The sequence below is a fragment of the Lachnellula hyalina genome, assembly GCF_007821495.1.
Source record: "Lachnellula hyalina strain CBS 185.66 chromosome Unknown contig00019, whole genome shotgun sequence".
NCBI classification, from domain to species: domain Eukaryota; kingdom Fungi; phylum Ascomycota; class Leotiomycetes; order Helotiales; family Lachnaceae; genus Lachnellula; species Lachnellula hyalina.
In genome coordinates this window covers 47,425-183,196 of record NW_022157133.1, presented here as the reverse complement: position 1 = coordinate 183,196, position 135,772 = coordinate 47,425, and the positions used below count along the sequence as shown (strand labels likewise).

The window sequence follows — 135,772 nt, the reverse complement described above, 5'->3', positions numbered from 1 at the left end:
GCTGAGTATGTGCCCGAACTTCTGGAGAACGGAACAAGAAAGGATTTGAAGGCCCTGAATGTTTCGCAGCCTGATGGGCCGAGTTTTACGGTCACGGATGAGAGTCTGATCGAGTGGCAGAAGTGGAGATTCAGGGTAGGGTTTAATCATAGGGAGGGTGCGACGATTCATGACGTTAGGTATGATGGAAGGAGTGTCATGTACCGGTTGAGTATAAGCGAGATGGTAAGTGACCCCCACCCCCCGAATGCACCAAACAGCAGCTAATGTGATAGACTGTTCCATACGCAGATGCTCGTGCACCATTCCAACGGAAGCAAGCCTTCGACTTTGGAGACGGAGGCGCCGGTACTTGTGCCAACAACTTAGAGCTTGGATGTGACTGCTTAGGCCATATCAAGGTAAATCAAAAGTAAATATTCAAGAGATTCAAACAATACTAACCCATATCCAGTACTTTGACTCAACGAACACCACATCCGACGGCACAACATCCGTAAGCAGCAACGTCATCTGCCTGCACGAAGAAGACAACGGCATCGGCTGGAAACACACAAACTGGCGCACTGGCCGAGCAGTGGTGACTCGAAATCGCGAGCTTGTCGTTCAGTTCATCATCACCCTCGCCAACTACGAATACATATTCGCCTATAAATTCGACCAAGCCGGCGGCATAACCATCGAGACACGCGCCACAGGAATCGTCTCCGTAGTCAACATCGACCCCGGCAAAACCTCCGACTACGGCAACGTCGTCTCACCGGGTGCTCTCGCGCAAAACCACCAACACATCTTCGCTGTGCGCATAGATCCTGCCGTCGATGGCCCCAACAATACCGTGATAGTAGAAGAGTCACATCCAGTCCCCTTCTCGCCCGAACGTAACCCAGCAGGCAATTTCTACGAGATCCAACAAACACCCATCTTAACCTCGCAAGGACTAGACGCGGCGCCCCACCACAACCGCGTTGTCAAGATCGTAAACAGAGCCCAGCGGAATCCTATCAGCGGCAAACCAGTGGGGTACAAATTCATCCCATCGCCTACGCAAAAGCTCCTCGCTCAGTCGGGCAGTATCCAAGCCCGAAGAGCACAATTTACCAACCATCATGTGTGGGTGACGAAGTACAAAGATGGCGAATTGTTCGCGGGTGGCAGATATACGCTTCAGAGCCGAGACGAGGTGGACGGGGTCGCAGATGCGGCGAAGCGGGGTGACGCTGTGGAGGATACGGATGTGGTTGTTTGGAACGTGTTTGGCTTGACTCACAATCCTAGAGTAGAGGATTGGCCGGTTATGTGAGTTGAGCTTTTTGTCAAGGATGACGAGTAAATGCTAACAACGTGACAATAGGCCGGTGGAGATCCACCAGCTGCATATTAAGCCTGCTGATTTCTTTTCGGCGAATCCGGCAATTGATGTTCCTTCCAACAAGAACCTTTCTTCTAAACTTGTCGAAAAGGAGTCTTGCTGTCAAGAACAAACACATTAAACAAATGTTAAAAATAAAAATGATACGAAAAGGCGGATGAGAACTGTTCCTTGACATGGCTCCTTCAATTCCAAGATCTTTGTATATTGGAGTGTTTAGAAAAACGATTCATTATCTCCGTAATCCTGCGGGTCAAACTTTACCCTCCTAAACTCGAATGTCACACCGGCGAATATTCAAGCCGATAGCCCCAACAAACATGCACCTCATTCCTCACGCTCCCCCGTCTATTTCTTAGCAAAGAATGCAGCCTCAACCGCCTTCCTCTCCTCCACCACACGACTCGTAGCCTGCCGACTAGTAATCCTCTTCAACCAAGCACTCAAGTGCGGAAACTCCTTCTCTTCATCATATCTCTCAGCCGTGACTGCCTTGATGCCCATCTGCCAGGAGATGAAAGCTAGGTCTGCATAGGTACACTTGTCGCCGACGAGATACTCCCGGTCTTTGAGATGATCGTCCAGGACGCCCGAGACGCGCTTTACCTCTTTCACATAACGTTCAATAGCCGAAGGAATTTTCTCAGGGTGGTGTCTTGCAAACCAGCTATGAGTGAAGACGGACGACTTGTTAATTTCTAGGACCTTTGAAGAAAGGGAGGGGGTTTGGCACTTACCTAGCTTGGCCGTAATATGGACCCTGTCCGCTCATCTGGAAATGAAGCCACTGCTTGCACTGGAAATCCAGGTCGCTTCCAGCCTCATAGCTGAGCAGGTGATCCTTGTCGTACTTTGCAATGACATACTCGATGATCGCTCCTGATTCCCATAGGGTAAAGTCGCCATTGTTGGGATCAACGAGGGTGGGAAGGCGTCCGTTTGGGTTGAGCTTTAGGTATTCTGGGGTCTTGAGCTTGTCGAAGCGTAGGTACTCGGATTCGAAGGCCAGGGAGAGCTCGGTGAGGATGATGGATACCTTGGATGGATTTGGACCACCGACACCACCCCATAGAATAAAGGGTTTCAGAGGCATCGTTATTATTAATGAACAGATGGGTGATCGAACTCTAGATTTGATTGCTGGAAAAAAATCAAGATAATCTGCGTTGAAGAAAGTGCAAAGTCCAGCGGCACCATCGCTATATATACTTTCCACAAATATTTATGAAGCTAGGTGCAAATACCAGTTCTGCAGCTACCCTAGCCAAATATTTGGAGTGACACTTTTATCAAGACTTTTTTACGAACCAGCCAGTGGCAGGCATTGAATATGGCTTTAGCCGGTTTCAAATGGCATAATCAAAGAAGTTAGGCAAATAACAACGTCCGTATGAAATCTATTATCAAACTAGGAAGGATTTTAATTAGTCTCCCTTCTTTCGAAGTGGGAAATTCTAGCGTTTTTGCTCGGAATGAAACGAACTATTTAGACCGCCGAAACGGCCATACTGTGCCGTATTACCAAGCAAACGGAGACTTATTTTCGGAGACTTTCCTGGATTGTCTATTGTGCTCAAATATCGAGGATATTTGAAGAGAAACTGAAGATGCACTGATAAATTCGCAATCACAGGGAAGTTCCATCATTCCCGTTGATGAAGCAAGTGGCATGGTTATTAACGATTGCTTCATGACAAATTTTTATACACAATTATACGACTCCTCTCATTGTTGACAACATCAGCACTCGCTCCAGATGTCTTGTTCACGATGAATATGTTTGGATCTCTCTCTCGATCTCGACAATATGCACCAAGAAATGCAAAGTATTCTTCTGGACGCCGAAACTGTCATATTTGTGGCCATACGGAGTAAAGGCCGTGCAGAAGCTCAATAATTCTGTACATGAAATTGGAAGAAACAAAAACCACATGAAATAATTGAAAGCGCAAAAAGCAGAACGTTGGGGGGAGATAACAGAATTTAAACTCTCAGATGGTGAGTAACATTTTGGTCCTTTCTTCGCAGACAATTGATGCTCTCTCGGTATTCAGTTTCCATGCCAGCAAACACAGAAAAGCAGCGGACTCTCAAGTATCATGTCACAAGTTCTCCACTCTCTTCAGATCTCGATTAAGTCCATCGAACTTGCCAGGCATGCTCCAGTCAACCAACCAGCTCTGCATCAGGAAAGCCATTGCTCCCGAGAACTCTTCCTTGTGCACAAACGTAGTTCCGCCTTCAGCAACTTTACTCTGCTCAAAAGAAAAGGTATGGAGGCCAGAGATTCCCACCACGGGCGGGCCTTGCCATTGAAACATTGTAAGAGAGTTTTGCTTTTGAGGTTGTTATTAGCTGGTCAATGTAAGGCCGGGGAAATGCTAACAGTTATGATGGCATCAAATGTGAGATCCAACATTTAACAATGCACTTTGTTGCCCACTGCAAAAACCAGACAACGGTTTGTTTTCTTTCACCATGCCTTGGTGCCATTCTTGGTAAGACGATTAGTCAAGAAACTAATTCATGTGCATGAGGATCTGTTAGCTGTGGTTGGTTGAAAGTAACTACTCACAACTTTCCTCACGAGTTCCGGAGCATGGTTGATTTCTATGGTTGTGTGAATCATCTTGAACGAATGTTGAAATTGATGTTGCTTTCATACAGACCAGAGCAGAACAGAATGTAAAAATACTGGTAAATGCGCGCTGCTGGGGGCACGTTAAGCACTAGATTTATATGTCGCCTGATATATAAATAGACTTATCCCGAGATAAGTCATTGGATGGTGCGTTCCGATATTACGAGTTTGCAAAGTAACAGGGCTGCGGCACGGCACAGGCTTTGTCACACCGAACAACTCTGTTTAAACAACACCGCGCATCCATCAGTACAACCCATACGGGACGCCGATCCAGCCACTTCCTATGCACAGCTTTTGCCAACCCTTGGTCAAAATCGCATGATGCTGAGATTTTGGAGACCTGCGGATGGGTAATGCTGGTGGAGGAAGGGGTTTGCACACAGGATGGGCGTACCGATGGGATTGCGTCGTGAAATCTTCGACTGGCTGCCCAACGAGCAATTCGAAGATTCGAGGCCGAAATTTGCTGCCACCAGGTTCAGACATACATATTGGCTGTTGGTATTGGGGAAAGCGGTTCGAAGTCGAGTAGCAGCTATCTTGCATTGAGCGTCGCATGCAAAATGTAGTCGTGTTCCTCCAAGGTGAGAACTTCACAGGCGGAGCCCAAATTGTCGTCTATCGTTCCTGCCGTCGTGTGCCTTTTTGTGCCGTCTAGTCTTCCCAAGAGGGTCGATTCTGTTCACATATTAGTTTCGTTTGGGGAAGCTGAACGTGAAGCAGTCTTGATAGCTACCTTACCTTTCGGCATTCTCTGTACGACATGCTGCAGGGCCTTAGTCAATGATCGCCCACCAAACAAACCCAATAAGAAGTTTTGGGTGATGTCAAGAGAAGTGAAGAATCAAACTCTCGCGAAACCAGCAACCTTTCACAGCCCGGTAGCATCCCAGCTTATCTTGTGTCCCTACCGGATAGCAAAGATCATAAACTCCCGCAGGAGTCCACCGAGAGGCCGTCTGACAGTATGCTTCTTGTGTGATCGATGGTCACCTTGCCCTGGCAAGCTTCGCTGGGAGCTAGAGGGGGAACAGGATGGGATCGAACTCTTGTGAGAGGGGGTGGCGTGCATGTGTTGTGGAGATGCAGGAAGAATCGAAGAGAGTCGAGGAAGAGGAATGGAAGGACCGTAGAAATTTCAAGTTGGGGCGCGAAAATGGGAATAGGAAGGCACGCTGATGTAAAATGCGAGATTTGGAAGAAGGGGAAGCAACAAGGAAGTAACGAGGGAGTCAAAATTCGAGAGAAGATGCGGCACATGCTAAAGCCACCTTACGGTAAGAAGCATTGAAGATCTTAAAATTTCGTGGTGCAATCACCAAAGTGCCTTGTGTACGCATAGCAACTTAAGTACAAGAGCTTTCATGAGAAGCGTCACTGTCTTTTGCTGGAGAAGAGCGTAATATGAGCCTGGGAGTGGTGGGCAACCACTTCAGCTATGACATAGATAGTATCTCCCAAAACTTCTCTTTGGTATCTGACTGATGCCTTTGGGCATTTATCAATATTGTCACATTCCCCATGCCAGTCAGTGCCTGGAATGGGACCAAACCGCATTCCACGCCAAATTCGAACTCGAAAACGCTTCAATTTCGTGATCAAAAGAGCTCTCAAATTTCCATTCCGGACACTTCACGATGGCCCAACCAAATCCCGCAAAACGACCATCTCACGGGCAATCACCACGCGCAAAGCGTCGGAAATTTCACCAGGCTCCGTCTGGTCTCGTCGCGAAATATACACACCCTACAGATGGCATACAGAAACTCCTACGGAATTAGCTCGATAAAAGCGGGATCACCCCTTTGGACGGAGGGCCTTTCACTACATTTGAGGAACTAGACGAATGGACTGCTCTAGAAAAGTATCAGCGGTGTCGCTTCCTTAGTACGCCAAACGACACAACCTTCCTCGGGAGACAAAGCTGACGCACGGGTTCAGGGATCACGATTTGGATGATTTCAGGGGTCTCCTCAATCTAGCATATGAACAGAATCCGCAGATACATACTCGCTACGCTAGCGGAGAACACCTGTACCACTTCAGCCGAAGGCTTTTCGACTGTTGTTTGTATGCTATTTATAAAGAGAGAAAAGGTTTAAGGTCTGTTTATATGATTTATCAAGAATTCTCCTCCTGTTTCAGATAGCTGACTGAAATAGATACGGCCCAGAAGGTATCATTCGAGTTGACGAGTCACTTATGCAGAACCGATATAAAAACGCTATTGTCATAAATTGATAAACACCAGTGATGAAGTTTGAACCTTCTCTTAGATTTGAAGGTGAGATAGGTGCGTAAGGAACAGGAAGCAAAGGATTGAAGACAAATGACTTGATGTTCAAAGGTCAGGAGGGAAATCAAACCTGCACCTCTGTCTAGATTTGGACGGTTGATAGAGCCTGTTAAGAGAAGCAACCATTGATAACCAGGGAATCGTTCATAACTTATCGCATATGATATTGAGGAATAAAGGCAGGAATCCAATTAGCACCCATATGATAGACCCGTCCAACAATCTTGAACGTAGGGGATGCTTTTTTGATCTAGAGATACCCAATTGAAGGAACAGATAAAAGGAGGTTCGGAGGAAGCAATGCGCTAAGACAAAATATCCCTGTATGTCAATCACGTGAGTATGACCCCCTGCAAATGAGCCCTCCCCTCCGCGCGTGCCAAGCAAACATGCTTCATCCTTTCAACGCGATCAGGAACATTGCACTCTCATGTCTAACAGTATATCGTCCGTGCCAGTGTCGGACTACATGCAAAATCGACATCGGTATATGCGGCATTCTTTGAACTCCGAGCTAAAATTCTAACGCCGTACGGAATAGGCACTTGTATACAAAATGCGCGTCATCCAACCTTTTATATTGTGGCATCTACCAGACTTCTTTCCAACTTGAAACAGCGTATTGTGAGATGAATTATTCATAATGTTACCTCTTATTACGCTTGAAGAGCATTTCATATCTACGAAAGTTCGTTCTGGGAAGGATGACCACTATAACGACTTTCCTCCTTCCTTCACTTTGAAGTTCGAGAGTCTTGGGGACGAGCGAATACAGGACATGAACAATGGATCTGTGTCCCTCCAAGTACTCTCTCATGCACCTCTGGACGCATCTCCATCAGCATGTTCAGATATAAACAATGAACTGGCTCTAGCAATTTCCAAAAACCCGGACCGCTTCGCCGGCTTTGCTACGTTGCCTATGGAAGATTCGAAGGCAGCTGCAGAGGAGCTTTCTCGTTGTGTAACAAAGCTCGGTTTCCTCGGTGCCCTCATCAACAATCATCTCAACGGACAATTCTATGACGATGGACGATTCTGGCCGGTTTTCGAGAAAGCTCAGGAGTTGGATGTGCCAATATACATCCATCCCACGTACCCATCCGAGTCGATGCTGGAACCTTACAAGGGAAACTATGATGACCGGATTGCAAGTCAATTGAGTGCATATGGTTGGGGCTGGCATTCTGATACCGGGCTTCACATCCTACGACTTTTTGCCAGTGGATTTTTTGACCGGTTTCCGGAAATCAAGATCATCATCGGTCATATGGGTGAACTGTTGCCCTTTCAACTGGATCGAATAGCTGGAATCTCTCAGGTGTGGGGGGAAAAGAAGCGGGATCTGATGGAGGTATGGAAATGCAATATCTGGATCACAACGAGTGGGATGTTCTCGCTGGCCCCACTAGCTTGCTTGCTCCAGACAACGACTATAGATCATGTGATGTATAGCGTCGATTATCCGTTTTCGTCAAATGAGAAGGGGAAGAGCTTTATCGAGGAGATCCAAAAGAGTGGGATCATGAGCGCGGAAGACTTGGAGAAGTTCGCGTATCGAAATGCGGAGATTTTGTTGAGAGTCAAGGCGAAGACCTCGAAGTAGCGAAGGAACTTGACTTGAAAATCCACTTTTAGCTTTCTCTGAGGCCGAGAATTCACTTCCAATTCGCAGTTTTCCAACATCAAACAGTGGACTCGTTTCTCTTTCAATGACTCCCCATGTTCCCTTTTTCCATCATCTTCTTTCCAGCTCTGCATCTTGAGTCCCTATTTCTAGGAGGTAATGCAAGCAAACATCTTTGATACTCGAGCTTCTCTGACTCCTCTTCGGCATTTGCACATCTGCGAATCCTCGAAGGTATTGAGCATCGTCAGGTTTTCAGTCTTCCCAAGTATCGATTTCTGCCTATCCTCTATGAAGGCCTAATCAACACCCTCTCACCAAGTAAGTCATTGAACTCTCCTCATCTCAAAAGTCGATGTGGCACTTCTCAAGTCCATTGAGACACTTTGCCGGATTGCCTTCACTTCAAGGCTTTCTCTCGGCTTTTTCGATTCACTTTCAATTTACGTCCCTGAGTCATCAAAAGATCACACCCAGCTCTCCTCCATTTCAAACACTTTACATCCTCCGGTAGTTCAATGACACAGGCTGACCTTATCAATAGCTGCCTACTACTCGATACTATTTACTGAAATTAGCTACAGACAAATATTCATTCACAAACACCGCGAAATTCGTTCCGGACGAAGTATCATGACACCTGCCAAGAAACACAATGTACCTATTGAAGACCACGAATACCAAGAGTATCAACCAGAGTCTCAACAACGGAAGAGAAGAATGATCAACTCTACTGGAATGGACTCTGGTCGTAACATTCAAAAGGTCATGGCACAGAATATAAAGGCGGCTGGGGCATATCAGTCTTCACCAGGCACACAGGGTACGGACACATTCTACTCCATACAACAGAAAACAAAGAATGTGATGGTCGGGCATCTTTTTATTGACAATCTTTGCATAGTAGTCCAGGGGCGAGGAAAGCAAATCAAGCAGCCTCCAACTCCTCCGACCCCTCCGAGAGAAATCATTGATCTGTCGGAAGAGGAGCCAAGCGTGCAGGACCAGGACCAAGGGCTTATGAAGCGTGAGCCAGCAACAACCAAAAAGCTAACCAAGCCCTGCAATGGCTTTCCACGGTTTGACAAAGAAGATGTCTCTATTATGCTCTCGGCGCTGGCCCCAACGAAATTCAGCTATCAGCTCAACAGTGCCATACTATCCCAACATTCCCAGTGGTTTCGAGAAACGTTAAGTCATGAAGTTGAGGAGTATGAACTGGATAAGGTTGAGCACGTGAAGAAGGTCACTGGCTTGGTCCACATGTATGAACTGCAATTCAATCCCGATACCAAATTCTGGCTTTTGGTCAAGACGGTTAGTTCATATTCCTCCCCATCCCAAAGAGCTTTTCAGGCAATTCACAGGGTTCGGTCTGACCACTATGGTAGTGCATCACAATTCCACAAAGTGTAAGAGACTCCATCGATGCTGCCGTTCTATACGAGGTTCAAGCCAATGCAAAGGCCTGTGCAAATGCCTATGCGAACCGTTATAGTCCCACTCGGTCAGCGCCGGAAGCTACACAATCAACACCATCTCCAGCCAGGACAACTGACAGTCTTGCCATCAGCTCCCCTGAAGCTGCCCCAAATGGTGAGCCAGATGCACCAGGTCCGAGCCCAAATACTCAGGACGAGAAAACAGCAACGAGTGCGGAGCGAGGAAACGTGGATGTAGCAGAGGTTGAGGAGCAAGAGAACAAGGAGATGAAGGAACCTATCAACAAGCCCGAAGTATCTGAACAGCCGAACGAGAACGAAGAAAGCAGCAGGCCATCTACAGATACTACTATCAACAAAACCGCCAGCAATATCATTACCAAAATATCCACACATGAAACAATTATCCAGGAGCCCACCAAGCTCGAAGTCTGCGAGGCTTACAACAACCTATTCCTTACCTATCACTCCAAAACCCCCGAGATAAACACAACCAACATCCAAAATGCCCTCTCCCAATCAGAACTCCTCCTCAACATCGCATCTTACTACCGCTCCCTGCCCACCGTCCGCCTGCACGTTAACAACATCCTGACCCAATACGGCCGCGAGCTCTACCAAGCCATCCGCCAAAACCCGCCTCGCTGGCTCTTCCTATCCATATACCTAGAATCAGGGCCTATTTTCAAAGAATCCCTCATTCACATCATTGGAAACTATCCCAGTTGGCCATGGAAGACAGTTCCACAGAGCAAGCTTACGCCTGAAGTACTCGCTATCATCAGAACCAAGGTCGATGAACTACAATCTGTAAGAGCCAAAGTCAATGAAGCACTCTTTATGAGCACGCTCAGCGTTGCAGGCAAGGAAGTGGCGCTGGGTGTAGATAATAAAGATGTGCTTGATACATGGTGCACGGTACAGCTATGGCGGGATTGGTTCTGCCGCGCTCTCAACCAAGCGAAAGCCTCTCATCCCACCACCACAACCACATTCTTCGATTTCGACGCAGCCATGTACCGTACGATGGCTAAGGGCGGTGATGCATATTTGCCTCTTGCTAATGTCAAGCATTGGCGCGAGGAGTACGGCGTGACGCGGTTGGACTGTGCGAAGTGGACGGCTGAGGATTTGGAGGAGGATTTGGCGATTATGAAGAGGTATGCGCAGGGAGTGGTGCAACCGCTGCTGGAGAATCGGAGCATGCTGTCGGTGGAGGAGGATGGGATTGGATATTTCACTTGCACGAAAGTGGGGAATGATGAGCTGCCTTGGGCGAAGAAGGCGAGTTCCCTCACTACCCCGTCTCTACCTTGAAACATCGATACTTACGCATGGCTCTGCTTCGTGCGTGGTCACAGAAGGGGGGTATCACCTCTTGATATCTCAAATTGCGTGCTGGTGTTAGGTCATCGGTGTTCGTTTGCAGACACGCTTTTTTTATATGGGATTATAGCGGAGGAACATATAGATGAGATTTGTCACCAAGCATATTCATTTTGGGACAGGACAGAATTTTCCTTACTTTCTTCGGAAACCGCGAAGAAGCACGACGAGTTGAGGCATCTCTTTACATACTTGCCCCCTGACCATCATTAGCTTTCACTCTTTTTCTCTGTATTACCCACAGAACACAACTAGTTAAGAAGAAGAACAAGCACTTGATTGAACCGAGATATATTAGAGACTCTTTGCTCGAAAACGCCTCCTATATGCATATTGTGTCCCAGACGCCGCGCTAAATGTACATCACCAGCCTTAAAACTGTTACTTCTGGATAGTCGGGCCAAAGAGATCATGTCCCTCCTTCGCAGACTGTTCCCGTTCCAGTTTCCGCTTCTTGACAACCCTCTCGTCATCCTCCCCATCCCCTTCCCTTTTCGCCCTTTGCAAGCTCACCAAGTCGATTTTTTCTGGGTTCCGACACTTCCTAAGTTTCTTCGCCAGTGCGCCTAGTTCCTTCTTCTCCGCAATGCTCTGCTCATTCCCCGGATCCATACTCTGCAACATCTCTGCGCATTTGTCTAGAGCTTCCATGAGTTTTGCAGATATCGCGGAGTTCGCGGAGCCAGGAGGTAATTTCGAGCCGAGGTATAGGGATATGAGTTGTCGATCCGCGATGAGAAGGGAAGCCATCATGATCTGAGAGGGAGTGTAGTGGAAATATACATCCGTTAAGAGCGCACTCGTCTTCAGATACTCCCTGGCCTTCCCATGTGCTTCTTTAACCCTCCTGCTCATACCCCGCAGCTTATCTCCGACGCTTGGGGTTTGGCCGTTCGCCATAGCTTGTAGCTCCATCACCGCTCCTTCCAGAGCACGAAAGGGATGCCGTACATCGAATGTAAAGCGTAGGCCTTGCGTGAGTAGGAATTCGGAGGCCAGGATCTCTTCCGGTTTCGTAGCAGTGATGGCTTCTGCGAATTTGGTGAGACGGAAGTAATGGTTTTCTGTCTTTGTGGCGAAAAAGAGGGCAGTTTTAAGGAGGGTCTTGGGGTCGTAGGTCATGCAAGAATTCGTAATATAGAAACGTTTTATATATTGGACTGCTGTCGCCTGCGGCTCCATTAGCATTTGTTCCAACGTCCCACTCCTTGAAATGAATATAAATGGGTCAAGTGCTTACCTTGACATCTGTAGGCACCTGCAAATGATCCCCAAGCTGTAACGTCTGCCGACAAAAATGTGTTACGAGCTTCAATTCCTCCTCCACGCTCAAGCAATCCACCTCCCCCTCTGGCACCGCGCTCACGGCTCTACTGTTTCCTCCATCTGCCTCGCTCGTATTTCCAGATGACGTAGCAGCGCGCGCTTCTCGTACGCGTCGTACAGCATCCCGTACGCGATTTGCTGCGTTGCGGTTGGTAGTCGTGCGGAGCTCGAGTAGAGAGGTAGGCGTGAAGGACCAGAGTCGATATTGTGTTGAGGTCCTATAGCGCTCGTCTTCCGAAACGGACGATGGAGCCATTATGGTGTGAAGGGTTGGTGAGCGGGTATGGTTTGGAGGGGGGAGAATACCTATGATTTGAGAAGTTCGAGTCGCGCTAGCGCGCTTCACCTCGTGTTTTCGCGTCGAGGACTTCATCTCTCCTCCACACATTCCCAAAATCTTTCAGTGCTCATCCGCATAAAAGTTATATGTTTTATTTCTCTCTTCTTTATAATGAATAAACTATCTGATATTCCGCAAGCTTCGCCTTGGCAGTTGCTCGAGATATATAAGCCACATTCTTGTGGCAATGGTGAAGCACCTGCAGAAACCATCTCATGGCGTCAAAGTCATGATAGTCCAAAACTTTATTCCTATTATAATGTTGCGTTTGCTTTATATAGCGCTTTTCTTATTCGAACCCTTGATTGGCCGGTTTATCTATTCAAGTCCCCATCAGCCTCTTTGCTACTTTACACAATTTATAGTGTGTCAGGAATCTCACTATCAAAGGATTAAATGTCATGGTTTCTCCCAAAGGAAATCTTACCCATCCAACTGTTTGAAGTGCAACAACCTGCATCATATGGATCTGTTACTTTGGAAGGCAGTGAGTGCAATGCGGAGAAATTCCAATGGTGCTGGTTCATGATGAGCAGCAAATACTTGTCAAAGGATCGTGATATGGCACAGAAACTGCCTGTCGGTGCACTTGATTTGGTTAGAAGCAGATGGGCTCATGTACGAGGACACTTATCACCGCTGGCAAGTGCCACAACTCTGACTACTGAGTTTAGTGAACGCATCCTGGAACAATCGGAGGTGGAAACTTTGAAGTTCATATCGCAGGAGACAGCTCCGGCTCTTATCTACTAGGGGCCGAGTCAACGTTGTCAGATCAGGCATTAATGTGCAAACTTTGCTTCTGCCTCGGCAGTGTATATACAGGGCAGGAGAAATTGGGAAGTCTCCGAGATTCTTCACTTAGCGGGAGAGGATATTCGCAATTGAGGCTTCCTTGCCTTCACTCCGAATATATGGTAATCCTTGAACATAAGGATGAACTGCTGGGGAAATGAACACATGAGAGCATGTGGAAAGCCCTATTACTATTAAGATTTTAGGATTACGCTCCACCACGATAGAAGTCCTCCCTAATCTGGGCGTCAAAAGCTTTCAAGTACCTCTAATCTTTCCAGCTCTTTACAACGAAATTGGGCCTTGGCACACATCGATCAGTCCCAAATAATGATTATGCGCCTCCCCATCAATTGGCACCAGCCCTGTACCAGCATTACATCCCTCATCCCCCACGCCTTCACATACAACAACATCCTGTGCGCCATAATCCTCCGTTGTATCATTTCCCGAACTCAGCCAGTATTCCGGGCTCGTATGCTGATAGCCAACCCAAGTAGGGGGTAGCTGAGGCACAGGGTCATTCACATGCGTCATTCTAAAATTGCTTCCTTGGGCAGGGGCTTGGGAAGTTACAAAATCCGCAAACGCTTCATTCCCAACTCGTGGGGATCCATAAGTATAGATATCCACACTATAATTCAAGCTCCTCAGCTCAACAGCAGCTAGGGTCCCTACTGCGGCTCCAATACTATGGCCAGTGACTACAATGGAGTAGTCGGAGTGGGCAAGGATCGCAGTGGAAACGGCAGCTAGGACAACTGAACGCCGTTCTGACCATCCAGTGGCAAATCCCGAGTGAACCCAGCAGGCATTGCAATCCGTGTAGGGTATTTCAACGAAAGCGAAGTCCGAGAGGTAGTTGCGGATTGTGTTTCCGGAGCCGGCGAATGCTACTACAATCAACGAGCGAACGGGATCAAGGGCGACGTAACCTTTGATGTCGGATACTGTGGTGTCATTTCTATTTCGAAGAATTAGAGAATCCGAAGATAGCGTAGAAAACACTTACTCGCCGCCGAATTCTACGACCGAAGTAACATTGTCTGCTTCTACTAGAGGGCAGGCGGTCCCCGAGTAGGTTATTGGTGAGCCGACGGTGGAGTTCTCATTGCTTGGGCAGTAAGAGGCTGACGTGAAATTTGCGAACAGTTTGAAATTATCAAGCAAAGCTTCGGTTATCCCAGTTGTGGTATTATCTGTAAGGAGGGTAGGGTAAATAGAAAATCAAGTAATCAAGAGCTCATGTGCTGACCTCTTGGATGAAGAACATTTCGGGTCGTCTGAAGTGGAATGGCTTTTGTGTGGAATACCACAACACCCAATATAAACAAAATTACTTGAAGATGCATTATTGATTTGGATAAAGAGAAGTATCGCCCTAATTACCGAGGCGAACAGCGAAGACTTTGCGAGGAAAATGCCTCACGCAAGATGAAAGTCCGTCTTCGATTAATCACCAAGCAAAGCGCGCACAGTTAAACCCACAAAGATTGAAACTTTTCGATTACGAAATGGAAAATCAAGACAGGAAGGCAAGGAGGCAAGGAGGCAAAGGGCGAAGAAGTAGAAAAATACGGAGATTGTCATGTGATTACGGCCATATATCCCAAAACGGAAGGAAATATATGATCAGCGCTCAATCGGGTTGACATGATCTGCCGAGTCCTATAAAACGAAAAACATAAGACTGACCGAACCTCAATTACGTTCATGGGATTTATATTTCCCTCCCATAAGTTCTTACCTTGTTTTTAGTCTTGAACCTCAAGGTTGTACAGATTGGGAATCGATTTATCTCCCATAAAATTAAATAAAATTAACAATTAAAATCGACCGGGCATCAAGCCGTCGCGTAGTCCCTCCTCCGTACCAGTACCTGAGGTCATGCTTTTCGCTATCTGGGGAGAAGATGTCGTCTGCGCTCCTCACTCAATTGGCTCGTCACATCCGCATCCTGTTCAGAAATTGCTTTCGGGTATTTTGCCCACGAAAGCTAACTCCAGTTGCGGTCCCTTTTATGCTGCTGCGGCGATCTCGCCCTGTCAAGACAATATTCTCGACGCCAACTTCTTCTTTTCCTAGCAACTTAGATATATGTTCTTCTTGTTGTTGCTCCTCCTCCTCCTCATCCTCCATGTCACTCCTGACATCCTCGGCGTTGTTACCTTGAAGGACTCGTATAACAATTCGGATGATGGAAACAGACCACATGATCTGCAAGACTTGGATGAAGAGAAGAAAACATAGGAAGCCGAACATCATGTTGTTGTTAAAGCAGACGGTGCCCGCAAGATCACCGAAAGGTTCAAGCAGGTGAGACCAGCCAGTGAGTAGAGGAAGTGGGCCTTCAAGTTGGTCCGCCGTACCCTTGTAGCAGGCTGGAATTATCAGTCGAGGCAAATCAGAATAGACGCTCCAACAGGTCAATAAGTAGAACACATGGCGAGTGAAGAGCCATGAGACCACAAATACCCCAAACACGATATCGCAGAGGGTGGTGAAGCCAAGATATTTGAGGCATTTAGCAAGCTGTTCAGTTGATTAGCAAACTGATAGGTCTTTAAATATCCCCTGACTTACTGGAAGTACCAAATCAACGAAGTCCATCAGCATCAAAATCAGGTGGCCGACCCGAGTTTGGTGGTAGGCGTATGACACGTAGATGAGCCCAACTGTGACCACGTGGTGGCCCATCATCTCCCAGTAATCCTTTCGGCGGCCCTGTATATGTAGAACGATGATTTCTTTCACGTAGTACGCGCCTTCTGCAAGTATATACACCTTCATGAGACCATTGAGTTCTCTCTGGGGCCAATTGGTCCACAACTCCTCCATATTGAGAAAATATGGCGACTTGTAGTATATATACTAGGAATGATTAGTCGCATATCACTGGTGATTAAACTTCTACATACCATGCCCAGGGGACAGAAGATGGTGTAGTATGTGAAGATCCATCCTTGTTCCGAGAATTTAGTCACGTTCTTTCTCGTAGCTGTTCCGAACACTCTTGCAAGCGGGACCAGGACATATTTCATGAAAGCTGCACGGATGCCAGCGAAGAGCACAATACAAAAGCTTATAAAGAACAAGTCATCATGACCGGCAGCGTATTTCCCGGTGTATGAGTTGTAGTATGACAGATTGAAAAACCTAGATGTATAAGGTCGGGCTCTGGCCAAACAGATATGCGTGACGAAGAGGACGGCGATAAGGCCGAATGAGATTCCTGCTCGTTGTCAGCAAGAGTTTCGATTCTACGGAAGCAAGATGCACGCATGGCATGATCAATGGCCATGTTACTAGTGGGTGCCTACCGATCTGATTGTCGAATATCCAGCGAGCCAGGTTTTTTCGAAGACTTCCGCCTTTCTGCGGCCCCTTCCTAGTGCTCTGACTGGACAGCCGCCAATTCTGGCTGGGGTCTACTTTTGTCATTTTGAGCTTCTTGCGATTATGGTCTTTAGCGAAATCTTGCTGCAAGAATTACTGTACGGAGCTCGAACAGTAAAGCTATAATTCAACACATACAGTACTGGCATTTGCCGTTGAGATATCTGGCTCGGAAATCATACGACATTATTAGATTCCGGGATTCCGAGATGGTCCGTGCTGAATAGGGGGGTGGTCAGTTGGATGTCAGTGGGCCTGGAACTCTAAACATGCAAATATTATATTAGAAGTCCTAACCCTGAGAAGGGGATAAACACTTGAAATTAAATATAGTTGGCCGTTTCTATGATTCCGGTTTCCTATTATTATACGGAAGAATCGTCGTTAAATCTCAAAAGCGGGCCCAACATGGAAATTACAAACCCTCCAAAATGCCGATTATACTATTAAAATAGAAAACAAACTATACGCAAGAAAATTAAGTTCACGATTTCTTTTATTTCTCCCGTTCATCGACCTTTACTTTTGTGTTTTTCTTCCAAACCAAAATACCAGGCAAACTCGAGTCCGGACGCTCTTACTCCAGTCCTATCAGACCTTTGATCTACAACAAATCTCGGCGCACTTCCATTTAACACCATCAATGTCTCTCTACAGCCCGTCACGCCGGAAAAACAGGCAGCAGAAGTCATCCAAGAAGTCTTCAAGGCCCAGAAACCCTCATTTCATCATGCGCAGATGTAGACTCTGCGCTATGAAGCACACCTGGATAGTTCCCCTAGTTCTCTTGCTTGCTATGCTCTTCCTATATGTCATCAACCCAACAGAGTCCAACATAATGTCTCATCTCATCTTCCTCTCCTACAAGGTTTCTCTCGAGGCTGATGCCCGTCCCGGCAGGCCTGTACAATATGGCAAGGGCCCCTGGGACTTCGCATTCGTCTTCTTTTACACCATTGTCCTGTCATTCACGCGCGAGCTCATCATGCAAGAGCTTCTACGTCCTTTGGCCCTTCACTATGGGATCAAGTCACGCAATAGACAGGCACGCTTTATGGAGCAAATGTATACGGCAATGTACTTCTCGGTTCTTGGGCTGGCTGGATTATATGTCATGAGTCGGACACCAGTATGGTACTTCAACACCCGTGGCATGTATGAATCTTTCCCGCACAAGACCCACGAAGCGGTCTTCAAGTTTTACTACCTCTTTCAGGCTGCATACTGGGTCCAACAAGCCTTGGTGCTGTTACTGGCTATGGAGAAGCCAAGAAAAGACGTTAAGGAACTCGTGGGGCATCATATCGTCACTATAGCACTTATTAGTCTAAGCTACAAGTGTCATTTCACGTACATGGGTATTGCCATCTATTTGTCCCATGATATCAGTGACTTCTTCCTTGCCGTAAGTTGAAGTGTCATTGGCATTCTTTGGCGACTTCACTAATGAACTTCACAGACATCCAAATCCCTCAACTATGTCGACAGCCCCTTGCAAGGACCATATTTTGGTATCTGTATATCTGCATGGATATATCTGCGTCATTATCTGAGTCTGCGTATCATTCTCTCGCTTTTCAACGAGTTCAAAACTATTGGACCCTATAAACTTGACTGGGAAGCAGAACAGTTCAAATCTCCACTCTCTAACGTTATTGCCCTCGTTCTGTTATCCGCGCTCCAGGCTCTGAACCTCTTTTGGCTCTTCTGCCTTCTTCGGAGTGCGTACCGGTTGGTTGTGTATCGAATCGCGAAAGATGATAGATCTGAGGTTGAGGAGTCGGAGCTTGAGGAGCCTTCATTAAAGAGGTTTGGATTAGCCAACGGAAGTGTGAATGGGCTCGTCAAAGCGACCAGGAACGACACTATGGTACCACGGCCTACAAAAAGGGCAGACGCTCTTCAAAGAACAAGGTTTCTCGGACATTAGAATGGTTGTGCTGGGGATCTCTCGGATGTTGTGGGGTAAACCTGGGGAAAGGATATGTAATATCGCAATGTAATACGAGAACGTGCTACTTTGTGGGATAATGGATGGAAATATGTTAGCTCGGCAGTAGCGAATAAGGTTATATTCTTATGTTATTTTGAAAAAAAAAAAAATTTTGACCGAAGTAAGAGCAACAGTCAAATCTACTTCTATCGCTTTTTAGGACACTGAAAGTGCAGCTCTCGATTGTTTTATGGAGCAACGCTTCTGTCAAGATTTTATCTTAATGCTGTAAGAATCTATAGCTAGTACACAGGTGGTATCCAAAGGCTACCGCTCAAGGCAAGGGAATATTCACCCATTATCATGGGCGACAAAAATCTTCTGTTTTCAACCTTATTTTGATTGTCGTATTCAGGGGCTCAAGGGGATTTCGCGTAGAGGTGATGGCTGAGTCAGCAGTGAGATCCATTTCTTTAAAATTGGCGGCCGACGCTATCTCCATCAAAATCTTTTGAATATATAAATTATATCGTCGCGTTGCACCCAAATCCATCCCTTCTACCTCAGTTAGCATGGAGGTCATCATTATTCACTAGTCTCTGGTCTAAACTCTCGCAACAGAGTACGGACTTTGGAAGACTGGCCACAGGAAACGCAGAGACCCGATAGTGCCGAGCTCAGCTCTGCGGACTTTAACTTACGTTTAACCATTTAAGATCGTTTCAGATTGCATCTATTTTGCACCCTAGCTCTGTTGTATTCAACGCCCAACTTTGAGGATGATGGACCCCCACGACGATGTTGAACTGAGCGATCTGGAAGATGATGCCTTCATACCAGATAGAACCACAGGGAATCTCAAAGGCAAATCGCCCAACAGGTTTCTAAGATGGATCCCTACCCGGATGAGGACCTTTCTAGAAAATATGTCAAGAATAAGGGTAAGGCTTCGAACAGTCACTTTTTGGACATCCAAACTGATGTGTCACGTGGCTAGCTCGTGATCCTCACCGTTATTGTGTTTATCCTTCTTCTTGTATTTATATCATATTGGAATGGTAGACTTAAAGACGTGTCGATACCTGAGCAGTCCATTGCCCTATCAAAAGAATTGGCGAAAAACCTTTCCCATACAGCTATTCCAGGATATGTACTTACATACGGTTCGTCGTCCGCCCCAATTCATCGCAATTCTAATCATGGATACAGCACCTTTAGTGTTCTTGGATATTGGAGAAGAATTCTATCCGAGTGATATGGCGGCTCACGTTTCAAATACTCATCCAACAATAGACTTCACCCCTGTCAAGGATGCTCCGGAAGGTCTGACCCTCGACAATCTGAATGATCTAAACGACCTTGGAGGTGACAAAATATATCTGACATCAACAACTCTACTCACCAAACTTCCCAATTACTTACACGGCCAAAAACCAGACAAGAAGACATTGCAGACGGAAAATGCGGTCAGCTGCGTGATTGCCGTGGCTAATAAAGATGGCGGAATTCTTGATGCATTCTACATCTACTTCTATACTTTCAATGACGGTCCCACAGCACTAGGACATAAAGTGGGGAACCATTTGGGAGATTGGTGTGTATCAGGCTTCGAGTTTGCATTTGAATATGTCGCTGATCAGGTATCCAAGGGAGCACAATATGATCCGGTTCAAAAATGGTGAACCACAAGCGATCTGGTATTCTCAACACGAGTACGGTGAAGCGTTCACCTATGATGCCGTCAACAAGATTGGGAAGAGGCCCATTGGCTTCAGCGCCAAAGGCTCGCATGCCAATTATGCTGTTTCAGGCGCACACGATCTTCATGAGCTCGGTACGCATCTTCGTCCTTAGCCGTTAATCACAAAACTGACAATACAGACGAGGAAATTCCCGCCCATATTGCTTTCGATCATACATCTCAAGGTCTACTCTGGGATCCTACTCTATCAGCTTACTACTATTCGTATTCAGATGATAAATTTTCGCCGGCCACCGACAAAACGCCGGTTAATTACCTCTACTTTGAAGGCCAATGGGGAGATCAGCAATATTTGGACAGTGTTGTGGGCCAGGAAGAATTCCATGGCTTTCATAAATGGAATAGCGGCCCACAGGGTCCAATTTTCAAGCACTTGGATAGAAAAAGTGTCTGCTTACCAAGAGATGGTGGCTGTATTATTAAAGAGTCGCTCTGATTCGTGTGTGTGTATATACAGAAGCTAAAGTCAATCGACACTTCTCTTTTTCAAGCTCTCGCGATGAGGGGCCACGGTTGATTGTCTGATTTGGAACATTCCCGTGTCAAGTGAAAAAGTCTCCCATGATTTTGAATCACCAAGGACTGCGAATGATGCGAGTGGGAAAATTCTGCTTTGTATCTGTTGCTTTCACATGTACACTCGCAACATATCTCCGCGACTTCTCAGAATATACTTGTCAAATTCAGACCGACTTCCCCGCAATAAGTGCTGCGACAGTCTCAGACAAACCCTGTTTCGGGAGTCCCAGCTTCTCATTGTCGAGACTTGCATCTTTCGTAAAGTCAGATCCGTATCCCTCACCCAGCATAATTGTTTTCAACAGCAGCAGCAAGCCGGAGAAGTCACCCTTGCTGAACAGCTCTTGACCTTCCTTTGCTGCAGCTTCGGTGGTAGACTCTGTCACGGTCCACTTTTTAACTGTCGCCTTTTCAAGCTCAGCGAGAATTTGGTTTTGTGTGGCAGTGAAGGAATCGACGTAGATGAATTGGTTTGCGGTTTCAACGGGCTTGGAGAGAACTGCGACAACTGCATTCCCGATCTGACTGAGATTTGTGGCGGAAAATGGCCGGTTGCCGCGTCCATGATCGTGGCTTCGTGGGTATTGATGTTGAAGCCGACGAGACCCATTTGAAGACCCTATACCAATTAGCCCCCCTTCAAAGTTAATGTGTTGCGGGAACATGAAGACGAACAAAGTCAAACGCGGGGCCGGTTTCAATAGCAGTCCAGCTCAACCCTTTCGATTCCAGCTTCTTCAAATGCTCGATAACGGTCACCTTGAACCCAAAGGCAGGAACCAAATTCGTCGCTTTCTCGTTCTGGGTGTTGCTTCCATACTCGCTAGGCAAGTATCGCTTCACGCCAGCTTTGACTGCCGCGCCGATGATCTTGATCTGCTCGCCCATACCGGCAGCACCTAGCGCAGACACAACGGCATCTTGTCCCTCGAATGCCTCTGCCAAGCTAGTTTCAGAGTAGTCGGACTTGAAGACTCTGATACTGGGATGGTATTCGGCTGTGGATTCTGGACGGGTGAGGACGGAGACGTTGAATTTGGACGAGTCGACGAGCGCCTTGAAGATTGAGGCGCCAATGGTTCCACTTGCCTATAATAAGAAAATATTAGTTCAAAGCGATGGAAACGTTCTTTCAGGACTACCTACACCAATTATTATTACATTCTTGATCGGAGCCATGATGCTTGGTAGTTTGAGTAAAGAGTACTCGTCGATTACCTTAGATGACTTGTTTGTATGGTTGAAAAGTATGTCAGTTTTGCTTCTTCTATACTAAGCTTCAATAATAGGTCATGCCATGATACTTAAACAAAAGCATGAAGGAACTCCTCGGCAACATCTCTCATAATCGAGTGCCCCTTTTGACACTTCATTACGAATCAAGTAATTGGATATAACATCAGAGCGGAATTAAAACTCTGGTGTGGATTGATTGCAGGCTAAGAAGGCTGATAAATGAAAATAGCTTCATGGTGCATAGGTAGTAAGTAAGATGTAGATGTAGTAGACCTGCCAGGGGCTGATTACATAATGCACGGTCCCTGACGGAACAACTCCGCTGCTTACACTGATGAATCATCATCAGTGATAATGGATTTTCGCATTTTAGTGATAATGAGTATTTTACTGCCCGATTGATTGACAGTACTACATACTTGAGAAATCGATTATATCTGAGTATGTGCATCCATTATTAGTTCCTTTAGTATAAGCTGTAAGCAGTCACGTTCTAGTCATGTGTACTACCTCTTTTCTTTCATCCAGTTTGAATGATATTTCTTGTAAGCAAGGCTGCCAAAGAACTTCTGAACATTTTGCACCCAAAGCTCGGACTGATTAACGGCTGGGAACCGCCTTCATCATGTAACCGCAAAACCCCTCATTTCATCCTTTCCTCCCAAAAACATATAACCATGACTCTAGAAGTCATCTACCTAACCCGCCATGGCGTAAGCTTCCCTCCCCTTTATTACCCCTCGACAATTGTCTAACAACCTCCCAGTTCCGTTCCAACTGGGTAGTCGACCCCAAAACAGGCACCTACAGCGCCTCCATCCCCTCCCCCACAGGAATCCCCTCCGACCCAGCTCTCGCTGGCTATGGCGTCGCCCAATCCCACGAACTCGCCGCGCACCTCAAGACCCTATCGCCGCCAATCGAGCGTATCTACTCCTCGCCCTTCTACCGCTGCATCCAAACCATCACACCAACCCTCGACGCATTGTCCTCCTCCCACTCCCTGAAAGTCCGCGGCGAAAACGGCATCGGCGAATGGTACGGCCTAGCACGCTTCGACCACCCATCCCCCGCCGAACCAGCCCTTCTGAAGACCCTATTCCCCCACTACGACGAGACCTACACGCCGGTTATAAAACCGAGTGTTAATGGCGAGAATATAGAGGAATTGCATAACAGGACTGCATACGCACTTCACCGGATAATAGAGCAGAGCGACAGGGAAGGCGTGAAAGCCATCGTCATCTGCACGCATGCGGCTACATTAATAGCGATTGGGAGGGTGTTGACAGGCCGCATGCCAGATGATATCGCAGAGGAGGATTTCCGGCCTTTCACGTGTGGCCTGAGTACCTTTGTGCGGGAAGGAAAGGAGGTGCAGGCCGGGGTGGAAGAGTGGAAGGGGCCGGAAAGTAGGATCCCGAGCGTGGACTGGAGGGGTGGGAAAGGGGTAGGGGGAGGGTGGAAGCTGGAGGGCAGTGGGGAGTGTGGGTTTTTGAGTGGTGGGGAGGAGAGGGGTTGGCGGTTCTCGGGAGATGAGAGTTTTGTTGCGCAGCCGGGACAGGCGCCCGCATTGGATGCTGGGTCTGGACTTGGTGTTGTTGTTGAGGGAAATAAGGGGAGTGGACCGTCGAGGTTATGAGATGGCTTAAGCTGGGCGAAGGTCAGAATCCCTGGGATACATATCCCACATATTAGAATGCAAGTGGATACAGCTGTCCTACTGCTAGTTTTAGAGTCTACTGTTATAGCTATAAAGGAAGTGCTAGACTGGCACCTTTAGATGAAGATGCTTTCTTTTCTGACTTGAAGGTTAGTATGTCTTGTGTATTGAGATAATATGCTTGGTAAGTAGGGTCTGGAAACCGGATTCAACGTTGGATCCTGAATTTGACTTGCCACAACCCTCATTCGTCCTTGTCATGCAATATTATGGTGGAAACGCACTAGACATGAGCTCGTTTCTATTGGCATATTGACTTGTTCCCTTTCATTAAATCATTCAGGTCTTTCGTTACGACAGTAATTTACATGAAAGAGGCTCTTGTACAAGTCTTAGACTGCCGCCCATTTGACGCCATCATGCCTCCTCCCCCAATCCCCGGATGACGCCTGGCCTTTTCATATTAGGTTTCATAACCAATACACGAAGTCGAAACGCGATCTAATGATCCGTATGGTCATTTACCCCGTTGAGGAGTTGATGGATCTCAGGTTCTGACATAGAACCTCTGTGAGGGCTCCCACCATTGATCGATTTCGTTCTGTCCGAGCGCGGTGGCGTAAATCCATTCGCCTGCTCATGGCGCTCGGGCTGTTCATGCCCAGATGATGACGGAGATGCCCGATGAAAAGGTAATAGATGAGTCAAGCCCTGTTTCCTACACAGCTCTTCATAATCGGCTTCATGGGGATAGACCGGTACGAGTTCTCGTCTTGGAACTCGCCGGTCGATCGAAGGAGGTTCGTGTGATAGTTTTGTCATAGGTGTGTCTTGCTGCCTAATGCATTGCCCGTTCAAATATATCTTTGGTTGAGGAGCGAATTGCTGGTTGGGGTCGGTATCCGGATCTTGTTTCCATTTGGAAGGTGGTGGAGGAAGTTTGAAGCTGGTATCCAGTTCTCGGTAATTAACGAACATCTCTATGCCACGAAGATGTGGAAAGTTCGGTACTATGAACATAAACTCGGAGACCTGTGCACATCTTAGAATTGATGGATAGGGCAGTTAGAATAGTAATTACCTTGACAAAAAATAAGTCTAGGCCGAGAAAGAGTGTTTTGTTTTCCTCCACAATCATGTGAGGCGGTTCACCATTCGACGGAAATGTTCTGGCAAAGGCGGCCAGTCTAGGCTCGCGAAGCGTAAAGTCTCCATTTTTGGTCTTCCATACCACCTTCTTCGCAGGTTCCGATAGAGGAATGCGTTCCCAAGCAGTGTCTAGATGTATTTAGTATTGAAAGTAAGAAAGCTTTAATAGACACTTACATCTTGACAGTTGAAGATCCTTTTCTCCGAGTAGTATCGCAGCATGAGCATTGAGCATCCATTGTTCCCGAGCATTCGGTTGCCCTGTCGCTTCCGGTCGAATTGTATCGTAGCGGTAACCATCTATACCTCTGAACAAAGATGCGATTTCTTGGGTTTTCGGGTCGTCAAATAGATCAAACCATCGAAGAAGAAGTGGAAGCCTTGAAAGTCTCTCTACTCTTTTCTCTTCTTCAATCCTCGCTCTTTCAGCTGCTTGCTGCTTAAGTAAAAGGGCCCGCCGACGTTCTTGCTCCTCACGCTTGAGTCTTTCCTGCTCGACATAAAGAGCTCTCTGATCCTCCATAGCCCGGGCGTGTGCTGCCGCGTCTTCGGCCTTCTGCCGTTCTTTTCGCTCGGCCTCTTCTTGCAGGCGCTTTGCGTCTTCCTCTCGCTGTGCTTCTTCCCGAGCAATTCGCGCCAGTCTTGCTTTCTCGATACGCTCATCTTCCAACTTCTCCTCGAGCGCTTTTCGTCGAGTAGCTTCAAGTTCCTCCTCGCGACGAGCCTCGGCCTTCCTAGCTTTTTCTTCCTTCAGTTTAGTAGCCTTCATAGCGTCCTCCTCTGAATGGTCGGATGGGCCTTCACTAGCTGACTTGCGTTTAGTGGAGTTGGAATCAAGACTATGGCTGGAACTCTGTTTCGATGACTTGGCTCTCTTTTCTCCTGAGCTCAAATGCCTGTTTGATTCATCCGAAGTTGTACCTGCTTTTTGAGAGGGCTTCGTTTTCGGATGCAATCGAGATCTTTCGCCACTAGACTCATTTGAATTGGTGATTTTGGCTTTCGTAGTCTTGATATCCGGAGGCGAGCTTGATGTACTATCTGCCTTGTGTCCTGTCGAAGTGTCCCCTTCCAGCTTTCTCCTTTTCTGTGGGCCGCCTCCAATACCGAAATTATTCGTGACTTCTTGCATACCAGAACGCGGCGGAGTAGCGCTTTTCCGGGGTCTCTTGACAGGGCTATCCCCACGGATTGCCGAAAGCCTATCCTTGGAGTCATCACGCTTTAGAGAGCGCGCTCTGTCCTTATCAGAAGATTTTTCTGATGTGATATCACTTTCAAGTTGATTAGAGCTCGGGGGTTTGGAAATCCGTGGTACGCTAGGGCTAACTCGACCGTCGGACTTTTCCCGCTTTGATTCACCGGGCCCGCGCTTGTCTTTGACAGAAGCACTAGAAGCGTTCGACGCAACACTTGTTCTTCTCTGTTTTTGAAGCTCAAGCTCTCGTTCGCCTCGCAAATCTTTACCGGACACAAGTTTCCGTCGGGGTTTTGAGAAGGCGTCATTCTCAGACGCACCAGCCTCGGACTCGGATCGTTTGATGTGAGATTTCTGCTTGGGGGGGCCGAGAGGAGTAGTGTCTCGATCGGATAGAATAGCAGAAGATGTGCTTTCTTCCTTTCGTGGTCGTCCTGGTCCTCTCTTAAGACCATCTTTGGACTGATTGCTCGAAAGGTTATCCCTCTGGTTCCCTTTACTCGATTCTGGACCTCTTGGCTTTGGGCTTGAAGCAGTACGCTTGTGCAACGAGGTTTGTTGTTCGTCTCTCCGGGCAAGCTTCCGTGCATCGCGATCGCCTTCCCTTCCGTCACGCCGAAGTCCTGGAGATCGAGGTTTGCCAGACGACTTGCGATTAGTCTCGTACTTTTCGAAAGCATCCTTGAGTAATTTCTCTTCTTCTTGACTTCTGGGTCCCGCTCGTTCCCTTGCAATCTCGTAGTATGCTTCCCCTTCAATACGCCGAGTGGGATCAAACGCGTCCTGGCTAAGTAAGAGTTCAAGAACTTTCAAGTGAGCATCTCGGCCGATAGCAGCTAAAATAGGTGTTGAAGACTCTATACCCTTTAAAGGTGTGGGATCCGGGTCAAAACCGCCTATAGCAAAAAGAATATTTATTACATCGGAGTGACCTCCTTTCGCTGCGAGGTAGAGTGACTCGGTATCTTTCAAGGTAGGATTTACCTCCAACACTCGAGCAGCAACTTCGACATTGCCCTCCATCGCAGCCTTCCGTAACTCGTTTGGACCAAGATCCTGGTAGAGATAGTCGTTGCCGGTCTTATAAGAACGCGCTGTCCGAACTCTTGACCTTGCCGACCCCTGTACTTCGTGGGAAAATACTGGTGGGCTTTGAGGGCTTTCTTTGTGCCGAGAAGAATGATTATCCGCCTTGTCATGGAGCTGTTCATCTTCTGATGAGCGCTGGACGCCTCGATTGTTCTGCTTAGCTGAGATAATGGCTGCTCGGAGTTCAGCTGCTTCGTCTCCTTCATAAGATTCATCCTCTTCATTCAGTGCTACAAGATCAAGTGGCTCATCACCGCGGCGATTGGGCTTGTTTGGATTGGCCCCGGCCCCAAGTAGCAACTTGACAACTTCTACATGTCCATTCTCAATAGCATCGTGCAATGGCGTGTCCTTCGAATCATTAACCGAATCAACGATGCAATGCTTGTCCAAGAGGAATTTGACCACATTTGCATGGCCTCTAATACTAGCCATATGAAGGGGCGTGTTGAGAGCATGATCTGGCTCATTCAAATCCTGCGGTCTCTCCTCGAGCCTCTGCTTAGCAATATCTAACGCACCCTTCTGACACGCTCGAGCAAGAAGGGTCTGGCCAGAAGAGTTGACGTGTTTTTTATGTGGAGGCATCTTGGCTGGTGATGTGGCGGACTCGCCCGTAGTTGGCGCCGCGAGACTGCGTAAGCGAGAGCTACGAGGGTGTGAGCTCCCACTCGCTGAAGATTCATCAGAGTGATACTCTGTGGATTGCAGAGGTGCAGGAATGCGCTTTTTCTTGTGGCTTAAGCCGTGTGAAGAGGAAGACTTGGATGGAAACTGAGTCGAGATACTGCGCCTGTGGCCTCGTGGGTGCGGGGATGTCGATCTCGTTCGTTTTCGGGGGTTTGAATCGAGACGAGATTTCGACGAAGACCGCTTTGCTGGATATAATCTTTGGTCGGTGTCTGGACTTCGCAATCGATTAAACCGCGGCGCTCCTCCTTCCTCGTCTTCGCCAGATGCTGAAGCGTATTGTTTACGCCGCGAGAGAGCTGTGTCAACAGACTTGGCTTTGTCCCTCACAACGGAACGCGAATGGGGTGGTGGAGATGGAGAGCGCGAATTACCAGACTCGGACGCTGCAGGTTTGGATAGAGACGAGCGCGTTGTGGGAACGGGAGAAGTTGGCACAGAACTAAGGCCGCTCGAATTGCCCATATGTGTCGCATCTCGATCGCGGTCGTCGAGGATATTTCCATTTCCATGTTTGGCGCGTTTTCTCTTTCCCAGCATGGAAGTCGCGATGGTCTCGCTCGCCTTCCCTCCCGTTTTCGAGTGCGAGGCTGTTTCTTCACTATTCCTGTTCTCACGATGCACATCCCCTGCTTTTTTATGTTCAGCAATGCTCACAGCCGGCGCATCCTTCATTTCGTCGTCCTCACTTTGATCCTCGTGTTTTATCGACTTTCGCTTTTTTGACGGTGAGTACCCATCTTTTCCTGGAAGTACAATTGTTTCTGCTTCGGAATCACTCTTCGCATCGTCAACCGCTCTAGGAATATCATTCGTAGGTTCAACATCCATAGCTACATTTGATGCCAATTGGGGAGGCGATGATCTGATACCATTTGGAGGGCTTCGCGACGCACTCGTCGCGCCATTTGTGCCAAGGCCATGGGGCGACGCAGATTGTCTGGAGGCGACATCTTTCACATTATCTTGTGCATCCATAGATTCTAACGCAGGTGCCGTCTTTTCCGATACATCTTCGTCGACCTGCTGGTTAGGAGACACTTTGGAGGTGTCTGTGTGGAAGGACAGGGAGGATCATCCGAGTCCTTTTCCTGTGATGTCTGCAATAACAAAGCGCAAGGCTAGCCGTGTGTTGCAACCGAAAATAACAGCGAGTAACAAAGGGGTTTATGCAGGTTCGACAATACAGGAGTCGTAGCTAACGATTAGAATTTGGGGCTCGCGCGTGGCGTGTTTTGTAGAGAGGTCGAGGTCTTGAAGCTGAAGATGCGGTTGTTGTCTGACTCCCAGATTGGGATCAGTTTGCCTGCTACGGTGACCATCACATTCTGCACTTTGGTGGGATTGCCGGTTCACTGGCCAGTAAGATGAAGGCTGAGCGTGTACAAGGTTGAGGGTGGCTCCGCATCCGAGAAAAAGGGGGGTGGGGTGCAAATGCCGGCGGGATACTTTGTACAGTAGAGGTGTCAAGTGGATCTGGAATTAGGTTGATAATGATAACAAAAAAAAGGAAAGAAACAAACGGGTGCAAAGAACGTACCGTCTCTAAACAACTGGCCCTGGGAATTAGATGAAACAAGAAGGGAGGGATGTTTTCAATGGAGCTCCATGTTTATCCCTAGCTAAGTATTTTGCGCGGATCAGATCTCAGACCACTCCAACCACTGGTATGATCGCAAGCTTCTCTGGAACCCTCCTGAATGTTCACGGCATTGAAGTACAGCAACATCCTTATATTCTTGAACGTAAATTCTCCAAAGACGAGAGGCAACTCACTTCCAAGATCAATCATGCTGATTGGCAGCTTCGCGAAAACCAATATTGTGCAGTTCCATAGCGAAGGCGGAACTCGTTCCACTATTACAGTACTCTCCAACCCCCAAAATCACAACTGACAGCCATGGCCATCTCCTCTCTCGATGAGGCAAGAGTCCAAAACCTTCCATCTAGTGCCTACTACATCGCAGATTTCATCACCAAGGAAGAAGAGCAGGTCCTTCTGGGCAAGGTCAGTCCTCGACCTCTCTCGCAGTTCGTCTGCTGAGATTTCAAGATCGCAGCAGCCCCAAAGCCTCGTTGGAAACAGCTCACCCATCGCCGCCTCCAAACCTGGCCGTCAGACCTGACCAAAAGCAATACCCTTCTCGACAGCCCCCTCCCAAGCTGGCTCGTAGAGCCTATTATGCGCCGACTTCTCTCCTACCCTCTCTCCGTAGTAGATCCGCAAACCCATATATTTTCCGATAGTCCACACAAAGAACCAAACCACGTCCTTATAAATGAATACAAACCCGGGGAAGGGATTATGCCTCATAAAGATGGAGCTGCGTATCACCCGGTTGTTTGTACGATCAGCTTGGGCTCGAGCTTGACATTGGGTATATATGGCAAAACCGAGGAGGGGACTACGGACACTGAACCTACGTGGAGGATTCTACAGGAACCTAGGAGTCTACTCGTTACTACGGATACGCTATACAAGGACTATCTACACGGCATTGCAGAAATCACAGAGGATGTGGATCTTAGCCCAACTACAGTCTCGAATTGGGACCTCCTCAGATCACCAGAAGACTTCACAAGGGGACGATACGAGCGAAGTACACGAACGAGTCTTACATACCGGGACGTGATCAAAGTCTCTAAACTTGGGAACAAGTTTGGTATGTTTGGAAAATGAAATCATGGATATCAATCAATACAAGTATGGTATCATCCTGCAACGACCCTCCACATTCTCCGCCCCAAATTTCTCCCCATACCACTTCTTCGTCGAATCCGCTGTAACTCCTAGATTCGTAACCACAAACCCCAGTCCCGCAAGAACAGTCTTGTTCAGAGCTTGTCCTGGAGGAGCGGATATGATTGCCAGCGAAACATAGATCAAACATTCTGCCATGTAGTGAGGGCATACTATCTGTTTGAATGGACCACGTTGGGGAAGACTGTACTTCTTGAGGCTGGCAAGGTGTTTGTGGCAGTCGTTTTGGAGAGCTGAGGCGGAAATGAAGAGGGGGACGCCGATGGCAGTTTTTAGAGATGGTTTTGAGAATTCCAGGAGACTTGTAATGGGCCTTGGGTCGGATAATACAGCTAGGATGGTTAGTATAGGTAGGTAATAACTATAATGTACTTACCACTGCCTTCAACCCAAACCGAGATTCCCATGAAAATGTAATAAGCAATTCCACTTGCATTTCGAGTCAGTAAGTACTCTGCGTAACAATGGTTGCTTCAAGTTGCCAAAGGAAGAGGAAGAAAAGAACATCATCACATACATCAACCACAATCCAACCCACATCTTACTCTTGCTCGCCTTCGTCAAGGTCACACTCTCATACAGCCTCCTCCCTCCCTGCGCGCCCATCGAAGCCCAAGCCAAAACCACCTGATTGGCAGTCATACCACTCCTCCCCCCCGCTCTCGCCGCTAGAGCCTTCACAATAGCCCCACCCGTAAAGATCTGATATCCCCAAAAGGCGGATGATGCTACAGAGACTAGGTAATAGTGCGTGAACCAGGGGTGAGGGACTTGGTATAATGCTAGTTTTTCTATGGTTTTTGTGAGGGTGCTTTGGTTTGTGTTTGGGGGCTCCTTGAGATCCGACGGCTTACAGCTTGAATCTTTGGAGCCCCGAGAACCGTAGTTCATTATGTTTTCCCTGAAGCTGGGAAGGAGGATACCCCCTAGGTCGACGGCGGTGCCGACTGCGAAGAATGCTTTACAGAGCGTGGCGGGATCCATTGTGTATAATGCGAAGTTGATTAGCATACAGGATGCTGAGAGCAGTAAAGAGAAGTAAGATTTAAAAGCTTCTAGGTGGTTTCACAAAGAGGTGATATAGCATAGCTTTATAAAAGCCCGGATTAACTCGCTCCGCTTTCCGAACAATTCTGGATTTTAAAAAAACCTTACCCCACGTTGTTTCTCGACACTCACTCCGCGCTTGCCTTACTCTTATTGAATTTTCATGTCCCTGCTACCTGGCACATTAGAAATGTGTGCAGCTTTTTTTTCTGCCTACCAGGACGCTTCTCCGTTTTGTCAAGACGGCCGTACAACGCTATAGGAGTTAATAGCAAGAATCTCAAGCAAGAATCTCAAGCAAGCATGCTTCCCATCTATACGAACACATATTATCACGGAGTCTGTCTCTCTAAAACACCACAATTATGTCGACTACCGTGGATAAGGTACGAGTTGAACTGTGCCAGAAAGGAAACACAGAAGAAGGCTCCTGGTGGACAGAAAAGGAGCGGCACACAATTTATAATGTGCTAGGTAGCGTGGACATTTTTTAAAGTTGATGAAAGTAAGTGCCGCTTTTTGTGTCCAGCATAGGAGAGCATAATGAGGAGCCCAAGAAGTCATAATTGCTAAAGTACTCATGCCTGCTGACAATCGAGGTCGCGCTGGACCAGTGGCTCTGCGCTTCAAGCTTTCCGTAGGATCTTGATTTCTATAGGATGCTCCTTTCCGATCCAAGATTTCGAGATGAGAATGATCGTTGCTTCCTCCCTTCTGCTGTAAATCCTATTTTGGTTAGTTCCAGAGGAAGTGCAGGTGGTAGATCTCCTTCTTCTCTTACTTTCCTTTCATTTTGCTTTTCCTCTTCGCCTACAATCCAACCCACGACCTGTGAGTAGCCCATCACTCCCTCTCCCGCAGCCACAAGAGCACACGTTCTATATTGCGTTATTCCATGGCATGACTGGACAAGCATCGATGGGTTGCTTCCGAAAGCGAGTTGCTGTAAGTTATTACCTGTGTTGTTTTTCACTATGTTAACATTGCGATAGGATGAAATCATATAATCCCGAAATCGAGAAGGAGGAGGCCGCGAAGAAAGCAGCAGAGCAGAAGCTTATGGTCGTGCGTCACATGACCTCTCTATGATTGGACTATGCTAACGCTGTGCTAGCTGCTAGAGAAGTTTGAGTTGCTAGAGAAGCTTGGTATGGCTCAGGGTGTGGCGGAGATGAGAAAGGCCAAAGAATTGCGCAAGTAGGTGGGGGTTACGTTCGGGGTGTCTTGTACTTGAGCAGCAATTAGCTCCTACAGTGTTTTACGGCCTTCCTCACCAGAGGACTATTATGGCAGATTCAATAAATGCCATTCCGCAGCGTAGTTACTCGACTTGGGGAGTTGGTTAGAAACCCGTAGCTACAATGATGAATGCGTTTACCACAAAAGCAATCCGTTTCCAGCTTTCCACTGTCTCGAATGAAAGAGGAATTATCACGCGGGGTACGTACTCGTGTTCAGCCCTACACAGGTACATAGTAATGAAGGCATTGATCAGGATGTGATAACTTCTGCACTGTCATTGTCTCTCAATGGAGAAACTACGACCCAATATACAATGACACGCCTTCTACACGCCACGATGTACTATACAAACAAATATTGGAAGGAAAATGGCACTGAGCCACTTGGCTTGATCTATACACTCCTGCCCAGATACAGATGCAAATTTGAGGATCTTGATGGAAGGTACCAAGAGCAAAAGGAGGCTTTTACAACTACAGTGCTTTACGGCCGTCTCCACAAGAAGCCCTATGTCCCTTATGCTGGAAAGGAAAAAGCGGCACCCAATATCATTGACTTTTAGTGTTCCACACCACGCGGCACATTATAAATTGGTGCCGCTTTTTGTATTCATCGCAAAGGCTTCTTCTTTTATGCAAACGGCCGTAAAACAGTACAGGAGTTAACAACAAGATGAGTTACCGGCTAACTTTCCGCTCACAACATGCAATGCTAACGAGTATTAGGAATTTTTGGTAGTCTGAGGTCAAGCTTTTTCGGGGTACCTATAGCTATAGCTCCGGATTTTCTTAATTCCGGATTGCAAAAATTCACCCCGCCAGCCCGATTACATACTCCCCCACAACCAATTTCTCACATCCACCTCGACCGCAGCTTTCAAGGACAACGTCAAGAAGCTCCGAGTCTGCAATTAGAAATCCGCAATCATGTCGACTACCGTGGATAAGGTAAGAGCTGAATGCGCCCAGAGGATAGCAACCATTGCTAACAGTTCCCTATAGATCAAAGACATTGAGGCCGAGGTCAGTAACTATTCTCGAAGGAACTCCTATCTCTTGTATTCAATAGCTAACATTTGTTAGATGGCCAAAACCCAAAAGAACAAAGCAAGTAAGGGGGAATTATCTGCTGTGAGACTCCAATGCTAATTTCTTCATAGCATCGTTCCATCTCGGCATGCTAAAAGCCAAACTTGCCAAACTAAAACGCGAACTTCTAACCCCTACAACATCCGGCGGCGGTGGCGGTTCCGGTTTCGACGTTGCGCGTACAGGTGTAGCCAGTGTAGGCTTTATCGGTTTCCCTTCCGTGGGCAAGAGTACGCTTATGAGCAAGCTTACGGGACAGCATAGTGAGGTTGCGGCGTATGAGTTTACGACTTTGACAACAGTGCCGGGGCAGGTGCTTGTCAATGGAGCGAAGATCCAGATGTTGGATTTGCCGGGAATTATTGAGGGCGCGAAGGATGGTAAGGGTAGAGGTAGGCAGGTTATTGCTGTGGCGAAGACTTGTCATTTGATCTTTATTGTGTTGGATGTTAATAAGCCACTTACGGATAAAAAGGCAGGTCATTCAAGATCCATTTCCAAGGAATTATGCTGACTGGTGAAACTCAGGTCATCGAAGCTGAATTAGAAGGTTTTGGCATCCGGATCAACAAGTCTCCACCAAATATTGTCTTCAGAAAGAAAGACAAGGGAGGCGTCAGCATTACAAACACCGTCCCACTCTCACATATCGACCATGATGAGATCAAAGCTGTCATGAACGAGTATAAGATTTCGTCTGCGGATATTGCGATCCGGTGCGACGCCACAATCGACGATCTCATCGATGTTTTGGAAGCAAAAAGCAGGAGCTATATTCCAGTCATTTACGCCCTGAACAAGATTGATGCTATTTCAATAGAGGAGCTCGACTTACTCTACAGGATTCCCAACGCATGTCCAATTTCATCTGAGCATGGCTGGAACATCGATGAGTTACTGGACCAAATGTTCGTATTTCCTTTCAGTATCACTGCATTCGTTCAAACTTATTCCACGTTTTTACCGCGCCATTCTAATATGGTCGCACATTCGAAGACCGTGGAAACTTTGATATATGAAGGCGTGTTCATTCTCTGGATCTCTCCCGCTAACTGTCACTAGGTGGGAAAAGCTCAACCTTGTGAGAGTGTACACAAAGCCTAAAGGAAAATTACCCGACTACACCCAGCCAGTTGTGCTCCGTTCCACGAAATGCACAGTTGAAGATTTCGTAAGTGGCTGGGTTCCAGCCTTGCTTCTTGTCATTTGTTTTATCGTCGCTGACTATCAATAAAGTGTAATGCTATACACAAGACTATTGTAGAGGATTTCCGACAAGCAGTTGTTTATGGAAAGTCTGTCAAGCATCAACCCCAACGAGTTGGGCTAAGCCACGAGCTTGCCGATGAAGATATTAGTAAGTCGCTAGATACCCCAACCAATCCTTCCTTTGCGGCCTCCTTTCTAACCGTTGTTTCAGTCACCATCATCAAACGATAGAGGCATGAATGAATAATTCTTTGAATTCGATGTGATGCCTTAGGGATTTTGCATCCCTGCCGAGACTTGACCCAGCTCAAGGATTCCACAGCTGCCGGGAAGACATGTACGATCACGGTAGCACGACCATGACGTCTATGGATAATGGGCGTTTTTTGTTGCCAGGATTGAACGGCATCATGCTCGGTAAAACCGCAACGGGGCGGTTGGTTGGTAGAAGTAGGCGAAGCGTTGAAAAAGCCTCACCTAACGGCAGGAACACTTTGCTACCATGGCTAAGTGTTCCTTCCCACTAGAGCAAGAAATACAATGAAGATTATTTATAACATTTAGCTGATCCTGAAGAAAAAGACTAGGCCCACTATCCAGTATCACCCCCACGTCAAGTCCAACCACGGAGCGTATTTTCCAGTCCTTACTTCGTACAAGCGATTTCGAGTTTATGCACCCCAGGCAAGAATTCTGCAATGATCCAGTCGAAACAAAACGTCAAACAGACGTACTGGATGAACGTGCTTCGTCTGCATGATGACAACTCCAAATCAATCTATCAAAACGGGGTACATGAGCGCACAGACATACGGGACTTCGCGAGAGCGGCGGTTAGCGCGGCCGCAAAAGCAGCGTTGCCCAGACCTCTAAGTGAAGATTGCAGGGGGTGGCTTAAAATCTGCCTATCAACGGGACCCATTTTATGGCTCAGGAAAGACCCTTGGATATTGTCAGCCAGTCATTTCGGACAATATTGACAGATTGGGATGGCTATGTTCAATAATCAACTAACTTCACAGGTTGCTGCCTCAGCCTGACCTTTTAGATGCAATATCTTACCGCTGGACACTTCTTACTATTCGCAATGGATTCTAGCTCTTGTGTTAAAGACTAGAAAGAATCCGATGATGTACCGCTTTCATGAGATGATCTTTTGAGGGGCAGTTAAAATTGCCGATTATTTAGGGGGGTTCAAGGTCTAGAACCTGACGATCTGTATACCGAGTGGATTGTTTTTCAAGTACGGATTGAGACATCGCTTATGACTGTTACAAGATAGGCAGGTGGAAGCCACACTATGAGGGGTGGTGGAGGCTGATATTCTCCCGAATGGGTAACTTCAATGTATGATAGCCCCGCGAATTACAACGACGAAAAAGGAAAAGAGACGTTTAAATGCCCGAATACAGGGTTCTTTTCACGTAGTTCCTTTTCCTTCTTCCGCAGATCGTTTACGGAGTAGAACGATAGCAGTAGTCTGTCTGAGATACGAATACAGTCTGCCGTAATCGGGTGACCTCGGGAAATTCTGTATGATTACGGTGAGAGCGGGCGATCCTGTCGAAAAAATAAAACTAACGATACTTTCTACAATATGGGGTATAGTTGCCGTAAATTATTTGCAGATGCTATAATTCTCCATCCTAGAAACTTATCGAAACAAAGATTCCGGATGACTTCCGAGACGAGAAGTGCCTTTGCTTGGACCCTTTATAATGCAGGATTCAGCGAGTCAACGGCATGGCTATCTCCAGGATGGCATCTATCCAATGTCTTGCCCAAGATCCTAGACGAAATCCTACCCAACCACTGATTTAATCAGTTTGGGTACTAACCGACAGGGCCAACCAACTCGTCTGAAGCCTCACTTATTGGCCATGTTATTAGTGTTTGAAGTTGAAAGCCTGAGGCTCGGGACGGTGAAGGGACGGCCCATAGCCCAAAATCTGACCGATTCCTCTCTGCCGACTGTCCCTCAATTAGTAAGGTGAGAGGCCTCATGATTGCCTAAGACGCAACAGGCCAACGGCGGGTTTCGAAAGGCCACTGGTGAGGGGTTTATGGGCTGAGCATTAGAGCATGAGGATTTCTCGGCAGTCTTTTGCAAGGCATTATTGATTCGAGAGAAAGAATTCGAGGCGATGAAGCAAAGCTTCCAGGGGGACGCACAAGGTGCTTCTGCAGCGATTACTGTACCTTACAAGTCACAATACCACAATCCGTACCAAGAGAGACAGTCCGCATAGTTAGTGACTTGCCTTCTGCCCTTATCTGCAAGTTCGGCCCACGAGGATCTGATCTGATCCGATTCTGGTACTCCCCGTGCCCAGGGCATGCGTGCTGACATGGCATGGTCTTAAAATTCAGCGTTGCCCGTACGCTACGGTACGGATCTCGTCTGGTTTGAACGTCGATGGACAGACAAACAAACTGCAACTCAACTGCTATTATGCATACGGAGTAGGGCGGCAGGGCCCTCTGGTGCAAGCCCCCAAATTCTTTCGCAATAACGCGCCAATCCTCTCCTATCCTCTCTAGAGTCTAGCTGGGTCTAGTACTTACTCCCGCTGCGGCGCACTTTGCTTGATGCGTGTTGGTCGCAGAGCCGGTGCTATCAAGCTTCCCCTGCTGAACCTGGCCCTGAAAGCCTCAGTGCAGACTGCCACACCAAGGCTTGCGTGCAGCGTGAGGAGGTGAGGCCACAAACTGGCCCCCGTACCAATAGCCCCCGTACCCGCGTTCGTGAACCTTGAAGATCCGTCAAGAGCTTGACTCGGCATCCATGACAATTGGGCCAGTAAGTAAAGCCACAGCTTCTCCGCACAAGTAGCTTCTCCGTTTCCGTTTCCCAGGCCCGCTGCCCTTCCCTGCCCAAACCTAACCTCCCGTACACATACCATCTCTACCCTCACTTTCGGTTCCAGATTCCTGCTCAAAGCGCCTGTTCTACTTGCTTTAAGCTGTTTGCGCGTGGAAGCAGCTTTTCGCGCTCGATTCCATTCGACCCGTTCAACTTGACTCCGCACGAATTGCCCTTCCTTCAACGCTGCTGCAGCTGAGCAAGCAGGGTTCCTTTCTCGACGCCGCTGCCAGGAACCATTGCTTATCATGCATGCAGTCTGCCGTTCTTGAAGACTGCCTTAGCCAGGAACACCACCAACATCGACGGACTCGTCTTGCTCGGGCACGAACAACCTCGCAATCGATGCGCAATCACAATTGCAATCGCATTGACATTTGGAATTGCGCATCGCATTCCAACAGACAATGCACGATTCAATGATGGCTCAGATCGGGATGGACCAGGAGCATCATGGGGGAAACGATAACGGTTTTGGTGGCAGTGATGGGTGGGTCGATATAAGTCACAGTTATAATTCTTCGCAACATCAATCGCCTATATACGAACATGGAGGTTTTGGGTTTCCCATGCAGCCAATGCAGAATAATGGGCTTCCGACTGAAGCGTCGTTCCATGTTCCACGAGTATCGCAACCACCTCATTCTTTACCAACGCACCAACAACTACTCCCTCTCATCATGCCCAGCCATCCAACATGGCCCAGCATGTTGACAAATCCAGCAAATTATTCGGCGCCCCCAGTTGCAATCCCTCCTGCCTCGGCCCCTGTTGTCAGAGGAAGCATTACAAAGTTACCAGCAATACATACAGCTCCTACTCCTCGGAAAACACTCACTGATAATGATCGAAGACGCATGTGTCAATATCATGAAGAAAATCCGTCTGTGAAACAAACGGAGATAGGAGGTAAGCAAAATTTGAGAACATGTGAGGCATTTTTGCTAACAAGTTCCCAGCAATGTTTGGTGTTGAAAGAAGGTATATTAAAAAATCAAGACTCTTACGTGCAATTACTAAGATGGAAATTTCAGTACTGTGTCGAAAGTTCTCCGACAAAGAGAGAAGTACCTGTATCCAGAAGACAGGAGTTTGTCACCAGTGAAGCGATCCAAGGGGAAATTTCCTGATATTGAACGAGCGCTTTCAAACTGGGTCAGAAATAACCAGAAAAAGGGTATTCCCTTAACAGATGCTACTATTAAGGAGAAGGCTCGTTTCTTTGCTACTACTGTTGGTAATGATGAGAGTCATTTGAAGACAAATAGCTCAAGTTGGCTTGAAAAGTTCAAGCAGAAGAATGGCATCGGATCAGGAAGGCTGTCACGAAGAGCTTCAGAGACAAATATTTCGGATAGTGGATCACTTGCTCCGGATTCAGCAGGACCCTCAGCTTCTCAGACGCCTAACGGGATATCTCCTACTTCTCCTGGGGCACTGCCTTCGCCCTCGCCGTTGTCTGCGACTAAAAGTAGTGACGATCTAAGATCCGAAAGCCTTAATGGATACATCGATTTTGGCCAGGGAAATGGTGGCTACAAGCACTCAAACTCTCAGAGTACGACTTCACTGTCTAGTAATTTTACAGACCCCCAACCATCGTTCTCAGGAGGCCCTACCAGTCCATCCACTCCATTTGCTTTCTCACCGGATAACAACTCTGCTTCCTGGCTACCATCGCAGCAAGCGCGACTCCCGCCCGCGGGGAATAATTTCCAGAGGCCACGAAGTCAGACATTTCCAATGCTTGGTATCGATCCATCTTTCATTTCGTCCCAGTCTGAGCCCCTGACACCCAAATACAACCTGCCTGGGACAGAACCATCTTCAGCGATAGAATCTCCAATCCACGAGATGCCTCCCTTCGGAATGGACTCTGCGATTTCCTCGCCTCCACTGCACCATAGCAGCAGCAATGGGTCCATGGCGCCTCCCTCATCCAGTACGCCGATCACAGGCCTACAATCACCACCGGGGTCCTCAGCGCCTAGCTCTCCTACGCAAGACGACGCACGACGAGCCCTCGATACGTTACTCAACTTTTTCCAACAGGCCCCAAATGGCCTAGTAGACCAAAACGAGTACATGACCGTCTTGAAGCTGACCGAAAAGCTGCGACTTCAAGGAGGCGGACCCCAAACCCTTCCAGGCGGTCTTCATCGAATCGTAGAACAAGACCCAGAGATCCATCATGTGCCGGCGCCCAAGATGGAACAGTCCATGAGTGCAGGCTGCTAAAGCTCAACTCCAAGCATATTTTCCTTTGCCTCTGTCTTTACATGCCTCATCCGCATCATCTAACGGCGTTATCCGCTATTTCATCATCATCATCACACAAACATTGTACAGCGGCGTTCTCAGCGCCAAACCCAGCACTTACTTCATTTCAAGCCATATCCGCTCTTGTTTTCACTTCGTAACATATACCTACACATCGCTCTTCTCGGTCGGGGGTGCAGGCTGGCACCCGGAAAACAACCCATATACCCATTGTATACACCTCCCGCTCACGCGAACGTATCTTCAAGCCTGTCCATTTTCCATCTACTTTACATTTTCCTGTCCATTTTTATCACATCTTTTTATCTACATTTTTTTCTTCTTTTTGGCTTCAAAGCACGGTTTCCTTTCTCGGTTTTTTGTGCATCTAAAGTGACCATCGGGTCTGGTTCGAGCTCGGTAAACTGGCGGGAGCTACGACGGGTGGTTTCACAGCTTGGATAAGGGCTTTTGGATTGTGTTGTACTTATTGGGGAAAGGAATAGGGAGGGATGGGAGGTCCTGGATTTAAGGGACTGGAAATAGGGTTATGGATGGATGGATGGTACCTCAGTCGGCAGTCTAGTCTTTTCAATATTAGGCGGCCCATCTGAATTTTGGGAGGCCCCTCTTGAACAAAAGCTTTGTCTAGGTCCACGAACAAGTGATTATTTGAAAAGTCTTATTATTGGCTCTGGCTTCTAACTAGCTCAATCTCTCCTCCAGAAGCTCATCCACCCCTTTATGGTCCAGTTCGGGTATTAAGCGAACTACGATTAACTCCACGACACCGTAAAGGAGATGTTTATTGCAATAGCTGTCACTGAAAACATTAAGCACCTCCTCAATCTCCCCAACCCTCCGCTCTATACCAGCGCCGAAATATATGTCCTGGATCTTGGCCGGCAAGAGCGATAAGATGGCTTCGGCGCATCGGCGTCGAATGAGGAGTTGTTCGGCGGAAGAGGGTATTGTGCGTGAGGGCGCTAGAGTATTGTTGGGGAAGAGCGCTGAGCGAGCGGTCCGCAGCAGTAGTGGCAAGAGCGAAGGATCTAGGACATGTGTCTGGACTGCATGGGAGAGTATTCTGGGGTTACACATTAGTTAGTCCTTTGACGGCCTTTACACCGGCAGTGCAGTGCAGAATTCTATGCATGGCATGACGGTTGAAATGGTTTTGGTGCAAATGTTGGAAGTTTTGAAGCAAAGAAAGCCTCATTGATGGTTCGACCAAACATGGGGCGGGGTCAATGCTGGGCCCAACGTCCAGTCCAGACCCTCGCCCAAGGCAGCATGCAAAACTCGTGTGAGCTTGAGGCGGGGAATGAAACGAGTGGACGAGAAGTGACGTCTGCACGGGAGGGAGGTGCGGTACGACGCGAGGCCGCCGGGTGAGGAGCCCCTGCAAATAACGCCGGGCGCGTAAAGAAGGCTGTCGTAAGGCTCGCTCGCTTGCTTGATTTTATCCCCCCAACACGACCTTCAAACTATTGCAAGGCCAGGACGAGGAGATGAAACCTATCTGGATAATGCGGCCGTGGAACTGCATTAATGACGATAAGAGTTTCATGGGTTGTTTCCATAGCCATGTTGCCATTCCACTACTGCAACCCATACTCATGCGATAGACAGATGAAGACGCCAACTCGGCTTCTAACAACAGATCGACCACGATTTCATACTTTTCCCGCAGCCAGTAAGCCTTAGCCTGTGTATCTGACAGGCATTTTATGCATAACGATAAAAAGGGAGTGCATGACTTGCGAGAATGAAACAATTTGGTTCTTTGCAAGCTGACTCGGTTGATCCGAAGTCAAGTGATTGAAATTTCATGCGGTGTGACGCTGGTCTCAAGCGCTTGAACACGGAGAGGCTTTTGGAATATGAGTACTCACTTATCAAGCATCCCATCAATATTCCCCACTTCCCCAGGACCAGCAAGTGCGCCCCATTGAAGTATCGATACCATCCCGTAAAGCCACGGCATCCGAAAATCGAGATCAAATAGGCTAGAGAAACAAGACCATAGCTTCATCTTGATGATAGGCCGTTTTACTGGTCGGTTCGAGCCATCTGACACTCTGTCAGTGGTCAACTTCGGCTCTCCCGTATGCTCTTGAGATTGTATCAAGCTAGGCGGCTTATTCGTGGCTGTAATACGAGACGGGAGCGAGGGTGATGTCGCAATGGTAATAATCAAAAAGCGTATAGTCGTGAATGTGAGAAACGCATATTGGAGGATTAGCCAAAACGTCCTCTGGATAGACGTTCCAATTCTCCATCTCTTCTCGGTACCTCCAGTAACATCCACGGGCGGCTGGCTCAAGGATTGCGATTTTGACCTGTCATGACGAACTTTGGCCTTTGACTTTGGCAGATGGTCTTGGATGACCTCCGAAACTTTCGTAATACCTTCCCATAATAGCCACGGCTCAGAAGCTTTCCCGCCAATACCGCCACCCAATATCATTTCAGAGACTATTTGTCCTACTAACGTGGTCAAGCAATCATTTTCCAGATCTTCAGTTGGCAATAGGACGGCTAGTATTCCATGTACCAGTAATTGCCTATAGTGCGCCTCATTGTTCAGTTGTTGCTGTACGAAGGCATTATCGTCCGGAACTGGCGCCAACGCAGGAAAAGGCCATAGGGAGTGATATATTTTCCGCGGTTCTCCTCCAAGCGGCGATGGATGTGTAGAGTAATTCGCAGTTCGATATGCTAGTACTCCGCATCAGCGAAAGTTCAATATACCGAAGAGATATAGCTATAAATACCTTGCACATGTGTCTCTAACAAATCCGGCAGCTCATCGAACAGTAAACTTTCCAGATCAACTTTCCTAAGCCTCTGCTCCAAAGCTCTTGTGCAATGTGCTATTATCTTCACAACCTCCTCCACGAAGTATGGATCCGGTGTAATCTTTGAATACCACGTCTGCACAAATTCCCTGACTATGATAGCTATGAAAGCGTAAAGCTCTACATCCACCTCATTGCTACTCGTGAGCGGTGGTAGTATCTCATTAATTGGCGCTGGGGTGCTACGGCCCTTATCACCCAAGTGTGTACATAGGGTACGGCGGATTAGGAAGAGCGTCGCACGCTGCGAGACTGGATCTGCTGGCTCCCGACCGCCGGTCGGCCGGGAGGTTGGGGACTCGGCTTTTAAGAAGGGGTCTTTCGATATTGAGGGTCCAGGTGTAGATGAGGCCGAGGCAGGTGTTAGATTCGATGTCGCGACGGCCTTGGGGCGCGGCTGAAGTCGCGGCATGAGGCTCTCGTGTTGAGGGGTACTATATGAGCCCGGATCTCCCTATTTCCGTGAATATTGCGCCCGGACTCGTTGAGGGACCTCAGCTTGGGGAACAGTCCAATGTCATGGTTGTTGTAGGTGAAGATAGAGATGCTAACGTCTGTAGATGTGAGACTGTTGATAAAAGATGCATTTCAAGCTTAACCGGAAGTGGAGCACGTACAGCCTTGCGCGGCAGCCTCGTCCTCACTGAAAGCAATCAAGTTCATTATTTTCACCTGAATTATTCTCCTACATGATATAAAATGTCCTAAATCAATGAGGTACTTTAAGATCTTGAATCTGATGAAACAAAAGGGGTCAAGAACGATGTAGAACTTTATCAAACATCCCATATTCCAAGTTTCGTAAAGTTGATTATGTTTAACACCAGTGTCAGATCCATCCAATCCTTTGGTCTAATAGACATAAACTCCATGAATGCTAACCCGGCCTAAGATGTGCCAGCCCAGGCCAATCTAGCAGCATCATCCCCACATAAAAACCCTCAGCTCTAGATCCGCGACCCTTATTCTTTTTACCTCAAAGTCAAGCAGTCCTCAGGACATAGCAGGGCTTCCTTTACGCTCATGGTAGACAACTTGCTTCTTCTCTACAAAGGCGCCAAAGGCAACAGTGCCCAAGATGATCACCTCCAAAGGAATAAGCATAACCGTAAGGTACAGCGCCACTTTACTCTCCTTGCACAAAGTGCTCCAGTGTGGTTTAACGTCCATGTTGACCGACGACCATTGGCAGCTCCAGCTCTGCAATGATGATACAGAGTTGGAAGAGTTGACGCCGTAGAAGAAGGATGTGCCGACGAGACCGGCGATCAGGCAAACTGTTGGGGCGAGGAAGGAGATCGAGCTGTGGACAAGAGGTTTGTTTCGTACCTGAAGAGGGAGGTATCAGTATCCTGTGCATGTGTTGAGGAGGAAGGGGCTAGACTTACTGCTGATATCTTGCTCGCAGCCACGGAGAGGGCACTAGCAGCGACAACAATTGCAGAGCAGACAACCAGCGCAACAGTCGGCCTCAGATCGAACTTCGCAGGCCATAATGAAAGGATAGAGTTGTTCCTAAAGTGCGTTGTATTGAAGACGGATAAAGTATCGCCAGAGGTCCCTAGGATAATAATGGAAGAGCAGAGAGCCAAAGACGTCAAAGCAAGGCGGGCAGACTCGACTAGACGAGCAGTTTTGGCGTTCTTCTGGTGTCCAGCATCAGGAGCCTCGAACTCATTGAACTCGGAGGTAAAACCAGGCTTGAAGGCGGCCATAGTGTCGTGAGGTATGTGATTAAATAAGAGAATATAATAGAATTAAGATATTTTGGGCAAGGTGGAATATGAGGAAGAGAAACGCTGGATCAACAGACTGATGGAGTGGATGTTACTGAAGGTTTATTGAGGAAACGAAACATATAAGTACTTCTTGTATCGTTCAGATAGACGCTGACATAGAGACATAAATAGGAAAGAAGCTCCTGTACTCTGCACCTCGTCTCCCAGTATGTATGGTAAAGTATTGTTAGACCCTCAACCCCTCGACGCACTGCGGCATCCCGGTGCTAGACGCTCCTGGTCAGATCTATTTCCTTCTTCTCCAAGATCTAGTTCCCCGAGATTCCCAAGATAGCGATTGCGATGCGCTGGTGGTGGTGAAAAGGCCCAGTCAGATTGCAAGACATGCATAAGAGGTGATAGGATTGGTGGTTGAAGATGCTCGCTTGGAAGCACGTCGCCATCAGGAGGAGCTGATTGGGTGTGTGGCGGGGGTTTATTTTGGGGGGTTGGCGCTTGGATGCATCTTTTCCCCTGGGCGCTTATGAAGCTTTGAATAGCATCAATACAACAGCACCTCGGGGTAGATGCATCGTGTTGGCTGGAAGTATCAGTATCGATGGCTCTTCTGCAGTCTGCAGTCTGCAGTCTGCACAGTCTGCACAGTCTGCGGCATTTGGAGCACCAGCATTGCTATCTGATCTCCCTCCTGTGCCGCTGTACGGCAGCCTCAGTGCCAGTGTTGGTTGAATCATACTCAGACAGGCAAGAGTTTGGGAAGACTTATCCCTTGTGCCTCATGGGCTTTTTATCCGGGGTAGTTTTCAAACCTCTTGTAATATGTGAGATATTGAGGACATGTCGAGGCTGCGAGGCATCCCATCCAACAAAAGGGGTCTGTGGTACACCTGTGGTCATTTTCTTGAGGCTTCGTACCCTCTCATTCTCTCCCTGCATGACAATGTCGTCTTTTCAATTGAGCTTGTCTTCTATTCGAAAGCACGCTAAAGCTGCCCTATATTGCGTCCAGGCAGACCCCAAGTTGGCTGGTCACACCGCAGCTCGTTGGTTCATGATATTGTTCTATAGGAAGAAGTTATAGATGTGGGTTATTCTTTTCATCGCTATTGAGAGGTTGAGATCGAGTTTTCAATGTTGTCCAATATTCGTGAAGTTTATCACAATTTTGGTCCCCCTCACTTCGAGGCTGTCTTACTTCCACATTTTCCGCGACGAGCTTTCCCTACTTGGGACTCAACAGATATGTAAACATGGAATTTAAACAGCAAGGCGAAATGATGGGTGGTGTGATCTGGCCTCTCTGGAGAGAAAATGTCCTGATAGCCCGATAATAAACTTTAAGTTTCTTTATCCTCACCACTTATCCGTCAACTTAATTCTCTGTTTTGTGTTTATCCAGATTCAAATTCCTTCCAGTGAGTATGGCAGATCTGCGAAGCATACACTGCTGACGGTCTCCGCTGTCGAGCATCAAAATAAGTGGCATTTAGCATGAGCTTATTATCAGGCACACCATCGACGTTGTTGACGGGTCATACACCTGCACGGTGGTATCACTTTCGCCCTCGAACTATTGTCTTGATACTGTTGCCTTTATTGTCGTTCGGGGGGGCTTGTGGAACTTGGGGTCTCGCGAGGAGTAACGGTCTCTTGGCAGCTATTCCAGCGCTGTTCGCGGAGGATATACCGGAGCTCCCTGGAACAAATGCGCCTCTATTGCTGAGGTATACGGGGTTTAAGGCAGTCGACTACCGACTTTCGACCCTAGTCGTATTCTCTGCGCCCGTCTTGGACTTGAGCCATGGCGATTTGACGTTATTCGGCCTCCACGGGTTTGGGCAATTTGGGGCGGCCTGGACTCTCATGATGATGGAGAGCATGAGAGTGGGGAATCGTTTCAGGGCAGGAAGCTAGTAAGAGACTCATCGCCTTGCAAACAGAATTGGTATTCAGCAACTAATTCTTACCAGCATCGGCACAGTCGGAGTACTCTTCCAGCAACTAACACTCATCAGCATCAGCACAGTTGGAGCACTTTTCCAGAATCTCTCATTTGCAGTCGTGGTCCCACTATGGCTATTCTTGCATATCCTCATGTCCCCGGTAGCCAAGCCTTTCCCTGGAACCCATGCGAATAGAGTCCTTTTAGTTCCGTCCTGGGATCTGAGAATCCTTCCATTTTCGATAACCCTTGGTTACATCGTTCCCTCGCTGTTAATGGCACTGCCATCACCAAAAATCGTCGATCCATCTTTTCATCAAATTTATATAGCCTTTTGGCACGCGTTTCCAATTTGGACGGTCGGTATACACGCAATAACTATACGCACGTCTCAGTGGATAATCAAGAAGATGTGGGACAAGACAAACGGACAGCCCCCAAAGCCACAGGGAACCTCGTATCTGAATAATGTAAAACACGTGTACAGATTTGTGCTGGCATTGTGTATCACTACTCATATACCAGTGGTTGTCATTGCCTTGTTGCCATCATGGGTCATTCCTGCGTCAGCAAAAACTCTGGCATCTTTGGGGAAGAACAATATCCTCAATATTTTCGTTCCTTACTTCCCAAAGCCCAATTACCAGGTGCAGCTCCTGGCCGAAGGCGTTCACACCTTCTTGATGTGGGATTTATATATCGGAGCAGCAGCATTCTTGGCCTGGGCTGTCCTGTTATATCGCAACGCCACTAGCGAAAAAGCTATTGTGGATCCCAACAAGAGCCTGCCAATATACGGGGAGTTATTCTTGGGCAATAGACCTGAGGATGTGCCACTGTGGAGGAAACTGTTCCCGAAGATCGCGCTTTGGACTTTGGTGTCGGGACCGATAGGGGCTTTGGCAATTTTGCTCTGGGAACGGGACGCAATTGTGAGGCAGAAGATAAAGCAAGGGCTTTGAAAAGGTGTGGCGAAGAGTGAGAAGCTGTAAGAAAGTAAAAGTGATCGCAATAGTTGGAGTACAATATAATAACACGTCCCTAGATTTATTGGCTAGCGCAGTGTTTGATGGAGAGATTGTGGTAATGTTCTCTTAAAGCCGACGCAACCTGAAAATTTGAGAATGACCAGACCAATCAAGTTTTCACTACTGAAGAACAGAAGGCTTCAATGCTTCTTGGTACACTTGAACTCCCACTAGGCTACTAAATGTAGTATCTTCATTGTCTACTCGGTGAACGTGAAGTATCAGGATACCCAGTTTAGCTCACTGGCCCTTTTTAACTTATAACAAGCAGATAGTATCTACACGCCAAATTGGAGTTAGGTACTGTACCGGAAAATTATGTTTCTAATATAACAAATTGATTCTCGTCAACACCTGCTCAGTACCAGTACCCCCCGCAAAAAGCCAACCAATGGGTTCAGAATCGGAGAATTTGACGGGCGTCCAACTTTGGCATGATTTCCGGTGAGTTTGCATAGGGCATGCGATTCTGGGCTCGACTGCTTCTCCGGCGAGTCATTGTTTAGGGAGAATTTTTCGAGGAAAGAGCCATGCATGGCGCTGCGCTGGGGAAAGATATTAGGCCCACTGCTTGCTTTAATAGTCTTCTCTCGAGCCTTCAATTCGAAGCAGATCCAACAAAGTCCATCTTCTTTTCTTCCTTTACTACCACAAGTGCGGCAGCATGGGTATGGTATGGTATGCTTAAGTTATTTGCATGACATTCTAGGAAGTGAATCCGTGATTCAATCATCTTTCGTGGCATAATCAACCAAATCGGATCAACCTCTGGTGTGGGCGCGCAGTACCGCCTGCTGTCCTACAGTACACAGCAGTCGTCTTTGTTTCATGTCCGGCATACATATTCATACCCGCGCACATTTAATTCTACGAAATCCAATGTGCTAATACGCGTTTCGAAAGCCCACTGAAGGTCGTGCAGCCCAACGCTCAGTCGATACAGCATCTACCCCATTACCCTCTCCCAAAAAACCTCACTGTACCGATACGGCTCAGCATCTAAGCCCTGGAACCAAAACGCTGTCTCGCACATCGATTTACTCCTGTCACCAACGATGCCTGACGCGAGCCTTTCTCCCAGCCTCTCCACCGAAACCGTAGAAATCACAAGAGAACTTGGTCGCGGCACACCTGGGGAGCAGGTGATTTCATCTTCGGAGCGCAAGACACCCGATCAGCAGGAGCTGGCAAGACGCAAGTCGCAGTACTATGAGGAGGCCTTTGCAACTCGAGAGCCCACGTCTTCCGCCCGTCAAGTAATTTCTAACGAGTCTATGGTTCTAGCAGATGTCAGGACAAACGTCATTGTAAGATTTTCCTACCCAAGCTGAGACATTTTGCTAATATATTCAAGATCTCAGATGAGTACACATTCATTACCGACTTATCTTATGCACTGTCGACGCGATACCAACGCTCCGAGAACTCGATAATTGTCACAGTGCTCCACTCCGCCTGCTTATTGTACGGGGGTAATTTCGACCCAGCCTACACACTCACAATAAGCGCAATCCCCTCCCTGTTACAGCCCGTGACCAATAAGAGAAACGCTATTCTCCTTCAAAAAGCTATGGATGAGGGTTTAGGTGTTCCACCTGATCGCGGCCTCATAAAATTTATACCAATAGCTGAAGAGAATCTGGCAACGGGTGGGAAGACCGTATTAGGGGCGATTGAAGAACTCGAGAAAGAGACTGCTTTCAAGAATTTGGGTCTCATCAGAACCCTATCACGTGCGGCTACGAGAAGAACGAGTATGAAATCGCCACCCAGAGGCCAGCTTCCAACACACGACGAGAACGTAACACCTTTCAAGAGTAATGGTAATAGCCCGTCTCCATCGGTACTACCAAATGAAAGCGCAATCATCCGCCGGCCTGAAGGGATTCAAAAAATGGGACGAAGGAAGAGCTTCATGCTTGCTGTGTTTGGTGGCAAATCAAAGGAGGGTTTATGAACGCTCTTGGGATTACGACTTCATGACTGATAACCCAATTGACGCATCTATGCCCTACTTGCATGCTTAGCGTGGAGTTTGGGAGTCTATATGCTGGGGGTTGGATATGGGCTTTTGGGAAGAGAGTCTTGTATAGAGGTGAGGTGAGGTTCTGTATGAATGGGGGGAAAGAGTCTCAAGATGACCATTGCATCAGAGCAGCTTAATAAATAACAGCATTGAAGATTCTACAGAAGTGTGTTATGGGGAAGAGTCGTACAACGTGGTCCAGACCCGCAAGATAAGATGACTTGCAGACGCAGAGTGAGTAACCAGTTGTTGTAACCTGATCACGACATAGGTAACCTCTGGATGGCACCCCAATCTACCGAGAGATTGATGTCTCGGTACTTGGGATCAGGACTAGGACTGACTGCTTCGGATTCGTAGCTAAACTAATGGTCCAAAAGCTCGGTATCATGAATTACCCAGTTTTCTAGCTTGAAGAATATTATAGATACCTAGGTAAATATAAAAGCAATTGATTCTGGCTAGAACATAAGGTATCATTTATTGCATTGGTTTGAATAAAGTGCAAGTCGAGCCCTGGTGCCATCCCATCCCATTACGTACCAAAACTAGCTAATCCGATCTAAGCGACCAAGTCTCCGCAAATTTTGCGGGGAGCACAGAGATGAACAGCCTAACTAGCCGCAACAGCAGACTCCAATCGGAATCACAGAATCTTCCCGCTCCTCTCATCCTTCACCTATCAACCACCAGACAGACAACCCACCTCAAACATTGGATTGAGTACCGTACTCACTGAATAGAGGCTGCCTCGACCCAGCATCAATTCTTCACGATAAGTGCAGAGCAGAGCAGAGCAGAGCAGAGCAGAGCAGAGCAGACAGAGCAGAACCGTCAAAACCAAGCAGCGCCCCTCCCCGTATGTGACAAGTCGTCCCCAATCGGACTCACCCAACGAGCGAGATTTTATAAAGCCGGAGGAAGAAAGAGATATATTGACAGCTCAGTACCAGCATCAGGATAAGCTTCACTTTGCCGGGAGCGAAAGTCGTTGGAGACGGATAGGAGGTGCAAACAGAAACGGCAACGGCATCACGAGACAAAAGGGAGGACCGAGGATCGGCTGAGTTGGTCGAGGCAAGAGGTCAGCTTGCACAATGGAGGTACGAGATGTGTTTTATTTCCTGCTTCGGATATTAGCTTGCCCTTGACTTGGCTTTGGTTTCTGCATTGCGTCTGCCTTTTACAATTCTGCATCTATTTGGCTACGAGATTCTGCATCCTTGGGACCGTTGTTCTGGGTCCTGCATTCAGTACCGGATATCAAGTTTTTGGACCGCGACTATGCTTTCTGGAATGAATGATTGAAGAAAGAGATCCGGGCCTACCACGGGATACCTGGATCGACTGATGGGTTTCGTGGTACCAATATATGATTCGAGATAAGCCAGACAAAGCAGAACCACTCGTTGCTGTCTGACGCTAGGTCACATTATCTATATCAGCGGCATGGGTGTGGTGTTTGCTAGAAACTGCATCGATAGAGCTGGAGTCCTTTTGCGATACCAGATGTTTGGGATCGTCTGAAATGCTTCCTGCGAGATACCGAAATCCTGCTTCATCTACCCGCCGCCGAGTCTTCGGAATCGGTCGTCGTCCGAGACTTGATATACACCTGCAATTGTTGTTACGCAAAAGATGAGTAAGACGGAAAGTACTGTCTCTGTTACTGCTGGGGTGATTTCACCGTCGTCGTGGGTTTAGCAGTCAGTCAGTCACTCACGTCACAATTCAATCTCAATCTCAAATATCTGAAATCCGTTCTCAATTACACGCAAGTTGCGTCACGACTAGTATCCACGCTGTCCACGCTGCCCACATTTATTTCATGATTCTCCGTTTCTTCAACTGCCATGCCTGTGCTTCATACAGGCCGTAGACGCACCAAGCTGGATCGCTCATACAATGGGCCTCCTCGTCAGGGGCCTGTCCGCCATATCAGTCCAGCTCAGCTAAATCTTGAACGTGTCTATGAACAGAACCGCATCAATATTCAAAAGAAAGATGCAACCAAAGCTCCGGAGCCAGCTCCGGGCCCTGCGGCAAAGGGAAAACCGAGGTTACTGCTGATGGGTCAGCGAAGGTATGTAGATACTCTGCTCAAGCACCGATTGTTGTACTCACAGATTGTAGGAGCGGAAAGTCATCTATTTCAAGTGTCGTCTTCCACAAGATGCCTCCAAACGAGACTTTATTCCTAGAGTCTACTGCTAGGATTCAAAAGGATTCCATGCAGTTAGTTCCTTGTTTGTACTCAAATGACAGAACTAACCGTTGTAGTTCCTTTATGGACTTCCAAGTTTGGGACTTGCCTGGTCAACTTGACTTTATGGATCCTTCATTTGACCTCGATGCCATCTTCTGCGAAATCGGCGCCCTCATCTGGGTAATCGATGCGCAAGATGACTACATCGAAGCAATCAACCGTCTGAACAGCACCATCCTCAATCTCCAACCCAGCTACCAAAACGTAAACATCGAAGTCTTCATCCACAAAGTTGACGGTCTCTCTGATGACTACAAACTCGACATCCAACGAGACATCATGCAACGCATCCAGGATGAGCTCTCGGATCACGGAGTAGAAAACGCCCCTATCACCTTCCACCTAACCTCAATCTACAATCACTCCATCTTCGAAGCCTTCAGCAAAGTCATCCAGAAACTAATCCCCCACCTTGCAACCCTAGAAGCCCTCCTCAACGACCTCTGCCGCTCCTGCCGCTTCGAAAAAGCCTACCTCTTCGACGTCCTCTCTAAAATCTACATCGCCACCGATTCCTCACCCGTCGACATGCCCTCATACGAGATCTGCAGCGACTACATCGACGTCATCGTCGACGTATCGGAAATCTACGGCTGGGAGCGTCCAAAAGAGTATATCGAGTTCCTGGAAGGCCCGCCGTGGAACAAGAAGCTGGACGATCAAGTGGCATGCAAGAACGCGGAAAGCGTCATCGTGTTGACGGATATGAAGCGCCCGATTATGTTGCGTGAGGTGAATCAGTATCTGGCGCTGGTGGCTATTATGTGCGAGGGGAGTCACGAGAAGATGCCGAGCGTCACGATGAATGTGGAGGCGACGGTGACGGGGTTGAGCGAGGTGTTTGAGATTACCAAGCATAGGAAGTAGGGTGTGTGTCTTTGCTTGCTTGTATCATGTGCTACAGGGTTGATATACTGGGGCGTTTTGCGTTTCTAGAGGACTTACTAGGAAAGCTGGCTGGCAGCCATATTTTTTCTTAGCTGTATGAAACTTCCGGTTTATACTGTTTCCTTTCGTAACTACTGATAATATAATCTTCTACAACACATAATACAAACAGGGCGCAACGAGCAACCTATCCCAGAACTATAAAGCTAGTGAGCCCAACACCTTTCTTCGCCCCTGCCATCCCTTCCTTATAGTATAACCTGGAAGCCGTGAAAAGCACCGATGACTCTTGTACACTATACTTTGGCACATATATGCTGCAAACCCCCTCCCTTATAACTTCTTAAAAGGACTCTTGCTTATTCTCAGCTTCAACACCAGTACCAGTAGCGCAGCGCCCAACGCCATAGATCCCGCGTAGATCATAGCAGGATGATACGCCTTCAACGTACTATGCGGCCCCCCGTACGCCGCGAGGAGATACCGGGCAATCGGAGCGCCCTACAGCCATCTCAATAAGCCACTAATCCATTTCGAACATGATATCAATAATCAGGGATTCAGGAGGCAGAACTAACCATCAAATACCCTCCACCCCATCCCGTAACAATCATACCCATAGCAACGCCCACTCTCCTGGAGCCAAATACACTGCCTACCACAGTAGGCATGCACGAAAAGAAACCGCCATTTGCCGCGCCGTTGATGATCACGAATACGATGAGCGAGCCTAGGGAGCTTGACACGGGCCAGATAGCGAGCATGCTTAAAGCGCTTAGGAATAATGAGAGGAGGAGAGTGTTGACGGGTCCCATGAAGTCGCATAGGAAGCCGCAGCAGAGACGGCCGACGGCGGAGGAGAAGTTGAAGCCGACTACTAGACCGGCGCCGGCTGAGGGGGAGAGACCGAGGGAGGCGCTGTATAGTGGGAGGAAGAAGGGTGGGACGAAGAGGGGGAAGGTTGCGATCTGTGGGGGGTTAGTTTAGTTCTCCCGAATAAACTCGAACCCAAGGGGTTTGGAAGAGGTAGTAGCGCTTACAGCACCAGCAAAGAACAGCGTAGTAAACTGGACGTTCTTGAACAGCGACCTGTTACAAAGTCAGACGTAAGAGCAAACCGATAGAGCTAGGTAGAAGGACAAACCATTCGACGAAAGTGGCTGTCGTAATAGGCAGGCGCTCCTTAATCAACCACGCAGCCGGAAAGCTAGTCGCGAGCGTGACCAAACCAAGAATCCTGAACGTCCATTCTGGTCCAAGGGAATTGATCAATCCGTTCACAGCAAACGAGATAACAGTGCCACCTAATCCGCCTCCAGCATAGACGAATCCATTTACTATGCCTCGCTTTTTGTTGAAATACTGAGGGGTAATCGTAGAGACCAAAGGAAAAATATGATGGTGTCTTGGGCTTCATACCATAAACAACAAACTATAATCCACCACATATTAGCAAAATTGCCCCCAACACTTCCCACTCAAAAAAGAAAGGAAAACATACCTACACCCAATCCCCATCACAACACCCGCGGTAAAAAACAGCGCTCCAACATTCCTCGTCGAGAACCCACTCAGAATCTCCCCCAACCCCAGACACCCCACGCCAATCAGCGCCGTCATCCTAGCCCCCAACTTCCGAATAGTCCTCGCATTGACTAGCGCCAAGATGGAGATACTCGCACAGGCCAAGCTGCCTACGAAACTGATGGTAGACGGACTGGACAAGTTGCGCTCGACGAGTGCGGCCTGGATGATGCCCCAGGAGTAGGTGGTGCCTACGAACCAGAAGGTTAGAGCGCTGCAGGCGGCTATAACGACCTTTTGGGTGAGTTTTATTAGTAGTCTTCAGTAGAAGGCGAGAACGATATTGATATTCAGGTATTTGTAGAACTCTTGAGACGTTGAAGAAAATTGAAGCCTCGAATATGTCTAAATCGGGGTACACGATGAGTAGAGGAAGTAACTTACCCAGCCATATCCTCCATCAGGGACTTCGGCATCGGCAAGGCGGGATGCGGCAACGATGGCATCGAGGTTTGTGGGTTCGAAGTTCAAGCTGGATAATGAGCCCTCAGGGATTGGTGTGGAAGTCTTTGATATGTTTGGATCACGGGGTAGAGCCTCGAGGGAGAATGTTCTTGTGGAAGTGGAAGACATGGGTGCTTTCCAGGGTATATCAACTAAATCTGGTCCAAGAATATTCAGAATAGAGAATGGCTTCAAGGGTACAGTTTGAATATAAATGTGAAATAGACAGAATCTATCTGGTGTGGTAGTTCAGCTAGTAGCAATCGTCCCGTACTCCGCCGCGGCCGAAAAGTAAGTCGATTGAAAATCAAGCAAGCTTCTGTGTCTAAATACTATTCCTCGCTACTTCATTATTAGGTGAACAGGGTGTGCACTGTAATTTTCGGTCGCGCGGAGTAGACAACTTTTCTCGCTTCAGACGCCATTGCGCCTTTCGATGTCAAAAGGATTTGCGCTTGGCTGAATTTAAGCTAGCACAGAAAAACGAGCTATCATCACGTGCGGGTTGTGGAGTAGTCTGAGAAAGCTTAATAATGTTCAGTATACCCTGGAACTATCCTGTTGACAGAGAACTCATATGACTCTATATCCTGGAGGCCGTAATCCCCATTATGTCGTCTGCTATATTCTGTCTCGAAACAGGGAGTGCTTCTTGCTTTACTGCTTTGGCGGTGCTAGCAGCACTTGCTGTTCTAGCTTCTAGGGGCTCTTGGATACGAAGGGTTTATGCGATGTAGAACTCGTTTTCTCATGAATTCGCAGGTAATGTTTCACTTAATGATGCCCCGGATATCCGCTTTAGACCTCAATCAAGGGTACAGGTGCTGCCGGCGCCTGCTCACCTTGAGGCTGGTTCTCTGGACCTTGTTGATTCTCCCCCGTATTCTCGCCTTCAGCCCTGGTTACTTCTTCCGTACCTTCTGGGTTTTCTGCTGCGGCAGCAATAGCTTCGGCAGCCGCGATACGACGTTGTCTCTCTGCTTCGGCGGCATTCGCTTCTGCCTCCCTGTGGGCGATATGTCGTTCGCCGACACCTGGCACCAAGCTCGCAAAAAACAAAAGTAACGCATGTTCGACACGTCGAACCTGAGACATAACCCAGCCTCCGTTAGCCTCCCTATGTTGTCGAACCAATCTTTCGGCGGCTTGAGCTGGATCGGGCTCGGGCTCGCCATCTGTGGTGGTCGGAGTCTGTTCATTTCCGGCAGGAAGGATTGGCGCTGCTTCGGGTTGTGGTATTGCTGCATTCACCGCAGGAACCAAGGCGGCCTCGGGTCCAGCCATTGGAAGTCTATTCTCAAAATAACGTATGATAGGGCGAAATAGCTCGTTCAAGGCCGTACCATTCAAGGCCCCAACATTAAAGAGAAAAATAATAAAGCTGACTCCGCCGATCAGGAACCAACGTGTCCAGCTGCTATGGCCCGAAAAAAGCCAGAGCATTCCAATAAATCGGATCAACGTCCAAACAGCTTGCCAAACTCGGACGCCAATGACTCCTTGGGGAGGATTGGCATGACCACCATTTATTTGTTCAGCTTGGTCGATTTGAACACGTCGATTGCGTCGAGGTCGATCTGCCGGTCTGTTACGATATTCTGGAAGGCCGAACGTTTCTCCTACCTGAGCCTGTTCTTGATTCGTAGCAGCAAAGTCCATTCTGTGGCGTCTTGAATGTTGTCTAGGCGTGAAGAACGTCTCTGAATTGCTCACTAGAAGTGCTCGAGGTCCTTGGGGCGACGACACGAGGTATACCGTTGGCTCGGTGGAAGTAGAAGTAACATTAGTGCTGGAACCTTGAGTGATTGCTTGCGTAGGTGGGTTCACGATCGTAGACGCGGAAGGAGAGCCATTGGTTGTGAGAGGAGTAGTACTTGATCCCGGCATGCCTGGCAGCGCAGCTGCTGGGCCTATATTGGATGGGCCAGCTTGTGTAAAAGTTGAGGCTTCGGGATTGGAAGCACTTCCCATCATATTGTTCTGGGCCGATAAGTACCGGTCTGCATTTCGTAAAACTGCCTGGATATCAGGACCAGGGTTTAGAGGGGGGTGTTGATGGTGGCCTGTCGAATGCAAGTGAGGCTGGGGAATTGGAAGTGTCGTAGTTGTCTCATTCACAGTCATATGCCACCTTTCTCCATTGGGACCAATACCTTCACGGGTATAGGTCGTGGTGTGATCAGGTCGACGAACGCTAGGACTTGCTCTACCAGATGCAGTCTGTGTAGGGCTAGTAGCTCTGTTGCCTGTAGCATCTTGAACTCCAACCCTACCTTCTGCAGCTCGATCTCGTTGCTGCTGCGCTATCAGATTCTGCACGGCGGGTGGAATGGCTTGGGGCGGCCTATAACCGAATGGTAGGTTTGCTGAAAAGGCTTGCGGAACTGGTAGAGGGTGGGCAATTGGCGCCGCATGTTCGCCATTAGCTATGCCGTCAGTTACAGCTGCCTGCGCGGCACGATGTCGTTGTTCAATCGCGCCCATCTCCCTCTGCAAGCGTTGTGTCTCGTGTTGGAGCTGTAGCAGTCTCTGGGTCATAATATTATGATATTGTTCGGCCTGGTGGAGGACTTGATGATACTGTTGAGCCTGCTGGGGTGAAGGACGGGGTTGTTGTGCTTGCATGCCTTGAGCAGGTGCTATAGGATTGGCTTGGCTAGGCGGTGTTGGATCGTCTACATCTCGTAGGACAAGATGTATGGTCTGTGATTCCGAGTTCCCGAGCTGAGAGTAGCAATTATCAGTAAGTAGCTAATAGATCAAAGGACTTTTGCTTACAGTTTCCTGGCCGAATACTTCCAGCATAGTCTCCGCTTCTCGACCAAGCAACCGACCGCGATAGATCAGCCTTTGGCGATCATTCGAAGGTTTTGAAGGGGTAGAGTCTCGAATCTTGGCTTTGAGCTGCCGGACGGTCGTAGTTGCGGGGAGAGAAGCAAAGGTGAGAGGGCTGCTGACTCCAACTGACGGGGAAACAACGATGAGCGTGAAGGACAGAGGGTTTGGCTGCTCCCTATCTCTTGTTGAAGCTTCATTGCCAGCTGGTACGGCAGAGAGTTGAGACATTTTGCAATCGCAGCAGGAGTATGGTATGTGGAACTTTGTATAGTACCGGGGGTGAAGTAAATGAGTTGGAGGGGAGAGCGGTTGTACAAGACAGGGAATTTCAGATGATCATCCGATCATAAAGGTAAAGGTCGCACACATAGCATAGCGGAATCAGAGATTCAAGGCGAGGTTGGGGAGAACCCTAAGTTGGGAATCAGGAATGATTTCTTCTAGAAACGTATGTAGTAATCCTAGGTTAGGTAAGGGGTACTTATTTTGGCTAGAGGAAGCAGAAGCTCTTAAAGATACGTGGTTGTTCGGATCAGCGCAGCGCAGCGCAGTGCAGCTCCATACGAGTACAAGACCAGGATAAGCGTGTCCTGGCCTGGATAGGATCGAAAAAGCGGCACTGACTTTCAATGTTCCAAGCTATAAAAAGCTTACCATATCAAGTGCCGCTTTTGTATCCACAGACTCCCCGGAAAAAGGTGCGGATCAACTTTAGTGCGGAGTAAGCGAAGCGACTTTCAAAAATTCGCGAAGCTTTCCCAAGTCAGAGAAAGGCTGTCAATCCATTCTTCCACCCCCCCTTCAATGATTGTCAACTGAGCTGTGAAAGCTGCCTTGCCAGCTCTGTCCAGCTTCGGTATCTACTTCGACAACTGGAAGGCTATTCTTGTCGTTGTCTGAGAAACCACACCATTCAGTTGCGCAGGTTTTCTGCACCCCCGCCATTTCAAGATGGCTACCACTTCTACTATGTTCATGTACAGCTTGACTGTCCAACCTCCCACTGCCATCACCCAAGCTATACTTGGACAGTTCGCGGGAACAAAAGAGCAGCAGATAGTTACAGCTTCTGGATCGCGTCTCACGCTCCACCGACCAGATCCCTCCCAGGGCAAGATCCTCACCGCGCTTTCCCACGATGTCTTTGGAATAATAAGGGCTATCGCAGCTTTCAGGCTCGCTGGGAGCAATAAGGGTAAGTCCTTCTATCACACCATTTTGAGCTTCACTTAGTGATAGAAAGCATGGATGGCAGCACGAGAAATACCACCATGGTTCGTCACCAGCAAAATAGAGGGAGCTGTAGGGGGGGTTTTTTTTTTTGTAGAACTGAGCTAAAGAAGTATCTAGATTACATTATAATTACGTCCGACTCGGGACGAATTACCATCGTCGAGTTCCTTCCGGCACAGAATAGATTCAGCCGTTTACACTTAGAGACATTTGGAAAGTCTGGAGTGCGCCGAGTCATTCCTGGCCAATACCTGGCTGTGGACCCTAAAGGCAGAGCATGCCTGATAGCTTCTGCGGAGAAGAACAAGCTAGTTTATGTGCTCAACCGTAATTCACAAGCCGAGCTCACAATCTCCTCTCCTCTAGAAGCCCACAAAGCCCAGACCTTGGTGTTTGCGTTAGTGGCATTGGATGTGGCGTTTTCGAATCCAGTTTTTGCCGCCCTCGAAGTCGATTATGGAGAATCAGATCAAGATCCAACCGGTCAGGCATATGAGGAAATCGAAAAGACTTTGGTTTACTATGAGCTTGACCTCGGATTGAACCATGTGGTTAGGAAGTGGGCAGACCCTGTAGATCGAACCGCCACTATATTATTCCAAGTCCCAGGTGGTCAAGATGGCCCTAGTGGAGTTTTGGTCTGTGGGGAGGACAATATCACGTATCGACATTCGAATCAGGAAGCATTCCGTGTTGCTATTCCTCGACGGCGTGGTGCGACCGAGGACCCCCAGAGAAAGCGCTCGATTGTGGCTGGAGTTATGCACAAGCTGAAGGGTGCAGCTGGTGCATTCTTTTTTCTTCTCCAAACCGAAGATGGCGATCTTTTCAAAGTCACTATCGAGATGGCAGAGGATGACGATGGAGCTCCTACTGGGGAAGTACAACGCTTGAAGATCAAGTACTTTGACACCGTCCCAGTTTCTTCAAGTCTGTGCATCTTGAAAAGTGGATTTTTATTCGTTGCTAGCGAGTTTGGAAATCACCAGTTCTACCAATTTGAAAAGCTTGGGGATGATGACGAGGAAATAGAATTTACCAGCGACGACTTTCCAGTTGACGCGACGGAACCTTATACGCCTGTCTATTTCCACCCTCGGCCGGCTGAGAATTTGAGTTTAGTTCAGAGCGTTGACTCTATGAATCCCTTGATGGACTGCAAAGTAGCCAATCTCACAGACGAGGATGCTCCCCAGATCTACTCGATATGTGGTACAGGAGCTCGAAGCACATTTAGAACTTTGAAGCATGGGCTGGAAGTCAACGAAATCGTAGAATCAGAATTGCCCGGGGTGCCTTCAGCTGTCTGGACCACAAAACTTACCCGAGATGACACTTTTGATGCTTACATCATTTTAACTTTCACCAATGCTACCCTCGTCCTTAGCATTGGAGAAACCGTCGAAGAGGTGACTGATACTGGCTTTCTATCATCCGCGTCCACCCTTGCAGTACAGCAGCTTGGCGAAGATGGGTTGATCCAAGTTCACCCGAAAGGAATTCGGCATATTAGAGCGGACCGCCGCGTCAACGAATGGGCTGCACCTCAGCATCGGTCTATTGTCGCTGCTACGACTAATGAACGACAAGTGGCTGTTGCCCTCAGTTCTGGCGAGATCGTCTACTTTGAGATGGATTCGGATGGGTCGCTTGCAGAGTACGATGAAAAGAAAGAGATGACTGGGACGGTAACATGTCTGAGTCTTGGAGAGGTCCCCGAAGGTCGTGTTCGAAGTAATTTCTTGGCCGTAGGCTGCGACGATTCTACTGTTCGTATTCTGAGTCTCGACCCGGATTCGACACTGGAAAACAAATCAGTTCAAGCCTTGACCTCGGCTCCTTCTGCTTTATCGATTATGGCTATGGCGGACTCTTCATCTGGAGGCTCTACCCTTTACCTTCACATCGGACTCTACTCCGGCGTTTACCTTCGAACAGTGCTAGACGAAGTCACTGGTGAACTCTCCGACACGCGAACCCGTTTCCTCGGCCCCAAGCCGGCAAAGCTTTTCCGTGTCTCTGTACAAGGACAAACTGCAGTACTTGCTTTGAGCTCAAGGCCATGGCTTGGATACTCGGATCCTGTTACAAAAGCTTTCATGCTTACTCCTCTGAACTATCCTGGTCTCGAGTGGGGTTGGAACTTCAGCAGCGAGCAATGCACCGAGGGTATGGTTGGTATCCAAGGACAGAATCTAAGGTACGTCAAGAACATTTTTTACTTTCACTTTTGAGATACCATGATGATTTTCTTATCGTTAAACTGTCTTATGTCCTCGTGACTTTGAGGATTAAACATTAAAATCCAATTGTTCCTTCTGATATATCTCTATTACAACTCACATAACATCGTCCGAACTTCGACAGCAGAGGCTAATATTGTTCAGGATCTTCTCCATCGAGAAGCTCACCGACAACCTTCTCCAAGAATCAATCCCTCTAACCTACACACCCCGCCAATTCGTGCGACACCCTGAACATCCATACTTCTATACCATCGAATCCGAAAACAACGCCTTATCACCTGCAACAAAGGCTAAGTTGCTCGAGGACCCTGCCATTGTTAATGGCGATGCTGCAGTGCTTCCTCCTGAGGAGTTTGGCTATCCCCGAGGACGAGGTCACTGGGCCTCTTGCATCTCCATCGTAGACCCTATAACCGAAAAGAGCGTCCTCCAAAAGGTGGATCTTGATGACAATGAAGCAGCAGTCAGCATGGCCACTGTCTCATTTGCAAGTCAAGAAGATGAGGTTTTCCTAGTTGTTGGAACGGGTAAAGATATGATTGTTAGTCCACGAAGTTCAACGGCAGGATTTATCCACGTTTATAGATTCCACGAAGATGGCAAGGAAATCGAATTTATTCACAAGACAAAAGTTGAAGAACCACCAATGGCACTTCTGGGTTTCCAGGGCCGATTGCTAGCTGGCGTTGGCAAAGACTTGAGGATATACGACCTTGGTATGCGCCAGCTTCTGCGGAAATCACAAACAGAGGTTGTCCCTAATCTGATCGTCGGATTACAAACGCAGGGAAGTCGTATTGTCGTGAGCGATGTTCAAGAAAGCGTCACAATGGTCGTATACAAGTTTCAAGAAAACAAGCTCATCCCATTCGTCGACGACACCATTGCTCGTTGGACATCCTGCACAACCATGGTAGACTACGAGACTGTTGCTGGTGGCGACAAATTCGGCAATCTTTGGCTTCTCCGATGTCCTACAAAGGCAAGTGAGGAAGCTGATGAGGAAGGATCGGGAGCGCACTTACTTCATGAACGACAATACCTTCAAGGAGCACCTCACCGATTAGCATTGATGGCTCATTTCTACCCCCAAGATATCCCCATGAGCATCCAGAAGACTAATCTGGTAGCCGGTGGGCGCGATTGTCTGCTATGGGCTGGTCTCCAAGGCACACTTGGTATCCTTATCCCATTCGTAGGCCGAGAAGACGTAGATTTCTTCCAGACCTTGGAGCAACATATGAGATCTGAAGATGCGCCACTAGCAGGAAGGGATCACCTCATCTACCGAAGTTATTATGTACCGGTCAAAGGTGTCATTGATGGTGATTTGTGCGAACGATATACCCTGTTGCCGACGGATAAGAAGCAGATGATTGCGGGGGAGTTAGATAGGTCTGTTAGGGAGATTGAGCGGAAGATTTCTGTAAGTCTGCCCCTTGCAATCTTATGAGTGATGACTTACTAATTATGTAAATAGGATATCCGAACGAGGTCAGCATACTAATTGTCATTGGCGCGCATTACGGAGGTTGGTGTTGGTTAGGATGTTGATGCTATATGTACACTAGAAGCGCTCTAAGCTCGCACCCAATCAAAAATTCATGATCATGTTAAAGTATACACCTCCCTCTACCTCAACCCAGTAAACCTCCGCCTCCCCACATCCCACCCCTTCTGTTTCCCCTTCCCCTTCAGCGGGTTCTCCCCCTCCCACCTCTCATCATCCTCAAACACACTCACAGCCATATCAAAATCATACCCCGCGTTCTCCAAATACAACACCGCAACATCATACTCGCTAACCTTACACCTGACCATCCACTTCCTCACCGTCCCCTTCCGCCGCTCCTCTTCTTCTCCCTCTATAGGCTGCGGACTCAGGGACACTCCTCCTTTATAGAATTCACCGGGGATGAGTAGCGTGCGCCGTGCGCGCAAAAGGTGGTCGGCTGTGAGGTTGTTGGTTTTTCGGAGTGCGGGGATGGGCACGTTGTAGCGTAGAGAGAGGGATGGGAGGGTGTCTGTGTCGTGGTTTAGGAAATGGAGGACGTCTTCTGCGGGTTGTGTGTTTGCGTTTGTATTTGGATTTTGCTTCTCAGAGGTGGTAATAAATTGGGGCGTTGTGTTTAAGGAGGAATATGTAGGTAGCTCGTCTGAATATGCGGGTGGGTTTATGGGTAATGAGGCATTGGTGTCTTTCGAGGTCGATGTAGCTGGTGTATAGGAGGGAGGATCCTTCAAGCCTTGCGGGAGAGGAGTCGGCGTTGTGGAAATCTGACAAAAGGGACCTTTAATCACGCATACCTGTTAGCCAGTATCTCTCTCTCACCTCTTTATAAATTACTTCGGCGTCCAAGGCTTCTTAACTTACAATATGTAGCGAATCTCGAATTGCTCTATGAATCAAGAACACAGCATTGTTAGAATGTATTCTATTTGCCACTTGAAAAATAACAGGGAGTAATATATACAAGTATACAGTTTCCACATATAACCCGCCCGCAGCAATCTAGAGTCCTGTCTTGTGTCTTGGGCTTCTCGCTCTTCTCGTCGTATTGGGGGGTTATGGTGTTGAGGTATCGCGCGCATGTTGCGCAGGACTCGTCTAAGGTCGCCATTTTGTAATAGGGGATGCTGGAAGGAAGGGCGGGAAGAGAAGATTCTATCCTAGAATGGGCGGGAACAGCCAGCTTTGAAATATAAGGTTCTGTAATTGTATTCTGTGTATGTTTGTGTAGCTCTGAGGAGACGTGAAGTGCTGTGAAGTGATGCGTACATTTCTTTATCTAATCGCAATCCGCCCCACCACTGGCAACCCACATTGGCACGTGCGCCGCGTTTGTTATTATAGAAGGAGCATAGGGTATTTGGACAGAAGCTGAGATAGTAGAGGTTGAAACGGTCAGTTTAAAGCTCCTCGTTGTAAAGGATCACCAGGGAAAGTCCTGCCAAGGTCAGGATATAGCATTTCTTTCTGTATTGCCACTCCATTCAAGCTTTTACATCTTGGTATCTATGTAAATACACTTATAAACTACATTGGCTATGTGGTCTTACATATGGTACATCATACCTCTAACATGTGCAACTCCCTAGCCAGAGCCCAGAACTCGTGCTGCCCATCCTTCCCTCGCTCAGAAGCTGGAAGCGGTCCTCCACGATCGATTCTTGTATTCTGCACCAACGTCCTCGCAAGATCCAACTCCTGATTTTGAACCAAGGCAACTAGCAACGTCCTCAGCGTATAATAACTAGCCTCATTCGCCTTATCATTAAGTTTCCCAAGTATCCGCAACGCTGAAGCCGTATCGCCAGCCCTAGCATAACCCTCAATAACACGATCCCAGAACACGTTATCCGTGCTACCGGCTCTGAGACGGGCGGCGTCGACCAGGTTCCTGACGGCGTCGAGGTTAGGTGGCTGTAGGCTAAAATGATGCTCTATGAGCATGGTGTAGATGTGAGGTGAGGCCTGCAGGCCTTGCTTGGCCATCCGTTCGAGAACGGCGTTCACAGCTGTCATGTCTTCCTGCACTATTTGCAACAGCTGGTAGATAACTCTGCTGTAAGTGTGCAGACTTGCTTCGATGCCTACACTCGACATCTCTGAGAAGATCCCAGATACGATCTCAACTAGTCGTTCAGGGCTTTGATCGCCAATGTTACGAAATGTCTCTTCCAGAATGACAGTGAAAGTCGTCGTGTCAGCAGGGATGCCCAAGCTGTGCATTTGCTGCAGAAGCGCCTTGACTTCTTGGGATCGGCCATCTCGAATTAAGGGACGAAGAAGGATGTTAAAGGTAGCGGCATCAGGACGAATATCTAGTTTGTTGGCCCAATCAAGTACCCGGGAGGCTGCCTCATCCTTCCGCTTTCGTAGAAGACCAGAGATTGCTGCGTTGATAGTCTCAATCGTAGGCTTTACAGCATCTTGCAGAGCGACGGGCAATACCTCTGGCTTCTTGTTCCCTTTCTTTCTTCTATTTGCCGCCATCCATAAATGACCCATTTCGCTCAGAGCTTCCAGTCCTGCCTCTGGTCGGCCGAGATCTATGAGTCCACTGATACGCGCGGTCCAACACGGAACGTCAGGCTTAACCTGTGACTTTTGCATCCTTTCCCATATAGATTCAAGTGCGTTTTTATCTCTTGCGACTTTGCATCCAGAAAGCATCGAGGTCCAAGTTTTAACATTTGGAGTCAACCCATTGCCAACCATGTGATTCCATACATCGATAGCACGATTTGGCTTCCGGAGCCCCATATAGGCCATGATGAAGAAATTGTACAATTTCGGAGATAAAGTCTTCATTCCCTTATCGATGTCAGTGGAAGAGGCATCATCTTGTTTGGAATCCTGAGAAACTGGTAATTCCATGGCATTTGCCCATAGCCTGTCGACTTGGGGGCCATCTCGCAGTTTGAAAGCATTCTCTAGTCGCTTGTATAAATCAAGTTCCATGTAAGGCTTAGCGGAAAGATTGTCCTGTGCTATTTCCGAAGCAGGTGCGGATACTTTCTGGGGTTCTGTCTTCTTCAAAACCGTATCCCTTACCATAGGCCACTCTCGAACGACGAAGTCCGAAACAGCTTCCACACCCGGGCCATGTGCAGCCTCAAATAGTTGACTAACATCATACCCAGAGCCTCCAAGTGCATTTCGTAATGCAGATAGAAAGGGAGCAGCGTCCAAAATAGTGCTTTTGTCAAGAGTAAGGTCTTTTTCGAGCAGGACGAATGTTGCAACAGTGATCAGAGGGATGCTGTTCAGCTGGCGGAACGGAAATGACGGAGCTAGGAGAGCGAAAGGAGCTAAAGCTCCACCCAGAGTACCGCGCTTTCGTTCTGTCTGGACCACGTCGTTTTTGGAGATATGAGGTACACTCGACCAATTGTATGAAGTGGGATCATCAGGCGATGGGGATAAGGAAGGGAGGTCGGACTGCCGGCAGATAACGTTCCAGGCTCCGAGAAGATCCATAAGAATCCGTTCTTCTCTGGCGAGGTCTTTTAAGGACTCTCGTCTCAAGATTATGATATTTTCAATCAAAATGAAGACCAAATCTGCCCAATCTTGACCGTGAAGCAACCCCAATTTCAAGTATGCCCAAGACAATTCCGAGACGGTTGGAAGGGTTTTAGAGAATGGATCGCGAGATTTTGCTTGAGTGAGTTGTCTCAAAAGTAGCCTTGCTGGAGTATTCACGTAGGATGGCATAGTCTGTCGGTTTTGGAGCCAAATGTCTGGGCCGAAATGCTCCATGAAGAAATGCCAGGAATCCCCCACCGAACTATTCTCTTCAAGCATTTTCTTAAGGGTTTCGGCATTCTGGTAGGGCTCTAGAGAGAATTGAGGTTGGAGAGAGCCATCTTCTGTGGATTTCGGTGAGAGAGTTTGTTCAAAAAGCGATTCGAGGATGTCTCCTTGTTTGTTCTCCACAGCCCTGGGTATTCGTCTCCTGGGAAGGGGGTTCCAGCTAGAGCTCCTCTCCTTCGTGGCCCCTTCTTCCTCTCCCTGTGCCGATGCATTATCACCGGTTTTGGTCGTCTCATCTATCGTGATTCGTGGCTTGTTGCTGTTGAAAGATATAAATGTGGCTCGGAAGATCCATTGCGAAGGGTTGAGGGGTCGAATTTTGGTCAGTCTTCGGCGACATGCTGTACAGATATGGTACGAGTTCATCCCCGTGGATTTGGTGTTGTGCTGTCAATCATTTACACGGCTTGAAGAGAAGAGAATGGACGGGAAATATTGGTACAGTAGAAGCTCCAAAAGTTTACTGTAGGCGCAAATAAAGTTTGGACCCCCTGTCAAACCCCGGAATACGGCCACGGTACGGTAACTCCTAGGTGTTGCTCTGGACCACCTACCCAACCAAGTACGACACAACCTTCGAGTAGCTTGAGATAGCAGAGAATCTGGTGGTATTACTTTCCGGAAGGGCAAGGAATAATAAATTGTTACAGCCATGACTACTCTTCAACCTCGCAAACCTTACTCCCAAGAGGAGCTTAAAGCGCTCTACCCAGAAAACTTACAGCTACAACTCGTCCAGATCCTCCTCCGCCACGGTGAGCGCTCACCAGTATCAGCACGTTTCCAAAATGCAGGGCTTGGTGCCTTCTGGCCGTACTGTGCAATTGCAAGGCAGATGGTCAGCGCGACTATGGAGCCTGGCAAATGGACACCTCTGACCTGGAGAAGGCGTTTGGAAACATTTGGCATTGATGATGGTCCTGTAATAGCGACTGGGCCAAATGGGGAGGTCGATTCAGTCTGTAACTTGGGAGAGTTGACTGATAAGGGAAGAGCGACGACCTACGCTCTGGGAGAGAGGATACGCCATTTATACGTTGATCAATTGGGATTCATGCCCTCTACGATTCAGGATGCTGATATGATCTACCTACGAGCGACTCCCATCCCACGAGCATTAGAGTCTCTGCAGCAGACGTTCTGGGGGCTGTATCCTTCACAGTATCGATCTCAATCGTTACCGCCAGTCACAATCATCACTCGGGCGCCAGCAGACGAGACACTTTTCCCAAACGATTCGAACTGCAGACGTTTCGCTGCTTTGTCGAGGGCTTTTGCACAGAGGACTAGTGATAGATGGAATAGCACAAGTGAAATGGAGTATCTCAATAAACTGATCGGCGAATGGATGCCAGAGAATAGCAAACGAGTTGCGGTGGACTCCCACCCCAGACTTTCTGGTATTATGGACACCATAAACTCTACTCTGGCTCACGGTCCTGAGACGAGGCTACCGAAAGAATTCTATGACGCCAAAGGAAGAGCTATTATCGAAAAGATCGGAGTAGAGGAGTGGTTCAGTGGATACAAAGAGTCCGAGGAATATCGGATGTTGGGTATTGGTGGTTTGATGGGAGACGTAGTAGCTCGCATGGCTGCCAGCGCTGAAGGAAGTGCAGAGGATGGATCTAGTGAAATTGGAGGCAAAGATGGCCAAACTGGAGTCGGAAGGGGTGGTGAAAAGGCAATTAAACTCGGCCTCAGCGGATGTCATGATACAACTCTTGCGTCAGTGCTCTCATCACTTGGAGCTTTCGATGGGGAGCCATGGCCTCCATACACTAGTCACATTGCTTTTGAGCTGTTCAAGAAGACAGGCACACCAGTTAGACAGGCTCCCGCGAACCGTACCCCTATCTCTCCTTCGACGGGATCGGAGACTACAAGCTGGTTCGGCAGGATATTCGGCGGCAGCCCAATTGCCAGTCAAGGCCCAGTTGGAATTGCCCGAAAAAAGGTCAAGGACCTCCAAGAATCCGATCGTTCAAAATTAGACGGCTATTACGTTCGACTACGATATAACGACAAAGTCATGACAGTACCAGGCTGCAAGCCAGCTGGCAAGCATTTGGAAGGCGACCCATCGTTCTGCACGCTTGAGCAATTTAAGACCATTGTTGATAAATATACACCTGCACATTGGAAGAAAGATTGTCATAGCAATATGGAGGTCTCGCCGTTTCCGCAGAAGCCGGAGCCGGCGGGGTATTAGAGAAGACAGATTTATATTTCTGGGAGAGCATGGCGTTTTGTAAATTGTAGATAGATTGAGCACGCCTAGACAAACGAGATTCATCGTTGAGCATACTTGCAGAAGCACATGTTTTTGCCTTAATTTGAAATTTGTGACAGCACATTTCATTACTTTGCAACCAAAGCCATTCTCTCCCCATCATGATGATAATACAATCGCAGCATCCAACCAAGAGCCGTATAGTATCCATTTTACACCCTCTCGTGCTGCAAAGGTCGGCACTCATTATCATCGACTTTGGGTTTCACACTCCGCCTGACACATTATAGATTGATGCCGTTTTTTCAGTCCGCCGGGAGCCCCTATTCCACATTGCCTCCTGGTATATTCCAGAACGCCAAACTCCAAAGTACAAACCCTACGGCAAACACTACGAACCCTCATCCATAGGCTCCCCAGGATCCTCACCAGCGACCATCCCCACAACTCTCTCCAAATCCTCAACTTCCTGCTTCCCAAGCTTCCTCCCCTCACCCTGCCACTCCCCATCCCTCACCTCCCCCATATCCCCTAGTTCAAGCCCCCTCACACTCTCAAGATGCCTCTTCGTCTGCTTCTCCACAAACTCCAACCTCTCCCTCCTCCAGCTCTTCTCCTCCTCTCCCACCAACCCCGCCTTCCCATTCCCATTCGCCAGCACATCCAACCTGGGCTTCAAATCTTGCAGTAACGCCTTCAGCGCTGGAAGCTGGGAAATCGTAAAGGAAGCCGTCGTCGTAATGGGGTGTTTCCCATCTCCCGTCAACTCGCCCCTATCCTGCAGGAATCCAAATGCCGGATATATCGCCTCGGTTCCCTCGCCTTCTACTTCTTCCTTCTTGGTTTCTTGACTACTCTTCCCGAGTAAAGCCTTTAAGGCCGCAATCGTAGCATCATTCTTCGCCGTCTCACTAACGAGCAATGCATGCAATTTCAACGTCTCCCTTACCCTCCTCCTCTGGACCTCCACACTCTCTACACTCGGCCCATCCCCCTCCCTCATGCCCCCAAAATCTAAGCCCTCATAATGACTCAAGCGCACCCAGTCCCTCACCTCGGGTGGCACAGACAAGATATTCCTCAAGGTCCAGAGTTCCAACTTGTCGAAATTCTTGTCGATTTTCGCCTCCAGCAGAGTTTCTAATTGGTGTACGCCATTTTCGATCTCGTGTTTTATCTTGGAGTGCAGTACGTCGGTTTCTGCTGCGGTGGCTGAGGAAGGGATCTTGAATCCTAGGTCTGATGGGGAGGCGCGCGTGAGGCCGGCTTCGACGGCGTCGATTGCTCGGAAGGCGAGGATATTGATGCTGTTTACTATGTCGTCGATTAGGGCCTGTGGGGTTGGAGAGGTTAGCTACTGAGAACAAGACGCGTCACGTTGGGTTATGTATGCATACGGCTGGTCTGTAGGTTAGGTGCTCTGTCAACAGAGCCACATCTGAGTTGATTGATGCGCTCATTGTCGTGATGGAGAGGGTTTCGATAGATGCGGATGCAGTTTGCGCCAAGGTGGCTTGCTCCAATTTGAATTATCGCAGGATGTTGGTCTTGATAGGAATTTATTACAAGGTTTGCGTAGCTAGGCCTTATAAAATAAAGTGCTCGAATAGGTAAGAGGCTGATGAATTGTATTGATTTTTATTGTTTACTTGGACCCCTCATCTCTCGAAGTCTACAAGTACGGAGTAACGCGTCCAACGGTAGTCTGTTTGCGCCATAGATGCACTTTTGCCCTTTTTGTTTCTCACTCGCAGTCTCATCCTCCACTTCCACCTCCATTTCCTTTGTCATTTGCGTCAGACTCCTTAATGTGAATTAATTGTCAAGTGATATCCTCACAGATAACAAAGGTGAAGACCCTCAATAGAGCAGAAATCTCCCGCGTATCAATTCTCAAGTCGCACCTGCCTTGCAAGGACCGTCGAACTTCAGTTAGCAAGCCGTTAAGTATATATGGCAAGTTATGAAGATGTAGCGGAGAGCTCAGGGGCATGTTCATGTCAAAGTATCCTTCAAGAATATGCGGCGATGCTTGCCCCTGATTTAAGCGAGCGTCTTCATTTGGCCGTACCACAACATTGCAATTACGCCCAGTGGTCACATCTAGACATATAATTAAAGCCATGTCCTCTGGCAGCATCGTGCTGGTCTCGTCCTATGCAACGCATGTTTTTACCCTATAGCTAAAGGCTTTTTGCTAAATGACCGACAAGAACCTTGGATTTGGCCGAAGCGCGATGTGTATAGTTACGTACGGCATGAGAGGATATTCGAGGTTAGATTCTGATAAGATGAAAGAAGAAACGTGCGATGCCACCGAAATATCCAGCAAATGGAGAGATCAGCAGTAGACAAGCATTGAAAGGATGTTCCTGAAAGGGGTTCAAACATGTAAGAACAATGATGATTGAGCAGCGCTGTCTCGAAGGCGGCCTGCAAAGAAGGCTAGGACTTCAACGCCAACAAAATCTGCTCGCTATCATTACAAATAATATGTATTTCTCAACCTGAAATCATCCGGGATGCCTTTGAAACTGATTATGATGCCTGACTACTTGTTTGTAGGACCTGGATGCACGCGAGTATGGCTTGGCTTGGACAGTACCCAAAACAATACCAGCGCATCCAACGATTGCCACGGGCCAAAACGTCCAGTACTGCACCGTATCTCTTCGACGAAGAAGGTTTCTCTAAGACTTCGGCCAATCTTTCCACTCGTGTTCCCAGCACAAGAAAGTCTCTCGCTGTAACATACACCGGCCGGTCCGGGGGAACAAACGGATGAGCGTAGTGCAGGTCTAAGAATAGTAGACGCAATAGAGGATCAGGATTACTGAACAGTACTGAGTTTGATCTTAGCATATTTCGGAAGAAGCGTTTTGTAGCTTTAGTCTAGCCGAAGAACATAAGAGAGCAGAATCTTGCGGAGGAAATAGGTACTTTCTTCTGAAGTGGCGCGCGGGTCCACAGGATATGCCTCTGTGCTAGCAAAAGAGTACATGGCGCCTTTGGATTGCAGCATAGCGATACAGAATGAGGGATGTCGGAAATGGAGAGAGATCTTGTTGATTTGTCGTAGTAACAGGTGGAGAAAAGGTACATCTACCCAGCGGGTATTGACTTGAAGCAGGTTGTGTAGAAGATATGTATTAACATCCGATGAGCTCAGGGATGTCCAAGAGGTAAATCGTTTCGCCAGCTCACTGGCTACTTTTTCTGCTGAGCGAGAGCGAACTGGGTTGAGATTCCCGTACGCTTTCAGAAGAATGACGAGTGGACAGTTTGTTAAGTTTATTGAATTACTGTATGCATCGAATACAAGGCCTGAATCAAACTCCCTAGGCTCGCGGTTGATGGTAAGATCAGAGGACCCGTCGGTATCAGTTGTTGGAAGGAAGAGAATGAACTGCCAGCCCAAGACAGCAAATACGAGACATCGCTGAGCTATAATAATATCAGATGTCCCTGAATCCGGGTCAAGTATTCCCTCTTTACTGAGACTTTCTACAATCTCGTCGATGCTAAGATTGTTTTGGGAACGGATTAGTCAGTTGATAGCCAGGAATATTTTATGAAACTGAGGGTTTCTCCGGTATGTTTTATATCGAAATCGTGTCTTTGGTGAAGAGAGATACAAAATCAATAAATCGACTGGGGTGTTAAATTCCAGGAGACTGCAAGAGAGATACGAGGCATGGTTCAAGACAAAAAGACGGTAGATGAGGATACGGACGAGTCCTTTTCAAAGCTTGAAGGATACATGCTTTGGTAAAGGATGCAGTTCACCCTGCAAAATGAAAGAATGCAATACATTAGGGTACTTTTATTCATCTAGCTGTGAGATATTGACTATGGCGCTTCTTAGTGTAGAACCACACTGAAAACCAATGCTCTGATCGCTGTAAAATGCGGGCTGCTGCAAGGCTGTGGGGACATCACATCTCATGCTGGACAAAAAAAAGCGGCACCAATTCTACTGTTCAAAGGCCTCAAAAGATACTATATCAAGTGCCGCTTTTTCTGTCTGGGGCAAGCCATATTGACCTTACCACACTTGAACAACTCTTCCCCTCTTCCCCGCTTCCCCTCTTCATCATGAACCGACAGCGTCAGATTCTGTCCAAACGTACCCTCACAACTGTTGCAATCATCAGCTTGGTCGCTTTATTTGCCCTTTTCAACTTCCCGTCCATCAATCCGAGTCGTCCGAACCTCGAGAAATCATATCTCTCAAACTCCAACATGGGCAAAATTGTGCATATCGTAATGTTTGAGTTCAAGGAGGAAGTAAGCGCCGAAACAGTGAAGGATGTAAGAATACCTCTTTACACCGCCTCTTTAAAGCAAACAGAGGAACTCGAAAGACTTCGTACTAATTCAATACCAGGTCTGCAATCGCCTGCTAGCACTCAAAGACCAATGTTTACATCCTACCACAAACACGCCGTATGTCAAGGCCGGAATGGGAGGAAAGCAGAACAGCCCAGAGGACCTGTCCGTAAGTAACATGAGATAGATACCCCGTTTTCCAACCAGGCTGACGAATTTCACAGGGCGGCCTTACTCATATCTTTGTGCTCGAGTTCGCAAACCGAGCCGACGAGATGTATTATTTAGAGAAAGATCCAGCACACCTCGCTTTTGTGAAGAGTATTGACGGGCTGGTGAAGAGGGCGCAGGTGGTGGATTTTATTCCTGGCCTCTTGTAAAAATTTGTTGAGAACTTTGTTTCTGCTCTGTGCATTGCAAATCTATGAAAGAGTATAGATGTGGTTATGAGAATCGTAACTCGTTATTCAATTAAGCATATAACCTTTGTACGCGTTCAAATCCACGCGTTAGAATTTGTGGTGAAATTGTGAAGCTACGTCCCATAAATATGACTTTTCAAAAAGGCATAATCAAAGCCAAAAAGTTAGGGCCGTGTATATCTTTGAAATACAAATTTCATGCCTGTTGTATTGCGAAATAGGAAGCTCGTCTCGAGTAAGAAGGATGAAAGTCCGGGGATTGGCAGGGATTACAAAGTAGCACCGCTAACCGCGGTTTGACACCTCTCAAACTTCAGCAACATCCATACAACCCTTATTACGCCTACGAGCTGGTAACATAGCTGGTGTAGCTACCTCCATTGCTATTCGATCTGATGATTCTCTCCTCGGCAGCGTAAACACAATGGCGGACTTCGCAGACGCAGCCTTGCGAGAGGCAGCCCAAAATGATGGGCCAACTTCAGTTCAAGAAGAGGACAACAAATTCCAGAAGGCGATTTCGGCATGGCGGAGTACGTGTTGATATTCTACAGCTCCTAGTACCTTCTAACGGTCTTGCAGATATCGATTTAACCTCCATGATCCCGAGCTTGGATAGTACCGCTTCGGAGATTGTTCAATATCAGCGTGACTCGACGGTCCAGCGCAAGGATTTGGCACAGAAGACGAAGGATTTTAGGAAGCTGGATGATTCGGGGAAGCTGGGTGAGATCAAGGGGTTACTTAAGGGTAGGTGGTCTACGGAAGTCAAAGATGTTCAAAGCTCAATTCTATCCTAGCATACCAGACCTTCATCGACCTTCTTACAAATCACTCCAAGTCAACAAATTCGGCATTTTTATCGGTTTACTCTTCATTATCCGAAGCACCAGATCCATACCCACTTCTAGAAGCCTCAGTCGATTCCCTACTCTTGTCGGAAGATACACTACCTAAGGTCGCGCAAGAAAACGAACATCTGCAGAAGAGCGTCAGTAAGCTCACCACACAATTGGAAGAGACCGAAACGAGATGGGAGACTGAAAGGGCTGCTCGGAAGAAGCTAGAAGAAGGGCTTGAAACAAAAGTCAAAGATGTCGAGACGTCCTGGTCAGCAGTGGTAGAAGAGAAAAGGGGGAATTGGGAAGCTAAAGAGAAGCTCCTTGAGGAGAAAGTAGAGAACCAGGAGCGACTGCTGAATGAAATCAAGGCTAGCTACGAAGTCACACAACGACTTGGACAGTCAGAAAGCGATGAAAACAATACTGGCCGTGGCCATGTAACAAGCGCAGAATTGGAGATGGTAAACTCGGACCTGGAGCGGACAAGCGTACGATTGGCAGAAGTCGAGGCCCGGAACGAACAACTACGTGTAGAATTGGCGCAATCAGCATCGCAGGTCCCGAGCCATCCAGCGTTGAATTTGGAGGATGATCCTGGATATATGCGAATGCGCTCTGAGAATTCATCGCTCATGAGAAAAATGGACGCCGCCCGAGTTGAAAGAGATGCAAAAAAGCGGGAGCTAGATGGCAGACTAAGATCTCTTGAACGGGAGATTGGAATGCTCAAGGAAGAGCGAGATTCTCTCAAAACAAAGGTCCAGAAATGGAGCGACTACGAAGATGTGAAGCAGGAGCTTGAGGTTCTGAAGAGTATTGAATTCTCAACTGGGGATGATGATGACCAGGATATTCCGGATTCCGTAGCTTCTCACAAAGGAGTAGAGAACGGGGCATCGAAAGGGAAGGGCGACACGTTGGAGCAGCTGCTTCTTGCTCGAAACAAGAAGCTTAGTGATGAGTTAACCATTCTAAGGGTATCTCACCAAGACTTGCAAAGTCGACTCCAGTCGATGCAAGAGGATCTTTCAAAGACCAATGCAGACCTTGAAAAGGCACAACATCTGAATTCAACTCTGGAGAACGACCTCGCTAATGTTCAATCCGAGGCAGCTACTGCCTATCCATCAGCAGCCTCTGTAGCCGGAACCTATGCGAGCCGCTATCCCCAGTCCTCGGCCGTAGGAGCCGGACGTAAAGGTCGTATCTCCCCAACCTCATCAATCATATCTGGGTTCGATCCAAGATCCGCTTCGTTGGGTACAACATCGCTAGAGCAGCTGAGATCGGGTGAGCCGGTTGGTGGAGGCTCGGGTATACTGCCGATGATTACGGCTCAGCGTGATCGGTTCAAGAAGCGGAATACTCAACTCGAGAACGAACTATCAGAGAGTCATCGTACACTCTCGTCCCTACGGCAAGAAGTTGCATCTCTGCAGAAGGACAACCTCAATCTATACGAGAAAACAAGATATGTCTCGACTTTTAACCGCGCAGCGCCAACAACAACTTCTGCATCTTCATATGCCACAAACCCCAATCCTTCCACTATCCAGATGTCCTCATCAACATCATCCGGGCTCGCTCTAGATCGGTACCGCTCCGCGTACGAATCTAACATATCACCCTTCGCCGCCTTTCGAGGCCGCGAATCAGCTCGTGCTTACAAGCGCATGAGTCTCCCCGAGAGGATAGTCTTCTCGATAACGCGGATGGTTTTGGCTACCCGAACAAGCCGGAACCTATTTGCAGGATATTGCGTCGCGTTACACGTATTAGTTTTCTTTTCCCTGTATTGGCTTGGGACGGCAGATGTTGAGCAGCACGGGAGTCATTTGGGACAAGGTGTCGTGGCAGCTGCTGGGGGGACGCTTGCTGGCCAGAGCGAGTCGGATTGGAACCCAGAAGGGTTCAATGATAAGGCATCGTGAGGTGGGGAGGGGAGTCTAGGAGATCTTGTATTATTAATTCAATACTAAACATGGTCATAGAGCCAAATTTCTAGAGTGTCGGGCTTAATATTTGCATCGGTTCTTACTTTCATTGGATACATTGGTCGATTATAAATGGGACGTCTCTACATGAACATTGAACAGACAATTCCTGATTGTCACCTTCTGCCTTGAGCGATGGAGACAAGGCTCCTTTCCTTTCCCTGCTCACTTTACTCATTAGAAAGTAAACATCCCATGTCATTCCGGTATGTATGACACGATAATACTACAATCGGAGAAACCTTCCTCTTAATCAATACTCGTTCCGAACATTTCAATCAATAGTGGAGGATAAAGTGGAAAATGGATTGATTGGCCTCGCTGGGATAGAGCCGCATCCATTTTCTAATATTGCGCAACAGGACGCCAAGAAATCCAAAAATAACCTAGTACTGCACTGTACGTAGCGGAGAAATAACCGCCGGGAGGGATCTAAAGATAGATAGATTTCAGACCGATATCTTCTATCAGCCAATCGATGGAAGGTTACTAATTTGATGAAAGGCTTCTAGTGAACAAGTATCGCGCGTCTATTGCTTTCGAACTTAATTTACCTTCCGGATCGTGTTGCGAGAGTCTTGGTATGGCATGTTAGATTGATATCGATATGCCTTGCTGGAGGGATGCGGGGAGCGAATGGAGAAGAGGAAGGCAGGCGTAAGGTATGGTATGGGATGGTGTTACTGTAGACGCAGCCGCGAGATGGGGTTATGAATAGATGGATTAATGGTTAGATGAGTAAGTGGTGAGTGGTGAGTGGTGAGTGGTGAGTGGTGAGTTCTTTAATAGAAATACCTAATGTCTTAAAACACCAACACCAACTCCAACATCTTCACCAAACACCAACAATCTAACCCGCCAACCCTTGTTGTGTTTATGAAGTATAGAGTTCTGAGATCCTAATCATTGAGTTTGAGTTTTCTTGATCAATGTTTCCGGGGTCTCATGAGAAGCCTTTGATAAGAACAACCAGGCTGAATTAATCTGCCACATGCTCTTGGATGGAATCACTTAGAGGAGGGGTAGAATGCTTTACGCGTAGTGTTTCTATCGCCAAAGTCTCCTACAGTACACCTTCCCCTCTGCCCCTCTTTTTCTGTGTTGGCTGCAAACCCACGCTCTATACCCCTCCCCTTCCCTCAATGATTCCATCCAGGATTTGCTTAACAAGCGGGCCGACCTCAGCGCGGCCACAGCGTTTATCCTATTACCCTTGTCTCGGTAGGGTTAGACAAAGTCTGGAATGGCTTCTGAATGGATACAGACAGTTTGGAGCCAAGCTTCAAGCGCCCCTGGCAAACGAGACCAGACCAGCCGACCTATATGTAGATCTGCAGATGCAAGCATGCTTCACGCCCACTCACAGGCTCTCTTTCTTTCTCACTACTGAATTCCAGCCAATCAGCGCTTCCATACGGCCATCTTTAGACCTCGTGCGGAACACTAATGTCCCCGTTTTTAGAACCCCTACCTTACTACTACTACTGCAACCCTGTCTCCCGCTTCGTTGCCGCCATTGAACCTGCTAATCAACCTTCCCAACCTTCTCTTCTACCGCTACCAGTATCAGTTACAGGATTAGATCAACTTTGCATGCGCGCAGACGCTCAAATGTATAAGACGTTTGAACCTCCATGGTAAGTATCCAACTCATCATCTGTGCGTCTGTCAATCATCTCGACCTTCCCTATATCAACCTTACCTCCCCCGGCCATCCCATTTATCTCTCGAGTGCACATTATCTTCTCTTTATGTTCATTTGTTTCCTTTTCCTACTTCAGCGTCTTTCCTCTTCTTCTTAATTATCGATTAATACTTTCTATCATCCATCCATCCAACCTTCACCATGTTATGCAACTTATGGGTAGCGTCTGCGCTGTGCGCCGTTGCTCTATCTGCTCCAACAATCCCATACTCTTCAGCCGCTGCCGAACGGCCTACTGAGATGAAGGTTCTGTCCGAGTACTTCAACATGTTGGGTTCGAAAGTTCAAGCTGGGAATCAGATGGCAGAGGCGCCGGTTTGTGATTTAAGCAATGCAGTCCTACCTACAGCTTGTAAGTCTTCCAGTATGGCATGTTCTATACAGAGACTAACACATATACTGCAGCCCCAACAGCACTCCCCAAACCATCCGAAGGGCTGGTCCTGAAGCATGTAGCTATTGGCAGAGGAACACAAAACTACTCCTGCTCAACCGGAAACGCCACCGCACCCCCAGCCGCCGTTGGCGCTATCGCAACCCTCTACAACGCATCATGCGTAGCATCCACCTACCCAGACCTCCTCAACCTCCTCCCCAGCGTCGCGCTGCAATTCAACCTGAGCTCCGTCTCGCAAACAAGCCTCACGCCCTCCAACCTAGCCATCAGCGGACACCACCTCTTCACCAACACCACCACGCCCTTCTTCACCCTCAACACAGACGCCATGCAACTCGGCGTTGCGCCCTGCGCCAAGAACAACTCTGTCAGTGCGCCGACTAGCGCCGTCAAGGGACAGTACGATCAGGGCTTCGGCGCTGTGGCGTGGCTGAAGCTCACGGCGAGGAGTGGTGCAACGGGGAACCTAGAAGAGGTGTACAGGGTTAATACTGCGGGGGGCAATCCGCCTGCTACTTGTGCGGGGATGCCGGCTACGTTTGAAGTGCAGTATGCTGCTGAGTATTGGTTTTACGAAAGCGCATAGATACGACGATACTATCGATAGAAACATGTTCTTCTCTTGCCCCCGCGCCAGAATTTGGGATGGGCGTTCAGGGGCTCCTAGAAACGGCGGTTTGGGTTATTGGTATTGGTTTTGGTATTGGTTTAGGAAATTGGTATACAGCGGGGCAAGTTCAAGTAATGCTTAACTTAAAATACACTATATTCGCGTTTCAATCTTGGCTTTTTATTCATCATACTATTCTTGTCATAATTATAACCCGTGATGTGACTGACCTCTTATAAAAGCGGCCCAGGAGATTGTTCGCAGAGCCGACTCGCTCAACTCTAACTTTCATCAGCAGTGCCTTCCAGAGTCATTAAAATCCTGGCGTGAATGTGCACAATCTATGTTTAAAGTCAATCGCCGCGTCGCGTGCTTAGAAAACAAAGGACTCGACAGAAAATGAAATAATAAACTCATCATTGTTGATCAACACGGCCAAGAAACCCCTCCTAGCCGTCAACGCCCATCCATCCATCGCCATCGTCATCTTCATCTTCATCCACATCCCCATCTCCCTCCATCAACCTCCTTATCAACTCCTCATTCGCCTCTTCAAAATCTAAACGTTCTTGTTCCTCGCCCGCAGCTGCTAAATGTCTTGCCATAGCTTGATCAGCTGCGTCTATCGCTGCGTGATCGTCGAGCATTAGACGGGCGGCTAGTTGGCGACTTAGCTCGGAGTCTGAGTCTGAGTCTGGGGGTTGGGCTAGGGATATTTCGCGATCGGGGGGTATGGGTATGGGAATGTTTGTACTGCCGAAGCTGTTAGGGGGTGGATGTGGATGTGGATATGGGCTGGTTGTAGAGGATGCTTGATGGGTGGCGAGTGCTGCGTTTACTGGCCAGCATGTTTTGCTTATAGAGTCTGCTGTGTAAACGGAAACTGCGCTGTTTAGTGGCATGCGTGAGCGGGCGCGACGCGCTTCTTCTACTTCTTCTTGATGCTGTCGTTGGCGCTGTCTATTGCTTGGTTGCTTTGGCTGGGTTCGTTCGCGGCGAGTCCGATCTTCTCGAGCCCTTGTTTCGCCCGCTACTGCTCTGCGATTCCGAGAATTTGCTTCAGCGCCTGTCTCTCCTCTACGTCGACGGTTCCTTGCCTGTCTTTGCAACTGGGCTGGGGCTGCTGGCCGATCGCGGGTAGCTCTACCAAGATGACGGGTTGCCTCTTCTTGGGCCGCTTGAGTGGCGATTCGAAGTCGACGGGCATGTGTTTCCTGAACTCTCTGGGCTACTCTTTCGGCTTGGAAACGATATGCTTCTGCTTCGAGAGTAAGTACTCGAGTGGGGTCATACCGTCCTTGTTTGATTCCTCCCATGGCCATAAATGGAATGATTCCCCATCTCGCTGCTTCCTCGTGCGTAGCCTGCCAGTGCGCATCCGTCATGTCGTATCGCACACTAGACTGTAAGCCGACATCTACGGGCCAGTCTACGATATCCTGGAGCCCTTGTCCTATCCCCAGCATGGCATTCGCCCAAGCCGGGCCATGCCCATTCGACCCAGCACCCCCATTGCTAGCGTCGAAGCTTGCCCTACAAGCTCGGCACTCACAGGTATAGTAATACAGGAACGCATGCAGCATCTCGTGAAGCAGAGTCGAAATATAACAATGTTCTATACGGCCAGTATACTCATCTCGCTCGATATTCAGCATAATAGTTATACGCCCCACCGCCCCTCTACAGCCATGGAAATGGCCTTCCCGCGTCTCATCATGCCCCAGCCGGATATTCTCCCTCAGTGGCTTCAAGCCCCCACCAAAGAACGCCGCGTTAAAGATATCGAACCACGTCTTCAGCATGCGCAGAATGGCGCGCTCGTCGCCGTTGCAGCGCGGGACGCTTGCCTTGAGGGTTTGCACCTGCTCTGGGAGGAGGTTCCTGAGTACGTTTGCGCTCGCAGCGGTGCAGAGGGTTTCGACGAGGTGGGTTTCTTTGAATCGGCCTGCGGGCGTGTCTCTGGCTAGATCGCGGGAGAAGCGAGAGGGGTCGATGGTGGGGTGGACGCGGTTGGATGTGAGGTAGAAGGGGGATATGACGCCGAGGATCCTACCGCGTGAGTTGCTTCCAAAGGGGTTGAATGAGTTTATGAGGGACATTTTGCGGGCTGAAGGATGGATGAGTTGGAGAGGCGTTAGTTATTATTAAGTTCTAAATGTCCTTTCTCTAAGAGCCAACTGACTTCGATATATAATACAAAAATTTCATGTTTCCCAACAATAGTCTTATAGTACGACAAAGAGAACAGCTACCTTAATAGCCTAGGAAGCACTGAACCTTTTTTTTTCTTTATCATATACCAGTACTAAGTCTTCAAGACAATGCTCCTGTTCTCGAAAGTACTTTACCTAAATGGTAATCAATGCCTTGCCCCGCGGCCTTTGTAATGAGATAGTAAATCGCTGTTGACCAAAAAAAAAAAAGGGGGGGGGGGGGGGGTACTACTAATTGATACTATTTGTTAATCACTCAGCCTTGTGGTTGGATTGACTTGGTAGTACTGTACTTGACAAGTAATAGATGTGTTTAAACAGATGATACAACATAACATGACATGGCATGATATAATATCACTAATTAACCAATACCAACGCACTTGCACACTTGCACCTATAACTCAAAAGACATACGTCTCACAATAGCATTCACCAAGTACAACATACAAAGAGTGGAAAATCTTATGACATGCCAAAGCTTCATTCATACACGGCGTGCGTGTATGCATGTGTATAATCAATTCATGAATCAAATGTCTATACATGAAATAAAAATTACCTTAAAAGTTGTATATCATCCAAATCAAATCCTAATACCCAATTCCTAAGTAAAACGCCTCGTATCCTAAATCCAATTCTTTGTGGGTATAGACGCCTCTTTTCAAATCCAACCACTCGATTCAATTCGCTTATATGTAACAGTCCTCCTCTTATATACTTGACCTCTCTGGGCACTTATTTCCTCATCCATCCAAATTTACCTATAGCAGCCAGATCGCGACAACCAAGACTAAGACCAGCATCCCTGTATGACTGCTTGATAGGGATTCGGCACCGGATGATTTTATAGGGGCCGCTAGACTCGCATTGACGAATGTCGGGCCGCATATCGCATTAACCTGCGTCGCAGCCTCTACATAATCACTCGCGAGCGCACCCGTGCGATCAGAACTCGCCGCCTCGAAAACAGCCATTGTCTGCTGCAGACAAGTATTGCACGTCGGCATACTACCGCCAGGTAGCGTGACGTTGAGCGGGAGGTGGTAGATGAAGCTATCGGAAGGGTTCGAGGAGTTGGTGATGGCTTCTGCGAAGCAGTATGCGCTTGTGCTGGGGTTGCGCAGGCAGGAGGCTGTGTACATTGGTTTGTAGGCTAGGAGACCCAGTTGCGCGGATACGATGAGGGGGTTCTTGGATGTGAGATCGGAGCTGCAGCCGGAGGTGGAGGTGATGTTGGAAGCGAAGGAGGTCATGGTTTTTGTGCAGGATGTTACGTTGGCTGCGCATGTCACGTCGAGGGTTTGGGACATTTTGGTGATGCTTTTTGCGGCTTGGAAGAAGGATAGGGAGTTCTGGGAAGGAGAGAGAGGTTAGAAGCTATAGATAGGTATGCAGCAGGTCTAAGTGAAAGAGCTTACTTCAAGTAGGAGAGAGAATGGCAGACATGATTTGAATGCCGCATTCGCAAGCATATCATTCATAAATGACGAGCAAGTGGTTGTGATATTCGAACTAAACCCACTGTCGAAAGGGGTTGGTACTGAACTCATGCTGGCCGATGTAGCTGTCGCGATGCCAGCTGCCGCCGACGTTGTAGTCGTCGGCGAAGATGAAGATTGCGCGATCGATTCTACTGAAGCAGAAGAGGAAGTAGAATCATCGCCAACCAGATCGTCACGACGACGAAGATCGTTTGCCGAAACGCCGTAGTCAGATGCAGCGTCTAACGGGGGGGGATACGGGGATTGATCAACCAGAAGAACTCCAGACTTGGCTAAGCGCTCCAGTGCTGATCCGATGGACTCTTGAACGTCTAGATCTTCGCTGGGCTCGACCAGTCGTTCTTCTATCTCTGAATACAAAGAAGCCGAGCAGAGCGGGAGACAAGATATGAAAAGTGTAAGCAAAATTAAATGGTATGACAAGACTGAGCGACGCCGGAGAAAACGTGAACGTGGATGTTTGTTTCTAGATAACGGGGTGGACGAATGGTGCGACACCGGTTGTATTGCGGTTGTGGTACGAACTGGTGATCTCGACGAGCAGGTGAAAGAACCATGTTGCGATTGCCTTTCCTCCTCCATCTTGATACAGTTTGGAGGAGATCAGATAGCGCCTGTCGAAGTTTTGTGTGTTTCTACAATCGTGGTTCCAGCATTACTCCGCCGGCAGTCCTGCTTCCCAATCTATCTCGAACTCGTAGAGTGGATGAGGCAGGTCCTGGTGGTCCAGATCTTCAAGACAATCTTCCCCCGAATGACCAGACCAACGTCTTCTTCCCGTCCGTCTTCCCTTGGGTCTTTTCTTCCGTGGTCGTGGGACAGTTCATATAAATAAAGTAGTTGTATAATCAGATTTATTTCTGGTCGCCAGTCGTGGATATAAATAGAAGGAACGTGTTGCGGAGAACCAAAGACAGGAACGAGTGACTGTAGTTGGTATGGGCGGAGTAGTCGATGCAAGGTATATACTATCTGGATTAAAAGGATGATCTGTCGAGAAGAGTTACAGTAAAGGCAGAAGAGCCATACACATAGGTAGCGTACATTAAAGAAGCATACAATAAATACACCACGGCACCAGAGAGATGTTCTCGGGGCCGGGCAACCTTTTGTCTGTGGTTGTCTGTGGTGCCTGTGGTCCCTTGTCAATCTTAGCCCCAGGACCCCAGGAACGGGCGCCTTTTACCAGCGTTTGACTGTTGCTGACCAGTGACCACATGTTACTGACTGTACCACCTGGGCCTAATCACCAAACGGTCCTGGCGCCACGATGCAGCCCAAGTATTGAAATTGAACGCCTGCCGTCTCAACGAGGAAGGCCATAGAGAATAGCCAAATGGTGATATAGCCGGGTAATGGTTTTGGTATACCGTACTTGGAGACAGTGTGGGTAAAAGTCTCATTCCTCACCAAAGTTACTTTGTCTCTCTCTCTCTATCTTTCTTCTTGTCTGTTTGTCTTTCTGTCCTTCTTCTACTTCCTCACTACTGTTGCAACTGGTGCGACTCTTTCAGGAATAAGAGCAGGCACACACGCACGATCCTAGCCCATCACAAACCGCACTTGGCGTTTTACCCCTGTCAGCCCTCCAGATCTAGACCGTGTTCTGTGCCCCGCCCCCCCCAAATGGCCTCCGCCTACATGCAGCATAGCGTACAAGAGCCGCGTGCCCTGGTATCGCTTTGCCGAGATGAAGTCAATGGAACCAGCCCAGCGTCAAAGAAAAGGCAAGAAATAACAATAGAGGTCTATATTTGGGAGCCTTTGTTAATAATTGCGCTTTGATTTTTCCCTTTCTTTCTTTCTTTCTCTCTCTCACAAAATGCCACAAAATCTCTCACCGTGCGGAGTCCGGAACATTTCGAAGCAAGGCAAGGGACAAGAAGAGAAGCAGAAGCATAAACGGCGCATCCGCATTCCATTCCACGACATTTTCACACTAACCACATTAAACAATCAGACATTGCTTACATATATATCTGCACAAAGCATACCATACCCAATAAGGCTGAGATATCATAACTCTATGCATTATTTATGCCCTCCTATTCACTCGCTCTATCCTTCGTACTTGGTATACAGTATCTTGGGCCCAATCCAAAGCCTTTCTTTGCAAGAACACAACACGCGGCAGGAGCAGAGTCGCAGGCGCGACGTGAATATCCCTTGCTACGCGCCAAAAACAAACGCCACCAATATTTCTCCCTTCGATAGTGTGGTAACTCCCAAGCCTACTGTACCGTCACCGAAGGCTTACTCCATATATACCTAGGTAATTATGGATAAACAATCATAGGTAAATGAATGCTGCGATAATTATCAGGTGAAGACCAGATTTTTAGGGAGGCGGAGGCGTTGTCCCTTTAGATAAGGTCCATGACGCGGCCCCATACCAAAATACAAGGCCTTCTTCCAAAATGTCATTGTGTGCAAGTCAAGGATACCTGTATAGTATACGGCACAACGGAAAATCAATTTCTTACTGCTCAACTTGAACCAGATTGAAGTCGACATTACGTCTCCACTAGGAACTTCTCAGAAGCAAAAGAAAAATACCGTACACCGTCTTCCTCTCTCTATGCAAAGTTGCAACTTGCAAGAGGTCCGTGATCAATCAGTCAATCATATAACTCCCCCCCCCCCCCCAACCAACATCTCAAGAACTCCCTTGCTTCTAAATTTGAACTTTCTCACAAACTCCAATCTCCATGTTCCTGAGCTTATTTCAGGTACAGGACAAGAACCAGGGTCAGAACCGAAACTCTATTTTCCGGAACGCACGGGTAGGGCATGTTCCTTGTCCTTGTTTTGTGAAGTGAGGTAGGTATAAACCTGGTTTCTCTCTTAAATACCTTCCTTCCCTCACGCCTCCCCTTCTACTTCCACTTGGACCCCTCGACCCATCCCTCAAACCCTACAAAGATAGCCGGCAAGGCCGACTCTTCCATGCATTTGGTCTGAGATTCCGCACTCAGGCCCAGGCTATGTATATGTAGTAGGTAGGCACGGGATCTCCGGATGTTCGAAGACGAGCCACAAGCGGACTTTGAATCAGTCAATGTGTATGCATCGAATTGGAAGAAGAGTAGCTTGTCATGCATGTGGAGAGGAGATCTAGATCAAAAATGACATGCCGTGGCAGGAAGATACTCGAATGGGTTGGCGGTAGATGCATTATGAGGTACAGTAGCTTTAGATGGGAGGACTACTGACATATGGTGGGTGCACTTGCAACAAGAGAGACCCAGGGGTGAAGGCCCATAGTTTGAATCATTCGAATAGTCGCTATACACACATATATGTCCTACACCTAAACGCCAAATCCACACACACATCTCTCATCACCCATCTAAACACTGGCAATCGCCCACCACGCCCCCTCTCCCCATCCCACTCAACAGACTGGGACACTTAGCCGCCACCCGCCCATCAGTAGCACACTGCATCAGCAAGCCCCAAACCCGCTCCACCGTAAACCCAAAATATGGGTTATCCGGCCCATCCCGCGCCCCGCCCACATACGTCTGATTATGAATCCACCCGTCCTTACTCGTAATCATGTCCAGCAGGTCGCCATATATATTCTTGCTAATCCCCCTGATCCGTCTCGCGCTGGCGATGAACTGGCCTTTGTAGGAGAGCAAGATGGGTGCAGAGGGGGAGCAAGAATCGCCGTAGACCTTCTCGTACAGCGCGGGGATGGCGTCGTATTTGTCCTCCCAGCCCCAGCGGTCGCCGCACGTCTCGCAGTCGCATTCCACGCCTGTGAAACCAAGGCTCAGCATGCCTGTTTCGGGGACTAGGTAGTCGTCGATCCGTGGTATGAGTTCGCGCATGTTGTGGGCGTGCGCTTGGATGAACATTGTTTGTTCAGCTAAGCTGTCCCATTCATGCACGATGTGGTGGAGATATGTAGCTCCTTCTCGGCCTAGGTTTTCGAGGAATTCGACGGTATTGGCCCCGGTGCTTTCTTTGAGCTTGGGCAAGTCCGCGGTCTTGTCTTTGGTGTAGATTATAACGTTTGGTTTTAGGTTTTTGAGCATGGCGGTGCCTTTGACGGCTTCGAGCATTCCTTTGACTATTTCGGGGTCTTCGTCGTACATGCTTACGACGATGTCGAAACGTCTTTCGGGTGTGTAGGCTAGGTCGAAGGTGCTGGGTAGGCTTTGGTTGACCGAGTTGACGGATGTAGATGCTAGGAACGAGATGAAGCCCGAAGAGAGAATAACTGCTACAAGTAATACGAGTCCGCTGAAGACGCCGGTCGGTTTTCGAATCTCAGAACTTGGTGACTTCGAGAGTTCCTTTGAGGCATCTGTAGCCTTTACGACATAGCCGTGGATCCCGCTCGCTCCAGCTAGCACAAAAGATGCGCTTAAATACGCAGCTATCTGTATCCGGGAAATTACTGGCACTTGATTTGAGTATATAGATGCCAACAGAACGAGGATGCTGGATAGAAAAGATACTATATGTTCAGTGCTGTGCAAGGGGATATTTGAAAAACGAGCCTTTGAATCTTGAAAAGATATTGGCGAATATGCCAACAGACTGGTTCCAGAAAAGATTGCACCAACGATGGATGAAATTTGGACGACTATCAACGAAATAGTACCCGATGAAGTTGGGTAGATAGACTCAATATGCTCAAGGAAGTATCCAGAGATTCCACTGAATAGCATTCCGAATAGAAGAGTCATGCTAATGAATCCATGGTAGGCTTTGAGCTTTGCCTGAACGGCAAGATCTGAGCCGGATCTCTCAGAGCCAATAATGAAGCACCCTCGAGCGAGGCCGATAAAAAGAATGCCCAAGACGCCCCAAATCAGGCCCGGAACCATAAGACGATATTCGTTGTAAAGGACTACGGCAGATGCTCCCATCGATATCAGAGCCTCCCACGGAAACCAACTTTGAGACCGGGATTGCGAACAGCATGTGAAGAGGACTAGAGATTCTGCTGCATATGTTAAAGGCTAGTGTGATTAGCTGCAATTCCTACTTGATGGCATGCGCTACCACTCACAAAAAGCATAACTAGAACTGGAAGACTAGGCATGTGAAGTAGCCCTTCGAGCAGCATAGGCAATGAAGCCGCAGCTGCTACCGCCGCAGGTATCATCACGGGGCAATGAAAGCTCAATACAGAGCCATTACCGCTTGGTTTCCGTATGCCTTGCAATATCCTTGCCTTATTCGCAGTGGTAGTAGAGGAGTCTGAGCCCATTCGCAGGGCAATGATGTATACAACTCCCAACACCACATAAGATTGGAACGCAATCGTGAGGGCTATATGTAGTCAGGAAATGTTCGAAGGAAAATTTTCATTGGTTTTACGTACGGTAGTCTGCGAAGTGTTAGTACAACTCGACAACTGGAGGTGATATTCTTACGGTATACATGACTGATCATAAGTCGTTTCGTTGTATAGATCGCGGTAGCAGAGCATATCGTCCAAATGCTGTATGGTTAGACTTATTAGCCCCGTCCAGATGAAATCCTCAAATCTGTTTTTCACCTACAAAGCTCTCATAGGACTTGGTTCACTTCTTTCCAGGTCCTCCATTTCGTCGCTATGATAAACATTCTGGGCTTCCGCGTCAAATCCGCGTAAAGGAGCGAGTTCTCTCGTTCGCGATTCAGCGGATGTCATCGTTCATGTTGCCATCTGTTTGTTGCTCGCCATGAATTCGTGTCAAGAATAGAATCCATCCTCGCGGCATTGACTGCGTCGTGGCGCTGCGGGAGGCGCAATCTAGCGGTCGATCCTTGTAGTTATGAGCCCCGCCTTTTCCACTGAGTACAGTGAAGATTCACGGTGAGAATTGAGTGATCTGCTATGTCTAAGTACATGATTGGTTTAGGTGAACGAGTTGTGCTGTTGTGTGCGATGTTTGAAGCGCAGCCTTGACAGCCTACTTCGTAAAAAGTAATCAAATGACTTTTACGCCGCACGTAGTAACCTCAGCACCCCACCACAAGTCACCACTAAACTCGTCAACCTACATTTTGTTTTCAGTAAATCCATAACACTTTCACCCTTTAACTTCCCAAGACTATGTGTCTAGTCCTTGTTTCTATGAGGCCAGCAAGTGTATCTTCTTTGATCTAGCTTTATTGTTTGCAATGCTTGGGTTTTGCAGTTATATCGAGAAGCATAGTCACACGCTAAAATGTGGACCGTGCCGTGCCTACTAGCTGTTTTCAAGGGAGCCTGATAGTGGAGACTAGCTTTACCCCACAATTATATACTCCGCGCCACTTAGAGAGCCTACATCCGACGAAATACTCCGTACAAGGCTCTCTTACCTTGAGATTGCTTTTACGAGTGCTTTAGTCATCATCTTTCTTGCTGTTCTGCGGATTTACACTAGGGTAAAGAGCAGTACGCAGGATTCATTCGTTCCACGCTAAACAGTCTCCACTATTAGACTTAAAACAAGAGCGAGTACTTTACTCCTTACTTATATAGCCACCTGATATATTCTAGTAAACTTATAGATATCTTCACCCTTATATAATAAATTCTATATACTACTTACTATGCATATAGTAAGCGTACTTTAGGGTTTTAAGTACCAAAATTACATCCAGCTAAGGAGTGGTTGTTTTAATCATGTGATCCGAAAATCTCAAAAATAACAGGTTGGCGTTTAACAGACCAAAAAGTAAAGAAGGCAGCCGCGCCCCACCTTTCCGGATTATATAACTTTTGCACCGCCTTATTAACATCAATTTAATAAAAAAAAAGTTGGGCACTGTTTATTAGCTTCATATGCATATATTTGATTGATACGAATAAAATTATAATTGTGTTGTGGTGGTTGTGTCGGGATTGCAAAAGGGAGGCTTATTTGCGGGCTTTGGGTGTCACCCACTCACTGTACAGTAGTATAAAGTAGGTATTGAGGAAGATGGCGCTTAAAGATGAACATTACCTTTCTATACCATCTTAATCTCTATCAAGCACTGCCTCGAGAAGAGCTATCCTAAAGCACGAATATATTACTATAAATTATGATGATTACTATACTTATTCGAAGAATCAAATGCCCTTAAAGTCTCTCAACCTAGTGGAGCTAGTCCTGTGTGTGCCCCGCAAAGCTCGCCGGGGAACGACATCAACGTCCCCTCCCCGCATCACAGCTTCACATTGAGCTTCTATACGCAACACAAACCCCCGAAATTGCCTACGATCCGCTCCGAAATACCTACCTCAGCTTCTCCTGTCTTTATGGCTTCCTAGGACCATTTTACTCGCATGGTACGGCGTCAACAACAACTTCAAATCCCCACCTTCAAAGGACGATGCTGCAGAGAGTCAAGACGGGCCTTGCAGACATGAAATGCTCCAACCCTTTTGCGTTCGCCCCTGTGGCAGTAACGATTATTACCGCCGTTGTATACCTCGGTATCCTCATTCCACTTCTCGTAATTCACGAGACTGTCCCACCCGCTCCCCAAAACCCAACACTCTACGCCGGCCTCAACCTCAGCGAAGCTTGGCTTGACTTGGCCGAATTAAGCAACGGCTATCATCCCTTCAATAGTCGCAGAAACGATGAGGTTAGAAATTGGTTGTTGTTGAGGGTAGAGGGCATATTGAAGAGCAACGATGTTAGCTGGCAGGCATATGACGAAGCAGGCCTCACAGCGGGAGATGGCCTTTACGATACAGAGTCAACGGATCATGTCGAAGTCTCCCCACTTTACACCGCGGATTCGATTGAAAACCAGCCTAAGTCATCCCTCGATTCGATCCACGAAGACCTCCGAGCACGCTCTACGTCGCTAGCAGTAACCATCTTCAATGATCTCGTTGCCAATTACACAAGTACTGCCCTTACAAGTATAGGAGTTAGTGGACGAAAAGCTGGAATCAGTACCTATTTCGAGGGTAGCAATATCATTGTCTACATTCGAGGAACTGAGGATGAGGAAGGTGAGTGGTGGAACTCGGTATCGCATGGGTCAGCCTCAATGCACGGAAAAGGAGGAGTCATGGTCAACGCGCATTTCGACAGTGTTTCGACCGGATATGGAACTACAGATGATGGTATGGGTGTAATTACTACTCTACAGTTGATCAAGTATTTCACGACCGAGGGAAACACCCCAAAGAAAGGAGTAGTCGCACTTTTCAACAACGGCGAAGAAGATGGGCTCTATGGTGCCAAGGCCTTTCTCTCACATCCAATGGCAAAATTCGTCCATACATTTCTCAACCTTGAGGGAGCAGGAGCCGGAGGAAGGGCAACGCTTTTTAGAAGTACAGACACCGAGGTGACTCGAGCTTACGGCAAATCTCGGCATCCATTTGGTACGGTCGTCAGTGCCGACGGATTCGCTTCAGGGTTCGTAAGGAGCCAGACGGACTACATCGTGTTCCGTGCTGAGGGCTTCCGTGGACTTGATGTCGCTTTCTGGGAGCCTAGAACTAGGTATCATACCGATCAAGATGATATAAAGCACGCTTCTAAAGACTCCCTCTGGCACATGTTGTCAGCATCAGTCGAAACGGTCAAATATCTAGCCTCAGATACTAGCAGTAAATTCGCTGGGCCCCGTGGAGATGGTGCAAACGGAAAAGTCGAGAATGGAAAGGGGAGTGATGGAGTGTGGTTCGATCTATTCGGTCGTGCCTTTGCTGTCTTCGGTCTGCGAACACTTTTCGCCTGGTCCTTGACTTTGCTCATCGCCACGCCTCTGATATTGCTGTTGATCTCATTCCTCGTGGTTCGAAAGGACAAGATGTATTTGTTTACTGGATCAGTGAAATTTTCAGGGCACGAAATCGAAGCTGTTTCCCTTCAAGGATGGCGAGGTGCATTCCGGTTCCCAATTTCTCTCGTCGTCTCTGCCGCCATTACCGTGGGAGCTGCGTTCTTGATTAGGAAAATAAACCCTTTGATCATTTACTCATCTCAATACACAGTATGGGCTATGTCATTCAGCTTGTTTTTCTGCGTCCATTGGTTCATTATGGCTGGTTGCAACTTTATAAGGCCATCTGCGCTTCACAGGACCTATGCTCTTCTTTGGATGTTTCTACTCGGTTGGGCAGTGCTTGTCGCATCTACCGTCTTTGAAGACCGCTACAAAATCAGCGGAGGCTACATGTTCGTTTTTTACGAGGCGGCAATATTCCTCGCAGCATTTGTCGGCCTCTGCGAGTTATTTGCCCTTCCGACCAAGTCTTCGGTGGTCGAAGAAGCCCATGATGAGCACGAGACCAGGGAAGGACTCGATGCTGTGCCAAACTCGGAGGCTATTGCTCCTCAGCATACAGATGCGGGGGATAATGAAACGGCACCTGAGGATGCAACTGAGACTACCCCTCTTGTCGGTGGTAATGGTCATCGCACTGCCTTGGGAGCCACATTTGCAAGTGGCTATCGTAGATCATTGCAAGAGACGATGGATGGGGCCAGCGACGATCATAAAAAGCATCACACCTTTGGTGCTGAACAAAGCTGGTCAGGCGATATGCCTACATGGACTTGGCTTATCCAGTTCATTCTTCTCGGTCCTTTCATCGTTGTCATTATTGGACAAGTCGGCCTTCTTCTCGTCACGGCAACAGCTCAAACTGGTACTGACGGTAGTCCTCTTCTTCTGCCATATCTTGTTGTAGCGCTATTCTCGATTTTGGTCATCCTTCCTCTCGGGCCATTCATGCATCGCATCACGCATCACATTCCAACCTTCCTGTTCCTGGTCTTTATCGGGACCCTAATCTATAATCTTGTTGCCTTCCCCTTCTCGCCTCAGAATAGATACAAGGCCTACTTTCAACAAACAGTCGATCTTGACAGCGGTTTGAATCGTGTCACGTTGGTTGGACTCGAACAGTATATCCGTGACATCATTTCCGACATACCTTCTGCCGCTGGTCAGGCTATGGATTGCACAACCAACTCATTGATCCGCAGTGGCTTGAGCTTTTGCTCATATGAAGGTCTTGCACCACAAGTAGTTGAGAAGCTCCCAACTGGAGTACCACCCGAGAAAGAATACGACAGCTGGTTGACATACAACGTCTCCCGAGTGCCCGGCCAAAACAAGGCCACATTCCACATCAAGGGCGAGGAGACCAAGGCTTGTATCCTCCGCTTCGACGACCCATTTTCTGGCTTCGCAGTCCAGGGTGCCGCGAGCAACAATGGCAAATGGGATAACGTTCCAGAAAGCGGCAGTGACCAGATTAAACTCTGGCACAGAGATTGGGACCGTGAATGGGTTGTGGACGTTGAGTGGCCCGTCAGTGAGGGGAAGAACGAAGGCGATGAGGGACGAACTGGAAGGGTGGTTTGTTTCTGGAGTGATCACAACATGCCTGGAACCATCCCGGCGTTGGATGAAGCTCAGAGAGCTGCGCCGGGGTGGACGAGTATTGTGAAATTAATGGATGGCTTGGTTGAGGGTAGTAAGGCGTTTGTGATTTAATGCTTTGGTGTATGGATGTCGGTGTCGGTATCGGTCAAGCATGGCTGGTTTACGGTGCATAAAGTTTGTAGACTGCTGAGTACCCACCGGTTGGGATGCTGTATTGACCTTATTGCTAATCATCTGCACATGCCCCATTTAGTGAAAATTGAAAACCTTTTTATGTCTAATAAGTTCTGCTACAGTAGCTTCAAAAAACTTTCCAAGTAGTGCCTGCTTCTTTTTCGATGTCTCCCGATTTCTGGGTTTGGCAGGAGCAATGCTGCTTTCGCGCTTTCAATTTGTCAGTTTTCCCTTGGCGTTTTACTTTCGCTCTTTCCCTGTTGACGAGTTGTAGTTTCTAGATAATCCCTATAAGAGATAGGAGTCAGGGAATATTCGGCATGCTAGTTTCATTCTCCGTTTTCTGAAACGCCGTCTTGTTGCTATTTTCATTTTACTTGGGAGTCGAATGCTATTATAACGTTTCATTCTGATTATAGCCTTGAAAGAAACATATGCCCCCCCTCGGCGCGGCTCTTTCCACTTCCGTCTCATTTTCCCTCCTTTTTTTAGGCTGTTCTTCTATTTCTAGCAATATAATGTCGGAGCGGGAGATAGAAATCCGAGGACAACGAGTGCAACTTTTTGTGTTCAGCACGAGGGAGCCCCGTGGGGTGCCCTGTTCACGACCGTCGGCTACAATAACTTTGAAAACACAGTCTTGTACGAACACGCTCGATGGTCGAAGCTGTGTGTGACAACAACATCCTAGTGCTGTGAGGACTTGAGTTGTGTGCTTTCCTAGAAAATGTGATATACTTGCCCACCTATGAGCGTCCCATTTGTACGTCAAAAGTTTCTCGCATCCCGTCAAATCCTTCCAGCAGCTTCTCCTCCATAGGCTCAAGGACCTGCTCTCGCCACTGTTCTCTCCTCGCCTCAAATTCATCTTTCCTAAACTCACTGCCCCAACCGCAAAGCAGATATAGCTCCCTCAGCGTTCGTTCTGTCTCGTATCTTTCTCGTTCCAGGAACCACCATTTCTGCCCCTGTTCCTCCCAATCACTAGGAGGCCCTACAAGATCCCCACCTTCGCGAACAAAGCTAATGTCGCCATATAGATCTAAAGGAAGCCACTCAAGCTGAAGATACTTTGCAGTCCAGTCACCGAAGAAGTCTTCAGGTGAGAATGTTGGGAGGTTCGGTCTTATGCCTTCATAGTCATCAGCCATGGGCTCCCAGGGAATGACTCTCGCTGGAAAGGATTAGCAAAGCAATAGCTTGAACGAGAAGCTAAAGCAGTTACCTGTTTGAACGTCGTAGACTACGAAAGTCCCATATACTTGCCCCCAAGTCAGCACGAGCATGTGAGACGGAACTGTTCGTCGCCCTTGGAACAAATCTCGAGCGTCTTCAAACACCCCATCTTCATCGTCTGATTGTCGTAAGTAGCTGAGCTTCGTTGTATTAGACGCTAGTTGGATATCTGAAGCTTCTTCGGACAGATATGGAAGATGATACATTAGGTCAATGACCGTGCTGTTATAACCTGTGCTTTGCGCACGACTCGAATCAATGGCCTCAGTGACGTGCATCCCTGTTTGTGAAGAGGGAGAGATAATATCCGAAGGAGTGATATAAGAGAGATCAGAGAGGGTGCGGTAGAAGTTGGTAAGGGCTGTGACAAGGGGTTGATGAAGGTACGGCCCGGAGGAACCATCTCCCGCTAATGCCATCTTGAGAAAAGTTGAAAATTACGGCAAGGGTGATAATGTAATGATATGGAGAACGAATCCCTCGGGTGAACGTGGAAAAAAAAGCGAAATCAAAAAGATAGCTAGCGTTTGAGCCTCAGGCTTTCACAATTCCTGGCTCTCAGCTGCAGTTCTTCCACACTTGTGGTAAAACAGTAACATCAAGTGCTCCCAGGCCACGAAGGCAGAATGGACAAGAAGGCGTTTGCGATATGCATGCTATGAAAAGTCCCACAACTATTTCAATTTCCCGCGATAGATGGGATTGGCATTATATACGTTTGCCCCCAAGATATCTCTCTTGACGCCCAGCAATGCAACAAACCCCTATATTCCTGGCGCCAATACGCCCCCAAGTCTTCCTTTTAAAATCTGCAACGAGTTAGCTATGCTAGATGACAAACCTCGAAAGCAAAGTGAACATACCGTATCTCATAAGAACCAGCTCTGGTCATATACCTCACCCACTTGACACTCGAGTAATTACTCTTCTCAAAAACCTTCAAATATCTGACCAACAACCCAGAACTCGTAAACATCAGCAAACTAAAGTTTAAGCTCAAAGGTGGCCTTGACCATGCCTTCTGATTCGTCATGCTTGTCAAAGTCGCCTCGGCACTCAACACGAATTCGTTCTGTCCCGTAAACCGTGGAATTTTCCATACAATGTTGTTCTCACTGGGCTCATATTTAGCCTTTCCTTGCGTACAGCGTTCTGTAATTCGAGCCGTGTTTAGTGGTGTAGGTACCCGCACAACAACGTTGGTAGCAAACAGCTTACTGCCGTAATTCGCTCTGATGGCGATGCTGTATTCCACCTTCGTCGTGCCCATTTCCTTGACAATAGCATGTACCTTGAACGGCAGGTTAACATTCTCCGTGGCACGATAACGCATGAGTTCGAACTCGCCGTCTGGAGGAATGAACGAAATAATACGGTCCGTATCGAACTTGCCCAGCTTGACACATTGGTGAAATTGGCAGTCCTCTAGGGTGACGCTTCCCGCTGCTGCTTTGGTGGCTTTGGTGCCCATTCGATTCCCAGACGGTAAGGAAGAAAGACTGTCGCCGTCGAGTAGCAAGCGGTCGTTGAGCCCAAATTTGCATTCTGGAGTTCCGGAGAGATAGGCGCGCATGACGATCTGGCCATTGACATCTGCGCGCAGGACTGTACCGGTAGCGGACATTAGGAGGTTGACGTCCTCAATGACATCGACGAAGGCTTCGTTCTTACGGTACTTGACGTCTGCTTTTCGCCACGATAGTGCGCCTGTTGCTTGCATTGTAATTTTCGCCGAGTCTTCCATTGTCCGTTCCGACTTGACTCCTTCTGTCGTGATGTACATCTTAAGGGTGTCTGTCTCGGTATTCTGGGGGTATCCAAAGTCCAGGATTTCTACCAAAAAATCAGCGCACATTCCCATGCAAAGCCTCTATAGATGTTGCGCTATCCATGACTGACCGTCTAAAAGCTCATAAACAAGCACAAAATTGTTCTTCACGGCCTCCTCATCGAATTTCCCAAAATATCCCTTCCCAAGCGCAATCAACCTGTACAGGAACTCAAACACCAGCGCGGCATTGGCATTGCTCTTCGTGATCGCGACCAAATAAATATTTTCGTGCTTGACATGGCTGAACGTCGTACTTCCTAGTGTAAGGATAGGGGACCGGACTTGGGCATTGGAGATGACTTGGATGCGAAAGACGTCTGCGAGGCGTGGCCGACAGTCGTTGCGGAAGGCGCGGAATATGAGGTTCTCGCCCTTTTGGTTGAAGATGAGGATGCCGGACAGCATCTTGAATCTTGATTGTTGGCGGAGGAGGTGGTGGGATTATAGGTTGGTTGATTTGGTGTTGTTTTAGGAGGGGGCGTGGAGTGAAGCTTCTATGTAGCTCGGCAGAGCTGCCGCTTGACAACTTACCTATTGTTCCGGGATCGACTCAGGGGCCATGCAACTGGTCAAAACATTTTGCAGTTGGGACTCTGTCTCTCGACTTATCCTTTTCGTGAAAGTCTCTAAACAAAGTATACAATAATCATCATCTGGCATCTAGAGAAGCATATCACTGTGCGAGACCTCGAAATCTTAAAAGGGTAATCTGCTAGCTGTACAGTACAATGAGGAGGTATTGACTAGAGAACCCTCAAACAAAATGCATTAACACTCCCATATGCAACTTCCCCGTCTATTTCACAACCATCCCTCAAATCATATCCTTTCGTACAAACTCAGCATGCAACGTCTTTCCAAGCATAGCCGGACTTCGTTCTACGATAACACCGGCAGCCTCAAGAGCTGAGATCTTGGAATCAGCTCCTCCCTTTCCACCGCTAACGATAGCACCTAGTTGGAAGTGTCAGTGGAATCCCAGAACTATACTTTAGGGGAACATACCGGCGTGACCCATTCTCCGTCCTGGTGGAGCAGAGATACCAGCGATAAAGCTGACAACTGGTTTTTGTGCCGTGTTGTACTCCTTCAAGAATTCGGCAGCATCTTCTTCGGCAGATCCTCCAATCTCACCAATCATGATGATACCATCCGTCTCCTCATCTTCCAAGAAAACCTTTAAGCAGTCAATGAAGTTTGTTCCGGAGAAAGGATCACCACCGATTCCAACGACGAGCGATTGGCCAAGCCCTGCTTGTGTAGTTTGGTTGACAGCTTCATAGGTCAAGGTTCCAGAGCGAGAGACGATCCCGATACGACCCCTCTTGTGGATGAACCCAGGCATAATACCAATCTTACATTGTCCTGGTGCAATGATACCGGGGCAGTTGGGTCCAACCAAACGAGTCTTTCCTTGTGTCTTCAAAATATCCGTGATACGAACCATATCTGCCTTTTGTTAGAATCTCAAGTGTATATTCGACATCATCAGACGAACCGTGTTGTGGGATACCCTCGGTGATACTGATCCTGTTAGCAAGTTCTCATCACATGTAAATTGTGTAATACGTACCATACTACCAACGGAATCTCAGCAGCGATAGCTTCTTCAATACCCGCTGCAGCAACAGGAGGACTAGCAGATTATCTGTCAACAGCTGTCCTTTTTATACTTCATATCGAGGTAATCCTTACGGCACAAAGATGGCTGAGGCAGTAGCTCCAGATAGCCTCACAGCGTCTGCAACATTTGCAAAGACTGGAAGACCAAGATGTGTTTGTCCAGCCTTCTTAGGATTCGTTCCTCCAACTACTTGAGTACCTAGATTTCCTATCAGACATGCTTTATCTCATTGCGCTTGGGCGACACGTACCGTATGCGATAGCTTGTTCGGCATGGAAACTGTAGCAATCTGATCAGCAAAGAGGTCCAGACTCGATCTCCTATACCATCAAATAGCACACCTTCCCTGCTTGCCGGTGAAGCCTTGGTAGATAACCTTGGTATCCTTAGTGATTCGAAGGTTTTCGGCCGTCGAGGTGTATGCTGCGGAAGCAGTTGCGTAACCTTGTCGGCGCACTGCAGCCTGCATTAAAGGCCGGGCGCATCTTGAAAGGGCCGACATCGTGTCAGGGACAATTGATGTCAGAGAGGTAGAGCTGAGAATAATGGATTGAGGAGGTTTGTTTTGGGAGTTGTCGACACCTTGAAAAGAGAACTTGAAGCTCTAAACACGGGTCTCGGAAGCGGATCAATCACGCGGAATCTTCCGAGAACCCCAAAAATATTTCGTTCAGGTTACATTCAAAATTACCCCACTATTTCGACACAGTATTTTCCAACAACACGTCTGCGATCTACGAATTTCCTTGGAGCTGGAGTTTGGTTTGTTGTTGAGTAAACGGAAGGCAAAACATTACACTATGGCGACAATGACCGAAGTCATGACGGCGGAGGAGAGGCAGAGGAAGCCCAGAGATCCAAACCTACCCCCAGAGAACGAACGATTTATACGAGCTTGTTCAGATATTGTAAGCTTTCTGGTTCAAGACCATGAAGCTCAACAGGATTCATCCAAGCCCCGGAAAGATGTTAACTTGAATGCTCTGCGATCCAAGATGTCCAAGAAGCACCGACTGAGCAATATTCCACCACTTACTGCAATTATTGCTGCTATACCCGAACACTACAAGAAATATATCTTGCCAAAACTAATCGCAAAGCCAATCAGTAAGCCCTCGATCTTGTGCCTACACTGTAAGATTCTAACATGTTGTAGGAAGCGCTTCAGGTATTGCTGTAGTAGCTGTTATGTGCAAACCCCACCGGTGCCCCCACATTGCATACACTGGCAACATCTGCGTATACTGCCCAGGAGGTCCCGATTCCGATTTCGAATACTCTACTCAATCATACACCGGCTATGAGCCTACTTCCATGCGAGCCATTCGAGCGCGATACGATCCCTTCGAACAGGCACGAGGTCGCGTAGACCAGATCAAGTCTCTGGGTCATAGCGTGGACAAGGTCGAATATATTATAATGGGAGGAACGTTTATGTCTCTATCGGAGAGTTATAGGGATGGATTTATTTCACAATTACACAATGCGCTCAGTGGATACCAGGGGAACAATGTGGATGAAGCTGTTCAAGCTGGAGAAATGAGTAATATCAAGTGCGTTGGAATCACAATCGAAACTCGTCCAGATTACTGCTTGCAACCACACTTATCGGCAATGCTACGGTATGGCTGTACGCGACTTGAAATTGGAGTTCAATCTCTTTACGAGGATGTTGCACGAGATACAAACAGAGGGCATACAGTTGCATCTGTTGCCGAGACTTTTTGTCTGGCAAAGGACGCAGGTTTCAAAGTCGTCAGTCATATGATGCCAGATCTGCCAAATGTTGGGATGGAGAGAGATTTAGATCAGTTCAAGGAATATTTTGAGAATCCAGCATTCAGAACAGATGGATTGAAGATATACCCGACGCTTGTCATTCGAGGCACGGGACTGTACGAGCTATGGCGGACGGGACGATACAAGAACTACACGCCAAACGCTTTGATTGATATCGTTGCCCGAATCCTAGCTCTCGTTCCACCGTGGACTCGTATTTACCGCGTTCAGAGAGATATTCCAATGCCATTGGTCACATCTGGAGTCGAGAATGGAAATTTGCGAGAGTTGGCTTTGAGTAGGATGAAGGATTTTGGAACAACTTGTCGAGACGTCAGGACTCGAGAAGTAGGAATCAACGAGGTTAAGCACAAGATCAGACCATCTCAAGTCGAACTCGTCCGCCGAGATTACGCGGCCAATGCTGGTTGGGAGACCTTCTTGGCTTATGAAGACCCAAAACAAGACATCCTTATTGGTCTCCTACGCCTACGAAAGTGTTCAAAGACCCATACCTTCCGCCCAGAGCTCACCGGACAACCTACTAGTCTTGTTAGGGAGCTCCATGTTTATGGAAATGCAGTACCAATCCATGCTCGTGATCCCCGGAAGTTCCAGCACCAGGGCTTTGGTACCTTACTGATGGAGGAAGCCGAGAGGATCGCGAGAGACGAGCACGGTAGCAAGAAGCTAAGTGTTATTTCCGGAGTTGGTACCAGAGATTATTATAGGAAGTTGGGGTATTGGCTTGATGGTTTGTTGTTGCTAGCTCCTCCGACTATTTTCCTCAAGTTAATGTGAAATAGGGCCATATATGAGCAAGATGTTGAAGCCTAGGGACGACGATGATAGCGATGATGACTTCTGAAATCAGCAGCAGTTCACATCGACCTCAGCGTAAGATACGTTCTATGACAAGACGCGCTTAGTCTAAAATCCCCCAATAGAGACCAAAAACCAATTACTGGCCCGATAGATATCTGGAGGCTCCGCAAAGGATAGCAAAGGCGATTTTGCCTTTATTTTCAAGCTTGTATGCTTCGGATACACCAAGCTGGCCTGATCAATGCGGACGCCACGAGAGATGCCAACGATCCACCTACGCTTGACATATGAAAGTCAATGCTTTGGAGAAAATATTCTGCCAAACAATCCGACCTCAGGTGGACTAGTGGGATGGGCACGAAAAGAAGTAGAGTACCGTGGCAGGTTTAAATGAGAAGTAGAACCTATTCTCAGGTCTGAATATAATCGCCATGCAGCGTACTTTCTTTCTGTTTCCGAAATTGTTAGCATCGTATTTTGGATTTGCTTATTGCAGCAATGTCTGTAACAACTATATTTTCGAAACATGTTAGCCAACATAGTGGCTATTTCTACTTCATTATTGATACATGTCTAGCATATACCCCTAGCATGAGGTGTGCCATCTTCCTTCCGTAGTCGCTGCATGAGGTTGATAACTAGGGGTTTTGCGTTGCGTTGCCTGTTTACATTGAAAGTCGTTCCCGTTCTGCCAAGCTTAATACTTTTCAGTTTGGTTTCGTCTTCAGCATAGCGCGTTAACTTTATCGAGAAAACCGAATTATCGCAGTGGGGAGAAAGGGGTGAGCAGAAAGCAGAAGGGAGGTGAATAGATGGGTAACGAGATGGAATACAGCGCGAGAAAGGCATCGGTCTATAATGTGCCAGGCAATAACAACGATCATGACAAATGGGAATGGCAATGGTGGGAAGGTAGATGAAAAGAGAAGTATCATTTGCAAAATACAAGGGATTATGATCGGTGAGGAGGAAATCCATACTGTACTCGCAATGTGGAGAAAGCGAGACCATCTGTTCGCTCGCACAACAATGTACTCCTGGAGGGACGAGTGCACCTAGCTGGAATATTGAAATCCCCTATCTCTTAGAGGATCTTACACCCTCCAATTGCTCTAACACTAGCAGCTTTACTCGTACAAATACCCCCAGTTCACCAGTTCAAGTCTTGAGTCAATAATCACGTGCGCTTAAATTACTCGAGTAGTGTGGGGGCGGCGGAACAGAGTTTCATCTCGTGCTTCCTTCAGCCAGCCTTCTTTTATATCCACCAACCACCCTCGATTCTCTCTCACAATAAAACACTGCTTGAAATTTTCCCCATATATACTTCATGATTAACAGGACCAGCCCCATACAACTTTAGAGTGCAAGATGCATTATTTGATGGTGGATGACTTCGTATCGAAATTTTTGGCGCGGCCTGCAGCTGGTGGGCCCTCGAGTTCGATTTCACGAGACACGCGCGAACTACAACCTCAAATCTTATAACCTTCGACACTTAAGCTTCTGCATCAAGGCTCACATTCATCATGGAGGAAGATGGAAATCCTAAAACGCAACATGACTTGCCGCATGAGACATATGCAAGTAACCTGGGGTTTGCCTCGGAATATATGGAAGCTGCTCGAAAGAAGTATGATCCTCCAGAAGACGCCGCATCTGACTTCGTAGCGCCTTCTTATTATGGCGCAGGACGATCACCGTCTAGATCACTGACGCCGGAGACGCCAAAAGAGCCTGCGAATGTTGCGTCCATTGAAAAGATTTTCGTTGCACGGCGAAAAACAGGAGCAATACTTGATTATTATGAAAAATTTAGAGATGTCAATGATGCAAATTGCAAACGCATGTGTGGCGTAGCTTCCGAGCTTGAATGGACGCTGTTCTATTTGGCTCGTGACCTGTCCTGGGATTTCACTAGCGAAGGCGATCCTACTTTTGGTAGCATGATTTTGGAATTGCAACAATTCAAAGTACGGCTCGAAAAGCTACTACAACAAGTCTTGAAAGAAAACTCTACTGGCATTGCAAGTAGAGCTAGCAGACCAGCATCAGTCGTCTATAGCGTAAGGGCGAATGGGGAACGCAGGGCATCATGGACATGTTCTTTTCGGCAACATATAAGCTTGAAAGTTATGCACTCGATTGAAGAGCTCAAACATCAAATTGAATCTATCATAGATGTTCTGCATTCGTATGTCTCCTGTAGTTTTCCTGTGACCCTTCACAAAATCTGCAAGCTAATTTCACTTCTCAAATACAGAGATCTTGACAAATCCGGGCTAGAGAATCTTCCTGGAAACCAATACAAGAGCCGTCAAAACGAGAAAGCATATCTCAATGCTACATCGTTCTCGCAAGACTTTGGTTCCTCCAAGATATGCGATGACTGTTCGAAAATGTTTGACCTCCGGGAGACGTGGCACATCAATTTAAAAAGACACGAGTTCTCACCCAAGATTCGGTCAGATACCAGCGTCAAGAAGCTCTATGAGGCGACCAAGAATGGTTGTCAATTCTGTAGAATTCACCACGCCAGACTGCTGTCGTCCCCATCAAATTATATTTGGAAGATCGCCCATGCGAAAGTCAACTGGTGGAAGTTCTGGGCTGAAAATGGTACACACCAGAAAGAAGACGACTGCAGCTCATTTTCATTAAGTAAGGATTTTGGGGTTACTTATTATAGTTCAAGTGGGACTAGGTACCCAAATAACCTTTTTGTCACCAAAGATGTCTCAAAACAGGAAGCAGGTACGTCAATCATATTATTGAACGCAACCCGCCTTCACCCCCTCAGCGAGCTAAATGCAGGACAGCTCGAGCTATAGCGCCTTGTACAAATTCGAAAGAGAGTTTAGCTATTGCAAAGTCATGGATACGGAATTGTCTAGGCAATCATGAGATATGCAACCGTATAGCAATCAAAGACATATACATACCTTCACGCCTCATTTTCCTCGGCGTTGACGATACGGCTAGACCCAGGGTCATGGAAAAAGCGCAAATCCCACTAGGAGTCAAATACATGACACTCTCACATATTTGGGGGAAATCTCGTCTCATATCTCTCACTACAGATAACTACAAAGAATACACTCGTCAGATCGCCAAGACTTCATTTCCGAAGACGTTTCTCGACGCTATGGAAGTGGCTCGCCACTTCGGCGTATTTTACCTATGGATAGACTGCCTTTGTATCATACAAGATTCCGTGGATGATTGGCAAGCGGAATCTTCTCTGATGTCTAATGTGTATAGTGGCTCTTGGTGCAATATTGCTGCTACATGCGCGGAGGATGGTGACTCTGGCTTGGTAGGCTTATTTCGATTCAAAAACGCTGCTGTTCTCTAGAAGCTGAGGAGCCGGGGGTAGTTTTGGGAGCCCATATACCAGCTCCCGAGACAGATTCCTGGCTCCTCGGCTCTCTCCAAGCCCTTGACTTCTTACTACGCTAACCGTCAGATTAGTACGCTGAGAGAGATCCGTCCGATATTCGAGGCTGCGTCGTGAAGAACCCAAAGTCGGGAAGTATGTTCAAGGTTGAGGGTGCCTCCTATGGTTCAGATGAATGGGAACAAGCCATCTCGAAGTCTCCGCTGATGGGACGCGGTTGGGTCTTACAAGAAACCACTCTAGCACCGAGGACACTTCATTTTGGTCGCGATCGACTCTATTGGCAATGCCCAACACAAAAGGCGTCGGAAGAATACCCTTTGGACCTACATTTCAATCGGATGCGCTATGATAGAGCCATTTTCCCGGGAGCCGAAGACGACGACAAAAGTTTCTTTGGCCCTCCCGGCTGGGCTTCTATAGTACACAAGTACTCAAGATGCGACCTGACCTTTCCGGCCAAAGACAAACTTGTCGCCATATCAGCTATTGCAAAGAAGTACGGGATTGAAGATGATTATCTCGCCGGCCTCTGGCGACAAGATTTGCTACTTCAGCTTACCTGGAGGGCCTTTACAGGTATAGCTTTCAAAGACACAGAAAGACCCTGGAAATACCAAGCTCCATCGTGGTCATGGGCATCTATTAATAAAGAAATCAAATATGGCTGGCGCGACAGCACGTTGACACGGATCCAAAAAGTCGCAAAAATCATTAGCACCAACGTTGAGCCAGTATCTGAAGATATGTTTGGCCAAGTATCGGACGGCGAAATTCGAATCCAAGGGTCCTTAGCAAAGTTTCAGTACAATGTACAATCTGTTCCTCGTGAAGGCAACGAATGGACGGTTTTTTTCGGAGGTCGGACGTGGCCTGATTTACACAGCACTTCAGAGCTCAACGCAATACCAGAGGACCGGAAAGTTCCCTGTGACATGGATTTTCCAGAATATCTTGATGATGGGGATATATTATACTGTATGCCTATATATTATGAACGCGATAATTCTTTGGGTTCTCAGAGTACTGTCCACGGCTGTATGCAAATCCCCCGGGCGGTTTATTTCCCTATTTGAGGTGTTTTCGCGGTTCAGGCTCCCAAAGCTCTCTTTTTAGATATCTCGGGAGTTCTGAAGCCTGAAATTTTCCTGGACCCCCAAAATGTTTCATAATTAGACAATGCTGACTCTAGAAACCTGCAGTGATTCTTGAACCGACTGGAATCAATGATGGCGAGTTCTACCGGAGAGGGACGGTTTTATGGGGGGGGAAACAGATGGGAGGGTCGGCAACTGTGTTGATCTTAGAAGATTGCTGTCGCGATGCTGAGAAAGAAATACCTTCGGAGTGTTATCAGTCGAGGGATAGGTGGAAGCATGGCATGCCGATGTACTCGATTACTTTGGTCTGAGGACTCATTTTCTTGGGTACCTCGAGAGTCAGAATGTTGTCCACACCCCACATTTGGAGTTCGATCTCTTTTGAGACTTCACTTATATATAGCACTGGCGAAAAAATATGGTCTTGGTAAGAGTGGGGAAAGTCTCATGGAATCGCATTCGCACAAGAGCGAACATTGGACGACCGCCGAAGGGGAGGAAATGACAAGAAAACACCCCGGAGTGAGATTCTGGACTCGAGCCTCGATAATAGCAAGGTTTCTTCGTCTTCTAACACTCTAGATCCAGAACACCCTTCCTAAGCTTCCACGCTGGCTGACATACCGAATATAAAATCACGCTTCGCTAATCTTCTTCACTTCCCCGGAATTTCCCTCTCCATCTACTCGAAGCCCCTGACTTTTCATCCTTGTCCTTAACATGGGCCACGGATCCCCACTCTACGCAACACAAGCTGCTCAGCTTTTACGCTTCGTACCTCCAGCTTTGCGGTACAGACATACATTTTTCTTTGGTTCTTCGATGGCGGTGTCCTTTTAAGATATTTTCATAGACGAAAATGAGGTATTCAAGCATGAAGTGGGTTCATTGGAGGAGAGAGTTGTTTCATTATTTGTCGACGATATCTTTGTATTCTTTCTGTAATTTTTCTGTGAGGTTTATGATATGATAAGATTGTTACCTGTATTTGTACTTTTCTTTTGCTTTAAATGAGGCTTACTGGAGAGGGCGTTTCCTTACTTGTCGATAAAATATTTGTGGTGTTTCAAGGAGGTTTATGGTATGATAAAATTGTTATGTGTATTTGTACCTTTTGTTTCGAGTAAGGAGTGTAGATATTAAGATAATTTTAATTCTTTGACGGGTATGATGATTCATTTGGATCTGAGCGATCTATGTCTATATGTCTGTCTATTTACGACTTGGAAATTGAGATGCTGAGTCTAGTGACTTAACTCGATGCATGAATGATGTCTGCAGATTTGGTCATAGGACTATCCAAGTCCTTAATAAACCCCTTTCCTCACCCTCCATAATTCGCACTAAATATCATGGCCTGTCCCTCCTCCTCACACATCCTACACTTCTCCCCACATCCCCAGACTCCGCACGCGATGCAGTTGTAGTCATCATTCTTAGGCTTGATGGACTTATCAAAGTCCTTCCATTTCTCGGGATCACATTTCCCGAGATCGTTACGTACGTCGCAGAAGGGGCAGGGGGCGTTGCGGTTTGTGTAGTAGTCTGTGGGGTATTTTGGGACTGTTGTCATGGTGTAAGTTGGGCTGTTAAAGGTTGACATAGTGCGCGTTTTTGGGGAGGTCAGAAGGGTCGTGGGTTTCTGGCTCTGTCTTGGGTTTTGATGGTTCTGGAGGCTTAGTTAGGTTTTATTGCTTTCCGGGATTCGGAAGGGGGGGTATTGGTAGAAGTTGCTGGGGTGGTGTGGCAGAGAATGGATTGCCAGGTAGGTATGGGGCTCTTTTATGCTGTAGCCAAGGAAGCTATGTTGTCACTGGAATTTTGCGACCGGCTGTTACTGCTGGCAGAATCACACAATGAATGTGATGTGGTATCAAGGCGAGAACGGACTGGCAAAATGGTGCAAAATGGTGAGTAAATGGTGAGGGGATATCTCGCTGTGAATGGGGGAATGTTGGGTTAGATGTGAATCTTAGTCTTCTTGATTCAACATCGATTGAAACAAGAACTGGTTTGCTGCAAATGGGAAAGCAACGGGGAAATATGGCGGCCTAGAGAGCCTTGAACGCGGGCACGCATCGATCCTGAATCACTTACCGCGATGGACGGTTCGCTGAATGAATACATGTGAAAAAGAGTGGGATACTCTGTACTTCTCTTGACATGAAATGAGCTTTAGGATCATCACTTGGTTCTGTGAGTCCAGAGTCATTCGCACTTGTACGAACCCTGGCCTGGGGAGAAGAATCACGTGTCGTGGTGCCCTTTTCCAGCTTGTATTCCGAGCTTCTTAAGTGAAGATATTGATGACTAGAGTAGCTGCTAACATTATCCATATCTGAGAACATGGATGTTAGTCTCTTCAGTTAACCTTTTAGGTTTAAGATAGTAGGACTGTCAAGCTCTGGACATAGGATTTTCAATATAACGGTCAGATTTAGTTTTGTTGCTATATTAGACGCATCGCTAAAGTGTGAGAACTTAGAACTATGGATTTTGATGGAAGAAAAATTGAAAAGACAAACTTCATAGATTTTATAAAGAGGATGATGTACCTTAGTAAGCATATAGTTATATCGGGTCACCTGATAGCTCGATTCATGCTAGTTATCGCGTTCAACCTTCTTAATTCCCTACCCACTTACGACCACTTGACGGGAAGAGTGTCATGTAGAACTAGCGCCTACAATAGTCATATCAAGCAGAGAGGACGGGCGAAGTGAGGGGGACTTTTGTATTTGCAAACACAGTTTCCAAGCTAGCGAGGACCCTGGGTATTTTGCAGACGTTCTTGGAGACGGGGCTGAGCATCGACAGGAGAAACAAGCACGTGTAATCTGTGTCACGTGGGCTAGTAGGCATAAAATCTCTGCTTGTGCAGCTCCTAGCTAGCTTCCTAATCAACACAATTGGGACCTTCTGACACTTTAACCGTATAGCATTTCACGTGTCTTGCCGCAGTACTCCGTTTGGTCTTGCCTATGGGAGATCTTCGTGATCGACGCGTCGGAAGAAGTCGTCCTTTGGTGTGGGTGAACCTTCGAGCATCAAGTAGGGTCACTACAAGGGTGCAAAATTTGATGCAGGGTTGCATATGAGTAGAAGTACGGAGTATGGAGTAGAAACAATTACTGATCGACAATGTTCCGGTTTCACTTGCGATAAGCTTTCACCAATATAGCCGATTTTCAGGGGAAAGGGGCTAGATAATCAGGGGCTTGCTTCAGGGGGATCTTAAATACTCCGCACATCTAAATACTCCGTAGATGGAATCCCGCGCCTATGATAGCCTTGACAGGTTCATTACTACCGCAAAATCAAGCTAGCTTTAAAGTCAGATTACTAAGTTGGAGCCTTGACAAGCCTTGGACTTATTTAAATTTAAGATCTTTAAGTGGCGCAGAATATATAATTATAGGGAAAATATTATGAGAGTATTAAATTTATATAAGCGAATTATTATAAAAGAAAGGAGAAGATCATCGGATGTTTCCTGTTTCGTCTGGGGAGGGTCGGCTTAGTTACCTTATTTCTGTGATCCTTGACCAAAACTTAGGACGTCCTCGAATCAGCGCTCGGCTGGGCATGACGACGCCCCCAGGATCTGGTGTGTAGGACCATTGCTGCTCGTAGGTAAATTTAGGAAGCTGGCCCCCTATTAAGAATACTCCGTACTAGCAGATTTATTTATTAATTGCTATTTTAAATTTCTACTATCAATCGTCAAGTAAGAATAGAGTGTTCTGGGATAAATTAGCGGCCAGATGTATAATATTTTAATACGGAGTACCGCAACTTGTAGTCTTGCTGCTATCCAGTGATTCGTAGTCGAGTTCTTCATGTCTCTACCCTTGCAAGCCTCAACGCAACCCTGCCTGTGCTTTCCGGGGACCTGCGTTAAGCTCTAACGGCTCTAAAACAGCCTGGATGTGCGTTGCGACACTTGAGGAGACTATTTTTAGTCGTTTTTTCAAGTGAAGATGTTTGCGATGAGAATTCCATATCTAACTTCTCCTAGCCGTTTTTTTATGTTTATTGGCATTTGCAAGTTTTCATCGCTTCGATTATATCAAAGGAATTAAGAGGTAGAGCAGTCGATTACGATCAACAGTGCCCCTTATACTCCACCCCCGTCTTGTGGATCAAGACCTTATCGGCCCTTGTACCGCTTCCAGCATTGCGGCAATTGTTAATTTCCTGCACGTTCATATATCATCGATGGGCGCCAAAAACTTTGGAAAGCTTTCTCCAACCCTCTATTCTCAACCAACGATGGGCGCACTTTCGGTCTTCGCATTGTCTCGGAGCAGGAGAAGCCTCTCCCTCGTTTCCTTGGCTCTCTGTATCCTTGCCACACTGGTACTATTGCAACACGATGAACAAGGAAGCTTTCTTCGCCCAGCAAGATGGGATTTACATGACATCTTACGCCCCCAACCAGAATCAAAGACTCAGAGTTTCGGTACCAAAAAACCTACTCAGCCAGATGCGCAGCGCGAGCCGGTGCCAGAGCCACAAACTCAACCCCAGATCATGGATCTTACCCATCTCGCGAAGTACGAATTGACGCCTAGCTTCACTTATAGCAGACGAACTATCATCCCGAAAGCCTCCAACGGCAAACGTGAAACGCTCACCAAAATGGAAGGAGAATACCTGTTTAATACCCCGCAGGTTCTAAATGAGCAAGCAGTGTGGAACAGAAGCACAAGCATTGATAGCTTTCCGCCGTTGACACTCCATGTCCCTTCTTCCCCAGAGGTCGACACTTCGATAATATCCTTCGGCATAGCAACCAGTGCCTCCCGTGTGCCCGAAGCATTCCCCAACCTTGAACACTGGCTCTCCAACACCTCTAGTTCCATCTATGTTGCCGTCTCGGACCCTCAAGAGAACGAGCTAACCGAACTACAATCACAACTTGAACACTTGAATATAAAAGCTACTCTCGCCAATTCTTCACTCTTCTTCTCAAACGCGTATTTCTCACTCATCAAGGAACTTTACGACGCTCGCACCGAGAAGACTGAATGGCTTGTCCTAATAGACGACGATACATTCATCCCTTCTCTCCCTACCCTCCTTACGCACCTGAATAACGCTTACGACTCATCCCAAGAACTCATCATCTCAGCCGCATCAGACAACATGGACCAAATCCGCATCTTCGGCATCCAACCATACGGCGGTGGCGGAATCTTCATCTCTGTGCCACTCGCTCGCATCCTCACCCAGCCTGAGGTTTGGGACTCGTGCATGAGCTCAGAGAGCGAACAAGGTGATCAAATTGTCAATGAGTGTTTGGACGCTCATTCGCCTGTCCGGCCGACTTTCGATTTGGGGCTTAATCAGATGGATATCCATGGTGATTTCGCTGAGCCGGCAGGTTATTTCGAGAATGGGAGACAGATGCTTACGATTCATCATTGGAGGTCTTGGTTTCATATTGATATGCCGGCTGTTGCTACAGTGTCCAAGGCGTGTGGAGATGAGGGCATTCTGATGAGGTGGCTATTTGAGGGTGATGTGGTGTTGAGTAATGGATATTCGATTGCTGAGTATCCCAGGGGCATAAGCGAGACAGATCTGCAGAGTGTTGAGCTGACATGGTCGGATGATGTGTGGAAATTTATGCATCACATTGGGCCATTGAGGGAAAAGATGGGGAGGGATCAAAAGAGGTCGTTTGGGATGGTGGAGACTGTCGTGCTAGAGGAAGGAGTGCGACAGACTTACCTCGAAAAGGCCGAAGAGATAGGAATGAAGAAGGTGGGCATGGATCGGGTTGTGGAGTTATTGTGGTTGTTCGATTGATCTTAATTGCTGCGTGGTTTCGTGGATGGGGTCTATCTGGGGTATAATAATTCTACTGGTATGCATCCTTCCTTTGGTAAAAAGCCGGTAATTTAACAAAAGGGACAGATTCACGCACCCACGACGGGTGCTTTCATCAATTCGAGAAGAGCAACATTCAGTTCGTGGTCATCACAACTTTCCGTGATGGAGCTTGTGACATTGTACGGCTCAAATGGGGTCAGGTCTGGCTCGCAGACTGTGTCTGGGGCGGGCAGTGTTCCATTTTGGAAGTATGCTCGAATGATCTTCGCGGTGCATTTGGAAGGCGCCGAGAGGGACGTGTGCTATATTTTGACTTAGCAGCTGCAGAAGGCAAACTGAGGAAAATAGAAGACGGGGAATGCCGGCCTACCCCGTATCCATTCTGCACCAGGATTATGGAATCTGGAAATCCCTTCGCATTCATTTGAGCACTCCGAAGAGGAGTTACGTTATCTGCTCTGTTGGCGATGAAAAGGATTGGGTGGCTTGTGTTGCCTTCAAAAGGTCCTGTTTTCGTCAGCTGCGAGACGCGTGTTCAGTGGGTCCTCGGGTCAAACCATCAAACTTCCACTTTGCCTGCACACTCCAATGCACGCATTCTAACCTCATTTCCGCCATGATCGCACCGACACTCTTACTCCTTATCATCAACCCATCAACATACGATCCAAATTCATCAACGGTATCATTCATCCAACCACCATCTGAGCAAAGGATCGTGGTTCCAGCATCCTCGCTTGCCTCGGCTTCTGGCGTCTCAGGGGTGGGATCTGTTGGGTCCCCGCCCTCTTGTACGCTGTACCGTGTTTCACAAAGCAATGGATCATCGAGCTTCTGGGTGGCGAGTTCCAAGAAAACTGTTCCATCCCCCTTTTCAAGAGCAGCAAGGGCGTCGGCAAGAGCAGGGAACATGACAAGCGGCCGATAAAGCGTGCTGCCAATCATCCTCTTCACCTTCGAGTATGAGACGATCTGTGGCCTCCCGCTCGAAGACGCCGTGCCTGGCACAACAACAGGATTTTTCCTGATATGTTCTAGCAATTGTGCAAGCCTGGTCTCAATATCTTTCTCTGAATCTAGATAAAAGGCGCACAGCTCCAGACCACCAACGTGACAGAAGTGGTAGAAAGCAGCCATGATTTTATCAGCATCCTGGATGAAATGGATTCCACGTCCAGCAGAATATTCCACGGCATCTACGTTCCCATCGTTTACCATTCTGCCGACTTTGTCCGGAAACATAGCAGCAAACGTCGCTCCCAAGTACGTCCCATAGCTGAAGCCCCAGTATTTCAACTTTTCTTCACCAACTTTCGTCATGATCTCAAGCATATCCCTTGCCACCGATGCAGTGGAGACGAAACTTCCAACCCCCAAATCAGATTCTGTGGAAGGTTGGAGAATAGAAGCACACTGCTGTGAGGATGCTGCAGCATGAGCGTATGCATCATACAGACTTCCTGGATGAGCGTCAAGCACGTCTACATCTTTAAAATTCCATATTTTAGAATCTTGAATGTCTTCCCAGCATGAAATGCGAGGGGTTGAGGCGCCGACTATGAGAATTAGTCGCGTGTATATATCGGGAGAGGGGTTACTTACCACCACGAGGATCGAAACTGATGATGTCCTGAGACTTGTCAGTTTGGATATCGCGGATATGAAAGGGTCATAAATACTCACATGGTTCTTGCCGACAACAGATTGGTAGTAAGGACCCAAGTGCTTCACAAACCAGATACCAGATCCACCTGGCCCACCTAATTTTCTTCCGTTAATATAATATTTGTATATAATTATTAGAAGTACATACCTGGATTGATAAATACAGGGCCCTTGTAATCCTTTCTATCTGTAGCATTGAAGCGCAAAATTGCAATCGCAGCCCGACGCTTCTCACTTGGATCTAGCCAATCCAGCGGAACCTTATCTATCAATCAAGCACTCTTCCTCGAAACGTTACAGGGCTCGACTACTCACATCAAGCTTCGCACAATCATACTTCTCATAGCAAGGTTGCCATTTAACTTCTGTCTTAGCCTCCACCTACTTCCCATTAGCTTCCGCATCCGCCTCCTCACTTTACCCCACAATCAATCAATCACTCACTTCGCTCCATCTCCACCCGCTCTTCACCAGCACTACCTCACCTCCCCCCTTATTCCTACCCAACTTCTCGTCATACCCCCATAGCCACAGACACACAGCCAAGACGATAGCGATAGCGATCTTAGACACGTGCTCTACGATTATGTGTAGCGGTAGCAGCCGCAGCCGCAGCCGCATCCGCAATTCCGGCTCACGTATACGGTGCCGCGGATCAACGCCCGCCTGCTGCTGCGAGCTAGAGGTCTTTTCATGCATCGTGAATCATGAATTCGTAAGTTTTACAGTAAGGGAAGAGCAAATGTGATCAAAAAAAGAATGTTGTGTTGTGTTTTGTATGAATAAGGCGGGGCGGTCAGAGGTGGGATGGGGATGGGGTTCGAGATAAGCTCACGTGATGGCGATCGCAGCATGAGAGGCTGTTTTATGGGACTCTGTGGATGCGGGAGTTTGCAGGGATCCTATGGTGGGTGAAGATAAGGGCAAAGGCTTAGTAGAGCTATTGTGGTGAGATTGGGAGGGAAGTGATGGTTTAACGCTAGGTTTATTTGCTAAAGACATCTACAATTTAGGATTGACCATGGCCCCCATGTCAGTATAATGTTTCGTAGAGCAATTTTGTTGGTTGTTAACGAAGATCGATATCTTGTTTGTATCATGACTTGGGCGAAGTAACGACACATCTAGTGAGCAAAGCGTCATTTTGTCATTTAGACATACTAAGTAACAAGCCAGCTTAAGATTAGTCAGAGAAGTCTGGGTTTTCACAAACACAGTTTTCAATCACGGTACTATTATTATCAACTTAGATGCTACTAGGACTGAGGATATAAGCTGTGTCTCGCATTTGCGAGACGACGAATGATTCAGTAATGTTATAAAGAATGGCTAAATTTCGAACTTTCACTCATCTATTTTAGGGTTAAACATTATAGAATAGTATGCTACCCTCAAGTTCTAACTTGGATCGAATGTGATGAAAGATAGCATACAGAGGCTCACAGGTTTACGATTCATTCGAAATAAACGCTTTTATCTATCCCGCTATTCTATCTTGACAACTTCTTCCTCATCAGCAGCAGATAGTTCGCAAACCGCAAGTGGTATACACTCAGTATTGTATATGAGACATAGGATCCATAGCGGGAAGATGTCTATTGCCACCGGAAAAATCCACAGACATGTTTTTGGACGGACGCACGCATGCTGATTGAACATACTGGCGCACTCTTCTCACTGGAGTACAATACATTATTCTTTCAGTCGTTGTTTTCTTCCGTATGCCATCACTGTGTTCATTTTGTCCTGAATCGTGATTGAGAAACAGTGGCTGCAGCGGAATGCTAGGCAGGCTAAAATCATCACAAAGATTGAAATAAACTGGCATTCGGGGGAACTGGGCAGGAGAATAGTGTTGAGAACCTTCCAGAAATGCCGATAATACCTTCATCCGTGGAGGAGCGCGGGCTCTAGCTTGATGTAGGCCTTCCTTCACCAGTCTTTCTGGCATCCCACGATGCAGACTGGCAGCCGTGAAAGGTAGCCGTGTGTTAAGGCCAAGTCTGTATTCGAGCTCTTGCAGAAGAGTCTCGGTGAATGCGAGGATTGCACCGTGAGGGCTCGGTGCCGTTCCCGTATAAGGACACGCTGCTATTATCTCCGTCCTTCCCCTTGAGCTAGAGCCTTGAGAGGATAGAATAGTACTGCCTGAGTGGCAAGAGTCGATCAATATCAAGACATCGGAGTTCATGGCCTGCAGTTTGACCTGGATATAGCTCCAATCAAGAAATGGCGGGGGCGACTGTTTTCCCCTAAGAGTCCAAGAATTTGTGTTAACGAAATCAGCTTTAAGTTTGACTGGCGGTAAGAGGAAGTCAACTCACAAACCATCTGCGTGAATCAAAAATCGCATGTTGTCCAGACGTATATTGCCATGACCCATGTAGTAAAAGAGGAGAAGGTCATTTGGTCCGAAATCCTGGAATTGAGACAAGGTATAATTCACTGCCACTTCTGGGGATAAATTGGTTAGAGACAATTCCAAACGGGTGGTGGTAAATCGATACCCCTCTTCGAATACAGAGGCAAGTTTGCTAACGAGGTATTCGAATTCTGGAGGCCCGAAGGTCATGAGGATGGCGTGAACTCGATTATGTATTGCCATAGCTAGAAATCAAAAGCTTTAATTGAAGAATCTAATAACTGTTTGTAAGTGTTCTAGATATTGAAGCTGAAAATCTGCCCTACTACAACTTTTTCGGTTAGAAACACTTAGACGCAGTCATAGTGACTCTTACTGACATAACGTAACGCAGTGACCTTTTGTACATCATATAATCATAGAACAAAATGACTGACTCGGTGATACACGAAGACACTGTAGCGTTTTAAGCTTATACCATCCGACAACACCTCATGTACTCTCACTCAACTAAACGGAGTTTGAAAAATAATGTTAGCCTGCAAAAATATATTTGCAAGTCCAAATAATTTCTAGCCAGTCTTCGAACATACGACTTAGGAAAGACCCAGAATGCCACCAAACGTGATTTGACACTTGTCTCCCTTGATGTAGGAAATAACTGGGATGTTGCAATATTGCATGTCATGGTAGAAAGGAAGGCGTTGGGGGTTATCGTGGCCCAGGAATCTCAGTGTTAAACAAAGTGAAGTTAAAAAATAATAAAGATGATATGAACTCAACACTTATTAACAAGGCCGTACTGAATAGTATCGCAAAATTTACCCTCATGATATTTATTGTACACAGAAGCTTGCTGTCCTCCATCGAACATACAACACAGCAAACAGATATGTTTACGACGAAGTACAACAAACAATGTACTTATCAACACATCAGTACAACAATTTCCTATCAAAAGCTACATACTGTCATGAAGCGTGGATTTGCCAGCGTTGCCATGGCTAGGAACAATCCAAAAGGTCGACGACTGGTGGTAAACCGCGATGCGTACAATTTGAATCATACGTGTCGGGTTGTGTAATCTTAGTTGAATGGTTTTGCGCCTGCATGATCAACCATTGCCTTGAAGGCTCTAGTCAGGAGGTAAAATCCGACGGTTGAATATGTGGGTACTCCGTTCAGTTCAATCGACATCAGAACCATCCGGTCTCGCTGAGCTAGACCTCTTGAATACGCACTGGCAATCATGGTATCCTGCTCGTAAGGTTTCCAAAAGCGCGCAATAACTTCTTTACGACCATCCCACACCTTTCGTTAAAGACTCCAAGAACCTGGTTTGCAGGCCCTCTTCTCCAATACAAGCCACCAGCAACATTTTCTGGAACCCTTCTACATCGCCACCATCCCATATAAGAACAAAGTCGTGATAAGTTATTACATCCGGCTGGCTCCCATGCGTAGCCAGCATCCAGTCGCTTTCTGACTTAGCCTCCCACAATTCGCCTTTGACCGTTAGAGGTAGACCCTGCATTGCGGGCACTTGGTCACAAAAGCCGTTCTTAATAGCGTAGTAAATCCCCTTGAGGAAAATGGACATTAGTACGGTTCGCCGCACGCTTTCGATGAATAGCCAGTCCCGATATGGCGACGATTGATTCGAGAGGGGAATTTCGAATTCGCCCCGCTGACGCAGACTCATTGCCCATGAGTCCAGGATCTGGAACTGTGCCTCTGCGATGCCTCGCTGGCGTATATCACCATCGAAGAGGCGAATGATCTGATACATGATAAGTGCTTGCACAGAAGCTAGCTCATCTTCAATAGAGCAATATTGGCGCTTTGAAACCAGCTCGGCTAACTTGCTGGAAATGATACCGAAAATTAACCTCTCATTTGCTGCGGTTTTGGCAAGGTAGGAAGCGCAACCACAGTACGCATCTTGTAGGGAGGGAGGTAAGTCGTCATTGTAGACGTGCTGGTTGATAAACGGAGTTTGCCCGTGCTGGACAAAGTCTGTGAGATAGTTCTTAAAATATTGGACACAATAGTCGAGTTTCTCTTTTTTTAGGTATACATTCTTTGAAGGAATCAGGGACGGGTCGATCAAATCATCGAATTGATAGATGGGAATGGGGTCGGTAGTGTTGCTGTAGGGTGGATATAGGTATTCAAACGCCATGTCAAAGAACCCATGTTGAGGAGTCTCTATCTCTACGCCACTGGCCGTGGAGTTGATTGCAGGCTTGCTCAGATGAGTGTTAGCCACTTATTAGCCACTTAGACATCATCCCAGCTACTTCCATCTGTCTCGAGGTCAAGAATCAGACTTACCCCAAGATAGTTACAAAGCACACCTCGAGTGCTGCAGCGAGTGCAGAATGGTCTCTGCAAATCACACCGTCGCTTGGCCTTAACGCAAGCAACGCATGATTTGCGACGAGTGGATATTTGTTGTGATGAACAACTCTCCATCATACATGAAGCTCTGGTGTGTTGTGACCGGAGGGAAGAGATGCGTAGTAATCTGATGTAGATTGCCAAGGCCAAGTCCGCAGTCTAAGCCCAATCAAGTAATAATGTCTCCGTAAGCAGCGGATTTCTTTTGCATTAGCGAGTGGAACTCCACGCTCAGCCCTATAGGTACGTAAATATACGCCTACGTACTTCATCAAGTCCATCATATCACAGCTTTCATTAATTAGTAATCGACAAGGAGTTGATCATAAGCCAGAAAGAAATCTTAAATACATGGGTATAGCCATGAACTTCCTCCAAACTTCAAATGTTCTCTCCTCGAACCACCTCGCTTACTCTTGCCAACCTTGCACTTCGTAACTTTAAACTATCACTTCCACTCACCAAGACAATGCCATTCACAGAACTTGTTCTTCCAAATCTAAAGGCTGGCCCTGAAGTAAAGGTTTCCTTCGCCGCGTCACTGCCGACCTCACTCAAATTCCTTGTTTCCCAAGAAAATTTAATTCGCGGATTTGCTGGATCTGTGATCAGGGAAAATGACATTAGTACTGAAGAGGAGACTAAGCCAGTTATTGTCCTTGGTGCGAGAAACTCACCTTGCGCGACTGGCCAATGCTAACGTGGTTGGTCTTTAGAATGGACCTCAGAAGCAGCTTTCAAGTCCTTCCTCGCCTCAGAGGAATTTGCCGCGTTCGTCGGCCCAATCAAGCCGCTTGCGGCTGGCCCTCCCGAACTTCAGCTCTTCGACACTCATGTAGGACCTTTGGATGTCGTATCGGTGCCGTTGACTGAGATAATTCGTATTCAACTCGAGAATGAGGCAGAGTCCACAGTCAGGGCTAAAGACGCCTGGTCAACTTTGGTAAAATCCATGGGTGGTGATGTTCCCGTTACTAGTGGGACAAGTGTAAATCTGAAGGACGGGGTCTTCATGGGAGCAATTGGATGGAATAATTTTGAGGTATGTTGAATAGAAATACCTGGGTTTTACAATCACTGAGTCTTCTTCTAGGTCCGAAAAAGTGCACTCGAAGCTTACCCGGTTCTCACGGCATTGTCAAAGCTTCGAGGGGTGGGTAAATTCTCTTCTATTGTAATCAAGGTCGAGGCTTTCAAGACGACGTAAGAGTGGGAAGGTATGCTTAGAAGAAAGTAGTGTATTATATATTGAAAACATCTCTCCTCATTTTATCAATCAACTTATAAACCTTTCAAATCTTGTCTAACGTGATGATCATTGTTTAGTTCACACAGCAACGCAACCGTCCAAGGCCATCTGCAACCCGAAAATTGATAGGCGTGTAATCAGACTGCTGCCAACTACTTCAGAATATATTGAATTCTTTGAATGAATTACTTCAAATAATAGGTAGGCAGTGCATACATCTAGAAGCTTTACTCACTTAAGATATGCTGGATAGCGACTTTGTTTCATACTTATCAAACGCGTCCATAATGTAGCTCTGCCACTTGGACAATAATCAAATCGCCTTGACAGTGCTGGAAAACATAGTGGCCCGTCTTGCGTTTTTCAAAATAAGCACCGCGGTCATCGTCCCGGGGGTGGAATGACAACAAAAGTTTGTACTTTGACGCTAGTCTGTGGAATTCCACTTCGACATTGCTAGAATGAGCGGAGTGGCAAGGCGCCACCCAGCCCTGTCGATCCACTTGATGATATGAAATCAATGCTTACAAAAAGCCCGTAGCATGGTATACTGCTAGTATATAAACCCCGCCCTTGTACCTACTGCGTTATTGCATTCCACAGAGATAAACATCGTCTATCAATCACTTTCAACTAATTTCTCTCCTACAACACTCACTTGATGAAATTTAAGAACACATCATAATGAGTGCACAACTGAAGTCAAGTCTTCCGCAGAAGCTCGTCGTGGTCGTCGGCGCGACTGGCGGACAGGGAGGATCTGTGATAAACAGTCTCCTCGCCGATGGATCCTACCGTCTTCGAGGAATAACTCGCAGCCCACAGAGCAGGAACTCTCAAGCTCTGACCGCAAAGGGAGTTGAGATGATCACAGCTGACCTCAACGATGCGGAGTCTGCCATAGTTGCTTTCAAGGTGAAGTAACCACAAAAATCGTGCTAAACTAGAGCTGATCATGTTTCAGGACGCTAACATTGTTTTCGCCGTCACAAACTATTTCGAAACTTTCGCGACTTCTGGACCAGAGGAAGCCATGAAGGTTGAGTATGCTCAAGGTGTCAACATGGCCAAAGCCGCGTCAGTGACAACAGGCTTGGAGCATTTCATCTGGAGTACGCTCCCTAATAGAAAAGCTATCTCCAATGGGAAATGCCCAGTCCCGCATTGTGACGCCAAAGCCCAAGTTGATGCCTTCATCAAGAAAGACAAGGCGTTGCTTGCAAAGACAACTTTCTTGTGGACTGGTTTTTTTGCGGAGACAATGCACCATCCGATGCTTTTGCCTAATTTGCTGGTATGTAGCTCTCTGCTTGTCTCGTACCTTCAGATTAGTTAAAGAATTCGAGTACGCTGACGTGTGTTGATAGCAATCCGCTGGTAAACATGTCTGGTTGCAGCCTTGCCCTGCCTCCACCCTCGTTTTTACCATTGGAGACCATACCATCAACATCGGCCATTTCGTGCACGCCATAATCAAGCAGCCAAAGCTGACTCTCCACGGGAATTATGTATTTGCTACTACAGAGGTTACCACTATGGGGAAACTCTTGGAGCATTGGAGCGAGGTTACCGGTAAGGAAACGGAGTACTTGCACATTACGTTGGAGGAGTACAATCGTCTCTGGCCAATGTGGGGACTGGAGGTCGGAATCGACCTGAAGTGCTGGGACGAGTTCGGGGCGGAGAGTTGGGCGAGTGAGAAGTGGATTGGGAGGGAGGAGTTGGGGTTGGGACAAGAGTTGGTAGGGTTTCGTGATGCGCTTGTGACTCTATTGAAGAGCCCGCACGACTGATCCTATGTTTCCATGACGGTAGCTTAGACAACAAAGATCTAGAAATCCACTAGAGTTTTAATAAAGTGCCTTGAGAGTTGAAAACAAGCGGTACCTAGGAAGTGCAAAAAGTTTGCACCCTGGTCTTTAGGGCTAACTTAGAAAAGTAACCGCTTGAATTATTTGCGTTAGATTTATGATACTTCTAGCTTCGTTAAGTAACAGCTTGACTTCTCTAGGATTAGTCTCAAAGACCAGGATGCAAACTTTTTGCACCCCACTGTGGGTAAAGCATTGGCATTTCGTACGAAGTAAAAGAGACGTCTTACCCCGCTATGTCATATCGCTTAAATTAGGGGGCCGCTTCCTACTGTACTGGTTTAGCTTACCATCGTACTATACTATAAGGGTAGAGGACCCGAGCCTCTGGAGATTACCTAGCGACGGATCGCTAATTTTTAGGGTTAGAAAGACGCTAAAAGCAGTGAATACAGTGCTGTACTAATTCTCTAGTTTCAGGGTCACACTCTAAATTTAGCCGCCGAAGAACGCGTCACGGCAGGATCAATCTAGTTCGTTTGTGACATTGTGTGATGCTTACTGTACTTTAAGGGGCCCTGTCTTATAACAGCGCAGAAACTAAGCTTAGATGCGACACCGTTGGGCCTAAGCTCAGGATACAATCTCATAAGTTGCCTACAGTATGTAGATAATCACTTGAGTACAGGTACGGTATTACGTTTCGCCGTTTTGAAAATTGGTGGAATACCCTACCTACCTAGGTACCTTACGCATAGTCTGACTTGGGAGACTCCTGCTTACACTGTAGGAGTCCACATAGTCAATTACACCATAGGATGAGATGAGATACCTTAATCCATTGTATACTCTCCGACTTATCAGTTTACTCCGTATTGGAGCGGTATTTGCAGCATGTGTCCCCAAAACTTTCAGCCCCCGATTTCTATATTTGGTTGGATCCGAGTTAACGGTTCCACCTTCGAGCTACAGGGGACTCTGCATTGACATCTAACCGTATGATGCCTAAATGCCAAGCCCTTATGCGGTGTATTTGTACCTTGCAGGAAACGTGGTTTTCATTGCGGCGTAGTCGTCTGCATTGACCCAATCTAGAGTGACTAGCACACGCAAACAGAATCCTTAAATGAGCCCTATCGGCCATTTTCATCATTTCGGAATGCGCCCCGTCAACTTGTGTTGGGAGTTTGAAGTTGGTTTTCACAGTCTTTTTCGCCGGAAATGTTGTTTCTTTTGACTCTTTTGGCAGCTGGCGCCAACGCCGCAGCGCTGTACACCAACTCAACGAGGCCAACTTCGACCTCGCAGACTTCGACCTTGACATCGGGGCAAACCGGCCCATCACCATGGTCTGACCCTTACTTCAGGAATCCTTTCGACATTCTGGTTTTGGATTCTATACCGGTAGCCAATGGCACTGATCCTGAAAATCTGAGTAATCCCGCTGTCAGTCAGATGGAAAGCGATTATGCATATTGCTCAACATTATGGGACTCTGCAGTCTCAATCTGGGCAAAGACAGCCTATTATTCCCCAGAGATTATCACAAAACGAGCTATCGCGACGCCTTCACCTGTCATTCTGACTACTGCGTCAGCAGTTTCGGTTTCTTCAAATAATACTGTAGCAACTCAGGTTGTTGGGGAAGCTGAACTTGCAGATCCAAAAACATATACACAGACACTATCCGGAGAACAGAGAGTTTTCACGTGGACGGCATCTGAGCCATGCTGTCGGGCATGTTCAATATATGGTGGAAGCGTTCAGGTCTTCTACTGGCCCACTGCCACACAGAACCCTCCCGTCTCAACGCTGATCGACTCCAAAGGCTTCATTTTGTAGGTTCCTCGACCGAAAGCATCGGCTGCATACTAATGATCACAGTACCTCACCATCCGTCTATGTTGCCTTCCAATCTGTACAAGCCTCCAACTTCTGTGGAAACATTGGGTTGAGAAACAATGCCCCCACACTTGCTTTTAATCCGGAGGAGTTATCAACATCCGAGGGTTTCTTTTACGATGCGGCAAAATACACTGCAACCCCAATAACTCCCTCTCCTGCGCAATACACAGAAGCAAATTGGGGGGATGCGTAAGTCGCGAATCCTCGCATCCTTTGATATTGACTAACAATGGGTAAAGAACGAGTTGTGGATGGACGACTACAACCTTCTGGCAATTACATGGTTATCAAACGAAATATTCGGATTTTGCGGCAGCTTCATCTGCCGCAGTTTCATACTCCGCGAGATATTCTACCGAGATCTTGCCAACTTATGCATCAAACCTGAGGGTCTCAGAGCTTGTTGAACAATATACCGTTTCGCACGACCCCTGTTTCCCAACAGTAACTATACCTAGCTCAAGCTTCACCTTGACGAACAAGGAAAACGGCCAATTGACTTACTGCGGAGGTGCTTTTGGTTTCTATGATCCGCCTTCTGTTTTGACCCGAGGGACAGGCTTTTCTACAGAAGCGACAACCACATCGGCAGCAGCTAACGTAAACGGCAAATTAAGCCCTGCTACTTCATCAGTACAACCAGGGGTTTCACCCGTCCCAACTACAGCAGCTATAACAAGTTCGTCGCCGGCCGCAACTGAAAGTATAATGGCGTCCTCTTCTGGCACGGCGGCCACTTCTGCAGCAAGTGACCCTGCCACACTTTCAGCCACGGTCAACACTCCCGCATCAGATAATTCGCCAATTACATCGAGTACAAGCTCTCTGGTGGCTGTTAATAACTCACCAGCTACTTCGAGTACAAGCACTCCAGTGACTGTCAATAACTCACCAACTACATCGAGTACAAGCACCCTAGTGGCTGTTAATAACTCACCAGCTACTTCGAGTACAAGCACTCCAGTGACTGTCAATAACTCACCAACTACATCGAGTACAAGCATCCTAGTGGCTGTCAATAACGCCCCAGCTACTTCGGTGGTAAGCAATCCCTCACTTACAAGCAATACTCCAGCACCAGTAACAACCCCACAAAACCCAATCCTCCTCACTCCAGTCCCACAAGCAGCACCAACCACCAATACTCCAGCACAAATCACCATAAGCAGCTCGACAATAGTTGCCGGCCCGTCATCAGCCCTTGTGATCGCTTCTCAAACACTTACAGCAGGCGGCCAAATGACTTACTCCAACTCAATCTATTCACTCGCCACGAACGGTGGTAGTCTCGTTGTCGCTGGAAGCAGTACGCAAATCCTCGCGGACCCTGCAGCTCCGGCTACCACTCTAGCAAAGATCACAGTAGGGAGCTCGACCATCACTGCGAACCCTTCGTCAGCTTTTGTCATTGCCTCTCAGACCCTCACCCCTGGAGGACAAATCACGCATTCCGACACTGTATACTCCCTTGCATCCAACGGCGCCAGCCTTGTCGTTGCATCAAGCACCACGCAGAACCTCGCTGTTTCCTCACCAGTACCTGCAGCGCCTTCTGCATACATCATCGGCTCGCAGACCCTCGTGCCCGGTGCTGCAGCCACGGTGTCAGGAACGGTGGTGAGTCTACAAGCAGACGGGTCAAGCGTCGTAGTAGCAGGCTCTACAGCGCCTTTGAGCCAATACCTAGCCGTGCCCACCAGCGTCATCGTTGGCGGCCAAACACAAGCATTGAGTGCATTCCTCGCGGATATAAGCGGGCCATTGAGTCTTGTATCAGGGGGCACGACACAAGCTATTAGTCTGGCTCAAGGAGCATCGTCTGGTGTTTCTCCCAGCGTCGTGGTGGGAGGAAGCACAACGGTCGCTCTGACGCAGTTTTTGGCCAGTGCAACGGGCGATGCGAGTGTGGTTGTTGGAGGAAGCAAGACGCTAGCTCTAAACTCGTACTTCGCGGCTGTCACTGGCGGGGCGACCGTGGTAGTAGGGAGCGAAACCGAGACGCTAACTTCTTTGCTCGCGCAAGCGACGGGCAGTAATGGGGTTGCTGGCATCATTGCTAGTTTTGGGGGCTTCACAACGCCGAGTCCGAAGACGACCAGTTCCGTGCAAGTTGGAACGAATGGAACGTATAATGGAACTGTGTTTGTGGGAAGTGCGGCAGTCTTCGACGGGGGCATAAGGAGAGCGGCATGCGTGGCGGTATTAGGGATTGTGGGGGTTTTAATGCTGTAACACAGAAGATAGAATAATGTTTAAACCTAAATCATGAAGAAATGCAGCTCAGCTTACGACGATATCCTTCCTCCCGATCGTGCAAATAAGTGGACATAATTCGATGGTTAAGTGAGAAAGAACTTGAGAAGTAAATTGACATTGCTACATTGTGTTTCAGAGCAGTCCTATCATAGTCCCACCAAACATAAACCTTGTTAAATCCTAACCCGAAATCCTAAGCCAGCTATCACCCACTAAGCACTCTTCCCAGTCTTCAAATCTCGGAACCCACTGCTCTTCTCCAACCAAGTTCCGAAATCCTGTAGTTCAGGGTACTCCCTCTTCGCAGCCGGGATATCAACCGCATACCCAGCAGTCTCAAACCACTTAAACATGGAACCAATATCCTTCATAGCAAACTTCAGCACACTCCCCACAGCACAAAAAGTAGTCGGCATCTCCACCCCAACGACCTCCTTAAACTTCTCACACGCCTCTTCAAAATTTAACTCATCCCCGGCAATGCCCACACACTTCCCCTTGAAGCGTTCCGGCTCCAACAGCGCCTTCGCAGCAAAGATCCCAATATCACTCGCAGCGACAACTTGGATCCTCCGCTTCCCAACCTGCCGCCACATAGCCGCAAAGCCCTTGCCGGCAAAATCCGGCGTCAAATTATCCATAAAAGTCACGGGCCGCAAGATCGTCCACTCCATGGCCGTTCCCCTCGTTTTCTCTCTCAGATAAATCTCAATGTGATGCTTACTCGCAATATGCGGCGCAGGCGTGGGAGTAGTATCAGACACCACGTCACCGCCACGGTCAGCAGACGTGAAGACGAAATGCTTCACGCCGTGAGCCAGACTGGCGTTGATAAGACCCTGGGCTTGGGCTTCTTCAGCGCCTTCGGGCCCGTGCACTGTGACGCAGAAAACGCCGTCAATGGGCGTGTTGGCTGCGGAGAAGATGGCTTCGGGTGCTGTGGGGTCGCCGGGGAGGAGTCTGATTCTCGGGTCTGAAGATGCGAGGGATTGCGCGCGCTTTGAGGTTGGATCGCGGGTCAGAGCAAGTATTTTGATGGGCGTGGTGGTGCTGGAGAGGAGGGCCTTCACGACTGAGCTTCCTTGGGTGCCTGTTGCGCCGACTACGAGGAAGGTTTGAGTGGCCATTTTGAGTTTGCTGTGATTGTACTTGTAATTGCAATTGTAGTTATAGGAGTTTGAGTATGAGATGAAACGGGATGAAGCAGATGAGGGATGGAGATGTTGTTATTGATTGTCTCCATCTCGAAGGAGAATGGAGGTTGATATAAGAATATCTAAACATAAACATCTTCAGCCCGACCAACTCTTGATCCGCAGCGCTACTCCGAGTATTGTCATGCGGCCGTAGATTGTACTGCAACGGCATGTGGTTTTGGACCGGGCGGACTCGATGATCCTTTGGAAAAAACCAATAGGAAGTTGTGCTGCGCAGGATGGATGATAATGGATGTTAGATGCGATGCCACAGGAAGATTGTTTCCCCAGCCCCGATTATCCAGTCATGTTAAGTCCGTACACTGATGGGATTATTATGTAATCGGGATGATAATTGTCCGATGCGGCTGGAGTTCATCCATCCATCCTTTAAAATCCATTGCACAGCCCAGATTTATTCCCTGGTTGCGAGGCCTTAACGGCTGGGAAGGAACGTTAGGTTGAATTGCCCCCTTTTCTATCAAGAGGATGATGAGGACAAGGACTTTGATCTACCTTCGTTAATTGTACCCGTCTCCAAGTGGGGGCGATAACATCTCGTGATCAGCATGGTGCGCCTTCTATCCATCCATCAAATATTATATACCTACAGTGGGTCGCAGCCTGTCTCATCTATCTCTTTGTCCCCAAGATATGTATGGCCTAGATTCGAGTTGATTTTTTGCTCCTATTGCCTCGGTAAGTGGTCTTGCGATCACAGCCACGAGCCACGAGTCTCTACAGCGCTTTGCATCTCATCTAAAAATGGCCAGACACGGTCTCCAATACATGGGTCTTGAAACTCGAAATCCATATGCGATCAAAAGTCTTCTAGAAGTAGTTTACTTTCTTCGGTATCGGGAGCTGTATCTCGCATGACTTCGATCTCCCCGCCTTTGCGAAATATTCATATAAATCTAACACTAGCGGTATCCCAACTACCCCTCGGTACTGTACTGCGAGTCTCAAACTCCCAATGCGATTGGATGCCTCTTGCATATATCTGCTAGTAGCCTGCAGGATCTCACGCCATAATTGTATAGTTGTCGGGACCACCCTCGTCTACAGATGCATATACCAGTATTCGAAACTTCCTTTGTTACGAAAAGGTGCTCTGGTCTACTCGTCCGTCTGGAAACAAATTCTCGCGTGCATCAGAGCGATGCGATTGGATATACAAGTGCCGGCTCTTCATCGTATTCCAGTAGTCAACCAGTGGTCAACATTGGGATTCTTCGATTCTTGATATTCTGGTACATCAGATCTTAATTGTAGGCGATAGATTATGGAGATAACTGTCCTTGGCGATTTGACGCCGAGGTATAGTTTTCTTCTCACTGAAGACTTTGGAAGTTATATAAACAAGTGTTTCGCTGCCCAAATTTGACCTCTTCATCCCCATTTTACATTCGTTCTTTATTCTACAGTCATTCCTTACCACACAGTCAATATGCACTCCCTTTCTATTCTCGCGCTGGGCCTCAGCCTCTCCAACATCTGCTCAGCAGCACCTCAAGGTCTTTCCCTCCCAAGCTTCTCCCTTCCAAGCTTCTCCATACCAAGTCTAGCACTCCCGAGTCTAGCACTCCCAAGTCTGGGGTCAGGAGGCTTAGGCTCAGGCTCAGGTCTCAGCTCAGGTCTCGCACTTCCAACAGCACTCCCAAGTCTGGGTTCAGGTCTCGGAGGCTTAGCCTCGGGCTCAGGCTTCGCCCTCCCAACAGCAGCATCCATCTCGACCCCAACAGTCCCAACCGGCTTTGTCAAAAGACAATCAGCCACAGGCGCCTGCGCAACTGGTATACACATGATCGTGGCCCGAGGAAGCACGGAAGCAGCAGGCCAAGGACTCATCGGGCAGGTGGCAACAGCAGTACAGAACGCCGTCCCAGGTTCCGACTCGGAAGCCGTCGACTATCCTGCTTCCCTTACCGATTACCTAGGTTCCGAGGCGTCGGGCGTGGCTGATATGACTAAGTTGATCCAGGCGTACGCGGCCAAGTGCCCGGATTCGAAGATTGGGCTTTTGGGTTACTCTCAGGTAAGTGATTGTCTAACTGGCTGATGTTGATGGATGTATATTTGCTGTTGCTGACATATGATTGTTTGTTTTTAGGGTGGTCAAATCGTAGGAGACGTCTTGTGCGGGACTAGTGAGGTTGGCTTGACTGCCTCTTCAGCGATCGACGCTTCCCTCTTGTCGAAAGGTATATCCCTCCCATTCCCACACCCCATTTCCCCCAATTTTTACTAACACAATCCCCAGTCGTTGCAGCCGTACAATACGGAGACCCCAGCCACGTCGTCGGCCAGCCGCAGAACGTCGGTACCAGCACACATAACGGAATCCTCCCGAGAGGCAAAGCCTGTGGGGCTATCACGTCTGTCATGAAGAGTTTCTGTACTTCCGGTGACCCGTTCTGTGATAGTGGATCAGATATTGCTGTTCATTTAGGATACTTTACGGCAAATGATGCAGCGGCAGCGTCGTTCATTGAGAGTCAGGTGAATGGAGTGAATGCGACAGCATAGTGGTGCCATAAGGATGGGCAGAAGGTCAACAGGTTGACTTTTTATTCTTCTCGTGGAGGAGAGTCTTTTTGTTTGCCCAGAAGCACTCTTTTCTGGGAAAGGTTTTGATAACTTGAAATTTGGAAAGATGGGGGAGGGCCCACTGGTTTGGATTTATATTCTTTTCTTGGGGGATGTATTTTCGATGTATTTCCGATGGATTAACTAGGATCCTTGTATGAATCAACATTTCCTATGCACAGAACTTTCTATCCTAACCAGAAGCCCGAAAACGTTGCTGGTCGGGTTAGAACCAGAACGTGAGAGGGGAGTATGGACAGTGTTAGACTGAGCATCACAACGTGATACAACATGTCAGAGGTATGAAGAGTAGCTCTTGAGTGTAAGCATTTGATTTGGTTTACAGGGTATCGTGGCTTATAGGTATAAGATATAGTACAGGTAATATACAACGATATACAATTACATGATTTGTGCTTTCGAACCCTTTCAGCATTCAAGTCTTATAAGATATCCGCGCTTTGTTCGAGTGTCTAGCCCTCTTCTGAGATATTCTCCTGGTAATGACCCTCTACCCATAGCGCGATGCAGCACCTCCGTCATAAGAATCGACATGACAATCTCCGCGCCCAGTTAAATCTACCTTGATCAGTCCTTTTTACTAATAAACACCCCCAGGCGTTTGGAATAGGTTATATGATATTGTTCCTAGAGAACTTTATTAAAGCCCAGGGCATTTTTGAATTGGGCTTGCAGAAGTCCTTCAAACGGCTATCATGGTTAGTAAGTTGATTTATGATACCGGGACTTAGAACTGAGCTCCCAATGCTTGAACCATTCATGTTACAGTTTCTAGACAACACCTGAAGCATCCTCGAATCGAACGTTGCTCTGATTAAGCAGACTCGGTAATGCGGCAACCTTACCATCAATCTTTAAAAGGATGTGATACATCTGCATGTTGGTTCGGATGATTGTTTGCAGAAGCTTAGGACTATCAACCGGGAAGTTTCGAAGAAATGCCAACATCTAAGACCCAGTATCCTGAAGGCTAACGGTAGAATCCTGGTCGAGGATGTTCCTAATGATACGGATGACATGCTCTGCGCTAGCTTTATATCTCGAGATGGCGTCAAGTTTAGAATGTACATCGGTGCCTAAGTTCTTCAATTCTGCAGCGATAGTTTGGTGACTTTAAACAACTTCATCTTTCACCTCTCCAACTTATCTTGAAATCCCATGAAGTCTCGAGCGGTGTTCCTCGATGTTTCTCGGTAGTTCGCTATGATAGGTCTTCCCCCGAGACTCCAATTTTGATATCGTCTCCGTAGTATGCATAGCCAGCAGCAGATTGATGCTGATTGTCTTCACGGATACCAAAGCCCGTATTTTCTTCACCTCTTCCATCGCAAATACTGCCCATTTTGCCTTGTGGCCCACGCCGCGCAATAAGGTCCTCGCAAACGGCCCTATTGTCTTCTTATATTTCTCGACATTTGAGAATAATTTTGTAATGGAAGCTGGCATGTAAGTGCCATTCCGCGGATGACGTTTGCATGGTTGATATTGCTGTCGTTGGGCTCAAGGCTTGCAAAGCACGAGGGTGCATTCTGCAGCGCAGTAAGTTCGAGGGTGACATGTTGATAGTCTGCTGAAGTTCCGACTGCAGCATTCTTCAATGCCTTCGGGACTTTATCGCAGAGCTCTGTGATTTCTCGACTTAGTATTTGCGCCAAAATAGCGAGGGGCGACGAACTAGTCGCACTGATGAACCCCCTCACCGAGAAGCTAAACGCCGGTGTCATTTTGGGAACAGCTGAGTCAATAACATGATTTGGGCAAAGCACTATCTCTCTTGCTTCATTAATCAAGAACAGATGCTCAGCATATGTAAGTCATGACGCAAGACGGTGAAGCTGTTGAGATGTTGGCCAGGCTGTGAATTCGCAGGCAGCCCCCCATTCTGCCTCTCCAAGAACCCCGCATATTCATCTGCAAATGGGGTCGAGATTTTTCAGGGGTAGATATTGCACACGAGAGCCTGCGCGGATAAGTAAGGTCCAGCCAGTAAGAAAGGAAGGAGTGATTCTTGCTTATATTCCCACTTAGGTGCGAGATATTACCATTAGAGCCTCTCACTTTGGGAATTCTTCGAAACTTAGTATTTGGAGGAGTCCTACTATATGAGCTTATTGCCAAATAAACGTTCATTGCATGTCTTATTACAGTGGCAGCGAAATATAGATATTTGGCCGATGATACTCCTCTCTGTGCAATGAATGTAGAGAAGTACTACATCACACCGATAATTTCCCCTACGATACTCTTAAAAATGCCCTTGGGATCAAATTTCTCTCGGACCGCTTTGAACCTCGCAAGGTGCTAAATGAATTTTAGCTCTGGACTGCAACAACTCCCTAATGATGTTATATTCACACTCACATCTGGCTCCAAATTCTTCACTGATTGTGTCAAAACATCACGAGTATTCTTAGTCCAATGTGGTCGACAGGGAAATTCGTTAATAATTGTTGTCGCAAGATTGTGATCTGGGAAGACAAGTTAGTAACCTCCAGCGGCATCCAGCAGCATCCAGCATCTTCACCCAGACCCTAAAACATAAGGATTGAATGCTTACAGAACGGCTCGTTAAATCTCAAATTATCCCCAACTGTCGGTCTGAAAGCCGGGAAATCAAACATAATTGCCCCTTTGCTCCAATCTGCTCCAGGAGCAGGATGCACCTGTCCCAGAAGATCATTATACGGTCTCCCGAACTTGATGTTGATCCCGCTCCTATATGTAGCTGTCATAACAATACCCTTAGCCAACTCGGCATCGAAAAGAGCCCTGACCCTCTTCAACAATGCATTTGCTAGCGTCACAGGAATCGCCAATTCAAGAGTGTAAGCAGCGAGATGGTAATCCCATTCTGGTAATTGATCCGGGTACAAGCCCCCAATGAGGACATCGTAATTCCAGCCGTAGACAGGCCATTTGGTGATAGCCGTATCAGTCGTTTTGTCGTGGAAGTTGGGAGCCTCCCATATCCCAAAAAAGAGATTTTCCGCGAGCATATTGGACGTAGCCAGATACTTCCCACTGTTCAAAAGGCCCAACGCAGTATTGGCCTCAATGCTGGTAATGGAAAAGGTGGACTGAAATCCTGTTTGGCCACTGGTGTTTGTAGGCACAATATCGTAATAACGGTGATGGAACTTTCGCGTATACGGCCACCACTTAGGAAACTTAGCAAGATCCCCGAGGTTGGTCGGATATTTCAATACTTGCCCAAAGATTCGCTGTAGCATAGGGCGCGATAAGACCGTAAATGTCTCCATCCAAGACATCTGATTCTGAAAGCCTAGACGCTTTTTAGTGATAATTTTAACAGGTGGGGATCCACTCACGTCTTTTGCTGTGCATATACTTTGAAGTCTGGGTATATCTGAAATTTGACCCTCGCAATAGGACCAAGCAAGCCCAAGGATGTTGATGCAGCAAGCCAATCATCATTATTGTCATCCCTGACAATTTCTTGAATAGTTCCACTTCCATCAATAATGTGTATTTCCAAAGCGCCAGCTGCAACCATGGAGGCTTCCCTTAAGGACGACCGATGTGCTCCCATCGCAATAGCTCCAGCAATAGTCATATTCCAGTTCACCAACGCATAACCTATCGATGCACCATTCGCATGCAAATAGTCGGCAAGTTCAAAGAACGTAACGCCGGCTTCGATCATCACCGAACCCCCGACTAGATCGAAGTCGGTTATACCATGGACACCTTCAGTTTGCATTATGATAGTCGACGGGTCATCAGAACACATTGTATCATACCACATGTGACTTTTACCGCTCGCTCGGAGGGGGGTGTCGGAACTTGCGGCAGACTTGACGATATCGACCATTTCGTCAACCGATGAGGGCTGGACGATCGCAGACACATTATGGCAGGCTGGGAAACCTTCACCATCGAAAGTGTTATATGGTATCGCAATAGCCTGAGTTAACAATAATGTCAGAAATACTACTTTCATAATTTGGAACGCCATTCTCTCGAAATACCAGTACAGTCGAGGTCTAAATTCTTGCAGGCGAAAAGCATTGTAGACTTCGTTGATTAAATAAGAGAATTTTTGAAGCATATGCACATTATTGAGGAAATTGACTGGTCATAAGGATTTATTTTTCCATGTGATGCCGAAGTTAATTTATATTCTAAACAGTAAAGATTCGAGGGCATGAGGACAACTCGCAATTTGTTTCTTATAATCCTGGAACGGTGAACCTTTGATGGCGAATACCAAGATTCAAGCTAGTCACGCTCCCTCCTCAGCTTGAGGAGAACCCGGTACTTCGCGGTGAAGCGTGGATGTTGCAACCAAATAGGCAAGAGTAAACATACCCGATCATATGATTGAAAACTTTCCGTTTCAAGGATTTAAATAGAAGAAAGACAGCGAAACTCGCAAGGACAGGTTGCGGTCGCACCTTCTCAGTCGGGCCATCGAAGCTATATTTCACGACCACCTGAAGTAGACTCCACCATAGATTCATGCCTCGTGAGCAACTTTGGCAACTTATTATACAGGGAAAAAAATGTGGCGATGCTGGGTTGAAGAAGGAAGAAGCTGCCGGATCCCTTGCGATGCGACAGATGACCAAGAAACCACGTGATGAATAACCTAAGTTTGGACTACATTTGTATTTACCTTCATCTATAAGGCTTACTAATATCCATGCAGTAATTTTTTGGAGTCATTGCCACGGCACCTACCAAACAAGCACTTGGCATACCAGTTTCGTCTAATAGTACTACTATAACGGGCTGCCTGCGACTCGTAGCCAAAGCACAACCTGTAAACAGACATGGTTTGAACATGTGTTTGAACAAGCCAAGACGCTGGTAGAAAAAGGGGGTTTGCTAGGCTCTAGAATTGGGTAAGGTGTGCATACGTATTTGCACTTGCAAACCGCGTATTGACAAATCCTTACGAGCATTTCAAACACTAAAAGGAGATCGTGCTATGATTTGAAAATATTGAGTATCGGTTTTCGAATGGTATCTCATTGCTATACATCCCTATGATTAAACAGGCAACCCTCTGGCCCTCCTCTCCTCTTCCTCCTTCTTCCTCTCCACCCGAGCCAAAAACTCCTGCCTCGCCTTGAACGCCCCCTTCGCCTTACCCGCTGCATCAAGCTCATCCGCAATCCCCTCTTTATCCACAAAGCCCGCCCAATCCATCGCGCTCTTCTCCACCGTATTAAGTTTCTTACCTCCGTCTTTCACCCCTCCTACGCCGATTGCCCCTCTAGCTTGAGCTTGAGCGCCGAAATGGAGGTCGGTTCGGAGGGGCAGGTCTATGATGGGTTCGAAGATCGATTTGCGGGCTTTTTTGGTTGGGCGTTTGGGTTTCGTGAAGGGACTGGGTTGCGTGGTTGAGGCGGGGTCTGTTGATGTGGATGAGGGGTCGGGGTTTGAAGAAAGAAATAGTTTTGCTTCTGCTGAGGAGCGCGGGACGAGCTTTTCTTCCGTGTGGGCCTTTCCGGCGAAGGTGTAGGTTCGTTTTATCATTATCATTGTATCGGGCCCATCATTCAGCGTAGTCGTCGGCTCTTCTTCCGCATCTTCTTTTTCTGCTACTTCCCGTATATTTGGTTCATTGGTGTCGTTGGTGATGGGTTCGGTGGGTGCTGGTATAGGCGTATAAGCTTTACCAGACATCATATCTTCCCACAGCGCATCGACATCCACAGTGGCTTTCGAGGTATCGACTAGTACTGTTTTCTTCTCTACTTTCCTATACAGTTTCAATCAGCACCATATCATATACACTGGAAGACAGACATACTCTGCAGCCCTCATACTTCTCGTCTTAACCAAACCCCCTTCACCCCCCTCATCATCCGCTTCCACCTCCACCTCATCACTTTTCTTCCCCTTTCCCTTCTTCCTCTGCCTCTTCAAGCCCCGTTCAATAATCGCCTCATCGCCCGAGTTCTCAAACCCCGCATCCTCTGCATCTTCCTGATTTGCCTGCCCTCTTTTCCTTTTCGCGGGTTTCTTTACTGCTTCTTCTACCACATCTTGCTCATCGTCTGAAGACTCCGCTCCACCTGCGTCATCTACCGGTGCGGCATCGGGCGCAAAGTCAGAGTCTTCTGAGGATGCGTAGTCCGATTCGTCGGGTATGAGTTCTGGCGGCATGGTGAAGTGAGGTGGAGGTTATGGTTGGTAGTGTAGACTTGGGAGGTTTTCGCGATCAGACGAGGCTGAAGATATTACGCGTGGCGCTAGTTAGATAATCAATGCAAGGCTTCAGAGAGTGGGGCGATTGATTGTACAGAGAACACTCCGGAAGAAAACTTGAGATTCCTCAGCCTCGTCACCGAGGGGCGTTTAAGCGGTGTACCAGGATTAATTGCATTCTAATCTATTCAATCTAAAACTTCCAATCTATAACAAATTTGTTTTCATCCGATTTGTATTCCCCGCTTTGCGTCAGCCTCAACAAATTTATTTGTAGTTTTATGATCAAAGACTGAGGTGGGGGCCATCGCAGCTTCTCGGTCTTTCAATTGCAATCAACTGCCCCAAACCTTCGTTATCGGATCGTCATAGCCCAACTCAAACAACAGATTAAGGGAGCTCGGGGAGTAAGGGATCTGCTCCTAAAATTGCAACTCCCGATAAAGGATGGCAGGATTGCCTTCAAAATTGGGTACGGAGTACACCTCGGACACTCTGGGGTAAAAAAAAGCCGTACGAATACGTACTTTTTATATCATATTTCCGGCACAAAGAATTCGGCAAAAAGGCCATACGATTTACCGTATATACGGCGTACGAAACAAAAGCAGACTTGTGATCCATTTGTACATGTATGTACTTGAGTATTGATGCCATACTTGTACGTAGCTTTATGTAGGTTGTTATGCATATGGAAGGTCAGAGGAATGAGAGTGAGGGGTTAAATCTTATTTTCGTCTGATTGGATGGAGGATCTGGAATTAAGATCGAAGATCGCCAAGACATTGGTAATATAACACTAAGCTTTCCATGCGGTAACGCGCTGGGCTCTTGAAAGCCCCCTTTTTTAAAACCCCAGAGTTCAAACGAATAATAATATACTTTCTTGAGGCTTGAGGCTTGAGGCTTAAGGTGGTGGGTGGACAATTTCCGGAGTTGTGCCCGTCCGTCGATAGTTTATTTGAAAGATTTTTTGTATGAAGTATAATGATAGAGGCGTATTTT

General features: G+C 47.5%; 42 protein-coding genes across 42 annotated transcripts in view; 21 read left to right on the top strand and 21 right to left on the bottom strand.

Annotated features, from left to right (window-relative positions):
- The window catches only part of AO-I_5 (Copper amine oxidase), a gene marked incomplete at both ends in the record, with an annotated part of 2,259 nt that extends 766 nt beyond the window's left edge, over positions 1–1,493 (top strand). The window contains 4 exons of the mRNA XM_031146383.1: positions 1–225; positions 276–401; positions 455–1,299; positions 1,355–1,493. The exon at positions 1–225 is cut by the window's left edge and continues 352 nt beyond it. Of these exons, the coding sequence (XP_031008090.1) occupies positions 1–225; positions 276–401; positions 455–1,299; positions 1,355–1,493 (1,335 nt within the window). The remainder of the gene's footprint in view (positions 226–275; positions 402–454; positions 1,300–1,354) is intronic.
- Positions 1,494–1,720: 227 nt separating this feature from the next.
- gedE_1 (Glutathione S-transferase-like protein gedE) lies at positions 1,721–2,465 on the bottom strand (the record flags this gene model as incomplete). The annotated part of the gene is made up of 2 exons (XM_031146382.1): positions 1,721–2,039; positions 2,110–2,465. The coding sequence occupies 2 exons, from the start codon at positions 2,463–2,465 to the stop codon at positions 1,721–1,723; spliced, it is 675 nt and encodes a 224-aa protein (XP_031008104.1).
- A 4,490-nt stretch (positions 2,466–6,955) lies between these two features.
- On the top strand, positions 6,956–7,918 carry orsB (Decarboxylase; the record flags this gene model as incomplete). The annotated part of the gene is made up of 1 exon (XM_031146381.1): positions 6,956–7,918. One exon carries the CDS (start codon positions 6,956–6,958, stop codon positions 7,916–7,918), a length of 963 nt encoding a protein of 320 aa, XP_031008105.1.
- Positions 7,919–11,148: 3,230 nt separating this feature from the next.
- CCL1 (Cyclin) lies at positions 11,149–12,349 on the bottom strand (the record flags this gene model as incomplete). Its single annotated transcript, XM_031146380.1, has 2 exons — positions 11,149–11,937; positions 12,008–12,349. 2 exons carry the CDS (start codon positions 12,347–12,349, stop codon positions 11,149–11,151), a joined length of 1,131 nt encoding a protein of 376 aa, XP_031008096.1.
- Positions 12,350–13,513: 1,164 nt separating this feature from the next.
- LIP (Lipase) lies at positions 13,514–14,425 on the bottom strand (the record flags this gene model as incomplete). Its single annotated transcript, XM_031146379.1, has 2 exons — positions 13,514–14,192; positions 14,241–14,425. Coding segments are annotated over 2 exons (864 nt in total), but the record flags the coding sequence as incomplete, so codon positions are not given.
- A 747-nt stretch (positions 14,426–15,172) lies between these two features.
- Positions 15,173–16,669, bottom strand: FUM18_0 (Sphingosine N-acyltransferase-like protein; the record flags this gene model as incomplete). Its single annotated transcript, XM_031146378.1, has 4 exons — positions 15,173–15,760; positions 15,812–16,099; positions 16,147–16,460; positions 16,549–16,669. The coding sequence occupies 4 exons, from the start codon at positions 16,667–16,669 to the stop codon at positions 15,173–15,175; spliced, it is 1,311 nt and encodes a 436-aa protein (XP_031008102.1).
- A 598-nt stretch (positions 16,670–17,267) lies between these two features.
- On the top strand, positions 17,268–18,554 carry FUM17_0 (Sphingosine N-acyltransferase-like protein; the record flags this gene model as incomplete). Its single annotated transcript, XM_031146377.1, has 2 exons — positions 17,268–18,029; positions 18,084–18,554. 2 exons carry the CDS (start codon positions 17,268–17,270, stop codon positions 18,552–18,554), a joined length of 1,233 nt encoding a protein of 410 aa, XP_031008103.1.
- Positions 18,555–19,336: 782 nt separating this feature from the next.
- Positions 19,337–20,755, top strand: TDA6_0 (putative vacuolar protein sorting-associated protein; the record flags this gene model as incomplete). Its single annotated transcript, XM_031146376.1, has 5 exons — positions 19,337–19,498; positions 19,555–19,720; positions 19,767–20,151; positions 20,207–20,391; positions 20,439–20,755. The coding sequence occupies 5 exons, from the start codon at positions 19,337–19,339 to the stop codon at positions 20,753–20,755; spliced, it is 1,215 nt and encodes a 404-aa protein (XP_031008097.1).
- Positions 20,756–22,751: 1,996 nt separating this feature from the next.
- Positions 22,752–23,716, top strand: YNL108C (Uncharacterized protein; the record flags this gene model as incomplete). Its single annotated transcript, XM_031146375.1, has 2 exons — positions 22,752–22,787; positions 22,841–23,716. 2 exons carry the CDS (start codon positions 22,752–22,754, stop codon positions 23,714–23,716), a joined length of 912 nt encoding a protein of 303 aa, XP_031008098.1.
- Positions 23,717–24,238: 522 nt separating this feature from the next.
- Positions 24,239–28,841, bottom strand: HOS4 (the record flags this gene model as incomplete). Its single annotated transcript, XM_031146374.1, has 3 exons — positions 24,239–24,769; positions 24,819–25,015; positions 25,064–28,841. The coding sequence occupies 3 exons, from the start codon at positions 28,839–28,841 to the stop codon at positions 24,239–24,241; spliced, it is 4,506 nt and encodes a 1,501-aa protein (XP_031008099.1).
- A 922-nt stretch (positions 28,842–29,763) lies between these two features.
- On the top strand, positions 29,764–30,543 carry alkbh6 (Alpha-ketoglutarate-dependent dioxygenase alkB-like protein; the record flags this gene model as incomplete). The annotated part of the gene is made up of 2 exons (XM_031146373.1): positions 29,764–29,871; positions 29,917–30,543. The coding sequence occupies 2 exons, from the start codon at positions 29,764–29,766 to the stop codon at positions 30,541–30,543; spliced, it is 735 nt and encodes a 244-aa protein (XP_031008100.1).
- Positions 30,544–30,558: 15 nt separating this feature from the next.
- DFG10 (Polyprenol reductase) lies at positions 30,559–31,608 on the bottom strand (the record flags this gene model as incomplete). The annotated part of the gene is made up of 2 exons (XM_031146372.1): positions 30,559–30,956; positions 31,170–31,608. 2 exons carry the CDS (start codon positions 31,606–31,608, stop codon positions 30,559–30,561), a joined length of 837 nt encoding a protein of 278 aa, XP_031008144.1.
- A 2,231-nt stretch (positions 31,609–33,839) lies between these two features.
- RBG1 (Ribosome-interacting GTPase) lies at positions 33,840–35,441 on the top strand (the record flags this gene model as incomplete). Its single annotated transcript, XM_031146371.1, has 7 exons — positions 33,840–33,860; positions 33,915–33,935; positions 33,996–34,023; positions 34,073–34,480; positions 34,504–34,909; positions 35,064–35,172; positions 35,238–35,441. 7 exons carry the CDS (start codon positions 33,840–33,842, stop codon positions 35,439–35,441), a joined length of 1,197 nt encoding a protein of 398 aa, XP_031008143.1.
- A 3,339-nt stretch (positions 35,442–38,780) lies between these two features.
- CENPB (Major centromere autoantigen B) lies at positions 38,781–40,311 on the top strand (the record flags this gene model as incomplete). The annotated part of the gene is made up of 3 exons (XM_031146370.1): positions 38,781–38,982; positions 39,033–39,054; positions 39,108–40,311. 3 exons carry the CDS (start codon positions 38,781–38,783, stop codon positions 40,309–40,311), a joined length of 1,428 nt encoding a protein of 475 aa, XP_031008148.1.
- A 726-nt stretch (positions 40,312–41,037) lies between these two features.
- On the bottom strand, positions 41,038–43,605 carry pxa1 (PXA domain protein; the record flags this gene model as incomplete). The annotated part of the gene is made up of 3 exons (XM_031146369.1): positions 41,038–41,419; positions 42,228–43,053; positions 43,110–43,605. 3 exons carry the CDS (start codon positions 43,603–43,605, stop codon positions 41,038–41,040), a joined length of 1,704 nt encoding a protein of 567 aa, XP_031008147.1.
- A 581-nt stretch (positions 43,606–44,186) lies between these two features.
- On the bottom strand, positions 44,187–44,908 carry LHYA1_G001385 (uncharacterized protein; the record flags this gene model as incomplete). The annotated part of the gene is made up of 2 exons (XM_031146368.1): positions 44,187–44,522; positions 44,582–44,908. 2 exons carry the CDS (start codon positions 44,906–44,908, stop codon positions 44,187–44,189), a joined length of 663 nt encoding a protein of 220 aa, XP_031008146.1.
- A 1,515-nt stretch (positions 44,909–46,423) lies between these two features.
- ctvD_0 (Citreoviridin biosynthesis protein) lies at positions 46,424–47,836 on the top strand (the record flags this gene model as incomplete). The annotated part of the gene is made up of 2 exons (XM_031146367.1): positions 46,424–46,845; positions 46,903–47,836. The coding sequence occupies 2 exons, from the start codon at positions 46,424–46,426 to the stop codon at positions 47,834–47,836; spliced, it is 1,356 nt and encodes a 451-aa protein (XP_031008145.1).
- Positions 47,837–48,846: 1,010 nt separating this feature from the next.
- Positions 48,847–49,859, top strand: LHYA1_G001383 (uncharacterized protein; the record flags this gene model as incomplete). Its single annotated transcript, XM_031146366.1, has 2 exons — positions 48,847–49,209; positions 49,257–49,859. Coding segments are annotated over 2 exons (966 nt in total), but the record flags the coding sequence as incomplete, so codon positions are not given.
- A 1,922-nt stretch (positions 49,860–51,781) lies between these two features.
- Positions 51,782–53,061, top strand: gtr2 (GTP-binding protein gtr2; the record flags this gene model as incomplete). Its single annotated transcript, XM_031146365.1, has 3 exons — positions 51,782–52,011; positions 52,062–52,163; positions 52,209–53,061. The coding sequence occupies 3 exons, from the start codon at positions 51,782–51,784 to the stop codon at positions 53,059–53,061; spliced, it is 1,185 nt and encodes a 394-aa protein (XP_031008151.1).
- Positions 53,062–53,415: 354 nt separating this feature from the next.
- Positions 53,416–55,239, bottom strand: apdF_0 (Aspyridones efflux protein; the record flags this gene model as incomplete). The annotated part of the gene is made up of 6 exons (XM_031146364.1): positions 53,416–53,583; positions 53,661–54,050; positions 54,123–54,171; positions 54,227–54,493; positions 54,584–54,900; positions 55,051–55,239. The coding sequence occupies 6 exons, from the start codon at positions 55,237–55,239 to the stop codon at positions 53,416–53,418; spliced, it is 1,380 nt and encodes a 459-aa protein (XP_031008150.1).
- A 669-nt stretch (positions 55,240–55,908) lies between these two features.
- LHYA1_G001380 (uncharacterized protein) lies at positions 55,909–58,176 on the bottom strand (the record flags this gene model as incomplete). Its single annotated transcript, XM_031146363.1, has 2 exons — positions 55,909–57,834; positions 57,889–58,176. The coding sequence occupies 2 exons, from the start codon at positions 58,174–58,176 to the stop codon at positions 55,909–55,911; spliced, it is 2,214 nt and encodes a 737-aa protein (XP_031008149.1).
- A 723-nt stretch (positions 58,177–58,899) lies between these two features.
- Positions 58,900–62,934, top strand: rse1 (Pre-mRNA-splicing factor; the record flags this gene model as incomplete). Its single annotated transcript, XM_031146362.1, has 4 exons — positions 58,900–59,143; positions 59,299–61,381; positions 61,569–62,853; positions 62,908–62,934. 4 exons carry the CDS (start codon positions 58,900–58,902, stop codon positions 62,932–62,934), a joined length of 3,639 nt encoding a protein of 1,212 aa, XP_031008073.1.
- A 125-nt stretch (positions 62,935–63,059) lies between these two features.
- Positions 63,060–64,048, bottom strand: LHYA1_G001378 (uncharacterized protein; the record flags this gene model as incomplete). The annotated part of the gene is made up of 3 exons (XM_031146361.1): positions 63,060–63,718; positions 63,802–63,826; positions 63,902–64,048. The coding sequence occupies 3 exons, from the start codon at positions 64,046–64,048 to the stop codon at positions 63,060–63,062; spliced, it is 831 nt and encodes a 276-aa protein (XP_031008074.1).
- Positions 64,049–64,497: 449 nt separating this feature from the next.
- Positions 64,498–67,777, bottom strand: LHYA1_G001377 (Pentatricopeptide repeat-containing protein, mitochondrial; the record flags this gene model as incomplete). The annotated part of the gene is made up of 4 exons (XM_031146360.1): positions 64,498–67,134; positions 67,248–67,321; positions 67,470–67,707; positions 67,754–67,777. 4 exons carry the CDS (start codon positions 67,775–67,777, stop codon positions 64,498–64,500), a joined length of 2,973 nt encoding a protein of 990 aa, XP_031008071.1.
- Positions 67,400–68,959, top strand: SPBC4.06_1 (putative acid phosphatase; the record flags this gene model as incomplete). The annotated part of the gene is made up of 1 exon (XM_031146359.1): positions 67,400–68,959. One exon carries the CDS (start codon positions 67,400–67,402, stop codon positions 68,957–68,959), a length of 1,560 nt encoding a protein of 519 aa, XP_031008072.1.
- Positions 68,960–69,371: 412 nt separating this feature from the next.
- Positions 69,372–70,440, bottom strand: MTW1 (Kinetochore-associated protein; the record flags this gene model as incomplete). Its single annotated transcript, XM_031146358.1, has 2 exons — positions 69,372–70,313; positions 70,378–70,440. The coding sequence occupies 2 exons, from the start codon at positions 70,438–70,440 to the stop codon at positions 69,372–69,374; spliced, it is 1,005 nt and encodes a 334-aa protein (XP_031008069.1).
- Positions 70,441–73,075: 2,635 nt separating this feature from the next.
- LHYA1_G001374 (uncharacterized protein) lies at positions 73,076–73,689 on the top strand (the record flags this gene model as incomplete). The annotated part of the gene is made up of 3 exons (XM_031146357.1): positions 73,076–73,291; positions 73,368–73,478; positions 73,534–73,689. 3 exons carry the CDS (start codon positions 73,076–73,078, stop codon positions 73,687–73,689), a joined length of 483 nt encoding a protein of 160 aa, XP_031008070.1.
- Positions 73,690–74,155: 466 nt separating this feature from the next.
- On the top strand, positions 74,156–76,504 carry COY1 (Protein CASP; the record flags this gene model as incomplete). The annotated part of the gene is made up of 3 exons (XM_031146356.1): positions 74,156–74,264; positions 74,314–74,481; positions 74,532–76,504. 3 exons carry the CDS (start codon positions 74,156–74,158, stop codon positions 76,502–76,504), a joined length of 2,250 nt encoding a protein of 749 aa, XP_031008067.1.
- Positions 76,505–78,413: 1,909 nt separating this feature from the next.
- Positions 78,414–79,255, top strand: LHYA1_G001372 (uncharacterized protein; the record flags this gene model as incomplete). The annotated part of the gene is made up of 2 exons (XM_031146355.1): positions 78,414–78,624; positions 78,678–79,255. 2 exons carry the CDS (start codon positions 78,414–78,416, stop codon positions 79,253–79,255), a joined length of 789 nt encoding a protein of 262 aa, XP_031008068.1.
- A 3,001-nt stretch (positions 79,256–82,256) lies between these two features.
- On the bottom strand, positions 82,257–83,610 carry LHYA1_G001371 (uncharacterized protein; the record flags this gene model as incomplete). The annotated part of the gene is made up of 3 exons (XM_031146354.1): positions 82,257–82,847; positions 82,914–83,422; positions 83,523–83,610. Coding segments are annotated over 3 exons (1,188 nt in total), but the record flags the coding sequence as incomplete, so codon positions are not given.
- Positions 83,611–86,338: 2,728 nt separating this feature from the next.
- Positions 86,339–88,650, bottom strand: LHYA1_G001370 (uncharacterized protein; the record flags this gene model as incomplete). Its single annotated transcript, XM_031146353.1, has 4 exons — positions 86,339–87,973; positions 88,024–88,286; positions 88,391–88,458; positions 88,520–88,650. 4 exons carry the CDS (start codon positions 88,648–88,650, stop codon positions 86,339–86,341), a joined length of 2,097 nt encoding a protein of 698 aa, XP_031008066.1.
- A 1,655-nt stretch (positions 88,651–90,305) lies between these two features.
- On the top strand, positions 90,306–93,443 carry LHYA1_G001369 (Vacuolar membrane protease; the record flags this gene model as incomplete). The annotated part of the gene is made up of 1 exon (XM_031146352.1): positions 90,306–93,443. One exon carries the CDS (start codon positions 90,306–90,308, stop codon positions 93,441–93,443), a length of 3,138 nt encoding a protein of 1,045 aa, XP_031008117.1.
- Positions 93,444–95,544: 2,101 nt separating this feature from the next.
- apm2 (AP-2 complex subunit mu) lies at positions 95,545–96,978 on the bottom strand (the record flags this gene model as incomplete). Its single annotated transcript, XM_031146351.1, has 3 exons — positions 95,545–95,551; positions 95,606–96,575; positions 96,642–96,978. The coding sequence occupies 3 exons, from the start codon at positions 96,976–96,978 to the stop codon at positions 95,545–95,547; spliced, it is 1,314 nt and encodes a 437-aa protein (XP_031008116.1).
- A 409-nt stretch (positions 96,979–97,387) lies between these two features.
- On the bottom strand, positions 97,388–98,699 carry tca-8 (Succinate--CoA ligase [ADP-forming] subunit alpha, mitochondrial; the record flags this gene model as incomplete). The annotated part of the gene is made up of 7 exons (XM_031146350.1): positions 97,388–97,527; positions 97,579–98,022; positions 98,072–98,097; positions 98,147–98,209; positions 98,269–98,395; positions 98,448–98,476; positions 98,539–98,699. The coding sequence occupies 7 exons, from the start codon at positions 98,697–98,699 to the stop codon at positions 97,388–97,390; spliced, it is 990 nt and encodes a 329-aa protein (XP_031008113.1).
- A 298-nt stretch (positions 98,700–98,997) lies between these two features.
- On the top strand, positions 98,998–100,844 carry ELP3 (Elongator complex protein; the record flags this gene model as incomplete). Its single annotated transcript, XM_031146349.1, has 3 exons — positions 98,998–99,304; positions 99,354–100,730; positions 100,783–100,844. 3 exons carry the CDS (start codon positions 98,998–99,000, stop codon positions 100,842–100,844), a joined length of 1,746 nt encoding a protein of 581 aa, XP_031008112.1.
- Positions 100,845–109,570: 8,726 nt separating this feature from the next.
- On the top strand, positions 109,571–111,112 carry LHYA1_G001365 (uncharacterized protein; the record flags this gene model as incomplete). Its single annotated transcript, XM_031146348.1, has 1 exon — positions 109,571–111,112. One exon carries the CDS (start codon positions 109,571–109,573, stop codon positions 111,110–111,112), a length of 1,542 nt encoding a protein of 513 aa, XP_031008115.1.
- Positions 111,113–111,222: 110 nt separating this feature from the next.
- Positions 111,223–113,145, bottom strand: tap_2 (Tripeptidyl aminopeptidase; the record flags this gene model as incomplete). The annotated part of the gene is made up of 7 exons (XM_031146347.1): positions 111,223–111,438; positions 111,507–111,643; positions 111,694–112,692; positions 112,739–112,766; positions 112,820–112,896; positions 112,950–113,066; positions 113,139–113,145. The coding sequence occupies 7 exons, from the start codon at positions 113,143–113,145 to the stop codon at positions 111,223–111,225; spliced, it is 1,581 nt and encodes a 526-aa protein (XP_031008114.1).
- Positions 113,146–119,496: 6,351 nt separating this feature from the next.
- Positions 119,497–120,605, top strand: NMRAL1_3 (NmrA-like family domain-containing protein; the record flags this gene model as incomplete). Its single annotated transcript, XM_031146346.1, has 3 exons — positions 119,497–119,727; positions 119,777–120,106; positions 120,180–120,605. 3 exons carry the CDS (start codon positions 119,497–119,499, stop codon positions 120,603–120,605), a joined length of 987 nt encoding a protein of 328 aa, XP_031008109.1.
- A 4,262-nt stretch (positions 120,606–124,867) lies between these two features.
- Nmral1_1 (NmrA-like family domain-containing protein) lies at positions 124,868–125,911 on the bottom strand (the record flags this gene model as incomplete). Its single annotated transcript, XM_031146345.1, has 2 exons — positions 124,868–124,904; positions 124,998–125,911. 2 exons carry the CDS (start codon positions 125,909–125,911, stop codon positions 124,868–124,870), a joined length of 951 nt encoding a protein of 316 aa, XP_031008108.1.
- A 1,519-nt stretch (positions 125,912–127,430) lies between these two features.
- axe-2 (Acetylxylan esterase) lies at positions 127,431–128,509 on the top strand (the record flags this gene model as incomplete). The annotated part of the gene is made up of 3 exons (XM_031146344.1): positions 127,431–128,018; positions 128,094–128,184; positions 128,244–128,509. 3 exons carry the CDS (start codon positions 127,431–127,433, stop codon positions 128,507–128,509), a joined length of 945 nt encoding a protein of 314 aa, XP_031008111.1.
- Positions 128,510–130,801: 2,292 nt separating this feature from the next.
- On the bottom strand, positions 130,802–132,566 carry GULLO6 (putative L-gulonolactone oxidase; the record flags this gene model as incomplete). Its single annotated transcript, XM_031146343.1, has 5 exons — positions 130,802–130,891; positions 130,952–131,058; positions 131,148–131,795; positions 131,836–131,873; positions 131,920–132,566. 5 exons carry the CDS (start codon positions 132,564–132,566, stop codon positions 130,802–130,804), a joined length of 1,530 nt encoding a protein of 509 aa, XP_031008110.1.
- A 1,037-nt stretch (positions 132,567–133,603) lies between these two features.
- SWC5 (SWR1-complex protein) lies at positions 133,604–134,725 on the bottom strand (the record flags this gene model as incomplete). The annotated part of the gene is made up of 2 exons (XM_031146342.1): positions 133,604–134,318; positions 134,370–134,725. The coding sequence occupies 2 exons, from the start codon at positions 134,723–134,725 to the stop codon at positions 133,604–133,606; spliced, it is 1,071 nt and encodes a 356-aa protein (XP_031008077.1).
- Positions 134,726–135,772: the final 1,047 nt, after the last annotated feature.